This window comes from Ipomoea nil, unplaced genomic scaffold (genome assembly GCF_001879475.1).
Source record: "Ipomoea nil cultivar Tokyo-kokei standard unplaced genomic scaffold, Asagao_1.1 scaffold3087, whole genome shotgun sequence".
NCBI lineage: Eukaryota > Viridiplantae > Streptophyta > Magnoliopsida > Solanales > Convolvulaceae > Ipomoea > Ipomoea nil.
The window spans coordinates 445957-590000 of record NW_017619515.1 but is presented as its reverse complement, the minus strand read 5'-3'; the positions used below and the strand labels follow the sequence as shown (position 1 = coordinate 590000).

The 144044-nt window shown below is 33.7% G+C and overlaps 10 protein-coding genes across 19 annotated transcripts in view; 4 read left to right on the top strand and 6 right to left on the bottom strand.

Moving 5' to 3' along the window:
- LOC109166388 overlaps nt 1-2283 on the top strand; it is a 4016-nt gene extending 1733 nt beyond the window's left edge. For both annotated transcript variants that reach the window (XM_019315370.1, XM_019315369.1), the window contains exons 3-7: nt 192-351; nt 579-727; nt 1137-1288; nt 1407-1521; nt 2007-2283. In XM_019315370.1, the coding sequence (XP_019170915.1) occupies nt 192-351; nt 579-727; nt 1137-1288; nt 1407-1521; nt 2007-2147 (717 nt within the window). In that variant the 3' untranslated portion in view covers nt 2148-2283. The remainder of the gene's footprint in view (nt 1-191; nt 352-578; nt 728-1136; nt 1289-1406; nt 1522-2006) is intronic.
- A 1284-nt stretch (nt 2284-3567) lies between these two features.
- On the bottom strand, nt 3568-5797 carry LOC109166387. Its single transcript, XM_019315368.1, has 2 exons — nt 5477-5797; nt 3568-4791 (listed from the first exon to the last, which is right to left on the bottom strand). The coding sequence occupies exons 1-2, from the start codon at nt 5676-5678 to the stop codon at nt 3614-3616; spliced, it is 1380 nt and encodes a 459-aa protein (XP_019170913.1). The 5' UTR covers nt 5679-5797; the 3' UTR covers nt 3568-3613.
- A 27745-nt stretch (nt 5798-33542) lies between these two features.
- On the top strand, nt 33543-39566 carry LOC109166260. Of its 2 annotated transcripts, XM_019315180.1 has the most exons (5): nt 33543-33754; nt 33924-33989; nt 35024-35259; nt 35930-36752; nt 37144-39566. In XM_019315180.1, the coding sequence occupies exons 3-5, from the start codon at nt 35026-35028 to the stop codon at nt 39210-39212; spliced, it is 3126 nt and encodes a 1041-aa protein (XP_019170725.1). In that variant the 5' UTR covers nt 33543-33754; nt 33924-33989; nt 35024-35025; the 3' UTR covers nt 39213-39566. The 2 variants fall into 2 exon arrangements, with proteins under 2 accessions (XP_019170725.1, XP_019170726.1); XM_019315181.1 differs by lacking the exon at nt 33924-33989.
- Nucleotides 39567-41931: 2365 nt separating this feature from the next.
- On the bottom strand, nt 41932-47510 carry LOC109166261 (protein GDAP2 homolog). Of its 2 annotated transcripts, none has more exons than XM_019315182.1 (15): nt 47396-47510; nt 46588-46959; nt 46299-46376; nt 46044-46099; nt 45563-45682; nt 45378-45448; nt 45125-45218; nt 44756-44965; nt 44165-44416; nt 43932-44040; nt 43748-43815; nt 43302-43371; nt 43137-43211; nt 42918-43033; nt 41932-42335 (listed from the first exon to the last, which is right to left on the bottom strand). In XM_019315182.1, the coding sequence occupies exons 2-15, from the start codon at nt 46897-46899 to the stop codon at nt 42260-42262; spliced, it is 1707 nt and encodes a 568-aa protein (XP_019170727.1). In that variant the 5' UTR covers nt 46900-46959; nt 47396-47510; the 3' UTR covers nt 41932-42259. The 2 variants fall into 2 exon arrangements, with proteins under 2 accessions (XP_019170727.1, XP_019170728.1); XM_019315183.1 differs by having other exon boundaries at nt 42918-43009.
- A 2067-nt stretch (nt 47511-49577) lies between these two features.
- LOC109166264 lies at nt 49578-53411 on the bottom strand. Its single transcript, XM_019315190.1, has 5 exons — nt 53035-53411; nt 51586-51675; nt 51392-51488; nt 49952-50149; nt 49578-49880 (listed from the first exon to the last, which is right to left on the bottom strand). The coding sequence occupies exons 1-4, from the start codon at nt 53285-53287 to the stop codon at nt 50008-50010; spliced, it is 582 nt and encodes a 193-aa protein (XP_019170735.1). The 5' UTR covers nt 53288-53411; the 3' UTR covers nt 49578-49880; nt 49952-50007.
- Nucleotides 53412-61184: 7773 nt separating this feature from the next.
- Nucleotides 61185-62962, top strand: LOC109166263. 6 transcript variants are annotated; one of them, XM_019315186.1, is made up of 3 exons: nt 61198-61323; nt 61607-61729; nt 61894-62962. In XM_019315186.1, exon 3 carries the CDS (start codon nt 61942-61944, stop codon nt 62782-62784), a length of 843 nt encoding a protein of 280 aa, XP_019170731.1. In that variant the 5' UTR covers nt 61198-61323; nt 61607-61729; nt 61894-61941; the 3' UTR covers nt 62785-62962. The 6 variants fall into 6 exon arrangements, 5 of the variants coding, with proteins under 5 accessions (XP_019170731.1, XP_019170733.1, XP_019170732.1 ...); XR_002051632.1 differs by lacking the exon at nt 61607-61729 and having other exon boundaries at nt 61185-61327; nt 61847-61901; XM_019315188.1 differs by lacking the exon at nt 61607-61729 and having other exon boundaries at nt 61882-62962.
- LOC109166262 (heparanase-like protein 2) lies at nt 62845-66880 on the bottom strand. The gene is made up of 8 exons (XM_019315184.1): nt 66536-66880; nt 66408-66444; nt 65595-65778; nt 65364-65518; nt 65048-65281; nt 64112-64301; nt 63797-64022; nt 62845-63502 (listed from the first exon to the last, which is right to left on the bottom strand). Exons 1-8 carry the CDS (start codon nt 66764-66766, stop codon nt 63167-63169), a joined length of 1593 nt encoding a protein of 530 aa, XP_019170729.1. The 5' UTR covers nt 66767-66880; the 3' UTR covers nt 62845-63166.
- Nucleotides 66881-82117: 15237 nt separating this feature from the next.
- Nucleotides 82118-86227, bottom strand: LOC109166178 (putative SNAP25 homologous protein SNAP30). Its single transcript, XM_019315079.1, has 6 exons — nt 86143-86227; nt 84779-85161; nt 83265-83358; nt 83057-83184; nt 82670-82767; nt 82118-82551 (listed from the first exon to the last, which is right to left on the bottom strand). The coding sequence occupies exons 2-6, from the start codon at nt 85088-85090 to the stop codon at nt 82452-82454; spliced, it is 732 nt and encodes a 243-aa protein (XP_019170624.1). The 5' UTR covers nt 85091-85161; nt 86143-86227; the 3' UTR covers nt 82118-82451.
- A 29293-nt stretch (nt 86228-115520) lies between these two features.
- Nucleotides 115521-121067, top strand: LOC109166390 (probable WRKY transcription factor 57). 2 transcript variants are annotated; one of them, XM_019315372.1, is made up of 4 exons: nt 115521-116131; nt 116961-117107; nt 117278-117668; nt 120739-121067. In XM_019315372.1, exons 1-3 carry the CDS (start codon nt 115731-115733, stop codon nt 117648-117650), a joined length of 921 nt encoding a protein of 306 aa, XP_019170917.1. In that variant the 5' UTR covers nt 115521-115730; the 3' UTR covers nt 117651-117668; nt 120739-121067. The 2 variants fall into 2 exon arrangements, with proteins under 2 accessions (XP_019170917.1, XP_019170916.1); XM_019315371.1 differs by having other exon boundaries at nt 115524-116131; nt 120736-121052.
- Nucleotides 121068-135862: 14795 nt separating this feature from the next.
- Nucleotides 135863-138720, bottom strand: LOC109166085 (MATH and LRR domain-containing protein PFE0570w-like). Its single transcript, XM_019314974.1, has one exon. The coding sequence runs from the start codon at nt 138004-138006 to the stop codon at nt 136252-136254; it is 1755 nt and encodes a 584-aa protein (XP_019170519.1). The 5' UTR covers nt 138007-138720; the 3' UTR covers nt 135863-136251.
- Between the last annotated feature and the right edge of the window lie 5324 nt (nt 138721-144044).

Below are 144044 nucleotides of genomic sequence, written 5' to 3'. Positions count from 1 at the left end.
GCAACAGTAGCCGGATCGGTTGAAACTGAACATGTGTCATGACTACTCGTGTGATTTGTGCCCGAGAGAGTGCATCACTTAGGGATTGGAATATATTGTTCATTTACATCTTCCTCTGTAGTTTAATTAACGAAAAATTGTACTGGCTTGGTCTTGTTACTATGATATGCTATAAATCTTTTTGATGTCAGGCCATTGGAATTGGAGAAAATGCAGACTGCTTCCACCACATGGTTGTCTTCCAGTATGGTTCAGCTGTCCTGTTCAATGTCGATGATGATGAAGCCGAATGCTACCTTCAAACAGTGAGAAGATATGCGACTGGATTGCTTCGGGAGATGAAAAAAGATGGTTAGGGCATTTAATAGTTTATTATTTAATCAATTTCATGTTACACATTATCCACGTGAGATAACAAAAAAAAAGATGGTTTTCTTTCTTTGCTGTCGCCTTATTTAGATCTAGCTGCTTGTATGACATTTTTACTACACACTTTTGGGAAATTATGTACTTCATAGTTTCAATAGGCAATTTACAAATTGAAATATTAATGCTACTTTTCATTTGGGCCCTACCAGATTATGCAGTAAAAGAGAAGCCATCATTGATTGAGGATATGGAGGGACGCCCGGACTACATTGTTCTGAAAAATCTGGACACAGATAGTATCCGTGTAATTAGCAGTGTGCTTGGGCAAAGTATTGCGCTTGATTACTTTGTCTCACAGGTAACATTTTTGGCATTATGTCATGCATTTTCATGATATGATCACGAGTTATACTCCTCGTTATGGGCCTTCTGTTCTTCCCAATTGTGAATGAGGAGAAGCAGAAGTGCTGAACCTGAGACGAGAGAGAGTTGGTAAAAGAGATTTTATTTCAATTCCAACTGACCTCTCACTACAGAGCATGCTGCTACTTAAGGTTTACAAAAAAAAAGCTAAAATAGGAAATAACAATATTATCCTAGGAATAGAATGAATCCTAAATATCTTAGTTGCTGAAAATAAGAAATCTCAATCTTGGTAATTGTTCTTCTGTATCATATGCTGATCTTATGTTTCCTTCTATAGCACTATTTGCCCACGAATGCATCAGTTCAATAGATGATATCTAATGATTTGTGTATCTCTGTAGATTGATGGAATGGTTGAAGAATTTGCTAATATAAATCGTGAAATGGAGAGAACTGGAAATTTCACAATGGACCGGAAGAAGCTCTTTCAGCTCGTTGGCAAGGCTAATTCAAACCTAGCCGATGTAATTTTGAAAGTCGGCCTTTTTGAGAGGTCTGCTCACTGTCCATTGTTGGATACTTGGATAGTAGTTGATATCACAAAAATTCATTATCCCAGTTTTCATGCAGCATTTAACATTTTTTTCTCACTTTCAAATCTCATTGATCAGATCTGAAATTGCTTGGCGAGATGCAAAGTATGCCCAGATACTCGAGTACCTGTCTGAGGAATATGAGGTGACACAACGCTTTGCCAACCTTAACTTCAAACTCAAATTTGTTGAGGTACTTCTAATATAGAAAACTTGAAGCTTGAGCTTTAACTTTCTATTTTTTACACAAAATTATTTTACAACCAAATAAGTGAATAACATAATTAATTATTACATCTCGACTTGATCATTTATAATATATAAATATATTAGCTAAATTTGTAATATTATGTTTATATTATATATAAAATATATTAAAAATAAAAAATCTCGATTAGGGTCATGGTCTTCTCGAGCTGAGTATTAAAATGCTTGAATTCAGTTTGATTCGTTATTTGAACTACTCCGGCTCGACTTGACAATAACTGAACCAAACCTGAGTAGCAAACGAATAGTTTGACTCACACCCTAATATGCCTGCCTATTGGACTGAGTAACACGCAAACTTTCTGCCTCGAGACTACTCTCCAAGAGTTATTCTTCAACCATATTCCATGGCTGCTGATTCCGGTATGCGAATCATATTTTGATAGAGATTCTTCTTCTTCTTTGGTGCAGCATAACATTCATTTTCTTCAGGAAGTTCTTCAAAACAGAAAGTCGGATCTACTAGAGTGGGTCATCATAGTTTTACTGGCCATAGACAACATTGTTTCTGTATATGAGATTCTTCGCGAGTCGACTGCTGTTCCTATGTGAACATCATATATATGCACTAATCATATTCTTTTTAGCCTATAACATTGATACAGAACACCCTCAAAGAAAGGGGATGTATTTTTTGTTTCATCTTCTATTTTGATGCAATATAACATGATCTTGGTCTTCCTTTAAACCTGAGTTACATATTCATTTAGTATCTACTATATAGGTGGTCTTGTAATTGAGGGGAAAATGCATTTTTAGTTGCTAATTATGTGATTCTAGTCATTTTAGCTCATTGCAGAATACTTTTCTTTTTTTGAAATACACATAATTCTTTACAATGTAGTATCTGTTCCATACTCTCTCAAATATTTTCAGTCTAAAAAATCTAAGCCCCCACCACCAGGGTTTGAACTTAGGAGGCTATGACCATCTATTTGGAATGGTAATCGGGATGCCATCACACTACATAATAGTTGGCTGCAGAATACATTCTTAATTGTGGAACCCTTTATAGCATCCTCAATAGCTTTTTTTTTTTGCACAAATTTTAAGATGTCAAGTAGGAGAGAATGAGAGGAAAAAAAAAAACAAAAAAGAAAAGAAAAGAAAAATGAGATTTTAGATAAATAAAATAATTTAAAATGAATTAAGCTATTTTAACACGCGCAAAAGAGGAATATGTTGTTTCTTAAGTAGAGTCTATTGTTGGGACAAAAAACTAGTCTCTCCCATAGAGATCTCTCACATTCTCTCAATTTCACCTATGATTAAAACTTCAAAAATTTCACCAAAAATCACTCTAAAAACTCTAAGGGCATCCCCAATAGGGGCTTTTACTTGAATTTTAGAATAGTAAAAACTAGATCTTGGGGTTTTAACAAATATGGTGGGTTGTCTTTAGCTTTTTTTTTTTTTTTTTTTTTTTCTCCTGCTATTGTAGTTTTTTGTGGGCCCCTCAATAGGTGAGGACAAGGAAAACACAGATGATCTTCTCTCTCTTGGCAGATTTTGACAGATTTTCTTTTTCTTTTTCTTCCCTTCTATTTCTTCATCTTCTCTCTCCTAATTGGCACATAAAAACCACAAAAAACTCATTATTATTGAGAATGCTCTAACGGGATTGCTCTTAGAAGCAGCCCCATCAAATGAGTTTTTTGTGGGCTAGCATTCTTTGACATGTCCGTTGAGTGGGTGTCTCACCACCCCCCCCCCCCCCCCTTTTTTTTTCCTATTTAAAAAATTGTGCAAAAACCTAAAATAGACAAATGACCATTTCCCCCTCACCTCTCTCTTAAGCCATATGTGTCTCTCCTAATTATGCAAACAAAAAGTTGCTCTTAGCAGTAGTATATTTTCATATGTGATTTTTAAGAGAAACATTTACTAATAAGATATGAAATATAAGTCTAGGTTTGGGATTTCTCTATGACTAAAAGGTACAAAATTGCATAATTAAGAGATTAAGAACACATTTTTCTATATAATTGAGCATTACATGCTATCGAAAGTAAAACAAATTAACCATTTTTGTCCATGAAAACCTTTGCCTTGTGATATGCTCTCTGCAGATATGTTCTTAGCCTCTTTAGATCTAATCTTACATTTTGTTCTCTCAAATAGATATCCATAATCTCCTTGGACCAACCTCTTGCTTGAAGAGCCAAAGGATCATTCAACACTTCACTATCTTCTTTCCCATACTTGTCTACTAAGTTGCTTTCATGCATTTCAATCTTGTATTCCTCATACTCTAGCTCCAAGTTCTTGGCCAACTTTCCAAAACAAAGCTCCGATACTCCGTCCGCTCCTATCGGGACAATTTGAATGAACACCGAGCCCGGACGCAAAAACATCGCGTGCGTTAGGGCAGCCCCGTGCACCCCTAGCATCGCGTGACTTGAGTTTATCAGACCAAACGATTTTTCCAAGGATGTATTTGTATGCGGTTCGAACATAATTACTTCAAACCCTATCTTTTCAGCCAACATTTTCACTTCGTACTGATTCAGAATAACACGCCCTAAACTGCCGTTACGACTAGTTAACACGAGACGCGGCTTGGCGACCGTGTCGTCGGGTGGCATGCCGATGTTCCCATATGTGGTAGCTAAGAATGTTCGGAAATCGAGAATGGTTTTAGAAGTGGGAATTTGCTTTGGATCTATGGTCATGAAACCGTGCGACATAAGACCAACCGAAACCCTAGGAAAACAATGTGTGACGTTTTCTCTGTCAAAATCTACGATCGCGTATTTACTGAAATTACGCAATAACCCTTTGTACTTGGCCACCCACCAATCCTCCAATTGGGAAATCACCAACACAAAATCTCGATTTGGGAAGACGGAATTAACGGTGATGAAGAGGGGAATGAACCCATCGTTGAAATCATGGAAGAAGTTTCCGGTGTACCCCCCCGCACTGAATACAAGCGCGGGAACAGCGTGGTGAACGTCGCAGTTTGGGCCTAATGGGCCTTCCGTGAGAGTGACTTCTTTGATATTGGGCCGGACCTTCTCAACTGTCAAATTGGGCCCATTGTTGCATTTTGGGCTGTTGACGAAGAATGTTGACTGGGCTGGGTCGAACACTGCCGGCCCATTAATGGAGCAAATGTCGTAGTAATATTGTGATCTGTCACATATAATTATGTCCCTTGTCGTCGGTCCATTCATTGGTGTATTTTCCACATTCACTAGAAAAAAAAATTATGAAAATCAAGTTATATAACATTAAGCAAGGTTTTCAAGTTATATAACATTAAGCAAGAGCAAGTTAAAAAGTTTGATAGAGTAACTCCAGCTAAGTTGGCCGGGCAATTAAATTGGTATTACTGTTGACATTCTCGGTTTGAACTGATCAACTTAGCCAACTTCTTAGGCTAGTTTACTGTTTATCTTATTTGCTGGTTAGGGTTATAAGATGGGTTTCATCCATAGTTGAACTTATGAGTGGAGTAGTAGAGGTATGAAAAACTTCCTCAATCAAATAGGTTTGACAATAATCCAACTTTACAAAGAAGGAATGTATATAAAACTAATATAACACAAAACCTTAACATTAGAGAAGGGTTATAGTAATGAATTAAGATTGTTTTAATTATCTCACAATTTCAAATTATCATATTAGGTTATCAAAGTGTCTATTACAATAACATCAAAACCTAAATCTAACCGATTGTAAAGAAGCAATTTTCTTCTATTAAAATCACAAGTTCTCACTGAATTTAAAAACATACCTTGAGTGTTACAGTGTCAATAATAATTCAAATCTATGTGGCATGTTAGTTACTATAAAATAAAAATACAAACCTAACTGAATTAAAAGGAACAAAATTCTTCCACTTAATTCACGCGTTCTTAGTAAACTTATAGACATACCTTGAGTACTATGCCGCATGGGTGAAACTATGAGAGCATGGAGTGTAGAGGTGGAAGACGGACGAGCCATGTGGAACACAATGAAGAAAGCCAACAACAAAGAAAAGCATAGCAATCGAGTAGCAAACCCTGAACTCGCACTTTTCTTCATCAACACCCTAATATTCTTCGTCATCTCTTTACACCCGAAACACCCCAACATTCTTCGTTATCTCTTTACACTCGAAACGCAACACAACATGGGAGAAACATGAATGGAGTAGACTAGAGAGGAACAATCTAATGAGCATAGAGCACAAAATATATACCTATGCCGCCGTGTTTGAAGGGTATAAGGAGAAAACAACATGTTGTGATAGTCTTTATTATAACGTGTTTGGAGGGTTTTTTTTTTCTTTGTCTGGCCAAGTGGCTGTACAAGATTGAGAAGCACAACATATGAAGTTGAAAAGTTAGAAATGTTGATTTGTCTTTCATTCAATTTGTGGCGGACTTTAAGCACGCAAAGGATAATATCTACGCTGGAAAATTTATACAAAAGTAGACTAGATTGCTTCCATATATTGACCCAGAATTTTTATTTTATTTTATTTATTAAAGATAAAAACCTTATGCCAAAGATCTTGTGGTCAAACGACATAATTGTGACTTTCTAAAATAGAAGGTCACAGGTTTAAACTTATGTGGGGGCATTGAGTCTTTGTGCTTCAATAGGTTGAGAAAAAAATTGTGAACATATACTACACTGTAACAGAGTTAATAGTACTTTCTCAACCTACTGAAACACAAAGAACCAATAACGCCTGCACTGAGGCTTGAACTCATAATCTTCCAAATGGAAGTCCAACCTAGGTACCATTAGACCACATAGTCCTGGTAAAAAAAAAAAAAAAACTCATGATAGTACGTAAATTTTGTTTTTATCTAATAGTGGTAGGGATGGCAATATGCCCCGTCCCCGATGGGGATCCCCGATCCCCACCCCGACGGGGACGGGAATTGTGAAAATTTTCGGGGGAACGGGGACGGAGACGGGGATTACATGCAATTCCCCACCGGGGATGGGGACGGGGACGGGGATACCCCTCCTCGCCCCGCCCCGTCCCGTCCCGTCCCCGAATAATTTTTATAAATAAATAAATAAATAAATAAATAAATAAATAAATATATATATATATATATATATATATAATTTTTAAAATTAATACTTAGGTTTAGTTTTTAAAAATTATAATAATTTAAATTTTTGACTAAGAGTTGAACGGGGATGGGGAATCCTCGTCCCCGCTTAATTCCCCGCGGGAACGGGGATGGGGAGTATTTTCAATTTCCCGCCGGGGATGGGGACGGGGACGGGGACGGGGTTGGGGTTTCGGGGACGGGGACGGAGAGTGTACTCCCCGCCCCCGCCCCGCCCCGTTGCCATCCCTAAATAGTGGATAAATGATATAGGAGAGATAAACTAACCTTAATTCAATACATTTTAATTAACAATAATAAAATGTATTGTTAATTCGGATTGAATAAGTTACAACCGTTACAAACAGTTATGAATTCTAAAATCCTAATTTGCATACATTTATATGGGGTTAAAAATAGGGAAAATGATCAAATAAGCTATTGAACTTTGTTTGAAAGTGTAATTAAGCCCTTCAACTTAAAAAAAGTTCAATTAAACATTCAAACTTGTTAAAATATGTCAATTAAGTCCGATTTACTGGTAACTCAACCGTCAACCCTGTTCACGACCGGAAAAAAAAAAAAACAAAAAAACAAAAAAACAAAAAAAAAAACAAAATTGGCGGCGTCATTTTACGGTTTTCTCCATCGGAGAATACGACTAGACCGGTCGTCTTCTCCATGGAGAAGGCGATCAAATCTGGTCGTCTACTCCATGGAGGAGACGACCAGACCAGTCGTCTCTTCCATGGAGAAGACCATCGTCTGGTCCCCTTCTCCAGTGGAGATGGCGACCAGATCTGGTTGTCGTCTCTACTAGAGAATGCGACCATTAGTCGTCCAGACGACTGGTAACAGTTGCCAGATTTTTTTATTTTTTTTTTAATTTTAAAAATTGACAAAAAAATTTTATCGTCGAAATTTTGGTAACTGGTTATTTCAGGTAAATTACCTGTTATTAGGTTTAGATTCATTAAAATAATAAATTTGAGTGTTTAATTGTACTCTTTTAAAGTTTAAGGGCTTAATTGCACTTTTAACTAAAGTTCAAGGGCCTATTTGACCATTTTCTTTTACAAATATAATAATAATTCAATTTGAAGACTCTATTAATTTATTAGTAAAATTATACATAATCAAACATCAATATTAGTAATCATTTTAATTTCACCATATATTACTAAATAATAAATATGTAAAATATTTTTACCAAAATTCATTACTATTATAAATATTTAATTCCCGTTCCGATTTTCATGTGTAAATCAAACGCAACCATTATATTCTAAACCAATGTTATAAATTAGTGACACTCGTCAGGTGACGCTAGATATGAGTTTGTGTATTTGTTAGACTTAAAATAAATAAAATAAAATAATTGGGCTCGACAAAAAAGAAAAAGTAATTATATTTTTGGGCCAAATTTAATTAAAGAAAATAAATGGGCCGGCAAAACATTCCTAGGAAAACATGCGACGGTGGTCCCCACGCAACAGGTAAGTTGTCAGTGCAAACCCCAAATCTCGTGATCGGCATGGCTTAAATGTCCCCGGGCCCACCAATGCCCTTAAACGTCATTTTCTAGTTTCAGCAGCACACGCCATGTTGCCAATTGCCAAACCATCATATCTAACTCTTTAATAAACAATTACTCCCTAATATTTATACATATTTAAATAAAAGATTTTTACAAATTTGCATTTATATATTTTTAGAAAAAAAATGTAAAATAAGTAAACTGAATTTATTATTTTTATGTAATTAGGTCATTAAATTTAAAAAATATGCAATCAAACAATTAAACAAAGAAAAATAGGTATAATTGAGATATTTTTTCAATTTTTTTTGATGAAATTTGATCCTTTTAAAAAAAAAAAAAAAAAGATGAAATTCGATCATATTGCTTAATGATATATACTAAGAGTCGTCCTTTCATTTGACATACTAGTAGGGAGGAAAGATCAAAATGTTTAAAAGAAATTTTTAAAAATGTCTTAATTGCACATATTTCATTTATTTAATAATTCAATTGCACACCTTTTTTAGTTCAATAGACAAAATACACAAAAACAATAATTTCAATAATTTATTTGACACTCTTTCTTATATTTTTAAATCATGTTTTGGGTTTTACGTTTTTAATGTTTTGTAGTATCCAATATCCTCATTGTAACATTAGGTATTTGATTTTTTGGGTATACAACATTCAATATCATTAACCGTATAAGATTAATCCAAATTTAATACAATTGCATTAATAACATGTTTTATATATAATAATTGCAATTCGTTTCTTACTTAATTTCAAAAAGTAAAAAAATTGTAATTTTATGATGTGTCAAAGAATATATAAATTGTGGGGACTAAATTGCCCTTCTCTAAAAATTATGCATCCCTTTACCTCACACGACTTGCAATTCAATGAACATTTTAATATGTATACTGCTTATTCCATTTCAACATAAACCAAATATTAGAAAAAAAAATTTAATAATTATATTTTCACCACCCGAACAATAGAAAATTTAAATTTATAATAAATATAGTAATTATATTCTCACCACCTAGAAAGAATTTGAATTATATTCTCTCTATACTCATTATCTGTCTCACATTGAATTGTAATTTTTTCCCCCTAATTCCCTCTTGCAATAAAGTGCCTCATAATTATATATTTACTAACTACCAAATTAGGTAAATTATGTCATGAATCATGATTTACAATACAATATATATTTATTAGTGTTCATTTTTAATATACTTAAAAATTAATTTTCATGTATTATATTATAAGTTTAAATTTCAAATAATATACTAAAAATAAATATTTAAAATATGTTAAAGGAAAAAGAAGACAGGAATCGGAGAAGAAGGGAGACCAGAGAATGGAGAGAGAATTGCCCATATCTTATTCATTCTTATGGCAATATATATATATACAAGGTAAGCATAAATATATGTACTAAATATGAATAAGTACATCAGTTACAATATGGTTGTTACAACATGGATAATAATGTCCATAATAAGTATATTATTTATAACACTCCCCCTTGGACATTATTTGACCACGATCTTGTCTCGTTAAAAACTTGCTAGAAAAACCCTGTGGGAAAAACCTAAACAAGAAAAGAGTACAAGGTATATGGATAACATACATGCCTCATTAAAAACTTCACTAGGAAAACCACGTGGGAAAAAACCTAGTTGAAGAAAAGAGTACATGATATATGTAAAAACATATATTGTATTGGTCGCCTCATTAAAAACCTTAACTTAAGAAAACCCTGTGGGAAAAACTTAGTTAAGGGAAAAAGAGTACAACCATAAGCCTTAAGGGCGCAAACCGCATAATCTTCAGGATTTTGGGGTTTGTCTATTTAAGCAATTATTTTGCAACTTTTCCTCATTGTCATTATTATATCATACTCATGCCTCGTTAAAAACCACACTAGAAAACCCAATGGGAGAAAACTAGTGAGGAAAAGAGTACATGATATTTATGTTTTTATGCATTGTAAATAGTGCGCAACTGTTAGTCTTTTATGACTTAATCTTCAGGATTTTACGTTCAATCTTCCGGATTGATTCAAGTAAATGTATTTCCCGTTGTGTTGCAAATAGTGCGCAATTGTTAGTCTTTTATGACTTAATCTTCATGATTCTACGTTCAATCTTCCGGATTGATTCGAGTAAATGTACTTCCCGTCTCCCCCTGAAGATAACAATCTTCAAGTTTTACATATATTTCAAAATTTGAAGAGATGGATTAGACAAATCTTCTGGATTGTCACTAGAGTAGTGTACAATAATCTTATGGCTCTTCTAGAGCTCATATAACATTTGTGCAACACAAGTGTTATTGTCCTCATTTGAACGTTTAGGGAAATTCATTGTATAACCAGTTTAGACTTGGCATTGCGGGGATCAAACAAAACAGCCAGTACCCAAGTAGCCTATTAAAACCGTATCATGGTTTCTTACATAAATGTCATGTCTTTGTATCTCGAAGATACCGGAGGATATGTTAATCATTATTCAAGTACTTCAGTTGTAGGGGAGCACTAGATTTTGCTAGCAATTTCATCGCAAATATGTTGCGATTATGGAACTTCTGATTCTATAATGGTGCTCCAACGATAATGAAGTAAGGGACTTCGAGTCCAAAAAGGTTCCTTATCTGCTTCAAGAGATTATTAGGCAACCTTTAGTTTGATAAAAACATGACACTTATAAAATAAATCTTTAGATGTAGGCTGACCGCTGACTGGTGTATATAAAAGAAATCTTCAAAGAAAAACTCGATCTTCAAGTCGAGATAATACTTATAGCTTTCACAAGCTTTTTATTTCAAAAATCTCAGCCTTTAAGCATGAACTGACATTATCAAGCTCTTTATATATTTCATTGATGTTTACACCATCAATCTTGACTGAGATAATAAATAATAAATAAGTTCATTATCAACCCTTTATCGAGCACATAATGGTACATATTATTCCTTCAATAAGGATATTAACTCCATTCGCAACCCTTTAAAGAGTAAATAATGACTCATAATAATACTTAAATAAATCCTTATTTCGAGAATTATGAATCCATCCAGGATTTCTCAGAATAAATTTAATTGCATATCTAAATTTATTATTCTGCCAATTGTATTATGTAGCGGAACTTAATGCCATTTACCGTAGGAGAGTATATTTGATTAAAATCAATTAAGAGTCTCTGTGTGAACCCGTAGTCTACAAACTCGCTTCATCACCTCATTATTCTTATTTCTCTTTCATGCACACACCCATTTGTAACCTTCAGGATTAACGCTCAAATGGTGTATTGTTATAAAGAGAATTATCCATTTTAGCGAGTCGAGCTATGCCTTAATTGCTCCTTTATACGTTAAATAGTTATGACACTTCCGGTGCCTAACTCTGGATCTAGATCATCATATAACGAGCAATTTGTAATGGCAATTGTGTTGTCGACAACTATAACCTTTATATAAATGTCTCCCATATTTGTAAAAGTAATGGCAATTTCTAAAACAACCAGATTCTAGACATTTCCCAAAGATATTTTGATCTGGTCGTTCCGCATCCCTAGTATTGTGTTTGTTTGGTGCACCAATAAATTTTACTAGGGTTTTTCGTCATCTGGACGAATGTCTGCAGGACATAATTGTTCAATGCTATTTCAAGAGTGACAATATTTCTTTACTAGATCTAGTATTATGATCCATATCTCTTTCACCGATAGATCTCCTACGCTTCTAGTGTCAAGGAGTATCGATAGATATGTTTGGTCCAAGGATATAGGACCTAGTCACTTCTTTTATGATCATTATGATCAATAGATATATTTGGCAGATTATTTGCTAAAAACGCAAATAGATTATCTTTTGAACTTCCAGTTCAATCTAACTAGTACATGGATTTAAATAATGAAGATGTTTTTATTCTTATGAAATTTCTTGGCATTCCAAAAAAAACTACGGAGATATTTTTTTTTTTTTGGAGAGAGAATTGCCCATATCTTATTGATTCTTATGGTAATATATATATATACAAGGTAAGCATAAATATGTACTAAATATGAATAAGTACATCAGTTACAATATGACTGTTACAACATGGATAATAATGTCCACAATAAATATATTATTTATAACAAAATATAAAATTTAACGACTGGTCAAATATTTAAATGTTCAATTTTAGTATTCTAATATTTATTTAATATGTACACCAAATGCCCCTCTGATCTCAGCAGACAAATTATACTATGGACTAAGTGTCCACCTTATATTGTGCATCTTAGTAGAAAATGATTGTGCGTTTACTACTACATATAACTGATTATGTGTTTATAAATAAATTAAAGACACATAATATGTTAATTGCGGCACTCTAATATCCAATTAAAATATTATGTATTTGTAGTTAATAGATTATGTGTTATTAATTTATTTACAGATATATAATCTATTAATTACATATACATAATTTTTGACTCGGAATTTATAATACAAAGTGAATCATGATCTATGAATCTATGATAAAGGGTGTGTTCACACCAAAGGATGCAAAGACAATGGCTATTAGGGAAGCGCAGAGTTGGATCAAAAGGCATGACGTTGACTGTGTTCAAGTTGAATCAGATGCGCTCCAAGTTGTCCAAAGTTTAAATCAAGTTAAAAACGTATTCTCTTTTGATTTATTGCTCCTTGATGTTAAAGATTTGCTACAGTCATTCACTAAGGGTCGGTGTTTAAAATTTTGTGGCCCGTTCTTATAAATAAATGAGGCCCTACAAAAAGTATACATGTAATATTTAAAACCAATACCCTAAAGTATATGACTCTTTTTTTTTTTTTTTTTCAATTACAGAATGATTTTGACATGCTCAATTAGTTAGGTCCTAATAATTAGGAGAGATAAGTAATTTGGAAAAAATTAATGAGTTTTAAAATTAATTGTAGATTTTTTTTCTTAAGTAACTAAGTCAAAAATAAATATTAGGCCCTCTAAAAATTGAGGCCATGTGCTATTGCTCATTTTGCACGCCCAGAAATTCCGCAAATTATGTCGTGGAATCGTGTTCACCGAGAATGGTGAACACAAGTCAAAACGACGTCGTTTTTAGGCAAAAAAAAATAAAAATCGCGGATGTGGAGTTAACGGCGCGTTACTGATCAAATTATGAATTTTCTGTTATGAGATTATGAATTTTATGAAAATTCATAATCTCATAACAGAAAATTCATAATCGCATAACAGAAAATTCATAATCTCACAACTGAAAATTCATAATCTTATAACAGAAAATTCATAATCTCATGGTTCCAAAGTGAATGTGTAGGCATGGTTCCAAAGTGAATGTGCAGGCATGGATTCATAATTTATGAATGTCCGTGATTTCGGACGGGAATATGTAGGCATGGTTCCAAAGTGAATGTGCATGCATGAATTCATAATTTATGAATGTCCGAAACTCCGAAATTATGAATGTAATGAAAATTCATAATCTCATAACAGAAAATTCATAATCTCATAACAGAAAATTCATAATCTCATAACTGAAAATTCATAATCTCATAACTGAAAATTCATAATCTCATGGTTCTAAAGTGAATGTGTAGGCATGGTTCCAAAGTGAATGTGTAGGCAGTCACGTAATTAATTAAAAAAAAAAAAAAAAAGATAACGGTGCACTAACACCGTTGGAACCGTGTTCACCATATGGTGAACACGGTTCCATGGCATAACGTCTGCAGAAATTCGGCGATCATGCATTCACTCATACTATGAATAGAGCTACCCATACTTTAGTTAGGGAAGCCTGTACCATATGTATACGTCAGGAATGGATCTTCTTCCCTCTTTCTCCTATCGTTAACGATTTATACTTTAACTTGAATTAATGAAGCTTTGGTTTCTAACTAAAAAAAAAAACTAAAAAAAATCTATGATACAACAATTGATCTCAGCATCCTTGGGCTTGCTTTCAAACAGAGGTGATGTGTGGCCCAGATGAAAGATTCGAGGGGTAGGGGGTGGAAATGACAAAATTGCAGATGGGATTCTGGTGCACCACTGAAAATCTCAAACCTTAAAAGGGCAACAATATATTTATTTATTATAAACACCATACGGATTACGGAGGGGACCAAAAAGCATACGCCGTCAGATCGTCTCGCGGAGGACACGAGGCCCCGTCAAGGGCAGTTTCGTCAAGAAGGTATATTTGGAGGGCATTTCCGTGGATTTCAAGAAAACTGGGGTGGGTTTGTTTGAGATGGAGGGGAAGCGGGTTGGAACTTGGAAACCGAAAATCTGCATTGGGATTTTAAAGGAAAAAGGGAGAATTTTGAGGACGAAATTGTAAAAAGGTTCGGACTTCGGTCTTCGGGTGATATTTTTAATATTTTTAATGGTTTTTTTTTTTTTTGAAAGGTAATGTTTTTTTGTTTTGTTTTTTTTTTTTAAAAAAAAAAATTACTCTTTGCTTAACAATTATGCCACGTCCTTTCAAAAAAAAAAAAACAATTATGCCACATTTATTATAATCTAATCTAATAATACTAATAACATATGTTAGGGTTAGACGTTAAGAGAAACTTGTAGTCATTATTTGAGATTGTACATGAGATGAATTTTCTATTCTCTATAAAGTGGCTTTAATAATTGTGCTCTTAAACTGCCAACGCCACCTACAAAAATGACTTGTGTCTTCTAACTCACACGAGCATGCACCAACACAAGCTATATGCAACCATGAGTTAGGTACATTATCGCCACAATACAACAAATTTTACTGTGGACCACGGTCCAAAATGGTGTCGTTTCTTTTAATGAAAAGACACGGTACTGGTTCCGTCTAAGTATAGTTTTTATATACATTATAATTTCATTTCAGCACAACTAAAACATCATTTATGTTTTAACTACAATTTCATTTGACATTATACATTCAATATGTGAGACATGTTATTGAATTTCATTTATACACACTGTAGTCTTATTACAACACTACTAAAGTGTAATTCTAATTTAACTACGGTTTCATTGGACAATGTACATTCAAATATGTGAAACTATTATTCAGTTTCATTTTATATACACTGTAATTTTATTACAACACAACTAAAGTATCATTTTGATATAACTATAGTTTTATTTGACAATATACACTCAGTATGTGAGGCATGTTATTCAGTTTCACTTTATACATAATGTAGTTTCATTTCAGCATAAGTATGATTTCAATTTAACTACAATTTCATTTGACAATATACACTCAATATGTGAGACATGTTATTTAGTTTCATTTCAGCACAATTAAACTATTATTTTAATTTAATTACAATTTCATTTGATAATATACACTTAGTATGTGAGGTATGGTTCACCGTATAACAATTGCCACAATACACGCCCCCATGGCCTATCTAGTACGTAGCCCCATTCTCTACTGTGGCTCTCTCGAGTCAATTATCCTTCGCACCGCGAGTCAATACCCCAATAATATTCATTGGTTATTTATCGATTAGTCAATTCCAATATAATATTAAAAAATATTACTTAATTAGTAATTAAATACAAAAAAAAAAACGAATTAATATAGTAATGTTAAATTATGAACCAATTAAATATTAAGAATAAATTTATGAAATGAAACATTATTATTATTTTTTATTCAAATGTCAATTTTAAATAATATTATCTTATATTATGAATTATATAAGTGTGACTATCATCGTTAAATTTTATTATTCAGTAAAAATATTAACAAACCCATTGACCTTAACCAAGCTACCAAAGTATTTGTAGATAAATAATTAACCAAACATATACCTTTGACAAATTATATTGTAAATCATGGTTCATATTACATCTTGAACTACTAATAAATGTTCACTTTTAATGTATTGAAAGTTCATTTTTAAACAGTACAAATAAACCTTTAAAAATGAACATTAAATATGCTAAGAATGAATCTTCATTATATTAAAAATGACCATATGTTACTTGTCCATGGTATAATAATTGTATACCTTCTTGGTTGAATTGAATCTATTATTGCATATGATCTATCTATTGTGATCTATCTTTATTTTGTGAATTTACGAATTACTCTGTATTACATAAGAGTAAAATTTATTTAATATATACCATCGAATAACGATGGAGGTTTTTCAAATCACCCAAAAGGCCAAAATACCTAGTCATATATTGTTATTGTTAGTGTGAATCATATGACTAAAAATGCAAATAATGAATTGGCTTTGTGTCACCACCATAAAAGCTTACAAGGACTTTGAGGGCCCCTTAACATAAACTTAACCAAAATCTTCCACAATTTCATAGTGTCATACGTTTCCATTGAAAATGACCATTGATTCAAGTTGGGACCACATTGTTGTTCCAAGATCACAAGAATACTTATAATACATAAGATATCAAAGAAATATGCTAAAAAAATGTTTGATTTGATGACTTAACTAAGTGGATTATCGTTTGGTGCAGCAATAATGTATAACATTTATACGTTATTAATTAATTAATTAAGCATGTCACATGTTTTCCTGTTTATATATATATATATATATATATATATATATATATATATATATATAGAGAGAGAGAGAGAGAGAGAGAGAGGATGTGGATCAAATGCGCAGGAGGTCTTTAGGTAAAAAAAAAAAAAGGAGTTAAGTCTCAATCATAGATGTAGTCCAAATTAACAGTCCAGATTGAAGATAATTAAAAAATTAAAAAAAAAAACATACGGTGACATTCTTGTAATTTTGGGCAAATAAGTTAACTTGTGTTTTGTTTCCGAGTGCACATTCGTCCTTCTTCGGGTGCACATTTTCCCTTCTTCGAGTGCATACTTTTTCTTCTTCGAGTGCATCACTTTTATTTCAGTACTTTGTTTCTATTTTGAGTGCAAATCTTTTGGCCTTTAAGTGCACGTTTTGTAGCCTTTAAGTGCATGTTTTCCTTTATAAGAGTGCATAATTAATTTACTTCGAATTTTCCCTTTTAGTATCCTTTTTATTTTCTCTCTCTTGCTTTCTAGTGATCCTTATGTGTCTAATTTAATGCCTAAAAGTGTATGTGTCTTACTATTGTGTAATTTAAAAAAAAAAAAAAAAAAACTTAGCATTCAAGGGAACCATTTTTTTCCTTTGGTGCATATTTTTGCCTTCAAGTGCACAGTTTTATACCTCCAAGTGCATATTTCTTTGCCTTCAAGTGCACAACTTCTAGGCAGTATTTGTTATATCTTGTGCATTCTTTTCAATAACATATTACTAAATTTCTAATAAAATTTGTGAGATTTACAAACGATTTGTATGGGTAATTGGTTTAATAACACTTAAGTTGAATAACCTCCCTTTTTAACACCATAAATTGCATCAATTGCACATTTATTTACCTTCAAATTCATTTTTTTTTTTTTTTACCTTCAAGTGCACATTTTTTTTATCTTCAAGTGCATGATTTTAAGCCTTCAAGTGCACCAACCGCATTTTCGCACAGAAAGTGATATGTGCACCTGATCCTAAACCTATATATATATATATATATATATATATATATATATATATATTACGAAACCTTGTTTATAAATGAATTTAATAAATGAATATTTGAAGAAAAATAATTCTTTAGTTTTTTACTTTTTATTGCATGTATGATTTTATTGACTAAGGATGTATACCACTTGTATATTAGATATAGGAAAGTTGTAAGGTGTACATCACTACACGTCTACACCAATGCCTTTTATATCAGTTACAACTCAAATGATAACATTCTTTCAGTAAAAAGTGAGAACTGATTTCAACCGTCCATTAGAGGTTCATCAATGATTGAAAATTTTAGTAAAAAAAAATGTGGTCCATTTTATAATTAATAATAAATTTTAAGAGTAGGATTCATTTTATAATGATTGCGCACTTTAAAGTTTAGTAATGGTTCTTTTTTTTTTTTTTTTTGACAAAAAAATTTAGTAATGTTAAGATCTTTGCCTTTAATTTCTCAAGATGGAAGGTGTGGATATATCCAAACTTTTTACAGGGGGAGATGCTAACATGAATATATATATATATATATATATATATATATATATATATATATATATATGCTTTGGATCTCATGAGAACACATCCCCGGAGAAAACTAAGAACAGTTCTCAGCCCTATATCTGTACAAATTTGATGGATTTGATCATATTTAAAACAAAACAAAAAAAGTTGTGGCCGTTTTGTAATTGTCACCAACTTCTCTGTGCAAACTTTAACACTTAAATATGCAATCTTTAACAACTAAATATGCAAACGTGGTAAATTCTATAAAATCAATACCAATCACTTTGATACACATTCCTTAGAGCTAAACATGTCAACCAAACACACCCTAAGTTGTACTTGTAAATATCAAAGAGTGCACTTAATAGTATTGTACAATGCACTAAAACACTGAGATAGTTGTCAAATTGTCACTATATTTTTTTTCTTACTTCTGATTTGACGGATATGATTTATTTTCAATTTTCTCGCTGATCGTCACTTAAGCGTAGGGTGTTCAATCGGTTAACCGAACCGTTTTAACCGATCCAAATTAACTGAAATTTGTTTTTTCTTTAATCGTTAACCGAACCAAAGTTTGCTCTACCGAAATAATTTCATGTGGTAAGTGAAGCGTTAGGCCTTCATTTTACGTACAATATATTTTAATGCGAACAATTTTAAAGTAATTAATTGATTCTATTACAATATAGTATCTGTTCATAACTACCTTTTCAACCAAATAAAGCACAAAGAGCCAATATTACCTTTCACTAAGGCTCAAACCCACAATTTCTCTTATGAAGGAGCAACTTGGTGACTTTGGATCACAATGTCCTTGGCAAAAAGAATTAATTTAAGAGTAAATACCTAAAATGGTCCTTCGACTATAGCTAAATTCACAAATTGGTCATCGACTTTTAATTTCAACCAATTAAGTCCTTAACTTTGCAATTTTAACACAATTTGGTCCTTTGTCTATTTGACCGTTTATTGACTGCGCTTTTTAGGATATATATGTAATTTCATAGTCCATCGTTGGTTTTTTAAGGTTCCGGCTGCATTTCTAGACCGCACTGTTACATTTTGAACCCACTGTCGGCGCTGCACCCCATGCCAGAGAGATTATAGCTTTTGATAGATAGATCGCCGAAGTCCCTGGAGTGGCTCTTCGAGAAAGCCGTGACTCCAAGCGATGTAGGCAAGCTGAATCGGCTCGGGATCCCCAAGCAGCAAGCGGAGAAGCACTTCCCCCCTCTGAAAAGGCCCTGTCACCCCCAAGAGCGTTCTCTAAGCTGAACTGACTCGTGATCTCCAAGCAGCAAGCGGAGAAGCACTTCCCCCTCCGAAACAACGATGTCACCTCCAAGAGCGTTCTCTTGAGCTTTGCACGTGAAACTACATATATATCCTCAAAGATCGCGGTCAACAAACGGTAAAATAGATGGAAGACCAAATCGTGTCAAAATTACAAAGTTGAGGACTTAATTGGTTGAAATTAAAAATCGAGGACTAATTTGTGAATTTAGCTATAGTCGAGGGACCATTTTAGATATTTACTCTTAATTTAATTATTCAACAAGAGACAACGATTAAATAATTAATTTAATTATTCAACAACAGACAACGATTAAACATGTCAACCTCGAACGTTTTGAGCGATGTGCTGCAAAGCAGCCACGTAGGCACGTCATGGTTGACACGTAGCACAATACATGTGGGTCCACTGCCTACGCATCCCTCATAAGTCACAACTTATGATTTGTCATGCACAATAGATGAGAGTATCAGCCAATCACAGCCCTTCAGAAGTGGCGTCACTCGAGAAATTGACTGAAATGGTTTTAAAAAATGGAGTAGAGAAAAATTGACAATTTTTAAAACTTGGACAAATTATTATTATTTTTCTTTTAAAGAAATTCATTTAGAATTTCTGTTCCTAGTAAAAAATGTGAGGAATTGAGTGCCATCCCCACCCAATATTAGTTCTTCTTGTTTTTATTTTTAGGAAAAAAAAATTATTTGATCCTATACAGGGAGTAAGCGAACTATTTTCATAAGGGACACGAATGTTCTAACAAGTAATGGAAGCTCTAGTTCCTATGTTAGAAAAAAGAGTCTCCTTTACTTTCAATTTAAAAGATGCAAAGCATTAATTTCATAAGAAAAGAAAGAACAAGCAATGGCTCCTCGCTAACAAACAACATAAAAGAAAATCCAAAGTCCCAAATAACTTTGTCATACGATTTTTTTTTTTTTCATGAAATACGAGAAATGTAAGTCTAAATGAGTTTTTATTTTTTTCAAAATTTGTCCTAGTTTTAAAATTGCCTATATTTTGACCATTTCAGTCAATTAACCTGTAAATATACTAACATCATTATTTAATTTTCAATATTTAATGTAAAATTTTCTATATGGTGTGGATGAGATGACGCATGTCTTTTTCAGTTTAATTAGAAGTTTTAGGTTCAAACTTTGAGATTCTATTTTACACGAATAGAATTAGTCCATGTGGTTGCTGATTCGTGTTGTGTCATGTGTGGTTTCTGATTGGTGAGTGAGGTTAGGAAAAAATTGAATGTAGAAAATTATTTATTGAAGGAAAAATGGTTAAAAACACTATCTAACTTTACATGAAAGTGCGATTAAGCCATGATGTTTTGAAATGTGCAATTAAGCACTTCAACTTATTAAAATTAATAAAATAAGTTCAATTTACCAATAACCTGTTAGTTATCGATAAGCATGTCGTCGTTGACTACCATCATTTACAGTTGACCGCTATTATTAATAACAATTGAGGAAAAAATCAGTGACTGTTCTTCAGTCTCCGATGACCTCTTCGACTTGATAAGGCGACCCACTAGTTAGCGGAGCTGGGACTCGAGCGAGTTATGTTTCATGAATGGTTTAAACTTGTAGAATATTTCATGAATGGTTTAAACTTGTAAAAAAATATTAAATTGAAAACTTTGAAAATAGTGTAATAAATTTATGAGTAAATACCCAAATGGTCCCTCGACTATAGCTAAATTTATAAATTAGTCATCGATTTTTAATTTTAACCAATTAAGTCCTTAACTTTGCAATTTTGACATGATTTGGTCCTCCATCTATTTGACCGTTTGTTGACCGTGATCGACGATCTCCAGAAAAACCTTCAGCTCTCGTCGGAGCACGTGGAAGCCGCCAGGATGATGTTGCACTGGTTCGGAAACACGCCGACTTCTTCGCTCTGGTACGAACTCAACTACATTGAATCCGAAGGGAGGATGAAGAAAGGCGACCGGATTTGGTAGATTACTTTCGGTAGTGGATTCAAATGTAACAGTGCGGTCTGAAAATGCAACCGGAACCTTAAAAAACCGACGGTGGACCATGAAATTACATATATATCCTCAAAAGTCATAGTCAACAAACGGTCAAATAGATGGAGGACCAAATTGTGTCAAAATTACAAAGTTAAGGATTTAATTAGTTGAAATTGAAAGTCGAGGACCAATTTGTGTATTTAGCTATAGTCGAGGGACTATTTTGGGTATTTACTCAAAATTTATGGAATTACTTTAATTTAGAATTAAAGAGTTTAACATCGGAGTGCGAGCGAGTTATGTTTCATTCGAACCCAGGCAAATTTGAGTTCAAGCTCAAAATAGTTTGTTGCTTAATTGAGCTTGCAAATTTAAGTTAATTTTTGTCTCGTTAATTTTTATAAGACTCGAGCTTGAATTGTAGTGTGTGTGTATTGATATGTAAGAGATAACTGAAAATTTATTATATCGATTTAGGAGTGATCGATGTCTCTAAAGTAAGAAAAAATATATTAATATTTTGATAAATATTTCAAACTTTAACGTTTACCAATTAAAATTGTAAAGTGCATCAAACAAAACTAGCACCTAGTAATATGTGAAAGTTCAGTGCACTTTTACATATCACCATATGTACTTTTAGAGTCGTAGATGTTGAGTGCTCATCTAAACATTATCCGATGTAATTTGTAGTTTTGCTCGGTGCACTTCGCAGTTATGCGATATGCACTTTTATGATTGTAATATTTATAAAATTACTACCACATTTTTCCCCAAGCTTCAAATTTTTTATTCTTCCTAGATTAATGACTAAGATAATTTTTTATTTTTTTTGAAAACCAAAAAAAAAAAAAAACTAGAATTAAATTTTGATTGAACAAGTTATTCGATTCATTTGCACCCATAGTTTAACACACACTCTCACACACATAGACAAAAGAAATTATAGAAAGACCAAAATTATTATTAAAATAAAATAAAATATTACAACTGAACAACTTTAAATATGATTGACTAATTTTGAGAAGGATTATAGAAATTAAAATTGATTTTTTCTCTAATTAATAATTTTATGTGGTGCTTTCACTAATTAATAATATTTTTATGCATTAAAAATGATAACTAAGTGGGTAGAACGTGATTCTCGTATTTAAATATTACAGTCTGATTTTAGTTAATATCATTTTGGTTAAACTCATCGCACGACCACTATAATTATCTCTTCTACATAATTTACAAATTAGTATATAAAAATACATATAAACTCAGAAAAATAATTGCGAGTTTTCTTTGTCGATTAAAAAATAATATTTTTAAAGGACGAATTATTCAACAATAAAGAAATGCTCCGTACATAAAAGAATAATCAATCACCCCACGGTGTTAGTGGGTCCCCCCTCATTATATCTTCTCACCATGGTACTACCGTTAACCAATTAACGATGCTTAAAATAGAAAAAATTTTATGATAACAAAATCACTTAAAATAGACTAAAAAAATTGCGAAAATGAGAAAAAAAAATTCCCATGTAGTTAGCTGAGACCCAATATAAGCATTTACGTTTACCCCACGAATTAACAACCCCTAGCTTATTCCTTATTCTAGTAATATTTACTGTATTATAAGGTAATATATCTTCTATACTTTCTCTATTTGTTGCAGTCTAAAAAGTCAATACCTCACTATCAAGGTCGATTCTGTAATCTTGCCTCAAAGAAAATTACAAATGTGTCATTTGAGCACAAGGTGCTTGGCCCTAGCTTATTCCTTATTCGAGAATGTTTGATTATTTTTGACAATATAAAATCAGGTGAGGTACTGTCTTTTGATTAGTTGATTATTGAATTAATTTTTTAAAATTCGATTGCTAGAAGTTAAAATACGTGTCAAGTACTTTGTGCTCAGATGGTATGTTGTGATTCTCCCATGTGGGAGGCCATGAAATTGAGCTTCAGTAGAGACGATGTTGACTCTTTGTGCTTCAACAGGTTGATAAAGTATAGATGAACAGATATTACAGTGTAATAGAATCCATCACATCGTGAGTATTTATAGTAGAACTATGTTAATTTTTATAATTTTATCGTATATTGTTTACCTTTCACATAGTAATACAATTATTGTTTTTATTTATTGATTAACTTACCCAACATTAAAAAAGAAATGTATATATTAATATATTAATTAAATATATAAAAGGAACCAATAAAAGATTACCACATAAAGAGGTAAAAATTATGATGTAAAATCAGGAGAGGAAAATAACATTACTCGTTATACTATTACTTTGTCCAAAATTGATTCACTAAATTTTAAATCGAGAAACAAGATATAATTTTGATTTCTTTAATTTGTTATTCGCAATTGGTTGTTTAGGCCCACTTTTAAAAGTTGAAAAATGTACCTTCAATTGTCTTGAAATGTGTGTCCAAGTTGATGAAGTATAAATTCACATAAGAAGATCATGTGTTTGATTATTGTTAATATTCTCGATCGAGTTTGTTTTTCTGTGTGATTTGTGTGCTATAACAAAAGCATAAGAGATTACATTAAGCTTCAAATATTTTCATGGGTACTTCAAGACTTAGGGTGTTTAACTTAGAATAAAAATAATAGATCAAAACGAAATATCCCTTATATTTATATTCACTAGATAACCAAAACCGTCATAATCTTACAAATGGCAATAAAGTTGTCCAACAAACGTAAACATAAGAAAACATTAAATCCAAATCTTTTCATTCGAGTTTTCTTATGTTCCCATTATCATTGGATCAAAATTGCCACAATCTTACCAAATTTGAAGTATATTTTATGACTTTTAATAATATAAACCACAAAAATAATCAATCATAAATATTTTAAAGAGTAAATATACATTATTTTCATTTTAAATAATAACAATATATTATATTAGCATGTACTAGTTATATAAATTGTATTCATTTCAGTGCCAAAAAAGTTTTTTCTTTCTTTTAAATAAAATACTAATAAAGTAATAAGTTTACCTAACAATTCAAGAACGAATAGGACGCTATCCAACGCCCAATCTAAAAGGGTGAGTTCATCATAAACAAAAAGTAGGTAATATTTAATGATAAATATTATATATTTATATAAAATTATAAATTGTATTTGTCAACCCGGTTGGTATCATTAATGCGCTATTAATGTAAGATATCTTTATTGTTAGCGATAGAGAAATATCAAATTTGAATGGAAAATATTGAGATTCGTTCCGGGTGTATGTAATTCCACCATACACTTATGTGTGAGACTTATTATAATTGAATTCAGGTGTAGCTACGCCTTTCTGTGTGATCAGTGTAACCGCATTAATAGTTATATAAATATACATAAGCATTAGGAAATGCACAACAAAAAATACATAAATGAGGTACGCATAATTAAAAAGACACCATTATGTATGAATAAAAGCACCAAACAGTGTTCAAAAATGTATCATTAGAGGTGGGGAGTTATATGATGTATTTTTTTAATATATTTTTGTATTTTATTGTTGCATATTTATTCTACAATATTAATGTCTTTTGTTAACACTATTAATATATTATTCAAACGGTTGTACAGGAGAGGGTGCGACCGCATTTGAATAAACTTCTCTCTCTATATATATAACATACAATCTATATATATATAAAAGTAAAATCCTCCTAACAAATTTTCCCCCCAAAACTTTTGTAGTAAAGTTTATTTGGTAAGTAAATGTCAAATGGAAATTAAATAAAATCTATTAATTGTTATATTACATAATTGGTAATATTATGTATGGTATTATATTCTATAATATAATTGAAAATATTATTGTTCAAATATAATAAAAATCTTATGAAATAATGTAAGCATAATAAAATAATAATAATAATAATAATAATAATAATAATATAAAAACCATATAAATTTTTCCCCAAAACTTAGCGGCATTTATATAATATCTTAATTTTCTAATTTAATTAATTATCAAAATATTGAAATTATATATTATATATTATTCATTTATGTGTAGACATACTTATTACTGTATATAAAGTAAATTAGGTAAATATATTCTTCAAATATAAATTAAGTAGTAACTATATATAATTTTTTGGTAAGCAAATGTAAAATTGTAACTCTAATTTTAATTGGTAATTGGTAATTGGTAATTGGTAATATAATAAAAACCATAAATGTTACCCTTAATCATATCTAAACACCTATATATACATCACATTCTCTTCAATACAAACAGTACAAAGTTACGAAGAACCTAAGGGAATATTCTCTGCAACTGCATAGCAATGGTGTAGAGAACATGGACCTTCAAGAAGAGGAGGAACAAGACCCATATTCTCTGCGTATCCAAAAGAGCTGTTGCACTACACCTACACATTTGGTAAATCTCTGTATCCTTTTTCAACTCTTTTTTTTTTTTTTTTAATAAAGAATAGAAAATCATATATACCATTGGTGAAATTTAAAATCTATCTACATATATTATATAAACTATGATTATATTGATCATATATATCATCTGATCTTCTTCATCATTAATCTGGACGAGTTTGCTCAACCCATTAAAAGGTATTTCTCTAATACCTTATCTCAATCCATTAAAAGTTGTTTATTATTGGACTCTGGGCAAGATTAAGTAATGCACTATTCATAGTGATAGAAAAAAAATTGACCATCTGATTATTAGTGGACTCTGAGCAACTAGATCTGCAGGTCATTTGCATGAGAAGGGACATCATTGAATGAGTTTGGACTATTAATATTTTTTTTCCTGATCTGACGGTCCTTCCAGCACCAATAGGAGTAACACAAGGATTTGGAGCCATGGCAATGTGTTGAGGATCGTGAGTAGTGCTCCTTGACAAAAGCCTAAAGCAACAGCATATGAATATGATAGAGATTTAATTATTTTAAATTTTATTGATAAAGATTATTCTCTAACCAAACAATTAGTAATATTTACGATTTATTGAACCAACCTTCATATTTTTGGTCAAATGAGTACACATGATGGAATATATGTTCATTGCACGGAATCTTAATATTCATTGAGTTTCCAAATCGTATATAGCATAAGAATTATTTTACCATAATATGAATTGTAACAAATTTAATAAATCTAAATATTAAGAAGTATGTATGGTAATTTTATGTATGTTAATATTATTTCATATGGACGTAATACTATAATATGATTTATAACCAATTTAAGAAATCTATATTGATAACCAATTCAAGTATGTATGGTAATTGTATGCATGGTATTAAAAATAATAATTACGTATGGTATTATGTATAGTAATATTAGGTATGATATTATGTAATACGTAGTATTAATTAGGTTGTACATTTATTCTTTTCATATTCTCATATGGACGTAAATCCATAATATGGTATATAACCAACTACCAATATGGTATATATATATATATATATATATATATATATATATAATTTTTCACTCCTTATTATAAAATAATAATTCAATAAAAGTTTTATATAAGTAAATAATCTGTAATATTTATCTTAAGTATAATTTGTCAAATTAATCAATTTTAATTTGATAATGATTATTTTCTAACCAAACAATTGGTAATATTTATGATTTATTGAACCAATTCATATATGTTTTTTTATCATCCAAACTAATTTTAATGGTCAAATTAATAATAAATTTTATTAGTTATTAATTAGCATAATATTAATTTATTATGCATAATTACTGTATAAAAATAAATTACCGTTCAAATGAGTACACAAGATGATATACATGTTCATTGCACGAAATCTTAATATTAATTGAGTTGTCAAATCGTATATTGCATAAGAATTATTCTTACCTTACTATATACAATTACAAATTTATTCCGAAATTCTGAAAATTAAATAAGTTAGAAATCTAATTTTAAGTATGTATTTCCTGTTTTTTCATTTTTAATTTATACAACTAATTTATTAATTTATATACACAATTTTTTGCTACTTTTAATAAAATAATTCACTACATTTTTTTCAGTAAGTAATTCCTCTAATCAAATAATTCGTAATATTCCCTGATATAATTTACACAATTTAATCATTTTTTATTTTTATAATTTCTAATTTATTAAATAATATATATATATATATATATATATAATTTAATATAGATATAATTAGATAAAGCTTATTTTGTGACCAAACAATTGGTAATATTTACAATTTATTGAACCAATTCGTAAATGAGTCAATCTATACTTTAATTAAAAACAAAATCCTATTTACTTGATTTCCCACCCAAACAATAGTAAATAGTAAAGGTAAATTTTAAAAAAAAAAAAAAAGAATGAAAAAAAAGAACATAAATATTTCACAATAATATTCTACATCATCCGTTAAAAATGGAATGGATATTAGGTAAACTTAAAAAATAACTGAATATTAATAATTGACTGAAAATTAAAAATGAAAAAAGAAACATAAATTAGGTTAATTGAAAAATGAAATAAATATTTATAATTGACTAAAAATAAAAAATGATCCATAATTGACTAAAATGAAAAAGGGAAATGGTCAAATTATTACATTTTAATTTTTTACAATAATATTACACAATATAGTACATCAAACCATAATTATTTCATAAATCTTTCACAATTTTAAAAATGGAACAGAAATATTTCAATAATAATATTTTACATCATCAAGTAAACGTAAATTAAAAATGAAAAGGAAATATTTAAATAACAATATTCTACATCATCAATAATAAAGGCATATTCTAATCAGTAATAAAGTTAAATTAAAAATACAATGAAAATGAAAAATGAAACAGAAATATTTTAATAATAATATTCTACATCATCAATTAAAAATGGAACGAAAATTGGGTAAAATATCACTACATCTGATATTCTAATTGACCAATTGACTGAAAATAAAAAAGAATAATTGGCTGAAAATGAATATGATATTACTAATTAACTGAAAATATAAAATGAAATGAATATTAATAGTTGACTGCAAATAAAAAATGATCTATAATGACCTAATATGAAAAAAATAAATGGTTAGATCATTGCATTTTAATTAAAAATTGATAGAAACTAAAATTTGACGGAAATATTTCAACAATAATATTCTACATCATAGATAATAAAGGCATATTTTAAACAATAATAAAGTTAAATTAAAAATGCAACGGAAATATTTCAATAATAATATTATACATAATCAATTAAAACTCGAACGAAAATTAGGAAAAAGTTATAATTGCATATGATATTCTAATTGACTAATTGATTAAAACTAAAAAAGAATAATTGACTGAAAATGAATATGATATTACAAACTTACTTAAAATATAAAAAAAATCCCTAATTGACTAATATTCTACAATTATATATTTTCACTCGAGTCACCCATCATGATAGACTGAAGGTGTTAGCTATAGACGATGATGGACAAGATTGTGTTGCTACTACCAATGTCGAAAGATGTTTCAATAATGTGTACATACAATCGTTGATATTTTTTTAAATGACAAATTTGCTATATATCTAGACAAAAAAATATATATCTTCCATACAAATGAATTAAGATAATAATTCATTCCTATAATTGAGTTGCTTGAGAATGAGCACATTTGACTAATTTATATAAAAAAAAAAATCCTAAACAATGATAAATAAAATCTCCAAAATTACAGCACCGCATGCGTACATCTACACATTAGCTATTAATTTGAGCAATTATTTGCTCAAATTTAAGCAATGATAACATCAAAACACATAGATAATCCAAACCATATGTTCAATTGCACTATATAATATTTGATGTTCTAATTTAAATAATTATATATTGATCCAAATATTCTTAATATATTACAACAAATTCATTCTGTGCATCGAACGGGTGAAAATACTATTATTCTAATAATTTTTCTTTCTTTCTTTGGTGTAATTACTATGCTAATGTATTTAAATATTGAAAGAGAATTCTATAAAAAGGATCCTTAACTCACTAAAATTCTATATTATTCTTAAAAACTAAACCCCCATTTCTTACTTACCCGCCCAAACAATAAAAAAAAAAATTACCAATTAATGATACTAATAATAATTAGTAAAAAAGTTAGTAGTAAAATAGAAAAAAAGATCCTTAATTCACAAAAAATAGAAAAGGAAACGGGATTCACTAATTAATTAAAACTAACAATAATCAGTAAAAAAAAAGATCCTTAATTCACTAAAAATGATAATATAAACGGAATTTACTGATTATGACTAATAATAATTGGTAAAAAAAAAAAAAAAGAGTCTTAATTCAATGAAAATGGAAAAAAGAAACGTAAGGGTGTGAAAAAAGAAAGAAGTCATAATAAGGATAACAGTAAAAAAAAGAAAATTCTACCAAAAATTAGAATAATAAAAAAAGTTTCTTAATTCACGAGAAATAGAAAAGGAAATGAAATTCACTGATTAATTAATAGTAATAATAATCAGTCAGAAAATAAGCAGTAAAATATGAAGAAAAAAAAAGATCATTACTTCACTAAAAATGGAAAAATAAACGAAATTTACTGATTAATACTAATAATAATCAGTAAAATTGAAAATAAAAAAGGATTCTTAATTCAATGAAAATGAAAGATTTTTTTTTTTTAAAAGGGGTCATAATAAAAACAACAGTAAAAATAATCCTACAAAAAAAATTGAAAAAAAAAGATTCATAATTTACGAAAAATAGAAAATGAAATGGAATTCACTGAATAATTAATACTAATAATAATCAGTAAAATTAAAAGTTAACATTAAAATAAAAAAATATAAAAGGATCCTTAATTCACTAAAAATAGAAAAAGAAACGAAAGTCACTGATTAATACTATAATAATAAGTTAAATAGGTAAATATAAAAAGATTCTCAATCTATACCATTATTAAAAAGAAAATCCTTCTTCCTTACTTTCACACCCAAACAATAGAAAAAGAAAAAAAATCTATAATATAATTAAAAACAAAATTCTATTTACTTGATTTATCGCCCAAACAATAGTAAATAGTAAAGGTAAATTAAAAAAAAATGATGAAAAAAAAAGAACAAAAATATTTCACAATAATATTCTATATTATCAATTAAAAATGGAATGAAAATTAGGTAAATAAATAAGTATCTGTTCAAACATGTTTTCTCAACCAACACCTTCACTAAGGCTCAATCTCATGACTTCCCACATAAGAGAGGTCACTACATGCCATCTAAGCACAAGGTGCTTGGCAACAAACATTAGATTAATTGAAAAAGGAAATGAATATTAACAATTGTTTGAAAATAAGAAAAGATTCATAATTGACTAAAATAGAAAAAAAAAATGGTCAGATCATTACATTTTAATTTTTCACAATAATATTACACAGTATAATACATCAAATCACAAGTATGTCATAAATTTTACACAATTTTAAACAATAGAATGGAAATATTTCAATAATAATATTCTACACTATCAAGTAAAGGTAAATTAAAAATAAAAAGGAAATACTTCAATAATAATATTCTACATCATCAATACTAAAGACATATTTTAAACAATAGTAAAGGTAAATTAAAAATGTAGCGAAAATTAAAAATGAAATGGAAATATTTCAATAATAATATTCTAAATCATCAATTAAAAATGAAACGAAAATTTGATAAAAATATCATTGCATTTGATATTTTAGTTCGCTAATTGATTAATTGACTAAAAATAAAAGAGAAGTAATTGGATGAAAATAAATATGATATTACTAATGGATTGAAAATTTAAAAGGAAATGAATATTAATAATTGACTGCAAATAAAAAATTATTCATAATTGACTAATATGAAAAAAATAAATGGTTAGACCATTGCATTTTAATTAAAATGGAAGGGAAACTAAAATTGAACGCCAATATTTCAATAATAATATTCTACATCATAAATAGTAAATGCATATTTTAAACAATAGTAAAGGTAAATTACAAATGGAATAGAAATATTTCAATAATAATATTATACATCCTCAATTAAAAATGGAACACAAATTAGGTAAAAATATCACTCCATGTAATATTCTAATTGACTAAAAATATAAAAGAATAATTGACTGAAAATGAATATGATATTACTAATTTATTTAAAATATAAAAGGATCGCTAATTGACTAATATTATACCATTATATATTTTCACCGAGTCACCCATCCTGATCAATTGAAGGTGTTAGCTCTAGACGATGATGGACAAGATTGTGTTGCTACTACCAATGTCGTCTACAAAGAGGTTTCAACAATGTGTAAATAAAATCGTTGATATTATATTTTTTAAATGACAAAATTACTATATGTATAGACAAAAAAAATATCCTCCATACAAATGAATTAAGATAACAATTCATTCATATAACTGAGTTGTTAGAAAACAAACGCATTTGTATAATTTATAAAAAAAAAATACTAAACAATGATAAAAAAATCTCCAAAGTTATAACACTACATGCATACATCTACACATTAGCTATTAATTTGAGCAATTATTTGCTTAAATTCATACAATGATAATATAAAAACACATAAATGATCCAACCCGTATATTCAATTGAACTATATAATATTTGATGTTCTAATTTAAATAATTATATATCGATTCAAATATTCTTAATATATTACAACAAATCTATTCCGTGCATCGCACGGGCGCAAATACTAGTTTTTGACTAAAACCATCTCCAAAGAAGATGACAAATCAAATTTTAGGCAACAAATTTGACACAATTAGCCTCCAATGAACATGGCAAAATGGCAGATTTTTTAACGTGGATGAATAATACTGCGCCACGGCAATGGCAAATTTTGGCACAATGCTATTCATCAATGGCAAAAAATTCAGATTTTTTCTTTGTTTTGCCATTGTTATTTTTTATTAATACCTTTTGTATTCTTTTTGTTTAGGATTATATTTACATATTTTTTTTAAAAAAATACTTAGACATAAATTGTATATTATTAAAAATAAATTATATCATTTGAAAGATCATATCAAAATTATTAAAAAAATTAATATTAAATATAAATTAAATAAAAACGTAATGGATGTCATATGATGTATTATTGTGGAATAAAATATTATTTACCTTCTAATAATATTTTACATTAAAATAATTAAAGTATTAATATAAAGATTTGATTTTTGAGAATACAAATTATTTTAGTGAAGGAATAAAAATTGTTGTAAATGGGTTGGAGATAGAAAAAATTGATGTAAAAATATGCTTGAGAATATTCATTTTAGTAAAAAATTTGGTGTTTTGGATTGGAGATGACCTAAGCTACAGTGCAGAGTTTATGGGACCTAGGTTCCTAACAAGTTATACGAGGGTTATTGAAATATTTTTAGAATTAAATAACCTTGAAATAGGAGGTTGGGAAATTGAAAATAATATTGTCAAGTGGTTTCAATACAAGAATGATAATAATATATGAATTTTCTACTTTATCCCTCAAATAATATAAAATTTTTGAATTTTTCGTCAAGTTGATACGGAAACCTAACATTGGAAACCAAATTCATCACTTCGCTCATAATTAAAGGATAAAAAAAAATACAATCATAATTAAGGGAATTGAGTCGAAACTTGAGTATAACTTAAGCATCAAATATGCAAATTTTCTCTTTATTTTTTAAAAATGTATCTTTAACAAGTTAAGTACACAATTCTACTATACACACACTAGGTTACGTATGATATTGTAAAATTTAATTCATTAATATTAATATTTAAAAAAAAAAAAGCAAGGAAGGTGGAGGGAATCAAGAAAATGCCCCATTTCTTATGATTTCTCAATAAAATTTTGTGGGTACCCAAAAAAAAAAAAAAAAAAAAAGGAAGAAAAAGGAAAGAAATTTATAGTGAAGAAAAAGCGGAGAATAAAAGAGACCGGATGTTGACAAATTAAATGTCACTGTTCTTAGAAGAAGGTCGTTTGTTTGTGTGAAAGATTTCTTATCTGGGATCTCTCTCTCTACAAAAATTAAAAATTTATGCTACGCACTTTAGGGAGAGAAAGAACTTAGTTTTAGACAGAGAGAGGGAGATAGAGAGAGAGAGAGAGAGAGAACGGGGGGCTGGCCCCAGCAGATCGAAATCTTCAATCTTTTGTTCAGTCTCATGAGGATCTGTGCTTCTTCAATGGTGTTGCCAAACCCCCAACTTTAGTTTTCCCTTTTTATTTATTCCTGAATTGTTGGTTTTTTTTTTTTTTTTTGGTTTAATCTGTTTATATTTTAATTTCTTTCTTTCTAATTGTTTGGCTTCCTGGGCTTTGAATATCCATAATTTTGAGCTGCTTTAATTCTTGAAGCTTTGTCTAATGATTCAATCCATCAAAGGGTCATGAGAAGAGGTGATTCCAGGATGTGGGTCTGAGGTAAAAGTATCTTAGACATGATGATTATTGGGTTCTTTGGAATTCTTGTTTTTGTTTTAGATGATTGATTTTAATTAGTAATTTTTGTTGTTACCTTGCTGTAATTGTGCTTGAATTGTGTTTTTGGGCTCTCCATTTAATGGTTTGGTGGTTAATCTGGATAATTGGGATTGCACATTTCCTGTATCATACTGTAGTTTACTTATTTGTGAAAATATACTGACAGATTCGATTAGTTATCTTTGGCATCTTATTTGCTAGTGGACATAAATGCTTCCCATAGTTTTTGTGAAGTTAAAAGATTGCGACTTTTCGAAGCTTATGAAGTGTGTATTGTGTATTTGTGTATTTGTGTTAAAAGTGTTTCGTCTTGTGACTGTAGTAAAGAAAAAGGTGAAGTGTTTATTCTTCTGATTGGAGTGAGAACTCGGAATTTATCTATTGAGATTAGTTGCTTATTTTTGGCTGAGGTGTTGATGCTTTTCTGAGCTCTATTTTATTGTTTTAACTGGTTTTTGTTTCAATTTCGTTAAAGAAGCGATTAAATTGCGTAGTTGAATGAGAAATTTGTGTTATTTCCTTTGGTTAACTGGTTGGTTTGGTTTGTGACATGCTAGTTCCTATGAAGCGTTAAAAACAAACAAAAGATGCCACTATGAATTGTGGACTGCATTTTCCAACAACGATTTTTTTTTTTTAATTTATATTTTTGTTTGTAGCTTGTAATTGTACATTCTGAAATGGGAATGTTTTGAATATATATACGTTGCAATCTTCAATTGTGTATCGTTTCCTTTTTCTCCAATTGGTGAATATCCTGATGTTCTAATCGATGCCAAGTATGTTTGAATCAGACCTTTGTACTTTTCCCCGCTTGTTTGTGAATTATGTTTGCAATTGTTGGCTGATTGTTCGTTAATTTTCGTTGGCGTTTCCCATAATGACCAGGAGTGTTCTTCCTTCTGTCGAAATACTTAATTTAGTAATCAAGAATAAGCCATCTATTCTAGTTTAATTTTCATTGGTTTGTGCAGGAATGGGAACCCAAGTGCACGAGAAAGGCGTCTTGCCGGGTTATTACTCCATGAGGGACCTTAATGAGGATTCTACTAGTAGTAATTGGCCCCTGTTTTATGGAGATAGGGCCGTAGCAAATGGGCAATATTGTAATGGTTTCACGTCGAGGAGCGTTGTGGATGCCTGTTCAGGATACAACAAGGATGCAGTAAAACAGAAAATGCTCGAACACGAGGCAATATTCAAGAATCAGGTACACCTGTTTTAGGTTATATGCTTTGTTTTCTATTTATTTTTTTGGTCAGACCACGAGGTGTCTTGAGCAAACCCTAACTGTAGGAGGCACCTTTAATAAACCCATACCATACTCAGACTAATCCCCGTTCGCACCGGGCTGGCCCAACTAAGGAGCAAAGTGCTGGCCAGATTAGTTTTTCTATACAAGAGGGGATTTGAACTCCCAACCTCTCTTAAGGGACAAGAGTGCATGACCACTCATGCCAACCAAGCTGGTTTGTTTTATGTTTATTTGGGATTCTTTTTTTTTTTTTTTTTTTTTTTTTTTTTTGGGTGACGGAAGGAAACCCGCAGCCACTACCTGAGGGTGTGCATTGGGTAAATCTCGCCTTGTGACCCTAGCCGGCATAGGATCACAAGGAGGTAGACCAGCCTAGGTTGCCCATAGCTGACCGGTTCAAACCAAAAAGACCAATAGGCCGCTCCTACTAGGAGTTGAAATTGGAACCGTGTGGTCACCAAGCCAACAACTTGACCAACTTGGCTGGGGTTGCCCGCATTTGGGTTGTTTTTATCACTATTATTGGTTGCCGATTGGCAATTTCTTTTTCAAAGCCCTTTGCGTGTGCCGAAGCCCGAAGGGCTTGTATTGCTAGTTCTTAATTGTTTGAGACGTTTTCTCTTAGGTTTCGGAACTCCACCGCCTTTACAGAATCCAGAGGGACATGATGGAAGAAGTTAAAAAGAAAGAACTAAATAAAAACCGGATGTCATTGGAGCCATCGTCTTCGTCTAGCATTCTAGGATCTCAAGTGCCCTACGAAGATGTTCAGAAATGGCACGTTACCGGCTTTCCTTTGACGAATTCTGGTTACGCTAGACCGTGTACTTCTAGTACCGAAATGGGTAATTCTCTGTTAAGCTGTACACAGGGAAGCGATGTACAGTCCGGTCGAGTTCAATTGCAAAATGGATGTTCCTCGAAAAACTGTGAAGCAGCATTCGAGGCTAGGCCATCGAAAGTGCGGAAAAAATTGTTCGATCTTCAATTCTCGGCTGATCAGTACGTCGATACTGAAGAAGGCAAACAGTTGCAAGATTCTAAAGAATCCATCTTCCCGAGCTACCCTGCTAACGGAAACTTTACTATTGCACGAGAGAGTAGCATGAAATCGTTTCTTGGAGGCGGTGGTGAAAGAACTGATTCCCGAAAAGATGCTTCGATGTCACATTTACGTTTAAGAAGTGTAAATGGGTTGGCTGATCTGAACGAACCTCCTCAGCTCGAAGAAGCAACTATTCCACCGCCCGTTGATTTTCTCGGTCATTGTGCTAGCTACAAAGAGGCTGAAACCCGAAATGTTACCGGTAAACCAAATCCCGGCTTTTTAGCTCCACCCGAAATGATGTGGAACACTAACCACGGAACTTCCAATGGCCCCCCGAGTAGTCCATTTATGGAGAGTAAGGGAAAAGAGAGAGACTGGCTCTCCTATAAATATGAAGCAGGTAATACATATCATGTAATGGTTCTACTTGCCTAATTAGCGGGGCTTAAGAAATTGCATACATAGTGGCACTATCAGGTTTGATCCACGACTTTCAAACCTTGCAATCTCAGTCCACGACTACTGTTTTTTTTTTTTTTTTGGAAAAATGGTCCTTCCGGTGAGAAATTGACGGAAAATGGGCCGGAAGGACTATTTTTCCAAAAAAAAAAAAAAAACAATAGTCGTGGACTGAGATTGCAAGGTTTGAAAGTCGTGGATTAATCCTGATAGTGCCACTATAGTCGTGGGACCAAAAGTGCGATAAACTCTTTTCTGTCTTATCCTATCCTATATGACTATTACTCGTGGTGCTTGGTAGTTATAAACGAAATGTTTATTCCCTTTTGCAGGTCGCACTAAAAGCAATGTCGGTCCGTTACCTCAATGTCTTGAACAAAATAAGCTACTTACGCCTTTTCATCCAGTTGAAGCTAGGCTCGGGAAAGCTCATCAAAATCCCGGGATTCATCACGCTCACAGTACTAGGGATGACCTGTGGAGAGCGAGGGCGGGTTGTGGGTTAGAAACCGTTGATAAAAGCCGTGAAAACTCGAATTGTAGCCGTTTGGAACCCGGTGCAACATCTCTGTTGCCCCATCCGCATCGTTTAGGTAATTCCTCCGAGATTTCCAACTCGTGGTCATGTTCCGTCTCCAATTGCGGTGGCAGGCCAACGAGTAGCCCGACTCAGAAGTTAACACCGCTCCATACAAGTGCGTCTTTGAACTCGTCTATAGATTTGAGTAGAAACTCGCACACTTATTCTCACGGCCATGAAACTATCGGAGACAAGTGGCACGCCAATGGGAGCTCTATAGTGAATCCCGGGGGTTTGGGCAGTGAGCTACCTGTCCAGAATGGGTTTTACCATGGATCTTCATCGGGGTTGAGGGAACCATCCGTTCGATTCCCTTCGGTTTTTTTTAACAATCCGAACGATAACAAGGGCTATACTAACCATCAACATGGGAAGTTTCTTGTCGGCTCCAACTTAACAGGTTCTAAGTCGGCAAAGGATTTTGACCTGAATGTTGCGGATGATGTCACCACGAAGCAAGATGAAGAGTTCGTTGATGATAAAAGAAAGCTCGAAGAAGACAGTGTAGCTAAATTTCCATGGCTTAAATTTCAAAAAAACGAGGGGAAAGTTCCAAACTTTGATTCTGAATTCATTCCATCTTCTTCGACTCCATTTTGCAAGGGTGAAATTTCGAAGAATCTCAATGAAATCCTCATCCAAAAATCTGCCTCGATTTTGAGTGATATTGGGGCCAAGGAGGTGTCGGGGACTCAAAATGTCAGGAAAATTCTCGGGGTTCCTATTGAAAATCGTTGTGCTTCCAAAAACGAGTCACCTGTTTCAAATTCCGCAACCATTCCTTCCTTGCTTGAAGGAGAAAATATCAGAAATGACAAGAAGAATATCGTGATCGATATCAATGTGGCTTTTGACGCTTCAATTGCAGAGTCCGAGGATCAAGCTGCCCGAGAACCTACAGGTATCAAAAACCACTTCGATTTGAACTCGTGTATTACCGAGGATGAGGATCCGTTAGGGCCGTGTGTTGTGAGCGATAATGTCAAAGCAAGGACCGTGGAGATAGATTTGGAAGCTCCCGTTGTTTTGGACAACGAGGGAGATAATTTACCCCCCGAGGAAGAGCATAAACGACCCGAGGCATCTTTGCAGTTGCCCGAGCACAAGGTTGAGCAAGAACAAGATGAAGTTGCGAGGATCGCTGCAGAATCAATCGTTGCCATCTCATCGGTTGTAGATGAGACCCGTCTTGATCCTTTGACCGAATCGCTTCGGTGGTTTGTCAATGCTGTCTCTTCGGGCAAGTCGAGCAAAGAAATGGTAAGCAAGAACGGGGCTCCTAACGATAATTCTTCTTCAGAGGGAATAGATTATTTCGAGGCTATGACATTGCAACTAACCGAGACAAAGGAAGAAGACTACATGCCTAAACCATTCGTTCCCGAGATCCAAAACGTGGAAGATAGTGTGGTGACTTCGGTCTCAAATCGAGCCCGAAAGGGTCCAGGAAGGAGGGGAAGGCAGCGAAGGGACTTTCAGAGGGACATCCTTCCCGGTCTGACTTCCTTGTCAAGACACGAAGTGACCGAAGACCTTCAAACGTTCGGAGGATTAATGAGAGCCACCGGTCATCCCTGGACCTCTGGATTGACAAGAAGAAATGGCGGTGGAAGGGGAAGGGGAAGGCGACGGGCTGCCATTATTGACAGTGGGCCCGCCCTCGTTTCAACCCCAACAACCACTTCCTTAATGCATCAACAGAACACTATCGAATCGAGTTTGGAGGACAGAAGCCTAACGGGATGGGGAAAGACAACTAGGCGGCCTCGAAGGCAAAGATTTCCCGCCACGGGTAACCTTTCTGCAATCCCGTTGTCATAAACCATGGGGAAAAGAGGCTGTAATCTATACTCAAATCATTTTATAGAGAGGATATAAAGACAAGACAGACTAGGAAGCTTGTTTTAATGACTTTCTGGTAGTGAGCTGAGGTTGTTAGGTTGGGGATTATCTTTGTACATGTCTTTGTAGTCTATAATTTCTTCAGTGCCTATACCCAGAATTGGTTGGTTACAAATCTCTGTGTATTCAGGAATAATCCTGCCTCATATTTTCTGGATTTATACACCATTTGCTTCAAAATGTGCTGTCTTATTTGGGTGTATTGGTTTTACAAAAGAGTTCCTTGTACACTAGGATTCAGATTCATACAATATATATTCAGGAGTTACCCCACCTTATGTTTTTTCTTCTGAATTTATACAGCATTTTTTGCTTCAAATATGCAGTCTTTGAATATTTTCATCTTACCCAAGTTTTGTTTGTTTGTTTGTTTTTTTTTTTTTTTTTTTGGGGGGGGGGGGGGTGGGGGGTTTAGGGGGGTGGGGGAGGGGTTCAAATAGAGAGGGGGGGGGGGGGGGGGTGGGGATTTGGAAATAACAATCACATGTTTAACATGGACACCTTGCATGGCCAAGGTCAAATAAGAGGACGCCTTCGGGTGAAAAAATTGCATTCAAAGATGTAGGATTAAGTCTTGACAGCTACAATGTGGGAGTCTCACTCACTTGTCGGATGACTCCAATAGCTATATTGTGAAAGTGGACCCTAGTCCAAAACAATAGCGTTTCAGCTGTCGTGATTAATGAGGTGTCATTTCTGAACATTAACAACACGTTTGGTTCACGGAATGAATTTTGAGATAATAGGAATGCTATTCCATAAGGAATAGAATAGGCAAGGAATAGAATAGGATTTGTATTCTATTGTTTGGTTCGCGGAAGGAATAGACTTTAGGAATTATATTACAGTGTTTGGTTGATTTAAGGAATAGAAATGAAATATGTTTTAAAAGACATAAATACCCTTATAAAAATATGTGATGGTGGTGGTGGCGGCGGCGCGGCGATGGTGGTGATGGTGGTGGTGGCGACGGCGGTGATGGTGGTGGTGGTGGCGGCGGCGGTGATGGTGGTGGTGGCAGTGGTGGGGGCGACGGTGGTGGTGTTGACAGTGACGGTTGTGGCAGTGGTGGTGGGGGCAGCGACGGTTGTGGCGGTGGTGGTGCTGTGTGGTGGTTCTGGTGGCGGTGGCGGGGATGATGGTGGTGGCGATGGCGGTGGTGGTGATGGTGGCGGTGGCGGTGGTGGTAGTGGTGGTGGCGACGGTGGCAGTGGTGGGGCGGCGGCGGTGGTGGGGCCAGTGACGGTTGTGGCGATGGTGGTGGTGGTGGTGGCGGCGGCGGTGATGGTGGTGGTGGCTGCGGCGGCGGTGATGGTGGTGGTGGCGGCGGCGACGATGGTGGTGGTGGCGGCAGCGATGGTGGTGGCGGCGACGACGGTGGTGAAATAGGATAAATTTATATATATGATAAAAAAAATTAGGTTAAAGAAAGGGGTAAAAAAGGAAATAGATTCTAAAATCTATTCCTGAGCGTTCAGTAATAGGCTAATACCAGGGGGGGCCCTAGTAATAGCTATTACCTTATTTTAGGTAATAGGCTATTACCAGGAATATTATTCCTGGTAATAGAAATGGTTACCAAACAACGGAATAGGCCTATTACTGGGAATGCTATGCCATTCCCGGCCTATTCCGTGAACCAAACGGGCCATAAGTTTTGAGTTTCTGAACATACTAGTTTGTGAATATTAAGTTTTGATTTTCTAAACATATATAAGTCATGCTACAAATATGTAACAGGATGAATATTGTAGTGTCTAATTTATGAACATTAACCTTTGAGTTTCTGAACATATAGATGAAACAGAAAAAAAAATGACAAAATTGATGCCATTTTGGATCATGATCCACGATATAATTTGCGAAGTAATTCCTTGTGGGCATCAGACATTTGTTTTTCTACTTAATGGGTCGTTGAGTCATTGTGATTTAACATTTTAACTTATCCATAATCTTATAGGATTGAGGGGATATGGGCACAAATTATGCTGTGTAACCGTGTATGGTGCACACGGTTGCAAAAACGACGTCGTTTTGACTAAAAACGCGCGTCCACTTAAAAAAAAAAAAAAAAAAAAAACAGGTTCGATTCCCGGCAATAGCATTTTTTTGTGCATAATTTGAATACTGTAGTGTTTAATTTATGAACATGAACCTTTGAGTTTCTGAACATATAGGTGAAACAGAAAAAAAAAAAAATGTTGACAAAATTAATGTCGTTTTAGATTATGATCCACGATATAATTTGCTAAGTAGCTCTTTGTGGGCATCAAACACTTGCCCTTCCACTTAAGGGGCCGTTGAATCATTGTGATTTAACTCATCTACAATCCTATAAGACCGAGGGGGTATGGGAATACATCATCAATCAATAAACAAAAGCACCCATATTTAATGCTTCCTAACAAGTGTCCTGAACATTACACAAAATTTTAATGTTAATAAATGTTGTTTCCATATTTTTGTTCAATAACCTAATTGCACAAACAGCAAAATTCACACTAAAATCTAAGTTGTTCAAATTGTCCCCTACTTTCTGTTGATTCCAACAAATTGATGAAATTAAATTTCTAAATCAAAGTAATAAATCACAATTTATGAATTTGAATTTGATAAATTTAATTTGAAATGTAATGAATTAGATGAAACAAACTGATAAATTTGTTATTATCAGACTAGAAATTATTGGGTGCTGTTACAAAGTTACACAAAGGGGGATAGGATACAAACAGGAAATTATTGCCTTTGAATACAAGAGACTGTGTTTCTGTTTGTTCCTCAAACAATAGAATTACAGGGAAGAAGAAATAAAAATGATATTTCACAAAAATTAGTGGGGAACAAGAATATGAAGAAGAAGAATTTGCAACCTCACCTAAACACTGGAAAAGGAAAATGAAAACCAACAAATTACAAGCTATAACTGTGCTTCCATGGCTGATGATTAATGTTTTTGTCTTCGGGTTTCATGGTCTCTGATGAACATATTTCGTTCTGGGATCCACGATGAGTCCCTTTCCACCGTTCACTTCTAAATCGTGCCTGCAACGAGGGCTCCACGATAAGAAACTATTGAAGGGATGTATTCCGTCTGTATGCCCCCTCACATGTGTGGGCCCGAATACATAGTTCAAACCCATAACCTTTCGCCTCAATTGTTATATCATGGACCATGGTCCACTATGTACATTGTGGACCCTATCCAGATTATGTACATGCAATTAACATATTATATATCTTATAGTTAACAGAGTATGTAGTATGTACACTGTCACGGTTAACATATTATGTACTTACAGTTTATCTATAGGTACATAATCTGTTAACTGCAAGTACATAATCTGGACTAGGTCCACACTGCGCATGGTGGACCTTGGCCTACAATATAATTTGCGCTTTTGCCTAGGTCTGGCTTTGATACCAAAATAAAGGGATGTGTTATGTCTCGACTAAAAGCCTAAGTTGATGGTGAGACTACACATTATTTTTATATATTATGTTCAAGAAAAGCACAACGTGATTCACACCATTTATGGAGACCATTCAGCATCTATGCCCTGCAAGTGCCAGATTTTACCTAGAGTAGACAAAGGAGTTGACTGTTCGGGAGTAATGAACACTTACTGAAACACAAAATCCGGGATTGTAAGCTGTTCGCGGGGAACGTATCTGAATAGTTGGAGAAGGCGATCAACGTATACAACTTTTTTCCATGCCTGGGAATCAATAACATGCATGCGCTAAGATTCAGCAGAGAAGGAAAATGGTCAAGATTCTAAATTAGGAAAGACGTATTTGTTTCATGGTATTTTTTCAGGACAGGCCGACGAGAATTCAAGATACCTCGTTATCAACAAGAAGTTGCAATGCAAAAATTGCGGCTTTTAGTCCAAAAGTTGGGTGAAGGACATATATTGCCTGAATAGGAAAAAATATACTATGTTAAAATGCAATTATAGCTTTCAGAATGCCGAAAAAGGGAACCAAAAATGCGGTAGAATTGCATACATGAAGGTTGCGTTGGTGCTTCCGGCCAAGAATTTGTTGTAATCTCTTCATCCATCCCAAATCCGGTTGCCTGATTATTATAAAACACAAGAAATGACAAAAGAATACATATACATTGAATAAGCACTCCTTCAGCAAACCAAATGCATTTTTTTACGAAAATTAGAGTTTAAGTTCACTACAATCTATCCTAGACTGGTGAATCAAGGAGAATAGAAAATGTAATGAAGCCTCAAAGCACGTCTTTTAACAGTAGGATGCTTCAAATGGTTGTTCAATTGGACAAAGAGATACTTCACTAAAGTAGAAAAAGCTTCATTGATAGGGTGAAATGGAAAGCATCCACATAGACAAATCCGTTAAATTGCGATTAAAGATTGGCAAATCTGAGCTAATCAATCACATATGATAAAGAGATACAACAAAGGGGACAAGAGAGCACTTACATCTGTAAAGAAGCTGCAGAATGAAAGTAAACAATAGTATAAGGCTTCTGTATCAATGGCTCAAACTCCTGAAATGCAAATACTGTTAGCTGTTATGATTGAAAATGATGCAATCTCGGCATTGATAGATAGTATGGAATCATTGGTAGTAAAGATGACCAGATAGATAGCCGAAATTACTTGCCTTTACAACATGAAGAATAAACCTCTCCAGATCAAGACATCTGAGCAGAAAATGAGCCCCCACAATCACTAAAACTGGGCGGCCCTCACTGTCTACCCCACCTCGGTAACTGCAACACAAGAGGTAAGAATGGGATTTGTAAAGAAAAAGTCATGCAACCTAATCACAGAAATCATTGATACTTTTAGTGTAGAGAAAGGAGGGGCGATGCATCTAAAGAAATAGTTGCATACATAATCTTCATCTCTGCTATGTCTGACAGATTCACAGAATTCGCTTTAGCGAGATATCTGGAATGAAGTGAGTATTCTTCAGCAGCTGACAGAGGAGGCCCACCAAGTTCACCATATCCAAGCATTTTAAAGCAGTTCCATCGGTTTTGTTCTTCAATAGTTCTTTCCCACTGTTCCTTCCTTCGCTGATCAGGATCCTTGATAAGGGACATAAACGTAGGATCCAAATATGAATCCAAATAGGATGAATTCCTGCTCAAAAATAGTTTTGTTAAGGGTCATTTGGCATAACATTGGTGATATAGAATTCATACAGTTTCTTTTACATGTTGAGAAATCATACAATTGTTACCACCAATAAGGTCAAGAAATTATAAATGCTATACAAAACAAATAGCAGAATTCAAGAAAGAAGAGGATCTATACAAATATACAATTATATGTTCGGCAGGCAGGCATAGTAACAATTCAAGTGACAGTCTTAACCAGCAAGCACTTAAAAATGCATGCAATACTACCATAGAGACAAACAATGGTTTCCTTATTAGCTAAACATCTTCACACCTATATGTAAAAATTCCAATGACCAACCTTCTTACTAATCCAACATCATTGATGGGGATATCAAGAGTGGTCTGTGGTTCCCTTGGAACAGTCTTTTTGGTCTTTGGAAGAGGCTTTATTCTGATTTTACGTTCATCTATAACTGTCTCGCCATTCTCATCCCCAACATCTGCAGGAAGTTTTGTAATGGCTATAGCCTCTTCCTGTTTATCACGAGGAAAGTAGAGAGGAAGCAATCTGCAAAAACATGGCACAAGCATATAAATTAATAATGTGCAGGGCAATCTACTCATTAGCAATAAGTACAGCACAATCAACTCATTAAGAATAAGTTTGGACAGATTGCAAAACTATAAATCAGACTTGCATTATATGAATTGAATAATTCAAGGAAACCTTTTATATATCTCTGTATCAGATGACGTCGTTGTACAAAACACAATTGCCTGTATCTTGTCCTTCTGTTTCTCAAGAAACCTCCGTACAGTTCCTAGTCCAAGATAAGACAAAATAAGGTTGGGGGAGTTGAAAATGGAAACACGGTGAACCAAGGAATTACCAAACACATAATAGATGACAAAATGTTCCTAAGCATAATTAGAATACATGGAAACACTACATCCATACACATATATGAGATCGTTCTCACTTATTGCCACATGAGCAGCAGGTTCTCGTGGATAATTCTTGCTTTCTGTATAAATGCAGCCCATCGCAATACTGCATCCACATATCAAAAGGTGGGAGATCACAATGTCATACAAGTTGAAATTTAACAATAAAAAGATAAAAGGTTCAGTAAGCAATTGAACAAGAAATGTTCCATCAAGCAACCTTTGAAGGCCATTCTCAATTAAGAGTTCAAGGCAAGAGCGATAGCAATGACTAAGAGCATTTTCCGCTGCAGTATGATATTTGATGGCATATTTGGGGCCAACTGTGTGTATAACCCTCCTGCAAGAAAGAGACGATTATTGGATTGGGGAGAAGATGCATTTCTGTGAGTAAAAGTAGAGTTGGATGAGTAACTGAAGCAAAATGTAAGGCCAGAAGTTAATATTGATTAGATATTCTCTGTTTTCTACATCAAGAGTAGAAAATTTTGATATTAAAAATGCTTATACTCATATGGAATTGATCATAGTTTTGTTAGATTAAAAAAAGAATACAAGGGCTCTAACAAACCCAGAATAACTGAAACTTATGCTTCATAAGATAAGTAGATAACAATATGTAGTGACTCTTTATTCTGTTTCAAAGCATTTCTCAATTTTGAGTAAATAATATAGAAAATAAACAACTACGCAGTACGCACCTAGCTGGAAGATCATATGCTTTAGTAACTTTCGCCATTCCTGTTCTGCAGCCACCCTATGAAGGAAAATTAAACTAACATTTCAACATTGCAAAACATTATTTCCAATAAATTAGAAATAGCTGGTTAAGTTTAACATAAGGCCACTGCCATCTATCAAGAAAGCTGATCAGAGTCATGAGTGTCTCCAGGCAATTGCAAAGTTACCCTTTGATATTGATAGAGATATATGGAAACTTATGTTTTCCAGCTTACCAGTGTTGCACATTCTTCTGCAAGACCAGGTCCAGCGGCAGCATGCAGACCAGGGCTGCTGTGAGCTTCGTCCAAGTTCTGTCGACAACAAAAGAAATATGGCTTTCAGATAAAGTTGAATTGATATGGTCTCTATTGCTTCTAGCAAGCACTAATGACTAATATATTCACAAGGACTATCATATTTGCAGATAAACAAAAAGATTTACATGCCACTTGAGACTCTGGAAAAGTCTTAATGAATACTGATAAACAGTAAAAGTTGATAAAACTATCTATTATTCCTCACCTCATTGGTTGAGTTAACTACAGCATCCACCTCAAGATTCCAAGGGTCCCCTCTCCACAAATATATCTTCGAGTTCACCTCATGATCAACTGGAAACTTGGAAAGGATACCATCCCCATTAATCTCAGACCCAGAAGCAGGTGCCAAAGGATCTGGGAAATATGTATTAGGAAAAGCAGGATCTTCATTCGCGTACAAGTACCTCTGCTCAGCATCAATCCAACGGGGAACTTGATCTAGTGTCACCACAGAATCTACACTATCAGTAGGTACTCCACCCCGGTTGGTGGTGGCTGCCCCAGGCCGATACATATTTAGCTACTGCTACTCAAATCTCTGCCTCTTTTTACTCTTTCCAAAATCGCTCTTTCCCTAACACACACACAAACACCTACTTGGCATTAAACAACTGAAATTTCCCTGAAATAAATTAACACTTACTTTTCATCGAAAAGATAACTCATAACCCAAAATTCAGGCCACTGTAAACCAAAAATGTCGTAATTCTACGATTTTTGGCATAAAAAAGGTATTCTTATTATCAAAATAGCACCCAAAAAAAAATCATATCCCTGATTACTAAACTAAAGAATGTGCATTAATCGACTCAAATCTCTTAAATTCAAGGAAAATCAACGCGAAACGCATCAGCTTTACATACATAGCTACCAAAGGGTAATATTATGGGCAAATTAATCAACGCATAGACTGAAAAACGCAACAAAACCCTAATTAACAGTACCCCATAATGATTTTAAAACCATAGATTCAGTGAAAAGGAAATCGATCGCGTAATTCAAACACGCACCTGTAATTAAGATTCGCAGGAGGAGAAGATTGAGCTGAGCTATGAATCTGTGATGGAGGAAGATAGGGCCTAGGGGCGTACCGAAACAGGGTGGGTAATTCGTGTAATTTGTTTTTATTTTATTATTATTGATTTTTTTTCTTTTGTATTTTATGGGAAAAATGATAATTATTGGTTTCTTTGTTGGAATGGATATCCGAATCTCCTACTCGAATAAATTATTTAAAAAATAATATTACTTTTTTTTTTTTTTAGGATTATAAAATTTTCTTAAAAAAATATATACAACATTAATATGGATGGGAAATAGCAGTCACGGCCATAGTGCGTACTATATAAATTTCTCTATTATAGCTTTCATCAATTAATACAATCGACAGATTGATTTTTCAAAAATAAGAGGGTGTTAGCAATAATTAAACACATAAATTTTAAATAAAAAATTATGTCCGACTTATGCAATAACCCTTCTCAGGGCAATAAATTTCTTTTTTTAATGTTCAGTCAACTCAAGGTAGCTAATGAATAAACAAATTTTTATTGCCATGGTGAACATTTAAGAATGACAATTAAGTTTTCAAAAAAAAAAAAAAAAAAAAAAAAGAATGACAATTAAGGAGGAAAATATCATTTTTTTTTTATTTATGTGAAAGTTCACAATCCCTAGCAGGTAAATGATCACAAAAATAGTAAATCATTTTAAGTTGCTTATAGTTGACCGACTCAAATAAAAAATTCAATAGATAATTTTCAAGGGGAAAAATAACATTATTTATTTATGAATTAACAAATTTATTACAAATTATTCAAATAAAATCATGTTAACATGTAAAAATTTAGAAAAATCATATTTTCCTACTAAAAAATTTACCTTTTTAAAAAAGAAATTAACTATATTCACCAGTAGTTGGCTCCTAACTCATACGGAGTATTAAATAAACAAAATAATCATTCCTTCTAAATTACAACCACCAGCTCATTGGTTCATTCATCAACTATAAAATATATTTTTTATTCGATTTTATTATTACGGAGTAATATAAAATATGAACAAACGGTCGGTTTATTAAACTAAAAAGTAAACTAATCAATATTTTTATTTTAGCTTTAAAAAATGTCAAATGTACCAATATATGGTTCAAGCCAAAAAAAAAAAAAAAAAAAAAAAAAAAAAAAAAAACTCAATTAAGTTGGTCGGACAATTAGCTTAATAACCATAAAATTGTCTATTGACTTTTTGTTGGTTTGAAGCATTTAGTTATAGACAACTTACCTCCTTGTGGCCATTTGTCGACAATAGTTACAAGTCAAATTACGACTTTTCTTGTAAATCAAAATAGAACTTTAATTCCTCTTAAATAACCCAAAACAAAAAAAAAACAAAAGGTATTGAGTTTGAATCTTAAGAATAGAGTAGCAATCCAGCCATATTACTTCACCCAAAAAGTTGAATTTCCAACCCCAAGAACCCCCACACCCCGACCAGACAGAGCATTTGGGATGATGTAAATCACAGTAACTCAATAGCTCAACAGACAAGGTCAAATGCCGGTGCACGAGGGATTTTCCTACTTTGAACATAATCCTCACACTACTACTACTGAAGTTTGAAAATTAGTTTCTTCTCCCAAATACTGCATAGTGAACTGGTGAGCAACCCAGTCATATTACTTGATTGTAACATAGACTCGTTGATTCTGATACATCTAACTCTCATTCTTGATTATTATTCCTTGTTTATTTTCTCTCAGAAGTTGATACTCGTTCAAAGTAGTGTTCTATTTTGATAGGAGATCGTATCATATCCATTAGGGCAACCCCAATAGGGGTTCATCCCCTAATTTTTGAACAGTAAAATTCAACAAATGGGAAGACAAAATTTAGACTGAATCTTTCGCCAGCAAAAACAAGAATTATGTCAGAAATATGGGATCCACTTTGCTAGCTTCTCTCATTCTCTCTCTTGCGTGTTGCATAACTATGGGGTCCACTTTGTTTTTTTTTTTTTTTAAATCAACTTTTATTGTTTTTTTTCTTTCTTTCTTTTTTCTATTCTATCACATCTTCTATTTCCTAATCACACATACAAAAACTCCTCAAAAACAACACCAAAATCCCCACTATTGAGGATGCCTTATATAATTTGTCAATTGAAATAGTGTAGTGAAGAGCCTGCAGTACATGACATAGTACTTGATGGGATTATTGATTCATTCTATAATTTGTGTCAATTGAAATAAGCAGTACATGAAAGCATGAAAATCTTTACATTTCCAGCACCCATCAATGGTTCTAAAACATAGATAAAAAAAAAAAAAAAAAAAAAAATGAATTAAGGATCCTTTTTGTGCTTGCCATTTTGGGTACCCATTTCATTCCTATCTTGCCTGATGGCTTAACATGCTTTTCACCATTCTTTTCTTACTTCTGCACAACAATTCTCGGTATAGAAGGCAACCTTCCATGTCAAACCGCAGAGGAATCCCTGCAAACGAAGTGGAGAGCTTAAAGCCAGAAGCTAAAACCTTTTATTGTGTCACCGATGCAAAGATTTACCTGAGGTTGCGAGTTGAGATCCAATGTTGCGGGGAGATGTGCTAATGGTGCTGTCGCTATTCTTCTACTCCCGCCTTCTGCTTCAACGCGGAAATGAAGTTGTCCCTTTCTTCTGGTGTCATTCCTTCGGTAGAGCAGTCCCCGACGCCCCACTCAGCTCCTCGGATGCAATACTTGTCTTGAATGGACTGTCGGTTTCTGAGTCCAGGAACATCACATAAATGTAACTTCATTCTCATGACTTGAGTGTCTAACTTTAATCGTAAGCAAATAAGTTATGTTTATATAAATAATGCGAGTAGAAATGGTAGAAAATGGTGATAAGTAAAAGAAGAAGAGGGGGGTGGGGCACAGAGAGAAGTAAAAAAGAAAGGATTCCTAGCCTAGAGAACAAATTTGAACATCTGCAATATTTCAGCATAGGGAAAACCTTTTTTAGCTGACAAAGTTTAGCTCTTGGCCTTAATCCATGGAGCGAAAGAGAGGGACTTTCCCACAAAAGGCGAAATTCCATCGCCACAGGACCCCCACACCCCGGCCCGGCAGAATAGTGGAGGGGTAAATTACGGGACTCAGTGGCCCATCAGGTGGGAAGACTAGTGACTGGTCCCCAAGGAGCCTATCAAATTGGGTGCAACTCCCACAATGTGGCTGTCAGGGCATAATTCAGTGTCCTTGCCCACAATCTATCATCCAGAAACCAACTAAGCTGCATGTGCGAGCGAAAGAGAAGGATTTGCCCACAAAAGGCGAAATTCCATCACCCCAAGGTCCCCACACCCCGGTCCAACAGGATAGTGGAAGGGTAAATTATAGGACTCAGCGGCCCAATAGGTTGGAGGACTAGTGACTGGTCTCCAAGGAGCCGCATCACATTGGATGCAACTCCCACACTGCACCTGTCAGGGCACAATCCAGAGTGTCCTTGCCCAAATCTACCACCCAGGAACCAACTAAGCACAACCCAAAGTGTCCTTGCCCACAATCTACCACTCAAGAACCAACTAAGCTGCCAGTGCGAGCGAAAGAGAGGGATTCGAAAATACAATGCAAGAGAGAGGAACTCAAAACAAGTAATAGAAGAGAGATAAATCTTATTGGCTTCCTCTTACATTTCATCCAAAAATATGTCAAAAGTGATTATTACTATGTCACTAACCCCCAAAGCTCTTCAAGGCCTCCCAGTTGTTTACACAAATATGCAGTTAAGTTTTTGAGAACGGAATATTGGTATGTAAAGGCAAACACAGAAGAGAAGTATTGTAACTAACAATGATCTTTGCTCTCAATTCTCCACAACCATATCTCACTGACATTGTTTGTCATTCGAAGACTAGTAATAATCCAAATGCGCAAAATATATGGACCATCTTTTTAGCAGATGAACTGATAAATTAGAACAAAAGGATGATATACAGTTAGGCAAGGAAGAAAGATTACTTCTCTTTATTTAGCTTGGACTTCTCGAGCAACTGTTTAAGCAGGGGAGACTCTTTGAATCTGGCATCCGCCTCCGCATACTTCTTCTGATTTGCTTCTGAAAAATCAAATCCCGTTTCTCATATCATCACCAGAACGCAAAAGAATTGCATACCCACAACCCATTACAACAATACAATTACCAAAAAACATACCATTCCAGCGATTCAGGAAGTCGATCTGAGGTAACTCTGGACCAGGAACTGATTCTATCCCACTATAGCCCGACAGAAATCCAGCATTAGCTGCCTCACCAAACGTTAAAATGTTCAATTGAAAGGCAACTCGTGAACACACAACACAGTCTCTGATACCAAATTAAACTATGGGGATGTTTGGTAAATAGCTGTTAGTTGTTAGCTGATTGGGTTAGTGGGTTTAAGTAGTTGATAGCATTAGCTGATTGTAGAAAGATGTTTGGTAAATTAGCTCTTAACTGATAGCTGATTACCTGCAAGATGACTTTCTAAAAAAAACTGGTTGAAAAAGCTATTTTGAGCAACTTTTTGAATTTTAATATTTTAGTGCAATAAGCAATTACAAAAAACTAATTAATCAAATACTTATATCGAATCTTTAACCAAGTCAAACAGCTAATAGTGGTCAAATAAACCAAAATTAATTGATAAACTAACTGTATTACCAAATAGGGTCTATATGTTCTATGTTGACAATGAGACTTCACATCTATTACTCATTTATATGTATTATGCTAAACATTTTCCACTAGTTTCTAGTACAAGTTCTTAACGAAACAATTGCATAAAGCCAAACAACATCAAAATTCAAAACATGTTTCAATGAAGGGTGAATTTCATGTGAGACTGTGTGAAGGGTCCTTATATGGGCCGAACCAATACGGAAATGTAATATTTATACTGAAAAATATAATACTAATCAGAATAAATTATTTGTTACTTGTAATGAAAAGTGCGAAGAAAAATGTAATACATTTGAATCAAAATGTAATATTTATGAGTTAAAAAGTTGCGTATGAGAAAAAGTGTAATGCTATTAATTGTTACTTACTAGAAAAAATGTAATACCTTTAAATTAATATTAAGCGTTAAAGAATTACTTATAAGTAAACTCTAATACTAGTATAATACTTATAAAATTGTAGTCCCTAATGTCCCACTTTATGCGTCATATTTACTACTGGAGTATTATAAGTTAAACCAACTCTTTTTTTCTTATTTTCTTTAATATTTTGACATTATAATTTTGATTTATTATGTTTAATATTTTTAATGTAGTTTATGAATATATAAATTTTATATATTAATATTAAACTTTTTTCAAGTACTACTGACCTATTACATTGTAGTATCTGTCTATACATACTCTCTCAACCAACTGAAGCAAAAGAGTCAATGTCGAAATTCGAACATGTGACATCCCATTTAAACTTAATATTATGAAAAATTAAATTAAAAATAATTTCATGATCAAATATAACTAATTCATTTCAGCAAATTATGGACTGTACAGCTCCAATATAGCCAGAATTTAAGTAAATATATAAACCCCAGAGAGAAAAGTCCTATAATGGAATTAAAGGTGAATGATAGGATTGATAGAGACAATAAAAAATGGATAGTTACCGGGAGAGGAGGACATTAAAGCAGCGAGCGCCATAGCTACGGGAACAAGAGACTTCTGAGAGATTATCTTTTTCTGGGCGAGTGGTTGAGAGCAGGACGTGGAATCGTTGCTAGAGGCGGACGGCTCCGGTTTCCGACAACTGACGGCGGTAGAAACGCGTCGGAGGTTGTTTTGCGGCCGGAGAGGGTTGTGGGTAGACGGCGGCGACGGGCGAAAGTGTGGGTTCGGGAAGACCCACGTTAGAGAGCCCATTCTTGGTTGTGTTTTGTGTCAAAAATGGTGGAGAGGTTTAAGGCTTTTTAGAGCCAACGGCCACGGTCGGCTCGCAGAGACGCCTACTGCTATTGTGTTATCTTTGCCGAATGCCCCCTAAGGAAAACTTTATTGCAATCTTAAGCTAAAAAGAGAAATAGTTCTTTCCACTTTTATCAAAATAGTAGTTGAATTATCAAATTTTAAAATGAAAATACTACTTTTACTCTCAAATTTTATTATCAATTTTTATTTCATCTCAGAAAATTGTGATGTTGACATTTGTATTGAGATCAACAAAATGAAATAATTAATAATCAATTGTCATACCAAGAAGTACATATAGTATACCTCATTTTGAAAAGTTTCAAATTATTCATTAAACTTCTAAAAATAGTGCAATCGAGTAACTTTTTATAATTGGTTCAAAATTAGTGATTTTGTCATCTATGGCCCAGCCACAAAGTGCCATCTAACCCCTTTCTCTGTTGATATTGCTGGATGTTAATTTTGTTGGTTGTCATTGGCAATGGTCAGTAGTTCCCCGCCCCCTCCCCCCAACCAAGGCCACAATCAGGGGAGGCCCTTCACCGTCTACTAGGGTTGTTAGGACGGGTTAAATAGCCCGCCAATAATATGGGCATAAGGGAGGCCGCATTGGGTCCGCCAAATTTTAAATGTTTTAAATTTAAATACAAATTAATATGAAAAAGTTTATAAGTGTATATTAAAATAATTTGGATAGTTTAAACCTATATTAATACATTTGTAATTTGTTAAACACAATAATAACTAATAAAGTAATACTATGGAAGTCCTAATAAATAATCAAATACACAATGTGTTAATTCATAAGTCAATAACAAATAATTTATACAATGTACTAATTACTAATACACTTTTTTTTCAATATAAATAAACCTATATTTATATATAATTATATAAAATGATGTATATATATATACACTAATTGATTTTAATGTATACATACTAAGCAAGCTCCCGCCTCTCCGCAAAGACAGTCATTTTTTATAGGACGGACTAAAATGTCCGCTAATAATATGGGCCAAAAAATACAAGATTCACTCTGCTCTTTTTACGGGATGAAACGGACTAAACTCATTTTAACGGCAATTTATATCCTGCACCACGGCGCATGTTGCATTGTGCGTAGGGGTGAACAAACGGTCGGTCGGTTACATAACCGACCGAATAACCGACCGTGAATTTTGACCCTCGTAACCAACCGAAACCGACCGAGGGTGGTTTTATGACTAACCGATAACCGACTATCGGTTATCGGTCAGTTACCAAAAAACCGAATTAAAAAAAAAAAAAAAATCAATCAAAATCCAAAAGTCTAAGTTCAAAATACATAAACATACATACTATTTTGTTTACTGCTAATGCCTAAATTCAAAATTCAAAAGAAATGATACTAGTATTAAACTATTAATTAACTATGAGGGTTGTCTCATTTTAGGGTGAGAGTGCGAGATAGACAGTGGGTGTCTGAGGGGGGTTGTCTCATTTTATGGTTTAGGCTATGGGGTATAAATCTATAATAGTATTAAACTATTAACTATTGAATGAGAGAATGGGCTATGGACTATAATATAATTAATATATTTAATATATATAAATACTATATATCGGTTATCGGTCACCGATCGATAATCGACCTCCAATAACCGTTTTATAATCGAAAATCAAAAATTTGACAATTTTTAAAAAGTGAAAACCGTAACCGATTTTTTCGGATAGTTCGGTTATCGATTAACGGTTTTCGGTCGGTTAACCGACATTTTGCTCACCCCTAATTGTGCGCCCAGATGCAAAACGACGTCATTTCATTTTTATTTTTTTTTTGAAATTTCGCTACCTAGTGTTTGGCAGTTAATTTTCCTTAAAAAAAAATCTCATGTTCAAAAATGTACATAATGTTATACTAGAATACACATAATTGTATACATTAATGTACATAATTATATAACAAAATACACATACTCTTTTTTAAAAGATAATACACATAATCTAACATAAAACATAATAAACATAAACTTTTAACATAATACACATCAACTCTTAACATAATACACAAAAATTTATTGATTTGGATGTACATAATTGTATAAAAAAATGTACATAATAAAAAATATACATAATTTTATAAACAAATATACATAATGTAAAACATTTTTATAAATTTTATATTTATATTTTAGAAATTAACTAACATATAATTCTAATATATAATGTGTATATTATTATTATTATTATTATTATTATTATTATTATTATTATTATTATTATTATTATTATTATTATTGAAGAAGAAGAAGATAAGAAAATATATGTTGGATGCATGTGCATGATAACAATAGTGAAAAAGATAACAGAAGTTTTAATGGTTGGGGTATGTTCATCCAAAATATTGTAAAATACAATTTTTATAGCATAATGTATAAAAATACTTAATGAAAAAAAGGGACATAAATGAAGGGTATAACCTTCATTCACACTTACTATGTTTTTAGATTTAGATTTAGATTAGATTATTATTGTTATTGTTGTTGTTATTATTGTTATTCTTTCCAAAAGGTTTAACCCCAACCCCAAGGGCCCGGCAAAGCATATGGGAGGATGTAAATCATGGTAACTCAACGTCTCAACTGAACATGAACCATAGATGCCAGACATTTGCTTACTGCGCACAAGGAGCCCACTAACTTTAAGAGGTTGCGGGTTATTCTTTCCCACTTTCACCTCTATGACCAGTTGAGCAGCCCATGCGGGCATTGTTGTTGTTGTTGTTATTATTATTATTATTATTATTATTATTATTATTATTATTATTATTATTATTATTATTATTATTATTATTATTTATTATTATTATTATTATTTATTATTATTATTATTATTATTATTATTATTATTATTATTATTATTATTATTATTATTATTATTATTATTATTATTATTATTATTATTATTATTATTATTATTATTATTATTATTATTATTATTATTTATTATTATTATTATTATTATTATTATTATTATTATTATTATTATTATTATTATTATTATTATTATTATTATTATTATTATTATTATTATTATTATTATTATTATTATTATTATTATTATTATTATTATTATTATTATTATTATTATTATTATTATTATTATTATTATTATTATTATTATTATTATTATTATTATTATTATTATTATTATTATTATTTATTATTATTATTATTATTATTATTATTATTATTATTATTATTATTATTATTATTATTATTATTATTATTATTATTATTATTATTATTATTATTATTATTATTATTATTATTATTATTTTATTATTATTATTTTATTATTATTATTATTATTATTATTATTATTATTATTATTATTTATTATTATTATTATTATTATTATTATTATTATTATTATTATTATTATTATTATTATTATTATTATTATTATTATTATTATTATTATTATTATTATTATTATTATTATTATTATTATTATTATTATTATTATTATTATTATTATTATTATTATTATTATTATTATTATTATTATTATTATTATTATTATTATTATTATTATTATTATTATTATTATTATTATTATTATTATTATTATTATTATTATTATTATTATTATTATTATTATTATTATTATTAATAAGGTTCAAATTGGCCACTGAACGTAACCTGAAAATGCAATTAGGCCACTGAACGAAAAAAAAGTGCAATTAGGCCATTAAGCACTCAAAAAATGTGCAATCAGGCCACTGAACTCTCCAAACGTATGCAATTTTACCGGATAGCAGGTTACCATCAATTTTAGTAGGTTACCTGCTTACGTGGCAGCTTAGTTGGCATTTTTAATAATTTTTAAATAATTTTTAATAATTAACTTTAATAATAAATTTTATAAAAAATTGGAAAAAATTAAATAAAAAATAAAATAAAGTCGTTTTTATTTTTTTAAAAAAAAATTTAATAAAAATTTATTATTAAAATTTATTAAAAATTAATTAATATTTATTAAAAATGCAACTCAGCTGCCACGTAAGCAGATAACCTGCTAAAATTGAGGGTAACCTGCTATCAGGTGAAATTGCACATTTTTGGAGTGTTCAGTGGCCTAATTGCACTTTTTTTTTTCGTTCAGTGACCTAATTGCATTTCCAGGTTACGTTCAGTGACCAATTTGAACCTTATTATTATTATTATTATTATTATTATTATTATTATTATTATTATTATTATTATTATTGTTATTGTTATTGTTATTGTTATTGTTATTGTTATTGTTATTGTTATTATTATTATTATTGTTATTATTATTGTTATTGTTATTATTGTTATTATTGTTATTATTGTTATTGTTGTTATTGTTGTTATTATTGTTATTGTTGTTATTGTTATTATTGTTGTTATTGTTATTATTGTTGTTATTGTTGTTATTATTATTATTATTATTGTTGTTGTTATTATTATTATTATTATTATTATTATTATTATTATTATTATTATTATTATGGAAAAATTGCATCTTTGGCCCCTGAGTTATACTCAAGTTCCGACTCAGTCGCTGAGTTATCACCGTCTCCATTTTTAGTCCCTCAGTTATGAACGAAGTGGCGCATTTGGTCCCCGACCGTTAAAATTGACGAAAATATTAAAAAAATATTTAAAATTTAGGGTTAAAGTAGGAAATTCTCATTTTATTTGCTTTCTTATATCAAAAACACTTTCAGAACATTATTTTTTTTCACTTCTTAGTCTCTTATTTCAAGATTGTTCAATTCTAAAAGCATTTCAATAACTTTAGTATGACTTGTTATGAACTTGGCTCTAGTATAACAAACTTAAGACTTAGCACAAATAAAGAAACACTTATCATTGTCTTCAGAGTTCAGACGTGTGAAACAGACTATCCTATCAATTTTCAATTTTTTTACTAAGCAATAAAGGAAATCAAACCAAAACTTTTGAGATACCAAATGATGTCAAATTTCTCAGTTTGCTTTTATGAAAAATTCACCAACGGAATGACTTGAGAATTTTAGTATGTAAAATTTTTTCATATGCAGTAGTTTCGTCAATAATCGTTTTTAGAAGTTACAAAAGTTTTTAAAATTTTCATAATTGAGTCTTAGGTTTCTCATTCATTACTGTGATTTTTAAGAAGACTGAGGAGGCGATGGATATATATATATATATATATATATATAATTTTCATATATTGTTAGGATATACGATTCTTGATTAAGTTACTACAAAATTTACGAAAGAATTTTACGTACTAAAAATCTCAAGTTACTCCCTTAGTGAATTTTCATAAAAATAACCTGAGAAATTTGATATCTTCTTGTATTTCAAAAGTTATGATTTGATTACCATTATGTTTAGTAAGGGAAATCAGAAACTTTTAGGATGATGTGTTTTATATGCTTGATGACAATGATCAAGTGTTCTCTTGTTTGTACTAAGTCACATGTTCCTTATACGAGACTCAAGTTACTAACAAGTCATACGAAAATTATTGAATTGCCTTTAGAATTGAAGAACCTTAGAAATAGAATGCTAGGAAGTTGAAACTAATGGTGCAAAAGTGATTTCAATATAAGAAAGAAAATAAAATGTGAATTTACTACTTTATCCTTAAAATTTTAAATATTTTTTAATTTTTTCATTAGTTTTAACGGTTAGGGACCAAATGCGCCACTTTGCTCATAATTCAGGGACTAAAAACGGATACGGTCATAACTCAGGGACTGAGTCATCACTACCATTATAACTCAAGGACCAAACTCGCAATTTTTCCTATTATTATTGTTATTGTTATGAGTAAATACCACCTATGACCCCTCGAGTTTGGTGGCATCGCCATCAATGGTCCCTAACTTCCGTAATTACCATCCGTCATCCTCCGAGTTGTCAAAAGTTACCTTCTAGCATCCTTCCGTTACTTCCTCCCGTCTCAGCCGTCAAAATGGAGGGTAATATTGTCATTTGACTTATACGAAAAGAGTTAATACCAACCAAGGTCCCTCGAGTTTGGTGATTTGGCCATCTTTAGTCCCAAATTTCCATATTCCATTATTTTTCTTCTGTCATATTCTCTTCTTCAAATGTATTATTATTACTATTATTTATAGTTATTATTAAATTCTTATTATTATTACTATTATTTAAAGTTATTATTGTTATTATTAAATTATTATAATTATTATTATTGTTATTGTTATTATTATATTATTAGCATTAAATTATTATTATTATTATTATTATTATTGTTATTATTATTATTATATTATTATTATTATTATTGGTGGTTTGACCATCTTTAGTCCCAAACTTGGCTAAACAATATTAAAGAAAGTTGGTGGTTTCTCAACTTCCAACTCGAACTCCCTCTTCTCCTATACAATATTAAAGAAAATTTACAAATGTATAGGGGCCGTTTACTTCATTTATCTGTTTTTCCATTTCCAGTTTTTCATTTCTCCATTTCTCCAATTTTCTTTCTCCATTTCTCAAGTTTTCTTTCTCCATTTTTTCAATTTTCCATTTTTCCATTCCTCCAGATTTTTATTTCTCTAATTTTCTGATTTTTATTTCTCTATTTTTCTGATTTCATTAAATACACGCATCCTATATAGCATTTGCACATTTCTACAACAACAACAACAATATTAATAATAATTTAATAATTTAATAATTTAATAATAATAATAATAACAATAAAATAATAGTAGTAATAATAATAATTTAGTAATAATAACAATAACAATAACAATAATAATATGAATATAATAATAATAATAATAATAATAATAATAATAATAGCATTTGTACATTTCTACAACAACAAAAACAACAACAACAACAACAACAATAACAATAATAATAATAATAGTAATAATAATTTAAACAAATAATAATAACAATAAATAATAATAATTTAATAATAACAATAACAATAATAATAATAATATGAATAATAATAATAATAATAATAATAATAATAACAACAACAACAACAACAACAACAATAATAATAATAATAATTTAATGCTAATAATATAATAATAACAATAACAACAATAATAATAATTTAATAACAATAATAATAATAATTTAATAACAATGATAATTTAATAATAACAATAATAACTTTAAATAATAGTAATAATAATAAGAATTTAATAATAACTATAAATAATAGTAATAATAATAAATTTGAAGAAGAGAACATGAAAGAAGGAAAATAATGGAATGTGGAAATTTGGGACTAAAGATGGCCAAACCACCAAACTCGAGGGACCTTGGCTGGTATTAACTCTTTTAGTATAAGTCAAATGACAATATTACCCTCCATTTTGACGGCTGAGACAGGAGGAAGTAACGGAAGGATGCTAGAAGGTAACTTTTGACAACTCGGAGGATGACGGATGGTAATTACGGAAGTTAGGAACCATTGATGGCGATGCCACCAAACTCGAGGGACCATAGGTGGTATTTACTCTTATTGTTATTGTAAGTGCTGTTATTATTATTATTATTATTATTATTATTGTTGTTGTTGTTGTTATTATTATTATAGAAAGAGAAATTAAAACATTAAAAAAATAAAAAATTGAGGAATGAAAAATGAAAATTAAAAAATTAGAGAAATGAAAAATTGAAGAAATAAAAAAGAAAAATTAAAAAATTGAAAAAATAAGGGGAAATAGAGAAACAAAAAATAAAGTAAACAACCCATATTTTTTCTAAAAAAGAAAAAAATATATGGTGACATGGTGTCAGCATCTGGATCTGAAATCAAAGGAAAAATCCAAAAATAAAAATGAAAAAGAAAATAATTTCTAGATTCCTCAAAGAATCTCCCCCACATTTGCTCGTTGTATTCGAAGCCAAGAGACAGGGAGAGAGAGCCTCCCAACCATTTCTCTGCTCTCCTCATATCTCTTCTTTCTCTGCTGACTCTTCGGAGGAATTCAAGTAAGTTCATCACACTTTCCCAAAAACTTCACCCAAAAAAAAATAAATAAAAAAAATCACAATTTCAATCTCCTCTTTAGATAGATTAATTTAGGAAATCTGGGTCTAAATTGAGCTCTTTTGCATCACTGATATCTCAATTCTTTATGCCTGCATTGTATATCTGCATCTGGTATAAAGAGGGTTAATAATCTGATGAAAGTTGGGATTTTTTTCTTCTTCTTTTCTTTCCTAATTTCATTCTTTAACTTCAGTTTTTCTTGAATCTTTTGAGTTTTTGTAGATTTTTGCTTTCTTTTAATACGTGAAAAGCTTGGATCTTGGATTTCTGTAGAGATGTTTTCTTGATGTGAAATGTTCTGATAGTCTTTAATGGCTTCTTGGAGTCTGGAACATTGAGCACATTGTGAGTTGTTTGAATTAGGTTTCTGTGGTCTCCTTAATGGTTTCATTGTTTTGCTTGAAAGCCCTGAAATGCAAATGATTTATTTTAGTTGTTTCATTCTTGATTCCCAGTAGGTAGGTACTTGATTGACTGTGTGGTTAATTTTGCTCTAGTTGTTATTGTAGGGTTCAATTCACAGTAAAAATGAAAAAATTACAGTTCATGTTAGATGGATGACTGTCCAATCCCGCCCCGAAATTTCAGGCTTGGAAAGTGTTAAGAGACTTGTGAGAAATGAACGGTTTCAGGCTCGGGTTAATTGGGAAACTGTGATAACGGTGGGAAGTTTGCTCTCGGCTATTATGTGGAAATCCATTTCGAGTGCTATTGCGGGGTTTGGACAGAAGAAGGACTGTGGTGAGGCGAGGCGGGCTTGTGATGAATTCTCGGACGATGATGATGAGATATGTTCTAATGATGAAGGCCTAGAATGCCCGATATGTTGGGAATCTTTTAACATTGTCGAGAATGTGCCCTATGTGTTATGGTGTGGCCACACCATCTGCAAGAATTGTCTCTTGGGGCTAAAGTGGGCTTCTTTGAAGATCTCGACACAACAAATTCAGGTCCCGTTGTTCGTCTCGTGCCCGTGGTGCAATTTGCTGACATTCCGGCTCGTTTACAAGGGAAATCTCAGAATCCCGAGCAAGAACTTCTTCCTGCTATGGATGGTGGAGAGCAGAAACGGGGATCGAGTCAAGTCTCCTTTGTGCACCGACCACCAACACGCGTGGCCCCCGAGGTGCCCTTCGGCTGTCGAGAACATCCCCGCCAATGTGAACCACCGGAGGCCCCATTTTTCCCTTCACAAATCCCTCGATTTCTTCCTCCGCTTTACGTCCAAGTTCCCACTCGTCATCGTCCTCCTCCTCCTCGTCATATTCGCTATCCCTTCCAGTGCCGCCATCCTCGTCGTATACTTGGTCATCACGATCGTCTTTGCGGTCCCGTCTTTTCTAGTACTGTACTTTGCATATCCCGCCTTGCATTGGCTAGTGAAAGAGATAACCGGTTGAATGGTTTCAACATATCTCGTTCAGATTTGTACTCTTTTTAGTCTTTCCTGGTGTACAGAGATCATAAACCGTAATCTCAGCTCTCCTCGATTATCAATTTCATCTCAGTTTGTATCAAGGATGCTGTAAATATATGTTTCTTGGAATGAAGTCCATGTTTAGTCTCTATTTGGAGGCTTTCTATACCGTTCTTGATTCCGAGATTTTTCAGAAAAACATGATATAACTGTTTCTTTTAATCTCTTACTAAAACAAACAAACATTAGTAACTGTTCCCTCATACATAATTGGTTTACTACTTACCTAAAACCTAGGACTATGAAACTAAACTAAACTAAACTAAACTGTCTAAACCTAAGAAACAGTGAACAGGTTGTTGTTTCTATGCACAAGCAGGGGCCTTGAATCCTTTGATATTGGCGAAGACAATGGAGTAAGGGGCGACATTGATAGGCTTGGAAGGATCAACGAGCCTTGGGTTCATGGCGGGAATACGAGAGCCGTTGGTGATCTTCAACGGGGTTCCATTTAGCAGGACAACGTCGGTCTGGATGTTCCCGCCTTCCGGTGTCAAGTGGTACTCTTCTCGCTCGGGCTCATTCTCGAGGTGAAGAAGGCGGCGTCGAGCGCTTGCATAGTACAGATTCATGTCGTTCCTGGTATGGACCCTAAAGTTTGTCGAGTTTGACATGTTGATCAGGAGCACAGCAATCCCGCCCTGAAGCAATCAGATGATTCGGGACATCAGAAACCACTCAAACCGGGTATGTGAACGAAAACTATGATGTTTTTCGCAGAAAACTATGATGTTTTTCGCAGAAAACTATGATGTTTTTCGCAGAAAACTATGATGTTTTTCGCAGAAAACTGTGATGTTTTTAGCAGAAAACTGTGATGTTTTTAGCAGAAAACTGTGATGTTTTTAGCAGAAAACTGTGATGTTTTTAGCAGAAAACTGTGATGTTTTTAGCAGAAAACTGTGATGTTTTTAGCAGAAAACTATGAAGCTTACTCCGTGTTTAGAACAGTGAGCATAGGTGCGAAGGTATGGGGAGCTGTCGTGGGACACAGCCAGCACTTTCTTGCCCATCAACCGATTCCACAAGAGGGCTCCATAGTAATCTGGGTTCGGGATGAAGGTTGTCGTGTTGAGGAGAGCGTAGTTCCCTCCGATCAGGGCTTGTCTGCAGAACACTTTGTGGTTGAAAGTTGCTGTCATTCCCAGTTGATCCAAGTACCTGATCGACGAGATTGGTGATGTTTGGGTAGCTTAATTCGCTTACACTCGAAAGATAGACGAGGAAAGGCAGAAAGAAAGGTTTTTTACCAGAAGCCGTCGGCGAAGTAGTGAGAAACATGCTTGCCACCACTGTTGAAAGCACCACCAGCCTCTCCCACCCAAGCACCAGACCATGGCCCAAACCTCTGAACACTGCTGGAAACATCCTTGTAGGTTTGTGCAATCTGATCAAGATAAAATGGATCTTGAATCTTATGAATCAGGTCCTTATCATCACCTGCAAATGTAACAAAAACAACATGAATCTCTTAGGTGTAACCCTAACCAAGTTGGTTGAACTCTTGAAACAAATGGCTCCTTGTGGTCTTTTGCCGATTAGGGCCACAAGGCTGTCAGTCAGCTACGAGCAACCTAGACTGGTTTGTCCAGTTACTTCATTGTGGTCCTTTGTCGACTAGGGTCACAAAGCTGCCAATCAGCTACCAGTTACGGGCAACATAGGTTGGTTTGCCCAGTTTACCTCCCTCCTTGTGGTCCTTTGCCGACTAGAGTCACAAGGCTGCCGATCAGCTACGGGCACGGGCAACCTAGACTGGTTTGTCTAGTTACCTCATTGTGGTCCTTTGCTCACTAGGGTTAAAAAGCTGCTGGTGGGCAACCTAGGCTGGTTTGCTAAATTTACCTCGTTGTGGTACCTTTACCGGTTAAAGTCATAAGGTTGCCGGTCAGCTACAGGCAATCTAGGCTGGTTTGCCCAATTTACTAGTTGTGGTCCTCACAAGGCTGCCGGTGAGCTATGGGCAACTTAGGTTAGTTTGTCCAGTTTACCTCGTTGTGGTCTTTTACCAGTTAAAGTCACAAGGATGCCGGTCAGCTATGGGCAACCTAGGCTGGTTTGTCTTGTCCAGTTTACCTCATTGCGGTCCTTTATCCCATGCACACCCTTAGGTAGTGCCTGTGGGGCCATTCGTCACTCTAAACAGCCTCCAATTTCTTATCATAATCATGGCTTGTGTTACATACCTGAACCAAGATTGTAGATATGGTGGGTCAAACCATCAACAACGTTAGCACCTGATGTCTGAAGGAAGGTATTGAACCACTTTTCATCGTAGAATCCTCCAGGACCCAACACTTTTGGTCGGGTGGTTGGGTTGGGGTGGACTTCTTCCACAATGTTTTTGAGAGCCACAATATCTTTCCCATATTGTTCTGCCTCCACTCTTGCAGACACTCCACTTCCAGTCAGCTCATTCCCTACAACATAATTTAACCTTACAGAACTAAAAGATGCGTTTATGTTTCATTTCAACTAAAAATCGTGCAGAATATTACAAACCGAGTTCATATGATTCAACTTTGTATCCCTTTGATACCGTGTACTCCATAAGATCGCATGCATTTTGTGGGTTCCAATCACCCACCCAAAGGGTACCATCTTCCTTAAACTTTCGCCTTCCGAATAGAGCATTCAACCCGAATGTCACAACGGCCCTGAAATTGAGCGGAATTCGAATTAGTCTTATAGTGGTAAAAATACCTGATTAATGCGGGAATTCCGATAATTTACCCAGTTTCATTGAACATTTTGTGCAGCTCATCCCATCTAGACATGTTAAGACAACCTTGGGAGAACCCAAACATGCCACCTTCTGTTCTTTTGAAATCTGTGCAGTTTTTCACTGCATACCCAACCTTGTATAGAACTTGGTCCTCCAATGAACCTCCCACTCTCAACCTAAGACGATCGAATTCTGTTACAGTGACAAGCAAAAACAACTATTAAGAAGATTGCTCAAGTCAATAGTAAAATTGTACATTTATTATTTATATAAAATATTGTAATAGTGACAAGCAAAAACAACTCTCCAAAGAGTAGTACGACTGCACATTTATTATTAAGGAAAAGGGTCAAATAGTACTTCAATTAGGTTCTTAAACCTTTTAAAGTTGCAATTAAACTCATCAGCATCTCATTTTAATGCAAACAAAGTCCAAAATCAATTAGTGACATTATATTACAGGTCACTAGGGTTCCAGTCAACATTCCAACAGCAACAAATCAAACAGTTGCCAGCCGATTTGTTGCCAGAAATGAGTCAGAGTTTGCAGAATGTTGACCGGGACCCTAGTGACCTAATTGGTTTTTGGGCTTTATTGTACTAAAATGAGATGTGGATGAGTTTAGTTTAAGGGTCTAATTAACTTTTTAGGTAAAATTTGAAGGATTATTTGATCATTTTTCCTATTATTTATATAAAATGGTGTGACATTGACAGCTAAAACAACTATCAAGAGAGTTGCAGCTCGAACTTATATATACGTTTATTATTATTTATATAATAATAAAGCATCCCAGATTATGAGTGGGAAACCTTATTACCTTTGATGGCATTTATGAGAATTTGGTTCTCCAGATCCTGCAAATTTTTATCCAACGTTAGAAAGATCGAAAGGAAGAATTAAGAAGAAGAAGAAAGCTTATTATGATGAAAACATGTTGATATATACTAGATTGAGGAGGCCAGCTTTTCCCCAGGGGCACTGGTTGTAGTTGCACTTAGTCTCCGGCCACCAGTCCATGGTGGCGCAGACGAAGTTATCGTCCGTCTCGGCGACGGTGGTGACGCCTCTCACCGTCAGCTTCACCGGAACAGCCAGGCAGCTGAGACTGAACAGCAACGAGGATGCAAGAAGAAAGCAGCACAACGACGACATCCTCGTTGCAGAAGAAGGCGCCATTGTTAAGTTGTTGTTTCGGAGAAAACGAGGGATATGATAATAATCTGAGAATTATTGAAGAATGGGTTTAGATCTGCGTAGGTGAGTAATGTATATATAAGGCTTTATGTGTGAGAGTTTGTGCAGGACTAGAGTACCATTACTTCAAGGATTTCTATCATTCAATGTGCACTGAAATACTCACGATTCTTTACGAGGTATTATCTATTATATACTTTCTCAATCTTTTTAGTTTAAATAATCAATGCCTCCACCACAAGGGTTTGTGAGTCTGTGACCACCCATTTGAAATGGTAACAGATGTGTCATTACACTACATAGTAGTTGGCTCTATGTGATATTTTCAATAACAAAAACAACTAATGGGGGTTTTGAGTAAAATTAGGAGTGGTTTAATGATTACAAAAGTGTGAATTAGGACAAGAATACAACTCAAAATCTAAAGACTTTAGTATTGTTTTACCCTAATTAGTCTTATCTTCCATTTACCGGAAAATATACTGCTGCTACCGAGAATATAATGTTAATAGCAGATAAGCTCAAACCAAAAAGGTCAATAAGGAGCTCCAGAAAGTCTAGCTAACTCTAAACCTGGTGGTTACTAAGTCAATTGTTCAATCAAAGCGGCCGGAGTTACCCATAATTAGTCTTATTTCTAATCACAAGGATTGATAATCAATTAATCATAGGTTTACAAGGATTTAGCATTGGATGGTTCATAGGGCAGATTTTAATTTGATAATCATAGGGTTGTAATTAAGGATTTAGTATATATAAAATTGGGATTAAGTTAGGAATCTAATAATAAAAGTCTATGTGTCTCTCTAACCTCTTTTTGGTCTTGAAAAGATATTGTTTAAAGATCGGTTTGGCCTTTCTAAACTACGGAGGGTGGGGGACAGTTATACATAATTTTTGCTTTCTTTCCGGGTTTCACTTGTCCTATTGATTCCAAGAAACAAAGGTTGGCTTCTAATCCCTTGAATAAATGACTCATTATCTAATCATATATATAAGAATAAGCGACAAGTTAAGGTTAATGGGGCCGGAGGATAGGGTGAGAACACACGTTTTAAGTGTGAATGTGTACCACAAATCTACTAAGTGTATATTATGACTAGTTTTAAATGCGCATTGCGCGAATGGGTTAATGCCCAATGTTTATAATTAAATAAATAATTGAAAGTATATCAATGCAAGATTATATATGAGAAGTTCATACATAAGTAATTTAATGTCGAATTTGTTTATTTAAATATGTAACTCATAGTATATGAATACAATGTAATATAGGAGATTCATTATAATTGTTATTAAATTTTTTTAAAACAGTAACCAAGTATTTTTGTTGCAAAGAGTTCTAATATATTTAATGAATGCACATATATACAAGAACAATGAATGAATCAACGTTACCAGTCTTTTAGGTGTTTTGCTCAGTGTCCTTCATTTAGTTCAACCATTATTGTTGAATAAATTATTATGGATAAAGAAATTCATAATTTTAGGAATTGAGATGAAGTAAAATTTAATTATAATATAACCCAAAGCTATTGGACGATTGATAAATATGATGTAACCCAAAGATCAAAATGCTAAAGAAAGTGTTTGGTTATTCAACAGTTTGAAGCAACAATTTATTCAAAGTCACTGAAAATACAAACATTGCAATTTACAATATTTTCACTTAGTGTTTTTGAGAATGATTTCTCAAAACACCTCTATATTTAAGAAAAAAAACAGTTAAAATTGTAGAGTCATTTCGACTCCTTGAATAAAAAGGGCCAATTTCGTTGACTCACTGCTTGCCCATCGACGGATGGGCAAGCTTATTTTTAAATTGGAGCCTTAAGGCTCATTTTATAGGAGCCTCAAGGCTCCCATGCCACTTTTTCCATCGATGTGGAAAAAGTGGCAAAACTAAGGGAGTCAACGTTCGACTCTCCATATGTTTTATTTATTTTATATTTTATTTATTTAATTAAATTACTATTATTATTATTATTTTAAAACAATTATTATTATTATTATTTTTTATTATCATTATTATGAAATATATGTATACCCTTAGGTCATTTTACATGTCAATCTAAACAGCTAATTTTTTCAAACATCTTTTTATCGATCGTTGATATAATTCGTTGGTCAAATCCGCTAATATAATTCACTACGCTAACCGCTAGCTAGCTACTGATTGCCAAATAAGGACATTGCGAGATAATTTTTTCACTTCAATTTGTTGTGTGATTTGAATACTCTCTTTGTCAACAAATCCCTCAAGTAGTTAATATATATGATTGACTTTATTAATTATATTTTTTTAATTTTTTCATGATATTAATAAAATACTTGGTAAATAAATATATAGCATTATTTTGTATTATAACTTTGATATTTAATTAAAAAAAGTAGTGCACAAAAAAAATAATAGACAATGTAGTGAATATAATCAATTGATGAATTTGAATGTAAAGAATTTTTACATTGGAGAAAAATAAACACAATATAACTAATAAAATTATTTCTCTTAATTAGTTTATTGATAGTGAATAATTTTTTTAATAAAGACATTGTAGGGACAATGTAGCGAATATAATTAATTGATGAATTTGAATAATGTAAAGAATTTTTATATTGGAGAAAAATAAAGACAATATAACTAATGAAATTATTTCTCTTATTTAATTTATTGATGATGAATAATTTTTAACTTACGACAATATAAGTTAAACGATGAACTAGAAATTAACTGAAAAGATAATATTTAACAGAAAAGTTAACGGATATTCATTAGGGATAAATTAGGAAATCTTAAGGAAAAATTAAAATCTGATCAATCTGAGCCATTCATTTGATTAAAATCTGTGACCGCCATTTTTTCTACCCATTATAGACCTAACTCTCTTGGGCTCTTATTAGTATAGTAGATATGTAAAAAGTATAATAAAAAATTTGTGTACCTTATGATACATAAAAGTGTAACTTAAGAACGGGTCCATTTTGTAACTTATACATCTCCAATTGTTTAGTTTTTACACAACATTTTAGGAAGTCAGGTAGGGGAGAGGGGAAAATGAAAGAGAAATTAAAAAGAAAAGGAAAAAAAAAAGCATATGACAATTAAGAAAAAAATGGGAAAGCAACGGTAAAAAGGTCAGAGTGGTTAGCGGTCACTCTGACGCGTCTCAGCGGGCAGTGGGGAACACGCGCCCACTAGGGCACGTAATGCGCTCCAAACGCGAGAGATGCACTTTTTGTTTTCTTCTTCTCATGCAAAAACCATGTATTTGCAAGAAAAGAAGATCTTGAAATAAAAACGAGTGTTCACATCTGCTTTCTTCTCATTCAACCAATTTTTTCTCTGAAAAATCTCAATAAAAATCACAAACGTGGATACCCTTATATTTGTGTACACTTTGTAATTTTACATTGTACTTTTGTGTTTGTATATTCACATCTAAGCACGTGTTGTTACTTTATGCAATCTACAAATTAAAATTAATTACTTGTACAACTATATCCAATTTTATAGAAGAAGTAAATTTAGATTGGCAGAAATAACATTATTGAATTTTATATATCATGATGAAGTGATTTTATTCATAGAAAGAGTTCGATGGTTTGACTTATGATGAAATGGACCTTATTTCGTTTAAGTTCACTGATCATTTTAATAAAGTAGTTTTTTTTCCCAATTTTGATGTTGATCGAAGACTACAGTGAATCAGAAGATTCCTTGCTAGCAATTAATCATTCTTCGTATTTATATTTTATGAACATTGATACTATCATTGAATTGTTTTAAGTATTTTGTTAAAAATAATTTATGATATTCTTCTTCTGCATATTATTAATTGTTCTTTAAAAAATTTTGTAATTTATATGAATATATTTTGTTTCATAATTTACGGATCATTCTTTTAAGATTGTTGATAAGGAATAATGGTGAATGGTGATATGTTGATTAGCAGGAAGTTGACATGATATGATGATGATGATATTTTAATTAGTAGTTGATTATGGAATGATGATTAATTGATGCCTAATAATAATAATAAGGGAAAATGACACTTTTTTCCCCTGAGTTATATACTTATAGCACTTTTTCCTCCTGAATTATTTAGGTGGCTCTTTTCCCCCCTAAAATGTTAAATGGACATATTTACCCTTAAACTAAATATTTAAAATAAATATTTCATTTATTTTTCTTCTCCAACAAATTATTACTATAATTTGGTTCAAACCAAACAGATACTATAGCAACCAAACCAAAATATTCCAATTACAATTTAGAATCAATACGCGATATTTAGAGTTTATTAAAATCGCAAATCGAAATGGCCGGTTCATGTTCCGAACTGAAAAAATAAAATAATTTATTGTTGAATTTAGACTATTTTAAAATAAAAAATAAAATAAAAACGGTTCAAAATCGTGAACCGGCGGATCGCGAACCGGATCCGGAACCGCCGGTTCACGGTTCATGATCCAGTTTTTTTGGTTCATAAATTTAATAAATTGAAATCTAAATATTGGATTCTAGATCTGAATCATAACCGAAAATTTTTAATTCGATTGCTATAGTGTCCGGTTCAGTTCGAACTGAACCGTGATCATTGCTACATATACACAATAATTTTTTGGAGAAGTAAAATAAATAAAATGTTTACTTTAAGGGTAGAAATGTCAATTTAATATATCAAGGGGAAAAACCACCACTTATAAAATAATTGAGGGGACTAATGTGCTTACATAAATAATTGAGGGGGAAAAAGTACTATAAGTATATAACTTAGAGGGAAAAAGTGCCATTTTCCCTAATAATAATAATAATAATAATAATAATAATAATAATAATAATAATAATAATAATAATAATAATAATAATAATAATAATTTTGTACAAGGGCATTTATGTCTTTTAAACATATATTTCTTTTTTATTCCTTAACCTATCAAACGTTGGAATACAATTCCTAAAATCTATTTCTTAAGCGAACCAAACAACATAATACAATTCATATTCTATTCCTTACCTATTTCATTCACCATGAAATAACATTATATTCCTATCCCCTCCAAATTTATTCCATTAACCAAACAGGCGGATCTTAAGAATATATATAAGAGTAAATATCAGCAAAGGTCCTCTGACTTTAGTGGCACTGCCACTTTTAGTCCTCAACTTTTAAATCAACCACTCTTAGTCCTCTTACTTTTTATTTCTAGCCATCTATGGTCCTTCCGTTAAACTTGACCGTCTAATGTCGTTTTCTCAAGGATAATTCAGTCCTTTCATAATTAATTTATTAATTATTATGTTGGTCGAGTCATACCGAGATATCCCGACGTCGTTTTGGCACAACCTTCGTACCAGCTTTTGTACGCCATTTTGATTCACGAGCTGGTTTTGTACACCTTCATAGCTGGGAAACCATTGTTTGACTATTCTGCTAGGAAATTAAACATAATAATTAATAAATTAATTATGAAAGGACTGAATTATCTTTTAGAAAACGGAATTAGATGATCAAGTTTAACGAAAGGACCATAGATGGCTAGAAACAAAAAGCAAGAGGACTAAAAGTGGTTGATTTAAAAGTTGAGGACTAAAAGTGGCAGTGCCACCAAAGTCGGAGGACCTCTGCCGGTATTTACTCATATATATAATCTAATCTTGTAACAATAAAAGATAAACCAACATTATCTTCAATTCTTCACTCAAAAGGGGAGAAACAAACATATATGACCACAGTTCGAAATTTTCTGCCATCGAAAAGTGATCTACATACCATTTAAGAAGTTTAAAAATCACTTCTCTCAAAAGATTGAATCTTCAACCCCAAGGGTCCCACATTCTGACCCAACAAAACATTAAAAAAAATATAAATTACGATGATTCAATAATTTAACAAACAGAATCAAATGTCGCACGAGAAATTTGTCTACTTTAAGCATAACAATTAACAATAAACAATTTGTAACTATTATTGACGGCAAAAAAAATGAACAAAAACAATAAACAATATTTTAAAACAAAATTGCTGCTTCTCCTTCCCTTTTCCCTCCCCTTTTATCTATTTATATATATTTTCGTCTTTCTTCACATAAAATTTTTAAATTTTGAATGGCCATCAAAATATATATATATATATATATATATATATATATAGAAAATCCGAAAAAGTATTCGAAATTTAAGTATTTCACTAAGGGAGTGTTTGGTTGAATGGAAATTATTTTTCATGAAAAATATATTTTTTTTTTTATAAAGAAGGGGGATACCCCCCATATACACACTACTTTGTCTCAACTGAGGTTCGAACCCATCACCCCCCACCTAAGGGAGCAAACCGATACCAGTGGACTACAAGCCACTTGGTTGAAAACTATTTTTTTAAAAGTGGAGAAAAATTGTGTTTTATGTTTGTTTCTTCAAGAATGAGGAAAACTTTTTCCTAACTCATCCTAGGTATTTTGTTTTTTTCATGGAAAACTAGTATAACAATTTTGCTCTCACCACACATTATTAATTACTCTTATTATTATTATATTATTATTATTGTGTAGGATTATATTTGTCAATATTTATAATTTTTAATAAATAAAAAAAATTGTTTAAAAAATAAAATAAAAAAGACACGTGTTAACACTGTATAGATTTAACTTGGTAAACAAGTCAATTTGAACTTAATTAATTAAACAATTTTACTGGTTTAAGGGACTTGAATGAAACTTTAGGGAGTCAATTTGACCCCTTTTTCCAAAAATATTTCTCTAAATTTCTTCAAGAGTTAATTACCGAAATGGTCCCTTAACTATAGCGAAATTACCAATTTAGTCCTTGACTATTCTTTTTGACCAATTAAGTCCCTCAACTTTAAAAATCTTAACCAATTTGGTCCTCCGTTTGTTTGACCGTTAGTCAACCGTTAACTTGGGACGAAATTGGTAATTCGTTATAGTCAAGGGACCATTTTGGTAATTAACTTTAAGGGTCGGTAATTCGGTTCAGTTTTCTCGAACCGTACCGTACCAAACTAGTTAGATTCGGTAATATACTGAACAATCGAACGGTAATAGAATCTTGTATACCGAATAGTTCGGTAAAAACTCGAACCGAACTGAATTGTTCGGTAAAAACCGAACCGAACCGAATACCGTTTGAACTTTGGATTGCTATTTTGTTATATAATAGACTTTGGATATGGACTATGTAAACACCATAACACATAATTTTTGATAACAAACCATAAAGAAATCAAATAAAACATTTACGAGAGATACCCGTGAGAATATGAGCTGAACGGCCGAGCAAGGGACTTGGATTTGCTTTTTATTTATTTATTATTATTATTATTATTTATTATTATTATTATTATTATTATTATTATTATATTTTTTTTAAAAAAATCAAACGGTATTCGGTTCAGTTCAATTTTTTACCGAACAATTCGGATCAGTTTTTTATCGAACCGTTCGGTATACAAGAATCCAATATCGTTCGATTGTTCAGTATATTACCGAACCAAACTAGTTCGGTTCGGTTCGATTCGAGAAAACTAAATCGAATTGTCCACCCCTAAAGTTAATTACCAAAATGGTCCCTTGACTATAACGAAATTACCAATTTGGTCCCAAGTTAACGGTTGACTAACGGTCAAATTAACGGAGGACCAAATTGGTTAAAATTTTTAAAATTGAGGGATTTAATTGATTACAAAAAATAGTTAAGGACCAAATTGGTAATTTCTCTATAGTCAAAGGACCATTTTGGTAATTAACTCTTTCTTCAATGCCTTCAACTTTTGTTTATTTGTTGTTTTTTTTTTTTTTTTTTTAATATTCAACCTAGATCCATAATCTTATTTTATAAACAACAAAATAAACTTTTATGGAGAAGGTTCGTCTTTGTTTGTATGCCTGAGAAATTAAAATGCTTTTATATAAAATAATGTGACAAGACAACACTTATAAAATCAGTGAAAATAGCACAATGAAGACCCCCGAGGCACACCATACATATATATAATGATATAACCAAACCGAGCTAGCTAGCTAGTAATTCAACAAAGCTGCTATCCAATCTATGAACGTATATATATTTAACATGACAAACTCACTTCCTCTCCAACAATTACTTCCAAATAGCACTAATCAATCCTTGATGAAGGCTTGCAAAATCCACACCTTTAATTTTTTGCAAGGAAATTAACGGATCATTTTCAAATTCAACAATATGATAGCCCATATATATTCTAATAAAGAAGGAGACCTTGAAAAAGGCAAATTATATCGTGCACCCTAAGAGTTTATGTGTATTATGTTAAGAGTTAATGTGTATTATGTTAAAAGTTTATATATATTATGTATTATGTTAAGATTATGTGTATTACGTTAGGAGTTTATATGTATTCTATTATACAATTATGTACATACGGAACATGAAAATTTTTCCTGGTGTATGATATAACAGTTGTTGAAAAATTGCCGAGAACTTGGCATTAAAGCTAATCCAACCCATGGGACAAATTATTTCGCTGACTCGGATCCACCTTACAAGGTGAACTCAAGTCCAAAATATACAATCTACACAATTTTGTAAAAGATAAATTGTGAAATTTAATATTATATAAATTATGAACATTCAATATATAAATTTTGTATTTTGGACCTGAGTCCACCTTGCAAACCCTAATCCATGGTATAACTATCCAACCCATGGCACTCCAAAACCCCCCCCTCTTTATCAATCTTAAAATTTAATAAAATTCGGTATGTTTGTAATGAAGATATACACATATTATTTTATATAAAAAGTAAACTTTGAGTATCTCTTTTTATTTGATTATTATATTTCGTCTAAAAAATTAAATTGCCAATGATATTTATTATGATAAGATTTTTTTTTTTTTTTTTTTGTCAAATCACATATTTTTCAGTTATGGTACACTAAAACCCTAGCTACACTATCATATAGGACCCAAAGTGTGATTATACACTCTCTCATGGGGTTTATGGTAGCTGAATTTTAAGAGTTTGAACTCAAGACCTCGGTTCAGTAGAAAATATTTATTAGAATATATATACGAAGTAATTTATATTTATCTTTAACAAAAGGGTAAAATTACAAAATTGACCATCATTTAAAATTCAAACTAAGGTGATGTGACTTCCATAAATGCAGAAGCTAGGAATCTCATGAGCTCCATGACTATGTTCTCACTGAATTCATTACACATACATTCATTTATGTACTTTCTTCCTTTTTGCATGCCACAACATAGCTTGCTAGACTAGACTATCCAAGGGCAAAATGGGAAACTCCAATTATCTCCAATATTATATGTGATACATACCATATTACATGCCACACAACTATACATGACTACATTTATGTAATGAAAAACACTGTTCTACTTATCCATTGAATTGAATTGGTCACCTCCCCATCTGAAACAGCTCCAACACTTTAATGGCTTCATGGACTTCTCTTGATCATATCTCAAAGATTCAAAACATGAAAGAAACAGAAAACCAGAAAAAAGAAGAAGTGTTTTTCCTCTTTTTTTTCTGCCACCAAATCAAGAACTCTCAGAGCTTGAAACAGCCATGGAAATGATCTGAAGGTCTCTGACAATGAAAAGAAACTGCAGTTTTTGTAGCACTACAAACCAAGAAGTATACTGACAGACAGAACAGAACAGAATCAATCTTCAATGGAAAGTGGCATTCAAGAGTTTGAGGGTATTCTGAGAATTGGCTTTATCCAAGAAAATGAACCAAAGGGTATCCAAAAATCCTAAATTCTTGAAAAAATTCCCCAAGAAATTGAAAAGAAAGTGATGATCAAGAAGCAGAAAGATGGTTTCTCTGAAAATTCTGCAAATACTGAGACTTTTTTTGTTGTTTTTTTTCAGTTGTGAAGAGGGTTGGGACCGGAGGGGACCAGTCGTTTCTCGACGCCGTATCTCGGATCAATCTCCGCCGCCGCCGCCGCCGACGGCGTTGCCGGCGGCGGCTGGAACGGCGGGCAGTGGCGGATTCTCTGAAGCTGGTAGCAGATAGCAGCAGAAGTCCCAGTCTTGAAACTGCTACAAGAATGGTGGAAATTCTTCTGATGATGATAATAGGCGCTCGGGGATAGCTTCTGGGTGTGAAGTTGAGGTGACGATGAAGTGGATACGAAGAGGAGAAAGAATATCATCACAGGAAAATGATACTCAAACACCGTTCTTGCAGAAAGAGAAGAAGATGATGAAAGCAAGATTTTCATGGCGGTTTTCTGAGTTGAAACTTGAAACAGATAGGAAAAAAATGAGAGAGATTGAAATGTGATAATTCTAAAATTTGGAGGCTCTCTCTCTCTCTTTCTTTCCCTCTCAATGCGTATATATATAAAAAATTAATATCTAATTCAAAATATATATATATATAAAATTAATACGTCTGAAAGTTTTAAATTGACCATACAATCCTTTGAGTTTAAAAAAGTGACCTCCCGTGCTATTTCATTAGTCAAACCGTGAATTAGGCATTAAAATGGAGGGTAAAATCAACTTTTTGATTATTGTTTCTTTTTTTTTTTTTTTCGTTATTTCAATTATTTTTTCTCAATTTTTAATTAAGACGATGGGTGCTCAATGAACTTCCGGTGAACGGTGACTCGTCCCATGAGGAAAAACGACTAAAATTACAGAGAAAAAAGGACGAGATTCTAAAAAGACGGGTTTGCCCTCCATTTTAATACCTAATTCACGGTTTGACTAGGCAAATTATGCTATGTGTACGTGCGCACGGCGCTAAAACGGCGTCGTTTTCCGTGAAAACGACGCTGTTTTAATTAAAAAAAAAAATTTGTTCGAAACGCCGTTAACGGCGTTAACGGCATATTCGTTATGAAATTATGAATATACAGTTATGACATTATGAATGTACAGTTATAGAATTATGAATGTATAGTTATGGAATTATGAACTTACAATTATGAACATAGAGCTTCGAAAATTATGAATGTTCGGTATGGAATTATGAATGTACAGTTATGGAATTATGAATGTACAGTTATGAAATTATGAACATAGAACTCTGACATTATGAACTTACAATTATGAACATAGAGCTTCGAAAATTATGAATTTACAGTTATTGAATTATGAATGTACAGTTACGGAATTATGAATGTACAGTTATAGAATTATGAATGTACAATTATGGAATTATGAATGTACAGTTATGAAATTATGAACACAAAGCTGTGAATATATGCTCCTATAACGAAGCGGTCTGAAATTAATTTTTTTTTTTTTTTTAAAAAAAAAAAGGGAAGATAACGGTGCCTGACGGCACCGTTACCGTGCCCATGATGCACGCTAGGCACGAGCCCACAGCATAACTATCCGTTTGACTAAGGGAGAACTACGAGAGGTCACTTTTTGAAACTTGGAGGATTATCTCTGGTCAGTTTAAAACTTTGGGACCATAACTGGTAATACTATACTCAGAGAACCATTGAAAGCAATATATATATATATATATATATATATATATATATATATATAGCTCCAATCCGTCCATCGGAGATGATGAAGGGCTGAAAAGGAAAAAAATACTTGGTAACAGTTTTATAACTATTGTTGTATAATTTGTAAGTATTTCCAAATGTACAATTAAGCATTTCAAATGCGCAAGTGTAATTACAGAAATGTCATTTTTAAAAAAAAATTACAATCCGAGAGTAATTCTCATTTATACCTGATTCTATATATACTAGTTTTTTACGCGCATTGCGCGATTGGGATAATGCCCAATGTTTTTCTTAAATATATTTTAAAGTATGTCAAGGCAAGATTATATTGGAAATGTTCATGCATAGATAATTGAATATTGAATTTGCATATTTAAATTGGTAATTCTAAGTTTACAAATGCAAGATAATATAGTCAAGATTGATTATAATTGTCAATAAAATAATTGTATGGGTATGATTGAAACCAAATACGGGATATAAGGGAGAGCAAATAAAAATTAAAGCATAAAATATTAAATATATACTAATATTGTTTGAGGAGATTCCGGCATTAGGAGCGTTATGCTGTGAGCACGTGCCCAGCTTGCAAGGTGGGCACGGTTCCATATCCATAATTTCTATACTGTAGATCCATAATTTCTATACTTTAGATTCATAATTTCTAAACCGTAAATTCGTAATTTCTATACAGTAGATTCATAATTTCTATACTGCAGATTTATAATATCTGCACTGTAGATTCATAATTTCTGTACTTTAAATTCATAATTTCTAAACTGTATAGTTATCAATTATGAACATATAGTTCTCTAACTTGTGAAAACAGAGTTCAACAATTAGAATCTAAAGTATAAATTTTATGAATCTACAGTATAGAAATTATGAATCTACAGTATAGAAATTATGAATATGGAACCGTGCCCACCTTGCAAGGTGGGCACATGCTCAAAGCATAATTTGCCGGATTTGTGGTTAGAGTTCTATTAAGACTTGAATATTAGAATTAGATTAATGTTGTAGTTATAATTCTATATTAGACTTTAATATTAGAATTAGACTAACGCTGAATTAACGGTACTTAATGGAAAAGTTAACGGATTGAATAATCATATAATTAAGGATAAATTAGAAAATCTCAAGGAAAAATAAAAATCTGAACAATCTGAACTATTCATTTGATTTAATAATTTGACGGTCATTTTTTCTATCCAATGTTTATAATTAAATAAATATTTGAAAGTATATCAATGCAAGATTATATATGAGAAGTTCAGCATAAGTAATTTAATGTCTAATTTGTTTATTTAAATATGTAATTCATAGTATATGAATACAATGTAATATAGGAGATTCATTATAATTATTACTAAACTTTTTTTTAAATAGTAATCAAGTATTTTTGTTGCAAAGGGTTCTAATATATTTAATGAATGCGCATATATACAAGATCAATGAATGACTCAACGGTACCAGTCCTTTATGTGTTTTGCTCAGTGTTCATTTAGTTCAACCATTATTGTTTAATAAATTATTATGGATAAAGAAATTCCTAATTTAAGGAATTTAGATGTAGTAAAAATTTAAAAATTTTAATTATAATGTAACCCAAAGATATTGGACGATTGAAAAATATGATGTAACCCAAAGATCAAAATGTTAAAGAAAGTGTTTTAATTATTCAACAGTTTGAAGCAACAATTTGTTCCAAACCACTGAAAATACAAACAGTGCAATTTCCAATATTTTCACTTAGCGATTTTTAGAATGATTTCTCCAAAACACATCTATATTTTTTAAAAAAAAATTTATTATTATTATTATTATTATTATTATTATTATTATTATTATTAAATGTATACCCTTAGGTCATTTTAAATGCTAATTTTAAAAGTTAATTTTTTCAAATATCTTTTTACCAACCGTTGATATAATTCGCTGGTCAAATACACTAATATAATCCGTTAACGCTAACTGCTAACTGCTGATTGTCAAACAAGGACATTACGAGGTAGTTTCTCACTTCAATTTGTTGTCTGATTTGAAATTTTGAATACTCTCTCTTGTCAATAAATCCCTCAAGTAGTTAATATGATTGGCTTTATTAATTTAAATTTTTTTAAATTTTTTCATGGTATTAATAAAATACTTGGTAAATAAATATATAGCATTATTTTGTATTATAACTTTGATATTTAATTAACAAATAATGCACAAAAAAATAGACAATGTAGTGAATATAATCAATTGATGAATTTGAATATAAAGAATTTTTACATTGGAGAAAAATAAAGACAATATACTAATGAAATTATTTCTCTTAATTAATTTATTGATAATGAATAGTTTTTTTAATAAAGACATTGTAGGGATAATGTAGCGAATATAATCAATTGATGAATTTGAATTTTGAATGTAAAGAATTTTTATATTGGAGAAAAATAAAGACAATATAAGTAATGAAATTATTTCTCTTATTTAATTTATTGATAATGAATAATTTTTTTTTGAATAAAGACATTATAGACACATAATTCTGAACTAAAGAAATGCATATGTATTATTTTTTGTTGTAGCTACTAAATTATTATTTAATTTAATAAGAGTAAAATAGAGTACTAATTATGCCAACTTTGATTGGAATGGGGTTCGAACTTAAGACCTTTCTTATTGAAATCAATGAGTAAGTTAACGGTGAACTAATAGAAATTAACGGAAAAGATAATATTTAACGGATAATCATATTCATTAAGGATAAATTAGTAAATTTCAATGAAAAATTAAAATCTGATCAATCTGAGCCATTCATTTGATTAAAAAATTTGACCGACATTGGAGAAAAATAAAGACAATATACTAATGAAATTATTTCTCTTAATTAATTTATTGATAATGAATAGTTTTTTTAATAAAGACATTGTAGGGATAATGTAGCGAATATAATCAATTGATGAATTTGAATTTTGAATGTAAAGAATTTTTATATTGGAGAAAAATAAAGACAATATAAGTAATGAAATTATTTCTCTTATTTAATTTATTGATAATGAATAATTTTTTTTTGAATAAAGACATTATAGACACATAATTCTAAACTAAAGAAATGCATATGTATTATTTTTTGTTGTAGCTACTAAATTATTATTTAATTTAATCAGAGTAAAATAGAGTACTAATTATGCCAACTTTGATTGGAATGGGGTTCGAACCTAAGACCTTTCTTATTCAAATCAATGAGTAAGTTAACGGTGAACTAATAGAAATTAACGGAAAAGATAATATTTAACGGATAATCATATTCATTAAGGATAAATTAGTAAATTTCAATGAAAAATTAAAATCTGATCAATCTGAGCCATTCATTTGATTAAAAAATTTGACCGCCATTTTTTCTATCCATTATAGGCCTAACTCTTTTGGGTTCTTATTAGTATAGTAGATAGTAGATAGGGATAGAATCAAATGAGAACATGTTCCTCTTTTAAGTGTGGCTATCTGAGTAGATCAACGGTAAGGGTTATTGAAAAATATAGGGGAAAATGTGAGGTTATTTATAGCTTTGAGAAGTACAAGTATGCAAGCATCTCATCAAATGCATCACGCACAAGGCTTGCAGAGTTTAATTTCTCACACATATATATTTCTGGCATTTATGCTGTAACTGCATATATGATATATCTATATCACAGACAGAGACTTATATTAATGTCTTAAAAGGACTTGTAGTTAAAGCTGTGGGACAATGAACATTGAACAACATCAAATTTGTCAAACGTAATTATTGCTAATCAAATATTAATCACAGCTAAATCTTGGGCCTTTGGCTAATATTCAAAGTTTCATAAACATTAATTACAACAAAACACATTAAAACATGGGAAATAGGGAGTGTTACTTAAGGTATTAGAAAGAGTGTTTTGTTTTTGTTATCCTCATTTTATTGAGGCTAAACAATCAATTCATGATATACAAGCAATAGATACAACAAAATCTAAAAATGGGAACCGAACTTTTGAAATACAAGAAGACAAAAACTAGCTTAGAAAGGCTAAAGGAATGCAGTGAGTTAGTGGATGTATGTATGTATATATGTATGTAGAGGTTTCGGGTGTGCAGGAAAGCGGATATGGCGATGATAGAGCTCGATCCGCGTCCGCTTTACTTTGCGAGGAGATGGCGAGCGCGTTGATTGGCGCCTTTGACACGCGAATTCAGTTCGTCTATATCCGTGTCGAGATTGTCTAGAGCTTTGTTTTGCCTGGATTAAAGCGGGGAGGTGGTTAACGAGGAAATTTCCCGGCTTAGTATCTCGGGTTGACTAAACCCGTCATTTTCTAGTTTAGGAAAAAGTTAGAATGAAAGATGAGAATACTAACTTGTCAAGTTCCGTTCCCATATCAGTAGCCATTCCCTTCAAATCACCCAATATGTCACTAAGATCATCGAGTGCATCGTCCTGCTTTGCCTTCTCCATCTGATTGATCCCACGAAACCGGGGCACGGGATGAGACAAAACCATATTCGTAAAAGTTACCGGGGCACGGGAATGAGACAAAACCATATTCATACGAGTTACCGGGGCACGGGAATGAGACAAAACCATATTCATACGAGTTTCCGGGGCACAGGGATGAGGCAAAACCATATTATTCATACAAGTACCGGGGCACGAGGATGAGACAAAACCATATTCGTACGGGTTACCAAGACAACCGAACGACAACAGAAACACGACGATTACATGATGTAACAGAAAAACGCACCTCGACTTTCTGCATAGCATTCTGCGGTTCATTAGGAGGCGTGGTCGGTGCCGATTTCCCCTTGGTATTGAGTCCCAACTTCTCCCTTTGCTCTTTAGTACCTTTCTTTCCTTTGTGGTTATTATCATCTGAGAAGCAGCCAAGATAAGCAACTTTACCATGAAATTACATATCTTCTGAGATGCCAAAATGCAGAATGTAATAAAACCTTTTGAAGTCTTAGGCCCTGTGATTTCCTTAGTCTTTTTTGGCTTCCATGGCATGGAAAACATTCCCCCAAGGTTATTCAATAACTTCTCCCCCTGCAAATGTACAACTTCATCCACCATTAACAATAATGCCATTGTAATATCAAGGTTTCACTCGAGTTCAACTAACGAGAAGTCATGTTGGTCAGGCTGTTGGCTTGGTAACAACAAGGTTACAAGTTCAACTTCCAATGATAGTTGCATATTGGCTTTATTGGTTTGAGCTGATCAGCTATGCACAACCTAGGTTGGTTTACCCCCTGTGGCCCTTTGCAAACTAGGGTTACAAGGACGGATTTACCTAATATTAGAGGTGGCCACGAGCCGATTCATGGTCAAACTAACCTTGAATCGGCCCAAAAAAGTGGGCCTGGGCCAGACTTAGCATGAACCGGAAACGGCTTGTAGGGCCGGTTCAGGTCATTTAAAAATAAACCCGAGGCCCGGCACGGGACCGGCCTGAGCCCCTAACTTAAATTGGTAACTAGGAGGTTAAGGGTTTAAATCTCATTTCAACAAAATACATCAATTTATAAAAATTTATATATTTTAAAAATTTTGGGTTTAGCCCGTGACTGGCCTTGAATATATGGGCCAGCCCGAGCTAATGCTAACTAGGGCCCAAGCCTGGTCCGGGCCCGGCTCTGGCCTAGGGTTTGGCCACCTTTACCTAATATACACTCTCGGATGGTGGCTGTGGGTTTCTGTTATAGGCCAAGATATCTAGGATCGCGTCATAGGCTTAGAAACTTAGGAATAAAAACGAAGCTTTTCTGGAGTGCTTCTTCTCCCCAAATGAAGCGTTTTTACGGAGTGCTTCTTCTCCCCCAATCTTCCATTTAATAGGAAGCCAAATTCCAAATTCCCCAGATGTTCCTTCTTCAAATACCTAGGCATCTATTTATAGAAGATAAAAACTACCCACTACCTTAAATGCTCTAACTACCTAGGAAGTGGTCATCCCACTACTACTACTACAATAACTAGGAAGTGGTCATCCCACTACTACAATAATAATAATAACAATAACTGCAGCAACACTTGTATCAGTTTCTTTCATCACCCAACAAAAAAAGAAGTCATGCTACATTCAGAAACAACCATGGAATTACGGGAGCGGCCTATTGGTTTGAGCCGGTTAGTTATAAGCAACCTAAGCTGGTTCACTCTTTGTGGAGGTTCTTTGCCGGCTAGAGTCACAAGGCAGGGTTTACCCAATACACACTCTCAAATATTGGCTGCAGGTTTCCCTCATCACCCAAAACTAAAAAAGAAGTCATGCTACATTGAGAAACAGCCATGGAATTACATGATACCAAAGCCATGAAAGTGAAATGCAATTGATCCTGTATTATTATTTTTAGCTCCACATTAAGGATTGCATCATATATATTTATCAAAAAGATTGATCATCAAGCCATATCTGAATTCACATTGCAGCAAAAATGCAGTAACACTTTAACAACAGGCAAACCTTGCTCAAATCTTTGTCCATCTCAACAGCCATCTCATGAGTCCTATGAATCTGCTCCCCCTGCTTGTGCAACGTCTCGAGGGTCTTCGCCCCGTCCTGTCTAATGTCCTCCGCGATCCTGAGGCAGTTGTTGACGCTTTTCGTGGTCTCCTCAGCCTGGTTCACCGCATAATTCTCCAGCTCTTGCACAGACATGTCATCAAAGTTGAGATTTGGCTCAGAAGATGTCCTCCTTGCAGCTGGAGGTTCATCTGCAGACTGCATAGGGCTTGCACTTGCAGAAGCAGGAGGTTTCTTCCCAAACCCAAACATTGTTTTAGTCAAAAGTAACCTCTCAGCAAGAACCAGAAATGCAGGCTTCCAACACTCCTCCCAGAATCCTCCTACAAAACCTTAATTTTTAGAGTAGCATAAACGAACTGAACACGAATCAGCATAGCTTGTTCATGTTCGTTTGTTAAGATTTTTGAAAATATTGTTCGTGTTTTTTTTTTTTTTTTTTTTTTTCTCTCAGAGAGATTGGGAACTGGCCCAGGGGGAATCGAATCCGGGTTGCTCCGAAATTCTCCCCCACAAAGAGCATTTACCATCTGAGCTACCACCCCCGGGTTTCGTGTTCATTTATTAATCGTTCATTAAAGTTCGTGAACAGTTTGCTAACATGTTTGTTTGTTTGGTCAATTAACTGTGTTTGTGAACAACTAAACAAACGAACAAACAAACAAACATATGTACATATGTACATATTCATAATCATAATTTAGGGAAATAGTTTAGGTTCACGAACAATAACCAAACAATAAACAACATAACAACTACAAACAAGTCTAAAAGTAACATCTAATATTAAAAAGATTCTGTTCGTGAACATTTTTAAACTAACACTAAACGTGCATGTTCCTGAACATTATTAAACAAACAATAAGCCGGCTTCTTCACGAGCTATTAGCAAACGAGCCTAAAAATGTTCAAATTCTGTTCGTTTATTTTATAAAACATGTACACGAGTAGTGTACCGAAAACTCTGTTCGCTTACACCCTTATATAAAATTACAGATATAGATACTAAGATACAGATATGCATTTCTTGTCTCTAATCCACATTTCTAAGATGAATTATTCAAAACCAATGCAGGAAACAATGATGCAACATGTATGAATCAATGCATCAATGAAGAACTGATACTGCATTAAAGGGTTAAGTCACAACCCACATTTAAAAAAAAAAAAAAAAAAAAAAAAAAAAAACTGTTTTTTAAGGAAAAAAACATCAAATTTCAAGAACAGATGGAAATGGGAATCTTCCCCAACATCCATTCTTGTTTACCAGAACAATAATTAGTGAATTTTGAGAAATTTCTTACCTCAAACACGCATGGGAAAACAGAGAGATTGAGAGATATGATGTTTTCTTTTCCTCTTTTGTTTTTTGACTAGTTCTATGTTTTCTTTTTTCTTCTTCTTCTTAGTTGGAAAGAATCAGAAAGGAAAAGAGGAGACTGGAGGTGCCGCGAAAACCCAGGCGTTCATAACCGCCCAACACCTTCTAAGGTTGTTATTAGTTGGAAATATGGGCCAAATAACATCATTAAGACAGTCCAAATCCAAACCCAATAAACCGAAGCCCGAAATCTAGCAAGCGTTAAGCGTAATATGTAATTCCTTTGGGTCGGGCTTTTACTGGATTCTTATATTTTGGGTTATTCCTTTTCTATTTTTTGTCAGACCACGAGGTGTCTTGAGACCATAACAGTAAGAGACACATTTAAGTTCATACAAGACAAAATTAAGGGGCAAAGTGCTGGTCAAATTGATTTTTTTATATGAGAGGGGGTTCGAATTCCTTTTCTATTTATATGATGATTTTCCGATAATATGCGACTTAATTTTTACGAAAATTTATATTATGGACCAGGGTTTACATAGCATTGTGGATCTTGGATCAAAACGATGAGGTATAGAATTCATACTCGTAAGAGAGTGTTGACAATAATCAAACTCATAATTTTTTTTTATATAAAAAATCATGTTTCAACTACTCGGCAGGGTGACCCATTTTTGAAATCCACTTTAGTCATTGAATTGAAATTTAACTGTGCCGTAAAACTTTTTGTGTGTTTGCTGTTTTACGTTTTTGGCCGTTCTTCGTTCCCACCAGACACGCATAAACTGAATCATTGAACATCATCCAACATAAACTTTCAACTTTCTTGGAAACACTATTCCTGATATATGGGGAATTTAATTTGCATACAATAAAAATTGGAATGGAGGGGAGAATCCCCAAAACCACTCGGGCCAAGAATTTAGCACTCCTCAGCCCTCAGCACTGTTTGTATTGGGTTGTAGCTCGAAGAGTTGATTTCAGTATCCTACCATCAGACCATGCATGATGTTGACTATTACACAAGTATAAAGAAATAAAGTTGCGCTTTTGTTACTAGCTATAACTTTTGGGTATCAAAACAAACGTCACGGGTTTTGAATCCCACCGAGAGCATGTTGTCCTCTGGGGAGCCAAAACTTGCTACACAAGTATAAGAAAATAAAGTTTGTTGTGTCTTTACTACTAGTTATAACTTTTGACGTAGTGATAAGTGCTTGATTCTACAATTTGCCCCGTAATGATACCTTGAGTATCCTTGCTTAGGGGATGATGGATCACATGTAAATTTTTTCCGTGTTTGACAGCTTAACGCGCACCAACTTTGATCTGTTCATATACTTTCTCAATCTACTGAAACACAAAGAGTTAGTAACGCCTCTCAATCTACTGAAACACAAAGAGTTAGTAACGCCTCCACTGAGACTCAAACTTACAACCTTCCAAATGGAAGTCTAACCCGGGTACCATTAGACCACATAGTCCTAATATTATTATTATTATTATTATTATTATTATTTGCGCGGGTCCCACAATAGAAGACAAAAACCAGTCTCTCCTGTAACTTTATTTATTTATTTATTATTATTATTATTATTATTATTATTATTTTTTTTTTTTTATCTATCCTCTTCCTCTCTCTTCCACATAATTAAGCTTAAGCCTCCTTAAACCCTCTTAAAATTCGCTATTGTGGATTCTCTAAAGATACGGCGGACCCGAATATCAGATGGACATTTAACTAATTAAAATTTGATGAACAGGTTTGATGAGAGTGTTAATTATAATTAGTTGGAGACTAATAACACCATAATAATAAAAAAGTATTATTACTTAGTCATGTAAACTGGGGTATGGAACACCATCCATATAATTGCTTGCTTGACTGATTCTAGCTGCTAAGCCCAAAACTTGTCATGCCACTCAAGACTTAAACGGCAAATTATGTTACGATGGTAGATACGGTTTCAAAACTGTTCATAATTATGAATATATAGTTCACAAATTATGAATATATATTTTTATAATTATGAACATAGAGTTGTGAACATAATTATGAATATATATTTCTGTAATTATGAGTATAAAGATTCAATAATTGTGAATATGAAGTTCAAAAATTATGAATATATAGCTTTATAATTATGAACATATAATTTAATAATTATGAACATAGAGTTATGTAATTGTGAATATAGAGTTTAATAATTATGAATATGAAGTTTAAAAATTATGAATATATAACTTTATAATTATAAACATATAGTTCAGTAATTATGAATACAGAACCGTGTCCACCTTGCAGAGTGGATACGATTCCACAACATCATCTGCTCACCTATCTTTTTAGTTTTCCCATTTCTCACGAGTGCCTTGCTGTTGAGCTTATGAAATTAGTCAAATCACCAGTATATCTTCGTCGAGAGTTCGAGTTTCGATCACTTCATTATTTAGTTAATTTAGGGTAATATTTTTTTAAAAGAAAAAAAGTCAAATAAACTCGTAAGTGAACCAAATAGTGTAATTAATGGGCTGTTTGGTTCACAGAATAGGCCTGAAATGTCATAACATTCCCAGTAATAGACATATTCCTCTATTTGGTAATCACTTGTATTTCCAGGAACAATGTTCCCGGGAATGATCTAATTCCCTTGCAAGGGGAATAGAGATTCCTCCCTGATATTAGGCTATTCCTAAGTTCTCAGGAATAGGCTAAAGTTTCTATTTCTTATTTTACTCCCCAATTAAATTTCACTGCCGCCGCCACCACCACCACCACTACCATCGTCACCGTCGCCGTCACCATCGCCCCACCGCCACCGCCGCCATCGCCACCGCCACCGCCGCCACCGCCACCGCCATTGCCACCATCACATATTTTATAAGGGTATTTATGTCTTTTAAAACATATTTCATTTCTATTCTTTAAATCAACCAAATTAAACACTGTAATATAATTCTTAAAGTCTATTCCTTTCGCGAACCAAACAATAAAATACAATTTCTATTCTATTTCTTGCCTATTCCATTCCTTATGGAATAACATTCCTATTATCTCAAAATTTATTTCGTGAAGCAAACATGCTGTAAGTCTTTAATGACAAAAAAACTTCATTGAGACTCATTAAACAAGCAAAGAAATTAAAGTGGAATTAAACCATAATTTTACCTATTCAGTATGACTTGTGCTAACTAAGCTTCACCGATTTATGATTGCATCATAATAGTTTTTTTTACTGTTGGAGTACCTGTAGTATTACGCGGGAAAATATTTCCGAAAGCAACACGTGAATTAAATGTAATGATGAGCTTAGCACCACTGAAAATAATGATGAAATATTAACATTTAGCAGACGGCGTGAAATGACGAGTCTGAAATCTATGAGCTCAACTATATCTAATGACGTGTTTAACCATGATTATTTGTCCCAATACATAGTTTAACCGATCAATCTAATCTAACTTAAAATAAGTCTCAAATCTTACTAAACAACAATAAATAAGGTATGAATTTTACCAGTTTAGTTGGTGTGAGTGGTAGTGCCCTCTTTTTTCTTAAGAGAGGCCGGAAGTTCGAATCCTTCTCGTATGGAAAAACCAATCCGCCCAACACTTTACTCTTTAATTGGGCCAGTCCGGTGTGGAAGAGGATTAATTTGAGTATGGTAGGCCGGTGTGGAAGAGGATTAATTTGAGTATGGTACGGATTTAAAAGTGTCTCATATAGTTACGACTTGCTCAGAACACCTCACCAAAAAATAAGGTATGAATTTGACCTTACGGGAAAGTTTGCAGCAACTGCTTAAGGTGCGTTTTGGGTGAAACCCATCTTGAGACCCTAGTCCCTAGCCAACAAAGATTACAAGGAGGTAAACTTCATAGCAAACTAGCTCAAATCAAGAAATTTAATAGTGATCAAGTGGAATTAGGAACCTTATAGTTACCAAGCACTCAAATATTCACGGCCGGAAATTATGGAATAATAATTTTCGATCACCTGAAAGTGATCTTATATCAAATTGAAAGCAAAAAGTGGTCAGAAATAGCAATCAAAGTTTTTCTGAATACCAAAAGTGGTCGGAACAAGGCTTTTGACTTGATTTAATATCATTTTCAGGTGATCGAAAATTCCATAATTTTCAACCGTGATTGCAGACTGGACACCCTGGGATGGGAGCGGGGAACGGCCCGCCTACGCGCAGGCTACAACAATAATCAATTATCCAATCAATTTAGTTAGAGTTGTCCTTAACGCGTTAAAGTGTAAATCGCAATAGTTTAAGTGTAAATCGCAATAATTACACACGTTAATAAAGGGTTTGTTGTTTGTGCTAATGACACCAACAGTGTTCGGATAATCCTAATGTCCCACCTTGATGTATTTCCTTAATCCGTGTGTGACTGTTAATGATTCAACTGTGTTTTTTTCGGTGTCGGCGATTGTTTCTCCTCCGTCCGATCTTCCCATCCCACCTTCACGTTTTTTTCTTTTAATTTTTTTGTCGTTTTATTTATTGTCATTAATGACACTATTAGTTTCCTAACATGCTTTTCACCATCTTTCACTTTCATTACTATTTACTTTTGGATTTTTCTAATGGTAAGAATGTAAGATGTGAATCCGTATCAACGCCGATTGTATTTAATAGGTTAGATAGTATTTAACTATTTATCGTTACACAAAAACCAATTACTTAAGGTAGTGATGAAAAATTCTAACAATTACCCGGTAAATTATTCTATGGATCCGGGTCCACCTTGCAATGGTGGATCGAGTCTAAAAATATACAATTTACTTTTTAAAAATTTACAATTTGTGATGACACTGTATTATATTCACAAATTCTCAAAACTTAAAAACACAATTTATATATTCTAGATATTCACAATTTAGGATCAGGGTCCACCTTGCAAGGTGGACCCTGGTCCATGGTATAAAAATGCAATTACCCTAGCAGGCTTTTTTTTTTTTTTTTTCGAGTACTACCGATTCTATTACAATGCAATATATGTTTATAACTACTTTCTCAACCTACTAAAACACAAATAGTCAATATCGCATCCACTGAGACTCGAACCCAAAACCTCGCATATGGGAGAGCAACTTGGTAGCACCCTCGCTTTGATACCGGTTGAATTGTAAATATTTATCATTACATAAAAAGCGATCTCTCACAGTAAAATAACAACTTGTTATCTCATGACTCCATAAACGTTTCACGGATTTGTCTTGAGGTAAGTAATAATTTCTAAATGGTGATCATCCAAATCAAAACAATACAATTGTGTATACTATATTGGTTGTACCAGATATTATTGGTAATTGATACCAATATATCAAGTTCAATCAAATGAATCAATATTCGGAGTAATGTACATAATTGTATAGTATGGAGTTCAATTTGCACCATAGAAGTTCCCTTTGCTTTTTCTTTAAAATACTAATTATATCAAGGGTGTGTTTGGTTTGTCCAGAATCGAAATTGGACTGAGAATTAAATACATAGAAATGGTAATGAATTTTGATGAAAGTATTTTGCATGTTTGGTAGTAGGGTGGAATTGCAATGATTACAAATATTGATGTTTGGTTTTGTACGATCTTATAATAGGAATAAATGTTTTGAAAGTACAAAAAAAAAAATCAAGACTATAAAACTATATAATATAACATGTACGCCAATCCGCGACTGTTGGCGATGGACACGGCGTCGATCCGTCGACATAGCCCAGTAGATCTTGCCCCCGGAGGAATGGGACAAGCTGAGTACGCCAAAACAGGAAGTTCCGGCTGTTGAGCTTCATGGAGACGTGATGATGAGCTCCGGCGAGAGAGACGCCGGTCGCCGGCGACGGGGAGCCACTGGCTGTGACGGTTCTCTCCGATGAGTGCGAAGACATGTTGGACGGGTGGTGGTTTGAGGTGGAGAGAGAAAGATGATCTACCCTATCTGATACCAAATGAGAATTCAATTCTTTGATTAGTTGTAACTGAACGCGAATACAATCAGATAAAAGGTAAGTTAACGTGAGACTCTCCTAACTAATAGAGAGCTCAGGTCAACACAAACTAAACCACATAAATAAAGAAATATAAAACTATATAATATAACATGTATTAACAAAGACAATCGATTCTAATATAACGACATTCAAAGCATCAATATGAAAAAAAAAAAAAAATCAAACAACAAGCTAAAAGTATTAATTCAAATTTAAAAGTTAGATTACCAATAAGATGGAATGATACCCTTTTTTTAATCAGGAAATGAAATTTTAATTGAAGGGTAAAACCCGGCCATGTTGTGTTTTAAAAATTAAAGTTGTCAACCAAACAATAACTATGATTTTGATTCACATTCCTAGTGTGTAAATCCATGAACCAAACATACCCTAAGTATATATTTCCATCATGTGACATATTTTGATGGGGTAAAAAAAGAAAACGAAAGAAAAAGAGATAAAAAGTGAGTCAAAAAGTAAAATTAGAATATGCTACTACAACTCTTTTTATTATATATACAATGAGCTTACAAGGTTTCAAGTTTAATTCTCTATAAGAGTTGAGGCAGTTAACAGTAGACAACTTATGAATTTTCTTTTTGTGGTCCTTTGTCAATTCCACTGCAATTAAAATGCAGACTTCACCTTGCTAGCGCGTACATTCGGGAAGTAGTTACGAATTTTTCCCATAAATAATCAAAGATAATTAATATGGCCGGATAGAGTATATAAATATACAATAGTTAATAGACAATAAGATTTTAATTTATAGTTTAGGGTTTTAATTGATTTATCAAGTTCAAAAACGTCTTTATTGACAAGATATACAAATAAGTATAAAGTATATTGTAATTAGTTAAACTTTAGTATATTGTGATATATTATCAAAATTTATCTTCTCTATAAAGTATGACAATTTATTCTAAGTCTTACTACATTTTGTACTATAATTACCATATTATATTTACTGTACGATGTAACATAAAAAGTTTTTAGTTTTTTAGTTTTTTTTAGTTTTTTTTTTTTTTTTTTTTTTTTTTTTTTTTTTTTTTTGGAAACATTTTAGTATTTAATTATTGTATAAAATTTTTACATGACAATATTTTTCTGATTAACATATATATAGTAGCATCACGAAAATTAATAAATATAAAAGTTTTCGGGAAAATGACACTTTTTCCCCCTGAGTTATATACTTATAGCACTTTTCCCCCTCAATTATTCAAGTGACTATTTTTCTCCCTAAAATGTTAAATGACATATTTACCCTTAAAATAAATATTTTATTTATTTTTCTTCTCCAACAAATTATGACCATAATTTGGTTCAAACCAAATAAACACTATAGCAACCAAACCGAAATATTCCAATTACAATTTAGAATCGAAACTCGATATTTAGAGTTTATTAAAATCCCGGAACGGACGGTTCATGTTCCGAACTGAAAAAATAAAATACATTTATTGTTGAATTTAGACTATTTTTAAAATAAAAATAAAAATTTAAAATAAAAACGGTTCAAAATCGCGAATCGGGTCTGGAACCGCCAGTTCACGGTTCAGGATCCAATCTTTTTGATTCATAATTTTAATAAATTGAAATCCAAATATTGGGTTCTAGATCTGAATCATAACCAGAAACTTTTAATTCGATTGCTATAGTGTCCGATTAAGTTCGAACCGAATCGTAGTCATCCCTACGTATACGCAATAATTTGTTGGAGAAGTAAAATAAATAAAATGTTTATTTTAAGGGTATAAATGTCGATTTAATATATTAAGGGGAAAAACAACCACTTTTAGAATAATTGAAAGGGCTAATGTGCTTACCTAAATAATTAAGGGGAAAAAAGTGCTATAAGTATATAACTCAGGAAGAAAAAGTGCCATTTTCCCAAAGTTTTCTTTTTTAAATATCATATGTATTTTAATATTTGATATATGACAATTGTCACGTCAATAATATTTAGAATAAAATGTCATTTTTCATTTATTCCAAGGACAAAAAACAAAACTCAAATCAATGGAGCAATCAAACTCCGTGAACCATATTGCATGCACTCACGAAGATCCTATAATTAAGGGGGTTTTAACTTTTTTTTTTCTTTTTTTTTTTTTTGCAAGAATTTATCCATTATTTTATCTGATATGGTATAATATTATTCCATAATCAAATTGCTCAAGTAACTGTTTCATAGTCATTGTATTCGATGATGAAAACTCTAGATACACTTAAAAAAAAATTGCTCAGCTAGCTAATTAGTCGTATCTCATCACATGCTAGTATGAAGACAAGAAAGTCCAACAACAATCCGCATGGGAAGCTCAGTTGGCCACATAGGTGAAATTTGAGAAAAATGACTCGAGATCGAGTCTCATCAGCGGAAATGTGGGAGCAACACTGGCCTCAAAGTGAGGGAGCTCCTTGTTCATAGTAAGCAAAGGTCTAGCCTCTTTGTTCAGCTGAGTTATCATGCATGATTTACATCCTCCTAGATGCTCTATCGGGCTGGGCAAGGGTTGGGGATTCAACCTTTGGGAACAACAAAAAAAGTCCAACAACGCCCTGACAGAGTGGATAGAATATAATTTTCGTATCAGAATGGCACGAGAACTTTCGTAGTGTAATTTGCGGGTTAGTACATAAGAACGAGATTTACTCATGTACACTCTTCATTAGTAATTGTAATTTTCTTCATCACCAAAAAAAAAAAGAAAAAAATAAAGAAGAGGAAGTCCAACGTCGTAAACAACTAAAATGCAGACCTGGCAATTATGGACACGACCCGTTAACACGACACGAAACCGGACACGAAAATAACGGGTTAGTGTTTAGCCTTAACATGTCCCAGGTCGTTAACGGGTTGACCTGTTAAGGACCCGTTATGTTTCGTGTCTTAACGGGTCAACCTGTTAAACCTATTAAGAACCCGTTTAACCCGTTAATATTATCGTGTTAACCCGTAAACACGAACCCGTTTACACAAACCTGTTCAGAACCCGCTAAGAACCATTGTTATGAATGAGATTAAAAAAGATATCATGATCATGAGTACATGACCAAGGATGAATTTACTAATACACCAATTATTGATGTTCAACAATATGAAGTTTGAGTTTTTATTGTGTTCAATTTTATTCTAAAACTAGCATGGACTTCTTTAATTATGATTTTTGGATGTTATTTTATTATTTTATGAATGTTATAAATTGAATATTTTTTTTAGTTTGTAGTTTGATGGATTGAATTGTAGGTTTTATTTCTTTTATATATAACTTAACTTTAAATTTTAGTTTTTTTAATATATTAATAGGTTTAGTGAGTTTAAATGTGTTTCGTGTCATATCGTGTCGACACGACCCGAAATCTATTAACAAAACGTATCTATCGTGTCAACCCGTTTAACCCGCTAACAAATCGTGTTCGTGTTACAAATTTGAACCCGTTAACCTTATCGTGTCGTGTTCGTGTTTAGCCTTATCGTGTTCGTGTCATTATCGTGTCGACCCGTTAACGACCCGTATACACGAATTGCCAGGTCTACTAAAATGCATTCCCAGTTTTGAGATTTATTATTATGTTTTTGTGGTGTCACGTATGCAGTGTTGGATCAGATTAGTATTTCTAAATGGAATAATCAAATGCAATTTGGTAAGGTTATGCAGGTTTTTTTTTTTTTTTTTTTTTTTGGAAAAGGTTATGCGGTGTTTGAAATCAAATTATTGTTAAATTGTACATACAAAATATTTTATTTAGCTACTCTGATCTAAAAAAAAATATTTTATTTAGCTTATTTCTTTGATGGTCAGGACCGGTCTTGTTTTATACAACATGTCCATAGAGAAGCTAATAAATTTGCGGATTAGATAGCTTTTTATGATAGGGGGCAAATTATTGTATGGACCATGGTCCACATAATGTTATGCGGACCATAATAAAATGTACATTTTTAATATACTAAATGTACATTATTTTTGTACTGAATGTACATTATAAAATATAATGTACACTCATAATAAAAATAATGTACATCCCCTGAATATAATGTACATTATTTTTGTACTGAATGTACATTATTTTTGTACTAAATGTACATTATTTTACAGTAGACAAAATATGGTTCACACAACTTGTGTGGACCATGATCTATACAATAATGATTGATGATAGGGCATGTGGACTGGGGTTGCAAGTGGTTGATGGACCTCGAACTGAATGGCAAACGTCCATCACTCAAGATGATCCAAAAATAATCTTCAGATTTTATATCTATAATTAATATATGTTTCACACCTTGTAGAGCATAATATATATAAACAAAATAATAAATGTGTAATACATTATCGATTTAACCGTTTAGTTGAAATATAATACATCTTTTAGTTTGATATTAAAAAGAATATGCTTGCTTAGCTTGTTACTTAACCCATTAAAAAGTAATCAACTTGCACATTTGTTACTTTCCCGTCAACACCACGATGGTTAACATTACCAACCTTTACTAACTCAATTAATCATCATCGGTAAAATCATTTGGTCCACTTGTAACTATCATCGGGTACTATTGAAATTATTAAAAGAGTTAATTCCACCAGAGATTCCTTGTTTTTTGTGGCAATTTCAAATTTAGTCCCAAACTATTATTTTTGTCATTTAATATCTTAAACTATTATTTTTTGAACACTTTGAGTCCTTTTCATGACTTTTTCTATTTTTAGTAAGGCATTTTTGTCTTTTCATATTTTTATTTTGTTATTTTTCTGGTTTCAACTGATTTAATTGGTTTAGAACTTTAATTTAGGTAACCTCTGATTTTTAGTAACTATATTTTTCAATCAATTTTTAGTAATTCTTAAACCAATTAAACTGGTTGAAACTGAAAAAAATAACAAAAGAAAACTATGAAGAGACTAAAATGCCCTTACTAAAAATTAAAAAAAAAATCATGAGAATGACTAAAAGTGTCCAAAAATCAATAGTTTGAGATGTTAAATTAGAAAAACAATAGTTTGGAACTAAATTTAAAATTGCTAAAAAAATTAAGAGACTTATGATGGAATTAACTCTTACTAAAATGATAAAATGGACCACAAGGACATGCTACGATATGCCCAAATAAATGTGAGTAGATCTTACCTAGCTAGTTTCTTTAACTACTTTTAACATTAGGAGTATGAGTACCACTTTGATTTACAAAAAAAAAAAAAAAACTCATAATTACTACTCAAATGTATATTATTGTTAGAAAAAATACTTGTATTCTGTAATATTTTTAGATGCAACAAAAAATACAAAGAAAATAAGGGAACAAAAAATTGGATCATTTACATCTTCAAGCGTGTACTCATTTCCCTATATGTCTTTAATTCCCCTTTACAAGCAACATAGATACTCGATTAAGACCTATGAGATACAAGAAGATATACAAAAATTTCAGGTTGCTTTGCCAAGAATTTCATTGTTAAGTTGTGTAACTGAGAACTTTATCTAAAGATATATTCTCAAGAGTGTACTACAGATAACACAGGAAAATATGACAGTGATGAAATAAACTTTACATCTCTCGGACTTTTATCAGTGTAAAATAACCTTTCATCTCAGACCTCTCTCAGTGCACTTGTCTGACTCTTCTCAGATCTTTTCCAGATCATTCTCAGATCACTTTCTGATTACAAAGACTCATCTCATATCTGTTGCAAAAAATAGCATACAATCATTTTAAGTGGCTATTTTGTGGTATAAATATTAGTGGGGTCCACTTTCAATCTAGGTCGGATTAAAGTGGATTTAGGTTCTTTGTAGTGAGACGAAGAGATTGATATATTATACGCTCAAAACGGATAATGGATGAGTGAGATATTTATTCTCAAACTAGACCCATTCGAGTTAAAAAAAAAATGAAAGGGAAAGACTTTAAAGTAACTTTTATCCGATATTGGTTTGAGAAGTGGGTTTGCACCACTATTTATACTAGGCCTTTCTAAGGCTTATTGAATTGTATAATATGGAGGCTTTTTTTGCACGCAAGGGGTGCAAATCAAATCCCAAATTGAGTAGAATGTTGTTTGGGAAATCGGCGTAGGATTTTTATTTTTATTTCGTGTTTTTCACCAACAATGTCTTCTCTAAGAATGGATGTAATCGACAAAGGTTGGCCCAATCGTTAACTTACTAGAATAGTTCAGTGGCTCTGTATTGAAAAAATATACGAAAGTATAACGATTCGGCCAACGAATTGCAAGCTAACCAAAATGGTAAGCGCTAGCGATTCGTTGGCCCGCAACCTCTCGTGCACCTCTTCTAGTCTCTTAAGTACGACTCGGGGAGCGACCGTTCTGAGTCTTAATTTGTCAGTTACGGAATTCATTTTGAATTAATTTCAATTTTGAATTACAGAATTAATTCTCAGGTGGTGGTCTGCTGTTACACGGGTTACATGATTGATTTAATATCAGTTTTAATGTCATGATTTAAATGCTATTTAATCTTTCAACTCATATATAAGTTGTTGAGCATCAGATCAGATATTGCACAATGAAAAAAATTTTCTTTTTCTCTCTCGAAACTCTGCTCGTACTTATTTCTTAAACCTCCTGTGTTCATCCCATGTTATTGTTCGTTGGATTCTAAGGTTGAGTGCTCATAACTAGCTTAGAACCGTAGTACGTTTAATTTTATCATGGGAAACCTAGGTCGTAACACTTCTATACTAGCACCTTTGGGAGACGACAAATAAGGTTTCGTCCTTGTGTTTGTTCTTCTCAAGAATTTCCAGAAATAATAATCCTTTTTTGTAGGATTATTATTTTTATTTTGTGTTTCTCACCAACAATGTCTTCTCTAAGAATGGATGTAATCGACAAAGGATCACAAAAAGATAAATTAGCTTAGATTTTTTTTAATTGATCAGTTGAAAACGAAAAGATCAATATAATCGACAAATATGAGTACCACTTATATTATTATAGTCCAAGTTTTGGAAAAAAACATTTTTTTTGGACATTAACATTGTTTGTTACTAGGCATAAAGATAAAATGACAAGAAATATATAAGGTAAATCAGACAAGAGAACATAAAAGTCTTCATCGTTGAGGTTATGGTTTTTCGGGATCTTCATACTCTATTTAGTAGAGGCGGACATTAGACAGACACGTCATTAATGGATGATTATAAATATATCTTATCTATTGATCGAGAAGACATGAATTTCTTTTAATATAATTAAAGGTTTCGAGTACAAAGTATCTTGTGCTTAGAGATATCTTTGTGACTCTCTTCGAGGGAATGTCACAAGATTAAACTATGGTGGTGCGTTATTGACTCTTTAGGTTGCAGTTGATAGAGAAAGTATAAAACAGATGCAACCTTATAGTAGAGTCAATATTACTCGAAAACAAACTTAAATGTCTCGAGTGTTTTATCATTATGAAGGTGCCATGTGCGGTTGTGCGGTGAAAGGAGAACCATTGATTTTGCTTAAATCAACGTTTAGATTATCAAAATTAAATTAAAAATGTGGTGGTATTTTGGTAATTTTTTACATTTAGGTCAAATGTAAGGTGCATGATTTTTGTGAATATGTGTGTGCGTTTTGTATATAAGGTGCGTGAGTTTGTGCTTAAGGTGCGTGGGTTGTGTACTTAACGGTAGTAGTTGTTGAAACTTAATGTGTGTAAGTTTTGTGCTTAAGGTGCGTGAGTTTTGTGCTTAAGGTGCATGTCTTTGTGCTTAATGTGAATAGTTGCTGAAACTTAGGTGCGTGGGTTTCCTTCTTAATGTGCGTTGTTTTCATCTTAAGGTGCACGATTTGTATGCTTAAGGTGCGTAAGTTATGTGCAACTTAAAGTGAACCATTTAAAAAACCTTAGCTGCGTGATTTGTGTTCTTAAGGTGCTTTGTTATGTGCTTAAGATGCGTGGTTGGTGTTCTTAAGATGCGTGATTTGTTTTCTTAAGGTGTTTTGTTTATGTGCTTAATGTGCGTGTATTGTGTATTTAAAGTGCATCAGTTTAATGCTTAATGTGCTTCCAACCGCAAAGGAAGCTATTCACGCACCTGATCTCTTCCCAAGATGCGTGATTTGTTTTCTTAAGGTGTTTTGTTTGTGTGCTTAATGTGCGTGTATTGTGTATTTAAAGTGCATCAGTTTAATGCTTAATGTGCGTCCAACCGCAAAGGAAGCTATTCACGCACATGATCTCTTCCCTATGTATGTATGTATGTACGTACTTAAATTTTATTAATTAATTATGAGAATAAGTATATACTAGATTCCCAACATAAAACAAGACTATATATCTTTAACTTAATTAAGGGTCCGTTTGGAAAGCAGGAAAATGACTTCTGGAAAATGTTTTCTGGAAAATGAGTCATTTTCCGGAAAATATTTTCCTTTCCAGTGTTTGGTTGCGTTCTGGAAAACTGTTTTTGTGTGTTTGGTTCATTTTCTGGAAAATGAGTAGAATTGTATAATTAAACATTTTAATTATTTTATATAGAATATTACAACATGTATAATAATATAATTTTAAATATAATAAAAGTAACTAATAATATATCAAAAATATTATGGTGGTGGTGGTGGTGGTGTAGTAGTAGTGGTGTTATTTGTTATATAATAATAATAATAATAATAATAATAATAATAATAATAATAATAATAACTGGTGGTGGTATGACGGTGGTAGCAGTGGTGGTGGTTGTGGTGATGGTGTGGTGGCGGTGGTTGTGGTGGTATGGTGGTGGTGGTGGTGACGGTGGTATGGTCGTGGTGGTGGCGGCGTCGGTGGTGTGATGGTGGTGGTGGTGTGATGGTGGTGGTGGCGGCGGTGGTATGGTGGTGGCGGCGGTGGTATGGTGGTGGTGGCGGCGGCGATGGTAGTGGTGGTGGTGTGGTGGCGGCGGCGGCGGTGTGATGGTGGTGGTGGTTGCGGTGGTATGGTGGTGGTGGCGGCGACGGTGGTTGCGATGGTATGGTGGTGGTAGTGGCGACGACGGTGGTGGTAGTGGTGGTGGTGGTGTGATGGTGGTATGGTGGTGGCGGCGGTGGTGTGATGGTGGCGGTGGTATGGTGGTGGCGGTGGTATGGTGGTGGCGGTGGTTGCGGTGGTATGGTGGTGGTGGTGGCGGTGGCGGTGGTATGGTGGTGGTGGTGGCGACGACGGTGATTGAGGTGTTATAGTGGTGGTGGCGGCGGCGGCGGTAGTGGTGGTGGTGGCGGCGACGGTGGTTTCGGTGGTATGGTGGTGGTAGTGGCAGCGACAGTGGTGGTGTGGTGACGGTGGTATGATGGTGGTGGTGGTGGTGGTGGTGGCAGCGACGATGGTTGCGGTGGTATGGTGGTGGTGGTGGTGGCAGCGGTGGTGGTGGTGGTGGTATGGTGTTGGTGGTGGTAGTGGTGGTGGTGTGGTGGCGGTGGTTGCGGTGGTATAGTAGTGGTGGCGGCGGCAGTAGTGGTGGTGATGGTGGTAGTGAGGTGGTGGTGGTATGGTGTTGATGATGTTGGTGGTGGTGTGATGTTGGTGTAAAAGTTGGAAAATGACTTCCCCAAAAAAAGGGGAAGTCATTTTCCTCCAAAACAAGCCTATTTTCCAAAGTCAACGGAAAATGATTTCCGTTGACTTGATTTTCCAAGCACATCCAAACAATGAAAACTTGGAAAATGATTTCCAGAACTCATTTTCCAAGTTTCCAAACACACCCTAATTTTAATTATTGAGAACCACACTTTTTTTTTTTTTTTTTTTTTTTTTTTTTTTCACTTACTTTCCTGTTTGTGTGTATGCTACGAGCATTTGTATTCGATTAAGTTAACCATTTATCTTTAATATATGCCTAACTTTTCCTTTTATAGTTAACTAGTATTAATGGAATTGTTGTAATATATTAAGAATATTTAAATCGATATATAATTATTTAAGAGTTAATTTCACCAGAGGTCGTTTATCTTTCCTGACAATTCCAAATTAAATCCTAGACTATAGTTATTAATTATTACAATTTATTCTATGTTACAACTCTTACGTTAATATTCTTACTATTATTATTAACACTTAATTACTTTTAGATATTATTATTACCACTTATATTATTATTATTATTATTATTATTATTATTATTATTATTATTATTATTATTATTATTATTATTATTATTATTAGTTTCTTTTCAAGTACTGTTAGTATATAATGGTCGTGAGGCACAATAATAATATAACCATAATTAAATATTCTTGTATTGTATTCCGGAGTTAATGCCATTTTTGGTCCTAGACTTATTGAGGCATTGACACTTTTCATCCTCCATAATAAAAATTGCCACTTAGTAGACACTGTTATTGGTCGTTGGACAGTTTTGATCCTCCGTCAATGAAGCCGTTTGTTGACCGTGAATTAGAAGGGCTTTTCTGTCTTTTTTTGTCTTATTCTTCTAATCTTGTTTAGACCAGCGATGCTGTGACTCCTGTGAGGCGAGATGGCGAGACTTGGTGGCTAAGTAGTAACCGTCGGTAGTGAGTAGCAGCGAGGTTCTTCTCCGGCGAGTTGTGGGTACGGCGGCGAGCATACGAGGCAGTAACTCCTTCCGGCGACGGACCAGTAAGGCAGATCTGGCGGTGCAGCAACAGATCCGGCGAGGTTGGGGCCTTCACCGGTGGTTTTTGGTTCCGGCGAAGCAGAGAGGGCAGCAGGTCGGCGAACCCTCCTATGGTAAATAGCAGTTGTAGTTGTAGATGGCGTGATGTAGAATTTGCACCTGTAAGTCCTCCCTTCCATATTGGCCACAAATATCCTTCCCATCTCTCTCTCTCTCTCTCTCTCTCTCTCTCTGACCATAACTACTTGGTGCACAACCTCAAAAACTATGTTATTCTACTTGAAATTCATTGAAGTTTCAAGCTGAAAATGTGGAATCCGCCGCTCCCCAAAAATCGCATTGTCTGAGGTGTTGGAATGGCCGGTGTTGACTTCCTGGCTGCTGTAGCTTCATTCCCCAACCCGGATGATAAAATTCGGAGCACCAGCTTTGAGGTTCAAGGAGGTGGTAACACTGGCAATGCTTTGATAAAACCCGGATGATAAAATTCGCCTTGGTCTTAATCCAAGGATCATATCTAAGGTTGCTGATGACTCGCATGGCGAAAGAATACTTGATGAGCATGAAAGGGATGGTGTTGATACATCTTTTATGGTATCCAAAGAAGGAAACTCACCATTCACATATGTCATTGTTGATAACCAAAAAAAAAAAAACTCGCACGTGCATTTTCACTCCAAGATATCCACCCATGATATCTGAGGGTCTACATACCCAAATCAAAATTGTCTTCAGTCCAGATCAGAAAATATATTTTATTAGGAAGAGAGATCTTTTAGGAATTGGGCGGGAAGTTAAAATTTCAGGATTTTGTTTTTATATATAGTATAGATTGTATTACACTATTTTATAATATTAGAATAAAATTTTAACGCAGAATTATTGTACGAATTGAAAAGTAGAAATCAATATATTTTATTAGGAAGAGAGATCTTTTAGGAATTGGGCAGGAAGTTAAAATTTCAGGATTTTATTTTTATATATAGTATAGATTGTATTACACTATTTTATAATATTAGAATAGAATCTTAACGCAGAATTATTGTACGAATTGGAAAGTAGAAATCAATATATTTTATAGGAAGAGAGATCTTTTAGGAATTGGGCGGAAAGTTAAAATTTCAAGATTTTGTTTTTATATATAGTATAGATTGTATTACACTATTTTATAATATTAGAATAGAATTTTAACGCAGAATTATTGTACGAATGAGAAAGTAGAAATCAATATATTTTATAGGAAGAGAGATCTTTTAGAAATTGGGCGGGAAGTTAAAATTTCAGGATTTTGTTTTTATATATAGTATAGATAATAATATCATTTTATAAAAAAGAGCCTAGTCAATTTCATGAATATTACAAACTTTAAAAGTTTGTAATATTTATAAAATTGATCTTTTACTTTGAGATATGTTAATCACATCGAAAAGGTAAATTATATTAGAAAGATTATGTGCAATGGTCACGATCTTCTGATAGGGTGTTGACAAGAACTGAACTCGTAATTTTTCTTTAATTTAATTAAGTATAAAAGTCATGCTCCAACCACCCAATTATCATTTCACATCGGTATATAAGTACTTTAATTAATTAATTGGTAAAATGCTATAATAATTTGGTAAATGGGAGATTAACTGACTAATAATTTAACCAAAAAGTTGACTATGAGTACTTATATAATCACATTGTTTAATCACATGTTCTGATTGTGATTCATTATTAATATAATGTTGGGGTTTCTCAAAGAAAAAAAATGACATATTTTATATTTCAATTTTTTTTGAGTACTTATATATCAATTATTTATGGTGTAAATTTTGATTAGTTTTTGAACTTTTAGTTAATTGATGAATTTAATCTTTGACATTAGAAATTAATAAAAATTATATGGACTAAATTTATCTAGAATCAATTTATCAATGAACTCATTTACCAAATGTTCTAAACTGTTGGATTACGTTAATTGTCATTGTGCATAGTATGTATTGAATTCAATGGAATTATCGTTACGTCAAAAGTTAAAACTAATAGCAAATGTGTAATTTTATTTTCTTATGTTTGGGTATAATAGTAGTCAACGCAATGTTTCGATTACATGATGCTGAACTTGACCCTCCAGACTCTGCTCAACAAGGTGAACCAATTTTGTTACTCTTAAGTATGTATAAAAGTAATAATTTAAGAATTTTTTTGAGTATATAATTTAGGGTCACACTTGTGTGTGCCCGTCTCACATATCCTTATCTGTGAGTCGGGTTTGGGTCGAGTTAATATGCAAATGTAATACTAAATCAGAAATAAAATATTTGTTACTTATAATGGAAAATATAATACTCTTGAGAACAAATTAATACTTTTTAGTAGAGTTAATTTCATTTTTGGTCATAGATTTATAGGTGACAGACTACTTTTAGTCATTTTTTATTAGAACATCCTCATTTGATCCTATTATTATTGTGGTATGATTATTTTTAGTCCTCCATCAACAAAATCGTTGAAATGTTGTTAAACACAAAGACATTTCAATCTTTTTTATTATTTTTTTATACAAAGTAGGTTGAACCGCTATGTTTTTTATGTTTATTTAATTTTTTTTTAAAATAAAAATCCATAATTAAAAACCAAAATGCCCTTATATTTAACGATATTTTAACTGTTTTGTTGATAAAGGACCAGAAATGATCATGTCATAATAATACTGGACCAAAAGTGAATGTTCTGATAAAAAAAAAAAAAAAAAGACTTAAAGTGGATTGTCACCTATAAATCTAGAACCAAAAATGAAATTAACTCCTTTTTAGTATTACACTTACTAGTATAAGTATTACATTTCATCTAGACAGGACACGTCTCACGAATAAAGATCTATGAGATCGTCTCACACAAGTTTTTGCCTATAATTTAAGAATTTTAAATAATAGATTCTGTTAACCGTTTACAAGCTTGTCCGATATTAAAAATAATAAGGAATAAGTGTCAAATTGGCCACTGAACGTAACACGATAGTGCAATCAGACCACTGGACCTAAAAAACGTTCAATTACTCCACTCAACAGCACAAATCGCTCCAATTTCACCTATTAGCCGGTTTCCAACCCTTCTTCCGGTTGCTTTGCTGACATGGACTCCCACATGGGATTTTATTTGTTTTCCTTTACTTTTTCTTTCTTCCTAGTCTTCTTCTTCCATTTAATTTTTTTTTTTCTTTTGTGAGATCTCTTCCGATTACCTTCTGAGGAACGCCGACGTGCCAGCCAAGCTTGAACAGGGCGAGGGATACGCTGTACAATAGGGTGCCATTAGAAAGTGAAGGGGGGAATTGATGAGGACGATTTTCACGCATCAATCAAGTATCAAACCACAATATAGAGTTTAGATATCGTTCCACTGGAGATGGCTCTTGTAATGTTAGGAATTGATGCAAAGTGGAGTTAAGCACAAGCTAAAACTATTCTTTTAGAAGCTAGACCTATCCTTAATGAGTTGGTTTGATAAGATTAGGCTAATAACAAATAAGACAAGTAAAACAAAGGACCGGGACTTGGTTGATTCAAGCTAAGATGCCAAATATTGTACTAAAGATTAGGGAATTAAACAAGGCATAGGGTAAGTGAGATGCACAAAAGTGTCCGAATACCACTCTCGTAGCTATTTGGACTTGCAACCTAACCTTAAACTCCACTCTCGTGGCAATTCAACCCAAGGTTGCCCAAGCAAGAACACAAGGCATAAATTCTCCTTAATACCCGAAATACTCTCGTATTGGGCATTAAGTGTGTGAATGTGTGGCTAGTGTACAAGCTCTACTCTCATAGCAACAAACAAACTCCAAATCAAGCATATAATTGGGATCCAACAATCATACACAAATTTCTCAACAAACCCATTTCACACAACAACCCTAGATCACCCAAATAACCCCCTTTATGCAATACAACTCAAATAGGCATCAATAGCAAGAAATCAAACCAAATCCTAGTCCCAATACACTTAGCTACTCATAATATAACAATAGATACACAATATTAAAGGAGTAATTGAAAGCATAGATGAAAAGTAAAGAGAAGAGATAATAAGAAAACTTCTCTATTGAAGCTTTGAAATCCAAGATTGCAATGTGTTCTTGAGCTTGAAAATGGAAAGGAAACACAAATCTACACTAATCTAAGCTATTCTAAACTAACCCTAACTAGAGGAATGAAAGGGAAAATGAAAGATGTAATGAAAAGATATGTTTTGGGGTGGAAAAATCCCCTTAAAAGGGTAAAAGACGGGCTGCAAAAAGTTGCAGAGGGCTGGCCACGGGTGTGGCCACGGACGTGGCTTCACCCGTGGCCAGAAATGCAGGGCACACTGCCCAGTGGCCACGGGTGTGGCCACGGCCGTGGCCAGACCCGTGGCCACAGGCAGTGTGCACTGCCTGTGAACTAAGGTCGTCTTCTAGGCCAGTTTTCACTCTCAAAATCTTTGAATTAGTGTTTGTGGTCATCATCAAAGTTATAGCTCTTCAAGTTAGCTTTCCAAAGACATAAAACACACTTAATTTGGACACTTTTACGCAGAGATATGGCCAAAAAACCGAACAGTGGATGATTTTTGCGGGAATTTCAACTTCTTGCTCTTTTGCTCCACTTTTGCCTTTGTTTGTCCAAATGACCAAGACCAATAAACACACCATAATTTGGCTCTCTAAAAGGTGTTTCTCCATCTTCATAGCTTCTCATTGACTCCCATTGACTCTACATGCATCCGAAATGCTCCAAAAATCATTCAATTCATCTAAATCATCAAGAATTATTCATAAGCACACAAATGAATCAAATGAGGATACTTTGGGCAAAATTATAACAAATAACAAGGAAAATAAGCTTAAATGCAAAGTGAAATTATAAACTTTTAGACTCTTATCAGGAATTCGATGGAAAAGTTGGAAGCAGAGGTCGTGGTGACGAGCTGGTCCCAACAGGTGTGTTCGTTACTCATGACGGCGCTAAGCAGCGATTGGGCATTGCGGGCCACTAATTCCGGGAGGCGATTCGTTGATTCGATAGCGCGGAGAACGTCGGACAGGAAGCGAGTGTTCAAACCCAGGAAGAATCGGCAATCTCGCACGACATAAAGGGTGGTTCGAATCAAGGATTTTTTGGATTTGAAGTAAGAATTGAGGCTCCTATTACCTCGCAAGGAACGCCGGCGTGCCAACCAAGCTTGAACAGGGCGAGGGATACGCTGTGCAATAGGGTGCCATTGGAAAGCGAAGGGGAGAATTCGTTGGAAATGTTGGAAGCGGAGGTCGTGGTGACGAGTTGGTCCCAGCAGGCCTGTTGGTTACTCATGACGGCGCTGAGCAGCGTTTGGGCGTCGCTGGCCGCGGATTCGATGGCGTGGAAAACGTCGGACAGGAAACGAGTGTTCAAACCCAGGAGGAATCGGCAATCTCACTGGACATAAAGGGTGGTTCGAATCGAGGATTTGAAGTAAGAATTGAGGCGATTGAGAGATTTCCTAGAGGTGGACAAGGAAAGGCGGATGGGAAGTCGCCCCAAATCGTTTATATTCGTGGAATTGTTACTTTGCAGGAGGGATTTACAGAACTCCGGGTGGGGAAAAATGTCGCAAATGGCTTCTGTTGGAAGAAGAAGACTAGGAAGAAAGAAAAAGTAAAGGAAAGCAAATAAAATGCCAGGTGGGAGTCCATGTCGCCAAACTAACTGGAAGAAGGGTTGGAAACCGGCTAATAGGTGAAATTGGAGGGATTTGCGCTGTTGAGTGGAGTAATTGAACGTTTTTTAGGTTCAGTGATTTGATTGCACTATCTCGTTATGTTCAGTGGCCAATTGGCCCTTATTCCTATAAAATAATAATAATAAAAAAAAAAGGAAAAGAAAAAAAAAACGTCGATCAAGAAAAGAGAGTGAATAGACATCTGAGCCTAGTTACTTGTATTAAGTTCCAAACTTCTTAATAATAATAACAATAATAACAATAATAACAATAATAATAATAATAATAATAATAATAATAATAATAAAAAAACAACTACTCAGTCAAATCCGTCGTGATTTTTCTAATACAATTTATCTTTCTTGTATAATTTATAAGCTATTACACGTGAACGAAATACCTGATGCATACCCTGTTGGGATTTCCTTAAAATAAGTGAAGTTTAGCTAATAAATTGCATTGGATTTATTCAAATTAGTTGGAGTAATGGACTCCTTTTCTTTCTCTTTTCTGTTATGATGTATGGCTTTATAAAACCATTTTCTTTATTCAATAATACAGTGCAGTTTTTCCCAGTTTTGTCTGTCATTTTTCTTCTATCAAAGCTTATTCTTAACATTTGGTATCAGAATCACTCATTGGGTCTGATTAAATTAGAAAGCAGTAGCTCTCTACGTGATTAAGAATGACGACAGAAAGCTCATTTATGCAACCAGTTGTACCGAAATTTGATGGACACTATGATCATTGGGCAATGCTCATGGAGAATTTTCTGCGATCCAAAGAATATTGGATTGTTGTGGAAACAGATGTACCTGCAGCAGCAGAAGGTGATACCTCGTCAGAGGCAGAGAAGAAACGTATTGAGAGTCTAAAGCTAACAGACTTGAAGACTAAGAACTATTTGTTTCAAGCTTTAGACCGCTCAATTCTAGAGACGATTCTTAAAAAGGATACCGCTAAGAGAATATGGGATTCAATGAAGCAGAAATATCAAGGTGCAACAAGAGTGAAAAACGCACATCAGCAAGCTCTGAGAAAAGAGTTTGAGATTCTTGAAATGAAGATTGGTGTATCTATCAATGAATACTTTGCTCGCACTCTCTCAATAGTTAACAAGATGAATGCAAATGGAGAGAATAATTCTGATGCTGAAGTAGTGGTCTCCAAAATTTTGAGATTTATGACCTCAAAGTTCAATTATGTTGTATGTTCTATTGAGGAATCTAAAGACACAAGTAAGTTAACTATTGATGAATTGCAGAGTAGTTTATTGGTGCATGAGCAGCGAATGAACATGAATTCATTTGCTGAGGAAGAACAAGTCTTGACAATTTCTTCCAGTGATCAATCTGGTGCAAGAGGTCGAGGTCGCGGCAGTTATCGAGGAAGAGGAAGGGGCAGAGGAAGATAGAATTTTGACAAAGCCACTGTTGAATGCTATAAATTTCACAAGCTAGGACATTTCCAATGGGAATTTCAAGCAAAGAGGCAAACTATGTTGAAACTCAAGAGGAAATGCTGTTGATGGCATTTCGGGATGCAAATGATGACAATAAAGAGGATACGTGGTTCCTTGATCCAGGTTGCAACAATCACATGTGTGGAAAGAAGGAGTACAATACAAACTTAGCTGGGACTGGAAAGGGTAATGTAAGATTGCACGTTGATGGTATGGTGCAAATGATTACTGGAGTATTTTATGTACTAGAATTAAAGAACAATCTACTAAGTATTAGTCAGTTGCAGGAGAAGGGGTTGACTATTCTGTTTCAACATGACAGATGAAAGGTTTATCACTCAGAGAAAGGGTTGATCATGGATACGAAGATGGCTCCGAATCGAATGTTCAAACTACATGTGGTAACTGCACTGCCTACCTATTTCAGTACAATCACAGAAGCAAATGCTCAACTTTGGCACTGTAGATATGGGCACTTGAGTTATAATGGTCTAAAGACACTTCAACAAAAGAACATGGTGAACAGCTTGCCGGAACTAAATTCCTCATTAGCAATTTGCAAGGACTGTACGGTAGGAAAGCAACAATGGATGTCATTTCCAAAGAATAACACTTGGAGAGCAACACAAATTCTTCAACTGATTCATGCTGATATTTGTGGGCCAATCACATTGGCTTCAAATAGTAGAAAAAATGTACTTGATTACTTTTATTGATGACTTTAGCAGAAAAGTCTGGGTGTATTTTCTTTTGAAAAAAAACAAAAGCCTTTGTTATTTTTAAGAGTTTTAAAGTTCGTGTTGATAAAGAATCAGATTTGGTTATCAAGTGTTTGCGAACTAATCGAGGAGGTGAGTTTACATCACATGAATTTACAAACTATTGTGACGACAATGGCATTCGAAGACAATTGACAACAGCTTATACACCACAACAGAACGGAGTAGCTGAGCGCAAGAATAGGACCATTATGAATATGGTACGTAGCATGCTCTATGCAAAGAAAATCCCAAAAACCTTCTGGCCTGAAGCAGTTAATTGGACAGTACATGTCCTAAACCGAAGTCCAACACTTGTAGTTAAAGATCAAACTCCAGAAGAAGCTTGGAGTGGAACCAATCTGCCAATTGAGTATTTTCGTATTTTTGGGTGCATTTCTCATGTTCATGTATATGATTCTAAAAGAACTAAACTAGATGATAAAAGCATAAGTTGTGTATTGTTAGGGGTTAGCGAAGAGTCAAAAGCTTATAGACTATATGATCCTCATTCAAAGAAAATTATAGTCGGTAGGGATGTTGTGTTTGAAGAAGATAAGGCTTGGGATTGGGATCAGAAGTGTGATAATGCTAGTATTTGCGATTTGGGGTGGAGAGCTCAAGAAAATGATGTCGTTGAACCTGATGAGAGGGACAACGTATGTGAATCTGAAGTTGTTACCGATGTAGAGCAATCTGCCTCTGATGTCTCCACTAGTGCTGATCTTCCATCTACTAATCTACGGAGAAATAGGGTTCAACCTGCCTGGATGCGGGACTATGAAACTGGAGAAGGGCTTTCCGAAGATGAAAATGAAGCTTGTCTTGTGATGGCTGTAGTTGATGATCCTGTGCTGTTTGATGAAGCCATTAAAAGTGACAAGTGGAAGAGAGCAATGGATGCAGAAATTGAGGCAATAAAAAAATCATACATGGGAATTGACAGAATTACCAAAAGGAGCAAAGAAAATAGGAATAAAATAGGTTTATAATACCAAGTTTAATGAGGTTGGAGAGGTGGATAAATACAAGGCCAGACTTGTAGTGAAAGGGTACTCGCATCAGTATGGGGTTGACTACACTGAGGTATTCGCACCTGTTGCGCGTATGGAGACAATTATGATGGTTGTGGAATTTGCAGCTCATAAAGGATGGACTATCTATCAATTAGACGTGAAATCGGCTTTTTTGAATGGTGAATTATCCGAAAATGTCTTTATCGAACAGCCAAGTGGTTATGTTCAGCAAGGAAATAGGATAAAGTATATAAACTGAAAAAAAAAAAAAAAAAAAAAGAAGAAGCACTCTATGGGCTCAAGCAAGCCCCACGTGTTTGGTACAGCAATATTGATTCTTATTTTCGCAAAGAAGGTTTTGAAAAATGTGATTATGAACACACTCGTTCATAAAAAGGCACGAAGATAAGGTGGTGATTGTCAGTTTATATGTTGATGATCTTATTGTCTGTGGTAATGATGAGTTGTTGTTAATCGCATTTAAAAATTCCATGAAGAATGAATTTGACATGACATATCTTGGGAGAATGAGGTATTTTCTTGGTCTTAAAGTTTTGCAAAGGTCTAATGGCATTTTTATCAATCAAAATAAATATGCATCAGAGGTCTTGAAGCGTTTTGAAATGGATACTTGTAATTCTGTCCATAATCCAATTGTTCTTAGCTTGAAACCAACGAAGGATGAAGGAGGAGTTGCTGTGGATAAGACATATTACAAGCAAGTGACTGGGGGCCTCATGTATCTTACTGCAACACGACCAGATATGATGTTTGTAGTAAGTCTGGCAAGTAGATATATGGAAATTCCGACTCAGCTACACTTGCAGGTGGTGAAACGAGTTCTGAGATACTTAAAGAGCACTACTGAGTTTGGAATTTTCTACAAGACCGGAGGAGGTGATGAACTTGTTGCTTATACTGATAGTGATTATGCATCAGATACAGATGACAGAAAGAGTACTTCAGGTTATGTATTCTTATTAGGCTCAGGTGCAATTTCATGGTCTTCCAAAAAGCAACCAGTAGTGAGTCTGTCCACTACAGAAGCTGAATTTATTGCTGCTTCATCATGTGCATGCCAAGCAGTTTGGTTAAGAAGGGTGCTGTCAAGATTGGACCAAAGTCTTGACAAAGTAACCACTATTTTTTTGTGATAGCAGCTCAACAATCAAGCTTTCCAAGAATCCAGTGATGCATGGTAGAAGCAAGCACATTGGTGTACGTTTTCATTTCCTTCGAGAGTTAACGAAAGGTGGCAAAGTTGAGTTGGTGCATTGTGATTCACAAGATCAAGTGGCAGATGTGATGACCAAACCTCTTAAAGTTGATTAGTTCTGCAAATTGAGAAGACTCATGGGTGTCTGCGCTGAAGCTGGTATAAACTAAATGCTAGAGCATTTAGTTTAGGGGAGGAATTGTTGGGATTTGCTTAAAATCAGTGAAGTTTAGCTAATAAATTGTATTTTATTTATTCAAAGTAGTTGGAGTAATGGACTCTTTTCTTTCTCTTTTATGTTATGATGTATGGCTTTATAAAGCCATTTTCTATATTCAATAATACAGTGTAGTTTTTCCCAGCTTTGTCTGTCATTTTTCTTCTATCAAAGCTTATTCTTAACATACCCTTATATACAGTGGCGGAGCCACAGCCGGGACAGTGGGGGCAGCTGTCCCCACTCACCCACCCCATATATATCGTATATATATTATATATACTAAAACTTGGTCAAATGTTTGTTTGACTTAGATGGTAAACCCTCTACTTTCATGTAATATGCAATAGTCTAGGCCAGATTCAAGCCCTACAACATTTGGTTTGGTTTTTATTTTTTAACATTAATAGTGAGATGAGTGAACTTTTGTTTTTGACACTTTTAAATATTAATATTGAGAATAATTCTAATTAGATTTTTTATTTTTTGACATTGTGACTTTTATTTTTAATATTAATAGTGAGATGAGTGATTTATAATGTGTTTTTCATTCAAATTATTTTATCTAATTAATTATGTTTTATATTTTGTTTAAATTTTTTTTATCTTGATGTATTTAAATTTTCATCTTTAGTCAACAATATTTATGACACGGTCTCTAAGTGTTTCATTTTTTAAAAAAATCTCGTTAGTTTTAATTTTTCGCCCCCACTGGAGAAGATTTTTGGATCCGCCACTGCTTATATAATGACAATTTCCTTTGTCATAATTTTTATTTTAAATATTTTAGCATTTTAGTTGAGACAAAACACATCGTTCAATTTGTTATTAAAATTGACATTTAATAAAAATGAAACTACGATTTATGTGATGTTTGAAACTCAGTAAAAAGTTATTGATCCACACGTGATAATATATAAACATAAATATGCAAACAGTGTAGTTCATTTATAAATTTAGGTTTTTAGTTGAAACAAAAATACATATATATAACATACACATTCTTCAATTCACTCACATCTTGAGTATCATATCATATCTAAATGTTGAAAAATATCTATTAAAATTTATTTATTCTTGACCTACTATATCCATTGCAACATATATTCAAACTTGACTTGTCAAGGTTTATATTATATGTCCCATCTACTGCCCCCATCCTACAACAATTGGCTTCTAGAGATATTACAACATCATATCTTACATAATGGACTTTTAACCGTCCATATAATATATATTTAAAAATATAATCAAATAAGTCATTAAAATATATATGAAAATGCAATTGAAATATTTAAATAAAAAATTGCAATTAAAACTTATCTGCTACGAACAACATGCAGAGCTCATACACATTTGTTTTTCAACTAAAACGTAAATCTTCGATATTTCTTCATCTACGATGAAGGCGTTCCTTCAACTCAAAGATCTTTTTATGATATGAAGATTTTCATGCTTTGATCTTTTATGATGGAGGCAATAGTCAGATAAAGCTAGGCAAGAAAGAAGAAAAAAATTACAAATTCATGAGAAAAACACATTTTTTAAATAAATTTTATAATACAGAGTACGTAATACATGCATTATTATCCATATATAGTAAAATATATTGAATCACAATTATTGCACAAAGAGTCAATGCCCCTATATGAAAATAGTTATGCTGTGGAAACGTATTCACCATGTGCATGATGAACACATGGGTAGATCCATAATTTCTATACTGTAGATTCATAATTTTATTTTATTTTTTGTTAAAAACTTAGATTCATAATTTTGTTTTTCATTTGTTGTTAACAGGATAGATCCATAATTTCCAACCTGTAGATTCATAATTTCTGTACTGTAGATTCATAATATCTATACTGTAGATTCATAATTTCTATATTGTAGATTCATAATTTCTATACTGTAGATTCATAATTTCTATACCGTAGATTCATAATTTCTGTACTGTAGATTTATAATATCTGTAACAACAAATGAAAAATAAAATTATGAATTAACAAATGAAAAATAAAATTATGAATCTACGTTTAAAAAAAAAAACTATGAATCTATAGTATAGAATTTATAGATTTACCCCTGTATTCAGCATGCGCATGGTGAACACGTTTCTACAACATAATTTGCGCCTATCTGTTAAAATCTGTGAAAACCACAGTTATACCGCTCCATCAAATTGTGTTTTTATTAATTTTAGCTTTTCTTAAAAAGATACTCTTCACAAAATTCCATATATATTTACGTGGATTTGAAGCAAACTAGTTTACGGTGACCGCTATCTTACGCGCGTGGAAACAAAATCTACTCCGTGATTGCTTAAATATCAGCCTCTCCCGTACTATTTGGTGTTTGACGCCCAATTTTTTATATTATCTTTTTTCTATTCTCCGTCTCAGTGTTCAGCTCCCCATGTTTTGACGCGACATCAGCTTTCTTCTTCTCCCAGACAGCCTCTCGATAAAACGCGGTTATTTTTCATCTCACTCCGCCATAAACCCTAGCTTTTCTCTTTTTCCTCTGTCTCGATCTCTGCGTCCGCGAAGAATCGATTCACGAATTACGATCGTCGGGGAATGGATGATGAGGGGAATAAGTTCGATCACCGTGAGTTCACCGCCGATTCGAGCGGCTGGGCGCTGCGCGGCGACGCCGACGGGGCGTACTACTTCGGCGACGGCGGCGTTGATAAGGAGGAGAGCAGCATCCTGAGCGACTTCGGCTGGAATTTTCAACCGCTCGACGGACTTCACGGGGCCGGCGGAGGCGGCGGAGGAGGAGGAGTTGGAGCGTTCGATCTGATCCACTCGGATTTGGCGGGAAATAACGGTTGTGTTTCTGGTTCCGGTGCTGCTGATGAGAGTCCTAGCGGCGATGGAGAGGCGGCCGCGCCGGCGTCTTCCAGCTCCTCGGAGGAAGCGGCGGAGAAGCCCTCCTCCTCCTCCGCCTCGCGGCCGCCGCCGCCTGCGGACACAACGTGAGTGAGTGCGTGCGTGCGTGTGTTTCTCACATGAAATGCGTGTCTAAATCTGTAATTAAATGCCGTTTTCAAGGTCAAAAAGATGAAACCAAAAAAAAAAATTAAAAAATTCCTAAATTCATAATATATTCCTTTTGAATTTTCGTGGAAACTTGTGAGAAATGGACCGTAGAATTATATATAGGATGCAACCCCAATAGGAATAATGCCATTCTCCGTCCGTACACTTTTTTGAAGGATTACGTTAATGGCGGAGTTCGAGGTCGGTGTTGAGTCGGTGGCAGAATAATTTGTTTTTCAAAAAAATCACTTTATTAGTGATCGGAGATATTTGTTCAGTGGATATATCACCGCCGCCATTACGGCGGAAATGGCGTGCTGTCCTATTTCTCGAGGTGCAACCATCTTTCCTCGTAAATGGGTTGTTGAAAGATAACTTAGAAAGTGGAGTCCAATATCACTGACGGTTAAGCAAATATAAGAAAATAAATTCCTTATTAGTTTAACTTATTTTTCAATTTCTCCTTTAGTTTATGGTTAAATGATTTTTCTATGATGGTCTCCTATATGTTAGTAATCTCGTACTGTCAAACCCTGAATTTGATTAGTACGTGTTATATAGCTTATAATAAGGATTTTGAGTGCGTAGTTATTGACGCTGTCTTTGAATTGGGTTATAATAGTCTGTAGTTGAATGCATATTATATTACACGAGATCGGAAAGGTTTTTTCTCTGTTGTTTTTACATGATATGATGAAGGGAGCAAGAATGAATATCTGTAAATCTGTAATGATGCTTTAGGCTACTGTACTGAATATTCCGCAGAAGTAGCAAAGTGAAAAAGAAGGGCCCGAAGCGAATCAAGCAGGCCCGGTTTGCATTCATGACTAAAAGTGAAGTTGATCACCTTGAAGATGGGTACCGGTGGAGGAAATATGGTCAGAAAGCTGTCAAAAACAGCCCCTTTCCCAGGTTCCATACGTTCTAATTTGACCAACTTGATTGGGTTGCTCTCGACCCTAAAAAGAGGGCTTGAACCTCAAGCCTTGTGGTTAACCGCCACAGGCTCTAACCAACTGAGTTATTCCAGCATTTTTTCACTTGATGGTTGGCCTGGTGGGCTAATTGCTTAATGGTTGCAGGAGCTACTACCGGTGCACCAACAGCAAATGCACGGTGAAGAAGAGAGTGGAGAGATCCTCTGAGGATCCCACGGTGGTGATCACGACGTACGAGGGGCAGCACTGCCACCACGCTGTCGGCTTTAGAGGCGGCTTCATTGGCCACGAGGCCTCGGCATATATGGCCCGGTTGAACCCTTTAGCCGTGCAGTCATATCTCCCCGGGCTCGCAAACCAATCATATACTTTACCCATACAGTCACCTCAAAACCTGACACACAACATCGAGTCCCATGCATCGCCGGACCCAAGTCGTGGCCCTACACCACCACAACTCCCTCCTGATGAGGGATTGTTAGGCGACATGGTGCCTCCTGGGATGTGGAATAACTAAGAAGTGACCAAATTGAAGGTATGCATGCATACACTCCTCAAATTATTATTATTATTATTATTATTATTATTATTGTTATTGTTATTATTATTATTATTATTATATCATATAATTGATGCAAAGATGCAAAGTAGTGTTAAGTTGTCTCTGCTGGTCTGATAAGTATACAACTATAGAGTTTTTTTAATTAGTTTGAGGATGTGATACAATAATGTCTTCAATATGAATGGCATGATTCGATGTCCACTTGCTTTTGCTAGATTTCATCTAATTAATCCATGGGGTAGGGGCCGGCCACCCCATAAGGACTAGCTTTAAGATCTGTCTAGCATTTATGCCTATAGTTTGGCAGCAACTGCCTTAATTAAGTTGGTCCTTTTTTTAATCAATATATTAATAGGCCAAAGGTAATATAATGGGTCAATCAACGTCTGCATTTTATTGGACAAGACTAACTAAATCGAGTCTCGATTTATTTCATTCGATGACAACCCTTTAACATTAGTGATTAGTTGACCTGAGCTTCGATTAACTCTATTTGATAAAAAGCCTCTAACATTACTGTATATACATGAGTTTAAACTTGTGACGGACTGACGGTAAATATATATATACAGTTTACAATTTGTAACTATATTGTAGCTAGGTTACCAAATTAAGTGAAGGAGGCATAGGTGATGGCTATATATGACATAGTATGAAGCCTAGACTATCCTTTTCTAATGTGGTGGGGACTGGGGAGCCCTACCTAGTGGGCTAGTGTGGGCATGGTGGCACTGTTGGTGCTTCATTTGTTACTGGCGATTAATTAAATGGCTTTTAAAGATTATAGCAGCCAAGCAACAGAAACCATTGAAGAGAGGACTTGTGAAAATGATGCTATGTGGCATCTTGAGCTTCACAATTTTTGTGAAAATGGAATACAGATAAGGTAGTAGGCCAACCCTTAAGACTTGATGTTCTTTCAAATCCATTTTTCTTTGGCTTTCCATTTATATTAGTTTGTCCAAACACACATTATTCTGTCATAGACTTAATAATTTAAAATATTTTATATTTTTATAGAATTATTATTATTTTTTTAAATCAACATTTCATCAAACAAGTTCAGTTTTTGTAACTTAGTGTGAACATATATACCTATTTACTAATCTTTAGGTACTATAAATGGACCACTATATTACTGTTTTTATTTTTTAATACACTGAAGAAATTTGTAATATTTGGCAGACATTACATATATGACAAAATATACTTATACTACTAACCTAGTAACCTAGTGTGAATAACCATTTTATTGGATTTGATATGATTGGGGAGTAACACCCCAACAATATGAATAACAACATTAAGATTCTCAACTTGTGGAAGAAGCTAGCAGAGATTGAGGTATACAATGAGTGGAATCATATTGTAAACATTAAGAAGAGAAACAAATAAGTCTTGTGCGAAATCGTTTTATGTGAGACGTGTAATTTTTTTAATTAAAATATTATATTTTTCTATGCATTTATAAAATATATATTTATCTTTATATATATATATATATATATATATATATATATATATATATATATATATATATATATATATATATATATCACGTGAGACAGTTTTACACACAATCTGATCTTTAAGAAAAATGTGATATTTACTTTGTCCTCATCTCAATTACATGCAAAGAAAGGTGGGATCCGGAGTTATATATTGTTGTTTAAATTAAAGTTGATCAAAAAGTTTGAAATTCATCTCTTTTTCCCCCATGAATTTGCATCCCATCCACCATAACCTTTTACTAATGTTGTCTGGTTTATTGCTTTGTCTCCTGCTTAAAGTTCCCAACTTTTAGTGTCACCCCATTCATCTACTGATCTACTAATTCATTTTTTTTTTCTAAAATTTTCTTTTGGAATCGAAATTCGAATTCACATCGACTACTACAAAATGAGGCATTTGCGTCTTTAGTAAATAACAATAGGCATTTTTACTCTCCAGGCGTGAAAAGCGTCAACTTTACACATCTTTACTAACAAGACGAGTAAAATTGGACAATAAGGGTCTTTACTAACCTAGATTATTTTTTTTTAAATACTAATTTATGGAGACTAGTGACTCGAATTTATTGTCTAAAATAATTTTTTTTTTAAATATTTATTTCTACATTGTGTCCACTTTCCGAAAGTTAACTCTTAATTATTAAAATTGACTCACTATTTAAGTCAAATAAAATAGTATTTTAAATCCTTTAATTGTGAACATTCTTTAGATTCAACCTCTAATAGGTAGCATGTTTAGTTCAAAAAATGGAAATTAAACGAATAGAAATATTATTTAATAAAGAATACAATAATGTAGAATATGATTTATTCTATTATTTGGTTCATAAACAGAATAAAAATAAGATTATTGAAAGAATATATCCTATTATAATGTTGGTGGCTTTTAGGAATTGAAGAGAAATAGTCCGTTAATCACCTAAACGACAAAACCCACCATATCCATAATAGAGAGCACATAACCCAATAGGGTAGCTCAAGTGGCAAATGAGCTCTCTTTATAGGGAAGGATTTTGGGATATCTTAGTCCAACTCCCACAAGTGACGATTCTCTTTGGGCCAGCTTCTATGCCTCTCGGAGTGAACCGGGTGGACCTGGATCGTTCATTAAATGGACAGAGAAAGATTCGGACCAAATGAGAGGTTTTGGGTTTGAATCCCACCGGGGGCAGGCTATGAATAGATACTACATTATAACAGAAACAGTAATACTCCCAAAAAAAAAAATCTTAAATTATTTTAAAAAAAAAACAGTAAGTAATTATAGAGTAAAAAAAAAAAAAAATTGTGGGACAATGGAAATACAGAAAAGATACTCCGTACTAATCATTTACACGACACGCATGCAGTCTCCAGTGTTTCGACAATTTTCATGTACTAAATTATTTGTCTGTTTTCAAACCAAAAAAAAAATTAAAAAAAATAAAATAAATGTTTGTTTGAGAAAACGTACAGCAATTCAATAAACCCAATTTTGATATTCTTTTGATAATTCAAAATATTTATGTAACCTTATATTATGAATGCAGAAGGTAATGGAGGAGATGATGATGGATGTATTATACTTTAACTGCCGAAGGAGAAGATAATAGCAGCATGCAGTCAGCAGAAGGCAAGTTCTTTTACGTAGTACTTGCGCCTAATTAAGCCTTAATAATTAGGGTTTAATTATATATATAACCCTTGATCAATATATATGCATGGAGGCAATTAAGCAGCAGATTTAGGTTAGCTTATAAGGTTTATAATTATTTGTTTTGTAATTTTTGAATATTTTTCTTCATTGAATTAAGGTTGATGTCTGATTATTTAATACTTAATTGCTATTTGGTCTATTGAAATATACGGAGTATGTTTTTAATACCAACTAAAGTTTAAAAATATTACTTGCTAGCTAGCTCCTTCCATCTTATGAATTATTGTGTTATATAATACTTCTCTTATGTCGGGTGAACCTGTACCGTTAAATAGACAGAGAAAGACCCGGACTATCTCGTGGTTTACACACACACACACAAAAAAAAATCTTATGTTTAACTTTTGAAATTATATTAAAAATTGAATATTAGCTCCGGAAGGGATGGTCGGGTTGGTAGAGTATGATTCTGATATCATAGTCACGAGTTTAAGTCTTGCAACCACCCTTTTGGTGAAGCCGCCTATCGCATGTCTTTCTAATAATGCAATTTATCTCACATGAGCATGCAATTATACATACGGGGCATGTTTCCCTCGTCATCTGAAAAAGTTTGAATACAGGAGCAAACTCAGCCAAGTTGGTTAGACTATTATTGACTTGGTATTCACAATGTTCTAAGTTCGACTTCCACTGGGAGTTACCTATTGGTTTTCTTAGTTTGAGTTAGTTAGCTATGGACTGCCTAAATAGTAACAAAGCATAATTTACCTAATGTATACATTCAAATAGTAACTGAACATTTTCCTCTGAAAATAAAAATGTTTTTTTTTAATACTACATTTGAATCAGATGGTGTGTAAGTTTTTCGAAAATGATTCACCGGACTATTCTTATACAGGTTGCGTTCTCAAGTATTGCCGGTCTCTAAAAATGCACTTTGAATCAGTGTCTATTCATTATGTTAATCGATCAGTGAATAAGCTTGCTCATGTGTTGGCTAGAGCTGCTAATTCTCATACTGATCATTTTAATTGGTTTTCTACTATTCCTTCTTGTATTGAACACTTAATCTCTTGATTTTAATGATATCCTTTCCTTTCAAAAAAAAATTATTTCAAATATCATGATTTAAAAGTTGTCAAATTAAAAAAAAAAAAAAAAAAAAAGTTTTGCATGATTATGTTAGATTGATGTAATGAGATGTTGTGCATTGATTCTGGGGGAAATTTGTGTAAATATGCTTTTTGCTGTAGCAGTTCGTGGAGTTCGAAATTGCTACGTTGTGTCGGCCGACATTACTTTTTACCCTTTCCTTTTTACCCTTTTTCACTTTTGTCTTCCAAACCCCGCGGTTTGCTTCTCCATTATCACCCTCCGTTTCCCCTGCGCTTACTCCACGCGCCCCATTATTCAAATTTTCGGAACTAGTCCCCAATCTTTTTGTTCTTCTCCACTTCTAACCACATACTCTTGGATTTATGAAAAAACTTGTATTGTAACCATAGTCAACAAAATACTATAAATAAGTTAATCGAAACTGACATGTACTCCTAATTGTAGGCTAATATAATGGTTATTTTTTAATCTATTTTTATAATTTTAAAAAAAAATTTATTTAAAAAAAAAATTCTCTCGTCATATTTGGCCAAAGACGAAGAGGGTTTTAAAAAAATTTAAATTTTAAATTTATTTACCATTATTTTTAGATTTAAAATTAATTTTTTAAAAGTTAACTGTCACGTTAGCTTATAAGTAGGAATAGAAGTCACTTTCGATTTAATTACATAATTGTCAATGATTCAAATGCTTAATTGCAAATTTTTGGGTTAGATGACTTAATTCAATTCATTTTTTATTCAATGACCTATTTTACCTTTTCTCAATCCGGAATTAAACAATGATAATCAATAATGGTGATGATATTATGTTCAAACTGCAAAGTGACATGGAGTAGGTTAATTGTGTGAATATGACGTTTGGTTTGAAGAAAGAAATTAGATGGGAAAATGAATTGTAATTTGGTGAATAAAGTATGAATTCAAATTATATTATTTGAAAATGAGGAATAAAATTATTGAGAACAATAAGAGAAGTAGTATAAAGACTAAAATATCCTTATGTAATAATAATATTATAATAATACTAATAATAATCAAGGGTAAAAAAGTCTTTTTCTTCCTTTTTCACTTTCATTTTTTATTGAATTACAGTTTATATGAGGGAGAGTATGAATTGTAATTTAACAAAATGAAAAAATTACAATTCCCTACAACCAAACACAATAATTCAGGTTAATTAATAAGAGAATTGGAAATTACAAGGGCGTGTAGATTAAATTTTGATTTCTATCCGGCCCAATTGGAAAACTTATCTCTGTCTAGGATTCCTAGGGTTTTGCCTCCATCTCTAGGGTTTCACGCAAGTTTTCTGCTTCTTCGTCCGGTTCTTGCGGGCTCTTATCGACGGGATGGTCGATCAGCACAGCGGCATGGCAGCGGCTACGTCTGATGAGGCGGTCGAGCGGTTGACAGCAAGTTGGGCGGACATAGCGTTAGAGGAGGAGGGGGAGGAGTTTATGCCGGACGGTGATGGCGTAGGGGAGGTGGAAGTCGACGGGGAGGCCTCCTGGGCGGTCGTGGGGCGTTTTCTCACGGCCAAGATGGTTAAGCTTGAGTATATGCGGCAAGTGTTGGCATCAGTGTGGCAGCCGGTCAAGGGTGTACAGGTAACTGAAATTCAACCGGGGCTATTCCTATTTGTGTTCTATCATAAAACAGATGTGGAGTACGTTTTGGATGGGGGGCTGTGAGCTTTTGAGAATAACACCCTTGTGTGTCGAGAAGTTGTGGGGGGTGTGAATCCGTGTGATGTGCTGCTCAACACTGTTGATATGTGGGTTCAACTGCATGAATTACCAATGGGTTACACGTCACAGAAGGTCCTTGAGCAAGCGGGTAACTTTATTGGTACGTTTGTTAAGCATGATGATAGGTTTGTTGGTGCCCCCTGGTTAACGTTCTATCGTATTCGGGTTTCGATTGCGGTAGACAAACCGTTGAGGAGATGTATGAAGCTGGTTAAGAGAGACAAGACCACTTGTTGGGTGACGTTTAGGTATGAACGGCTACACAAATTTTGTTTCTATTGTGGACTCATGGGACATGTTTATACATTTTGTTTGAAGGCCCAGGAAAGTCACATTCCGGTAGAAAAATATCCGTATGGGGCTGATTTGAGAGCAGGGGGCAGCCGGAGCGCTCCGAGGGAGGTGGGCGGAAGTTGGCTAATTCCGGTTGGAGGGAAGCCGCTACCTATGCCGGTTACCCAGCCGGGCAGTGTGGAGGGTGACGGGGGGAGATCGCCGGGAAGCCGGGGTGGTGGTGGGGCTTCGGTAGGGGTGTTGCCGTGTGGAGGAGTTGTGGTGGCGACCGGAAAACGCCGCAGACAGCTACAGGAAGGGCAGCAGGGGCAATTGGCATCGGGGGATGGTGATGTTGCAATGAATGATGTGTCAAAAAACTTGTGTATGGCAGGATCTAGTTCTCAGTCCCGCCCATCCTCATGAGTACGTTAAGTTGGAACTGTCGTGGCTTGGGCAATCCACGAACAGTTCGACAGGTAGTTGACATAGTGTCCCGTAAAAAGCCTGAGTTTGTGTTCTTAATGGAAACCATGGTGGCACGGACACATGAAGAGAGGCTCCGTGTCACACTTGGGTATGAAGGTTTATTTTATGTAGATAATGACGGTTTGAGTGGTGGACTTGCTCTGTTTTCGAAGAGGAATAATACGGCCAGTTTGTTGAGCTTTTCTAAGAATCATGTGGATGTGGAGGTTAGGGCCGAAAGTGGTAAGCAGTGGCGTATGACGTGTTTTTATGGAAACCCGGATCGTAATAGAAGGTGGGAGTCTTGGGAGTTATTGGATACATTGAAGTCTAGATCCTCGTTGCCTTGGGTGGTGATAGGGGATTTTAATAATCTCCTGTTTCAGTATGAGAAGAGAGGGGGGAATCCATACCCGGATAATCTCCTACGGGGCTTTGGTGAGACTCTGGATGGTTGTGGTCTAATGCAGTTACCTATGAGGGGCCATCAGTTTACCTGGGAGAATAGTAGAGGAACGGAGAACTGGATTGAGGAGATGCTTGATAAAGTTTTAGCCACGGCTGACTGGTGTGGTATGAATGAGAATGTGGAGGTGGAGAATATTATAGCTCGACCCTCGGATCACTCGGCTCTCTTCCTCAGTGTGGATGCACCATGCATGTGAAGGGGAAGGGTTTCGAGGGGTTTTAGGTTTGAGATGGCATGACTCCATGACGAAGGGTGTAGGGATGTGGTGGTGTCGGCCTAGCAGAATGGGAGGGTTGAGGGGTTGCTGAATTGTCAACAGCAGTGTGGTGAGAGGTTGATGAGGTGGGGCGGTGAGGGTTTTCATAAGTTTGGAGAGCGAATTGGGCAATTGAGGAAGAGACAGGGGATTATCAGGAACAGGAGGGACCCGGCCGACAAAAATGGCCGAGTTTCATCAGATTGATATGCTCTTAGCCCAGCTGGAAGCGCAAGAGGATGTATTCTGGAGACAGCGAGCGAAGCAACATTGGCTTCGTGATGCAGATGCGAATATGAGATTCTACCACAGGTATGCCTCTGCTCGTAAAAAGAAGAATACTTTTAGTAGAATTAAAAATAATGCTGGCATGTGGGTGGAAGAGAATAATATGTGCTCTATCATACTAGATTATTTTCAGAATATTTATGCAACTGAGAATTCTACGTGTAATGATGTATTGTTTGATGATTTTATGCCACGGATATCTCATGATCAAAATGCATCTTTGTTGCGTCCGTTGGACCCGAAGATGTGAAAGAGGCAATTAACTCCATGTACCCTAACAAAGCACCTGGGCCGGATGGAAAGAATCCAGGCTTTTATCAGCATTTCTGGGATGTGGTAGGGGGGATGTGTCTGAGTTTATAACAACCTGTTTGAATACATGCATATTTCCTGAAGGTTTAAATGATACTAATATTGTATTAATCCCGAAGAAAAAAGTGCTGGAAACGGTGGCGGACATGAGAACGATTGCTCTCAGTAATGTTATATACAAGGTAATGACCAAGATGATAACCAACAGGATGAAACCGCTTATGGGGGACCTGATTTCAGAATCCCAGAGTGCGTTTATACCAGGGCGGCTAATAACGGATAATATCCTAGTCGCAGCAGAGGTGGGACATTATTTGAATAGAAAGCAATATGGGTTAGCAGGATGGAGTGCCCTAAAACTCAACATGTCAAAGGCGTATGACAGAATGGAATAGCCTTTTTTTTTTTTTTTTTTTTTTTTTTTTTTTTTTTTTTTTTTTTTTTTTACAGAAAATGTTGTGTGCCATGGGATTTGATCAGCGCTGGGTGAAGCTTATTATGCTCTGTGTCACCACCGTAAACTATACGATAATGGTGAATAGCGTGGCTGGTGGACAGGTAGCGCCTACCCGCGGGCTCAGGCAAGGGGATCCCCTATCTCCCTATTTGTTTATTATATGTGCATAGGGACTCTCCATGCTACTACAGAAGGCGCAGATGGAGGGTGCTATACATGGTTGCAGGGTGGCAAGAGGTGCACCCCCAGTATCACATCTTTTTTTTCGCGGATGACAGTCTTTCGTTCTTCAAAGCTAATATCCAGGAGGCCGGTGTAATCAAACAGTGTTTGCAACGGTATGAGAAGTTATCTGGTCAAAAAGTGAATTATGACAAATCCAGTGTATGTTTTAGTAGGAACACCCATGAGGACATAAGGGGGGAGGTGGCAGCATGTCTTGGGGTGGACTAGGCTGCTAATTTTGGGAAGTATCTGGGCTTACCATCTTTTATAGGCAGAAATAAGAGGGCTGCTTTTTCCTATGTCGAAGACAAGATCAGGCAAAGAATTGTTTCATGGAGTAAGAAGTTGCTCTCTCAGGCTGGTAAGGAGGTACTCTTGAAAAGTGTGGCGCAATCTATGCCAACGTTTTCCATGAGTGTTTTTTTGCTACCTGAAACGATTTACACATCTATTGAGAGAACCATCGGTGGGGGACTGGTGCTGAAAAGGAAAATACATTGAAAGGCATGGGATAAATTATGCATCCCTAAGAAGTATGGTGGCTTGGGGTTTAAAGATTTACGAGCTTTTAATTTGGCCATGCTAGGGAAACAGGCGTGGTGTTTCCTTACGAATCCCAGTACTTTAGCAGCAAGAATATATAAGGCAAGATATTACCCTAAAACTTCTTTTATTGATGCCACTATAGGGAACTGCCCGATATTTTGTTGGAGGAGTATAATGGCTGCGCATGGAATGGTTTGTTCGGGGGTGAGGAGACGGATTGGGAATGACGCTAAAACATTAATATGGGGTCATCCCTGGCTACCAGATAATCCCAGCCCGCTGATCCAAACAATAATGCCACAGGAGCTACGAAATGCCCATGTTGCAGGATTGATTAACCAGCAAACCAATACCTGGGATCCCCATATTTTAGCAGATTTATTTATCCCTGAGGATGTGGCTCGCATTGCTATGATTCCTGTTAGCCCAGATTATGAAGACACATGGTATTGGAAGGGGGAATCAAATGGAGTATATTCGGTTAAGAATGCCTATAGGCAGATTAAAGGGGATTATGAGCATAACCCAGGTGCTTTTCATAAATGGGTTACACTGTGGAAACTAAAGGTGCCCCCAAATGGAAAACCTTCTTGTGGAGAGCAGTTTGTGATATACTACCCACTACGGATAATTTAATTCTCAAGCGTGTTGAGGTCGACCCGACTTGCCTGTGTGGAATAACACAGGAGAATGCATGCATGCATTAATTTTATGTGATTATTCAAAGTTATTATGGAATATGTCGGGGTTGCCTGTTACTAATATAATTACACATTCTTTATCGACATGGCTTATGGGAATTTTTAATATCTTGACATAGGAGCAATGTAGTTTAGCTGTAGCAGTGCTATACAGTATTTGGCATCCCCGCAATGCTGGTGTGGGAGCATGCCCTACCACGGCCTCAACAGACATGGTGACGGGCGGTGGCGGCCATGCACGCCTACCAGCGGACACGAAAACCGCCATGCGCACCGCCGGCTGCCGTGGTGGCTGCGGAGAGTGGCAGTGAAGCACCAAGGTGCTACGTCGACGCAGGCTTCAGACCAGACACCGGAGAAGCTACGTATGGGGTGGTGCTCCTCTCTCATCATGGCACCTTCGTGGCTGCGACAAGTGGAAAGTTTTCGGGTGCTTTCTCGGCTGTTATGGCGGAAGCACTAGCGTGCAAAGAGGCACTATCTTGGCTCAAGAATCGGGATATCATGGAGGTGGATATTTTGACAGATTGCTTAGAGTTACGGAATGCTCTACATTTAAGCCCAACGACTAACTATTCCTATATTGGGATCATTATGGACCAATGTAGGACAGCTATATCGTTATCACGCATTGTTCTTTTAAGTTATATTTCTAGAACTCTTAAATTTCATGCTCATACTTTAGCTTCATTAGCTTTCGATCAGGAACAATCTATGTACTGGGACTCTGTCCCTCCTAACTCTATTATTCAGTTTATTCATTAATATACCACTATTATACCTTTCAAAAAAAAAAAAACACTATAATTCAGGTGACCAAAAAATTGTGTTGTAATTAAATTGCAAGTAGATTATCCAACCAAACAACTCATAAAAAACGATGATGTTCGTGCAATGCCAAAATGGTCGGGACCAATAATTTATTGCGTATAAATAAGTGAATTTTGGTCAACTTCTTTTTGTCTATGATTGTTGCTGCCATCCAAATCAAACTCTAATAGCAAAAATCCATGGTTTTATTTTTACATATATTTTTATATTACATTTATTAGTTTATTTTTATATTTATTACTATATAAACTCTTGATTAACTTGTAATGAGTCTTTCATGTTTAAAAAATAATGTTACAGTAAAAAGTAAATTTTAACATTTAATTTATTGAATATGTTAAAAAAAGTATCTTATATAAAGTTTAGTGCATTAAACTTTTTTAAAAAATTACTAAAAATTAATATTATTGAAGGCAACTAGGCGATCATTAGGCGCCTAGTCCACAATGGTGCAGCCAAGATCGGGACATCTCTATATTTATTTGGTTTAGGACCATTGAACATTTAATGCCACTGTCCACTGGCACTTTCAATTTTCTAATAATAAATTAATTACATTTCGAATTTCTACAATAAATTTAATGCCATAATTTGAGTAAATTTTTAAGGAATAAGGTTGAAATTGGCCGTTGAACACTTCAGATGAAATTGCATACATTTGGAGTGTTCAGTGGCCTAATTGTACGTTTCTGAAGTGTTCAATAGCCTAATTGTATTTTTTTTTTTTTTTGTTCAGTGGCCTAGTTACATTTTCAGATTACGTTCAGTGGTCAATTTGAACTTTATTCTTTTTTTTTCTTTTTTTTTTTTTTTAAATAAAGATGATGGAAAACCCGCTAAGAATAACTACAACGGGCATATAGGTTGTAAGGAATCCCTGCTTTGTCTTCGTAAAGGATAATTTGAGTAATTTCTAGTCCTACAACACTGCCTTAAGCTTCTCACTCTCTCAATTCTTTTGTTCTCTTTTGTGGCTTATAGAGAAAACAAGAAGGCGGTTTTAAGATTGTTTTGAGGCAATTTCAAGCAATACGACTTTTAACCACCTAGTTGGTTGACTAGGAGCATTGGCATGTAAATGGCCACTTTAGGCCAAAATCGACTCGACGTAACAGCCGTTTGGTTGGAAGGAAGAAATTAAGAAGGATGGAATTGTAATTTTGTGGAAAAAGGATAAGGTGAGAAAAGAGTAGGAATTCAAATTACGTTGTTTGGTGGGGGGAAATAGAATTATTGGGATCGTGAATGAAAGAAGTGGTATAAAGACTAAAATACCCTTGTATAAATAATAATAGTAATAATAATCAAGGGTAGTAGTGTCATTTCATCTATTTTTCCTTTCTTACCTTCATTGAATTACAATTCATGGGATATCTCATGAATTGCAATTTAACAAAAGAAGGGGATTGTAATTCCGTGGAATTGCAATTCCCTCCAACCAAACAACGTAATTGAGGTTTTCATTGAATTCCAATTCAACTACAACTAAATTGCAGTGAACTAAACAGGCACTAAGGGTGCCTACCTCCTAGGTGGGCGTCTAGACTGAGTTTTACAACCCTACTCTATAATATATTATTATTACTTAATGTGCATATTGCATTGATATCCATACCGGCCTCAAATTCTGGGACTAATCTAATCGAATTTTGATCGGTCCGCATTTGATTGTAGTTCTCTTAAAAATACTATAAATATACTACGGAGTATTACTTTATTTGTCTATCTTTAATTACTTCTTATTTATTTGCAGTTTTTAAAAATATTTTATTCTAATGTTTACATTTTGTGTTGATGTTTACAATTTACAAATTAAAACCTCTTATTGTACAAGAATATCTTAATTAAACCTATTCGAATCGAATCAAACTCACAAAATGAGACGAATTAACACTTCTTTCACAAAACTATTGAAACATTATTTATTACTCATTCTTGTTTCATTTTACCTATCATGTTTACTATTCATTGGTCAAATCAATTCTTTCTTTTTTTACTTAATTTTTTAAAAAAATATTTTTAAATTTTATTTATTATGTTAAATAGTACATTTAATATATTTTCTAAATATATAAATTTTATATACCAACACTAAACATAATATTATGAAATTTTGAATTAAAAATAACTTCAGTTAAACATCGTTAAATAAACCAGATACATAAAATGGAATGGAGAGAGTATTAATATAAATAATCAAGTACATTGTGGTATGATAGCATTACTGTTATCATTCTAAATGAAATGTTATAAGTTTGAGTTTCATCCCAATTAAAGACGTTGACATAATCATGTTATGCAGATACTATAATTAGGGTTAGATTGCACTCAACAAACAATAATATATATATATATATATATATATATATATATATATATATATATATATATATATATATATATATATAAAAGAGTAAATACCCAAAATGGTCCCTCGACTATAGCTAAATTCATAAATTGGTCCTCAACTTTCAATTTCAACCAATTAAGTCCTTAACTTTGTAATTTTGACACGATTCAGTCCTCCATCTATTTGACCGTTTGTTGACTGTGATCGACGATCTCCAGAAAAATCTTCAGCTCTCGTCGAAGCACGTGGAGGCCTCCAGGATGACGTTGCATTGGTTCGGAAACACGTTGTCTTCTTCGCTCTGGTACGAACTCAACTACATTGAATCCAAAGGGAGGATGAAGAAAGGCGACCAGATTTGGTAGATTGCTTTCGGCAGTGAATTCAAATGTAACAGTGCGGTCTGGAAATGCAACCAGAACCTTAAAAAATCGACGATAAACCATGAAATTACATATATATCCTCAAAAATCACTGTCAACAAACGGTCAAATAGACAGAGGACCAAATTGTGTTAAAATTATAAAGTTAAGGACTTAATTGGTTGAAATTGAAAGTTGAGGACCAATTTGTGAATTTAGCTATAGTCGAGGGACCATTTTGGGTATTTACTCTATATATAATTAAGTTTTTTTAAATATAAATTATTAAATTTTGTATATAGTAGGTGACATAAAAATAATAATAAATAAAATAAAATAAAATAACTATCTCTACTACTCCAATGAGAACAGTCAGAATCAAATCCTGTATTGACCTGAGGATTGGGATGGCCCACTTCTGAGCCTTGTCCGACATAAGTAGTTAATGGGCCCCACCCTCTTCCTTTTGAGCATAACGGCCCAACTAATTTTGCACTACGACATACTTTATGCTACCAAAAATAGCCCTGTACTCTATTTTACTCCTACTGTATTCTCTACCCTTTTGGTCATCCCCATTTTTCTTCATTTATTCGGAGTAATATTTTTCTCTCTCTCTCTTTTGCCCTTTATTAATGATGAGTGGTTCAAAATGAAAATAATTTAACATATTTTCATGGTTTTTTATATATGTAAAATTGTATATTTGAATCTTGAAAATGAAATAGTAACTGTTAAAAGAAACTATTTTCGGTAAGAGCAACCTCATTGAGGGTTTTTTCTTAGTTTTTGCATGCTTAAGTAGGAGAGAATGGGGAGGGAAGAGGAAATAAAACAAAGTTTAAAAAAGTTAAAAAATCTAGAGTCCATTTACTAACAGAAAATTGTTCTCTGTTTTTTAATTTTTTAGTTTTCATTTTCTGTTTTCTATTCTATGTTTTCTGTTTAGAAAACTTGTTTACTAACAATTTTCATTCTCTGCTTTCTGATATCTGAACCGAACTTGTATTACGATGTAACATAATTAAAAATATTCGAACTAATAATCTATTGAGTTCAATCAAATTCTAAAACGTTATATAGAGTTTAATTCTTAATTTTGATAATGTAAATAATTCTAACTTTAAAGTGTAAACAACTAAGTTATGTTTAAATAAGTAATGTAAGTAGAAAAGATAGAAGATAGTGATAAGTAAAATAAGATGATAATGAATGTATGTAATCATAGTAATGTGGTTATATTGACATATAACTAAATAGATGATAGATGATTATGTTTTTCTTTTAGAAAACAGTTTTTAAGAGTGTTCCAGTTTTCTAGAAATTTGTAGAAATTATTTTCAGTTTTAAAAATGGAAAGCTGTGCTAGTAAACATGTTTCTGTTTTCTATTTTCCAGTTTCTAGAAATTCTCAGAAATTTCCAGTTAGTAAACGGCCCCTAAGCCTTATTTTGGGTATCTCTTTCGATTAAAAAAAAAAAGAAAGATTTTAGCTAAGTAAGGACTAATAAGGCAGAAGTTTCAAATAGCTACATCTACTATTCGCAAGTGCTAAATTAACCTCTTGTTTTAAAATAAGATCTAATTGGTCATATTTACTTTTAAAATTATGTTCCCTTAGCATTTTTTCCAGATTTTCATTAGGTAACCCATCTATAAAGCTGACATGGAATTTAAATAAAAATAATTTGATGATTTGTTTCATTGTTGACTCATTCAAACCTGGAGAAAATCACCACTCTCTCCCTCCTCATCATCACCACCATCATCGTGGCTGCCGAAATGAAATCTGAAAATTGTTTGTTGCCTCTCACTTGTTACTTGTGTGCTCAAGTAATCCCACAATATCTTTAGTATGCGGTTGCTGAAACTTTCTATGGTTGTATGATATTTATATGTCTATTACCATGTCCTTTCATGCTCTGCTGTAGAGCTCACTAGCATCCCTCCTAAAACTCTTCGTCGCCATAATTCTTGAATGTGCAGAGTGTCAATAGTGCTATCACTCACCAGCCTTTCACGAGCACACAGGGGAGAGCCTAACTGGTAGTGCAAAGCCAAGAGAAGCTGTCGATTTTGTTTTCAGACGGCAACAACTGCAGTGATGGTGGTGAGGATGAAGAGGGAAAGTGTAGCGATTTTCTTTGGGTTTAAATGAGTCAACGACGCAACAAGCCATCAAATTCTTTTTATTTAAATTCCATGTCAGCATTATTATTAAAGGGTTACCTGATGGAAAGTTGGAAACCTGCAGAAAACGTCGAGTGGCCAATTAGATCTTATTTTAAAACAAGTGGCTAATTGAGTACTTGCGAGTGATAGATGGGACTATTTGAAGCTTCTGCTGACTAATAATAACTTGATTTTAAATAATCAAAATTTAATGTAATAAACAACTTACAATCTAATAAATTTACAAAATCACAGCGGCAGTGTGGGAGCAACCTCTCAAAGTGAGGGCGGTTCCTTGTGCGCAGTGAGCACCAGTCTAGCCTCTGTGGTTCATGTTCAGTTGAGTTACCATGATTTACATCCTCCCAAATGCTCTGTCGGGTCGGGGTGTGGGAGGCCCTTAGGGTTGGGTTCAGCCTTTTGGAAGAATTTACAAAATCAAAATGAGGATAAGGAAAATAAAATAATTAGGCGATTATTGAGGGAAAGTTTAGACAGATTCAAACGAAGGTACCATAATAACTTTTTAACATCATTTGAAACTTCAAACTCATTCAATCTAATTGAAAAAAAATTGATTTAAAAATTAATTTAAAGTGGATATTGGTGGAGGAGATAAATCGGGAGATGGGTCTCAATTGACTTATATATCTCAAATGTTTGTACATGGCCAAATTCATATCTCATAGAATGCTAATAAAACAAAACTTATGAACTTATTTTGGATTAATTGACCCGTTAAATTGTATCTAGAAAAAATATTGACAAATTATATAATTATAATGGATCAATGTGACAATCTAAAAACTCGAGGATACAAGCTAAGTCCCATGGATTAGTTTAAATGATTTGGCATGTTCATCGGGTGTATTTCCCTCATTATGGATTAAAAAATTGTTACATTAATTGGTTATGTTTGACATGCATAGCTTATAAACTAGTTGAAAGTTGAAAACTGAAAAACTAAAAAGCTAATAGCTGAAGCTAAAAAGTTACTAGCTAATAAATTAATTGATTAAAATTAATGTGTTTAGTAAAATTAGCTGTTGAATAATAAGATGATAAGTGTGAAAGAACATTTTGATAAATTTATATATTCAAATTTAAATATTGATATACATTGTAATTTAAAGTCTAAATATATATATATATATATATATATATATATATATATATATATATATATATATATATATATTTCACATTTATGATTTAGCATCTCATAATAAAGTAGCTAGCAATGTTAGATTTAATTTTTGTGTATTTTAAAATATGTTATGAAATAGATTAAAGATGAAATATTTTTATAAGGAAGGGGGATACCCTATATATACACACTATTTGCCTTGAATGAGATTAAAGATGAAATATTTTAATATATGGTTTCATATTATCTATTTGTTTTAATCTTATCCATTCATTAGATATAATATTCTAATAAATAAGGATATATTATGTCACCAAGACTATGTGGTCTAATGATACCCGGGTTGGACTTCCATTTGAAAGGTTGTGAATTCGAGTCTCATTTTTGTAAATTAATAAGGATAATTAATATAAAAAGGAGAGAAAATGTTAAAAGCCAATAACTATATATTATATGTCATTTTTGTAAATTAATAAGGATAATTAATATAAAAGGGAGAGAAAATGTTAAAAGCCAATAACTTATTTTCAACCGCTATTTGGAGGAACATTTCAAAATAATCTATTATTTTAAGATCCCTAGGCTTTACATTAAGGTCCCTAGGCTTTACCAAGTAGAGCTTATAGCTCATTAAAATGTTTCATTTGGTGCAAAATTAAGAGGGACATTGTATTGCTTTTATAATTAAAGACCGATATATTTATTTGTTTATTTATTTGAAGTATCAAAAATGGATTGAAAGTGAAGTCTTTTGAGCTTTCCCTTTCTCTTACCGGTCAATAGGTGCCATTTGTTTCACAAATTATGGATTATGACTTTCTGCTAAAAGAAAAGCATAGTGACCATGTTGCAGGCGCCACCACCAATTGTAGGTGTCCTAAACGTGTCTGTCAACTTCAAGAAAGGCCACATTTGGATTTGGAAATTAAGTGACCAATCCCAACTAAGTTAATAAAATAATCAATATAACAATTCACAAAGTTTTTTTTAGGTGTGAACAACCTAAACTTATCTTACCTTACCTTCTTGTGATCTTATCCTTTGCCGATTAAGATTACAATGAGCTGTTTGCCGATTAAGATCACAATGAGCTGTTTATTGACGTTTTTGGTTTGAACCGGTCACCGATGGACAATCTACTCAATTTTACCTCCTTGTGGTCCTTTAACGACAATCTACTCAATTTTACCTCCTTGTGGTCCTTTAACGACTAGGTCACAAAAGGGTTTCACTCAGAGCATACCTTTGGGACTTTCCGATTTTGAAATTAATAGAAAAAGACAAGAAAATGGCAGAGAACTAAGCATCTTCAATTGAGAAAAACAAAAGAATTACTGAGTAATTAAGGTGTAATGGTCTATACAAGAAAAGCCAGTAGCTTGGACAAAATGTTATTATCTGCAGAAGATAACCAAATGGATGAAAACAGTAAAAACAGAGGCATTCTTGGAGTATGCAAAAATGGGTGATGGGAATGGTAGATTAAGAGCCATTTGCACATCATCATCATCATCATAAACACTGCAAGAATGCAGGGTGGTTGTTGAAAAATCTTTGATTTTGAGGCAAAAATTTGCATGCATCCCAGCATGAGATCAAGAATTATTGAATTGGAAATTGTCCCAACAGCAAAGTGATCATCTTTTTTTCTTCTTTTCTTCTCTTTTCTTATTAGAAATCCTACTACCAAGCCATCAACTGCTCATCATCTTCGTCCTCGACCGGGGCAGGAAGATTGAGATCGAGCAAATCGGCCGCTTCTTCCTTGGCGGCAGCTGGAGTTTGGTGGCTGCCATTGATGACCTGAGCACCCCCAATGAAATGTGACCTTTTGTGCCCTCCTAAAGCCTGCCCAGACTTGAACATCCTATGACAGAATGGGCATTCATGGCCCTTCCCTTTCTTCGGCCTAACCTTCTTCTCTGTCGCCCCCGCCTTTTTGCTCCCGAAACAATCCCTAATCTTCCCACCGTTCCCATGGTTGTAGGTCTCATCAGCATCTAAGCTATTCTCGCCAGTCCCATAACCCGACTCCATATCGGGATTCGTCTTTTTGTGGCAAGGCCTGTGCCCACCAAGAGCCTGATAAGAGTTAAAACTCTTCTTACAATTCAAACACTCGTACTTCTTCTTATTAGCATTAGTCCCGGGAGAAGAAGCAGCAACAACCTTCGTCTTCTTATACGATCCAGTCTCCATTTCGGGATCATAAGAAGTGTCATTCGTCCTCTTTTGCTTCCCGGAATTCGATGCCACTCCAAAATCATCATAATTCTCATACTCCTTCTCCACTCCCCCCCTCCTTGGCTCCACATAGCCTTTTACTCTGTTCAAGACTTTACATTTGGCAAGAAACCCGTTAACAGAAACATCCGATTCAACCTTGTTTTCTCCTAAGAAATACCCAGAATCAGAGCTCTGGGATTCTGCCATCTCAGTATGAACAATGCTAGATTTCATCACTTTCCTATTATCTCCCATTTTCTTGGTTGGGGGGTTTTGAGTTTCATTATTGTCTCTATTGCAGACCTTATAGACAACCCCTTTACCATTCCCATTACCATTGCCATTCTTTCTAGAAGTTTTCATGTCAATGGATGATGATTTGGTCTCAAGAACAACAGAGTTATTGTCAGAAAACTCAACAACTGAACCATACCAGTTCCCAGAATCCTTAGACAACATCATTAAACACTTGGCTACTTCCTCCTGCTCTTGCTCATCAATCTCAGACACAGATGATGAGCCAATACTATTGTTGTTAGTTAAGGATAAGGAATAAGACTTGACAACAAGTTTCTTGTACCTCTTAGGATGATGGGTGGATTGTGATCTGTTGTTGTTGTTGTCCCTTGTTGTGGTGGTTGGGATCTGGTCCTCCTCAGGTTCAGTATCAGAATCATCAACATCATCAACATCATCACTCTCATCATCATCATCATCATCATCATCATCATCCACTTCTTCTTCTTCTTCATCTTCTTCTTCTAGCTTCTTGCTCTCACTGGACCATGACTGATCATCCTTGACCCCACCCCCCCTCTCCTTCTCAGAGTGGCAGGCCATGTGGCCACACAGGGCTTTCAGAGACTGAAACACCTTACCACATTGCTTGCAGGCCTTTTCTTGGGGCAAAGGGGAAGTTGAGTCCACAGCCCTCCAAGTCTTCTTGGGATTCTCTCTCAGACCATAGCTAGAATACCCTCCTCCATGCTCAAATCTTTGTTGATGATGATGATCTCTTTTCATGGCTGTGGGGTCCACACCCCCACCCCCACCCCCACCCCCCTTCTCATCCACCATTTCAGCTGAATTTGCCACCACATGAGACCTCATGTGCCCCCCCAGTGACTTCCCACAAGGGTACCTCTTGTAGCACTGTTTGCACACAAACTTCATCAGTTCTTGATCTTCTTCCATCCCACCAAATTTCATCATCCCCTCAACTGAAAACCCGGATTCAGAAACCAAAAAAAAATGGCAAAGTTTTAGCAGAAACAGTTTGGGAAATCCCACCAAGATTAATGGGGGAATTGGGAGAAAGCTCAAATCTTGGGGACACTGAGAGCAAGATTTTGATGATCCCAGTTCAGAGAGATAGAGAAAGCAGAGCCCAGCAGATCAGACCTAAGTTTTGGGAGAGCTCAAATCTGGCAAGAGGGAATTGGTGGACACAGATCACAGAGTCAGATTTGGAAACATTCTTGAGATTAAAGCAGAAAGATCAGACCCACTTTTCTCTAAATGCCCACGAATTTCAACAAAGCAAAAACCAAAAAAACTGGAAAAAAAAAAAATTTGTGCAAAAAAAATCAAACAAAACCAGAGACCCTTTCTTCTTCTTCTTCTTCTTCCTCCTCTAAGCTACTCCACCACCCCACCCTACTTCTCCCCTCTCTCTCCCTCTACTCATCACACTTTTCTCTCTCATCATACTTCTTGTTTGGGTGTTATAGTTGGAGGAGAATTCCATGCACGAAAGCAAATAAGAAGAGAAAGATGGGTACCACGTGTAATCTTGAGAGGATCGTTCGTTATTCCTGATCAGACGGCCGAGATCCGCCCACCCCCCCTGTGAGATTTTGCTATCTGGGATTATGGAATTTCTGAAAAATTATTATTGTTGTTTTGGTGCGCAGACTCCATATCATATGAAAGATAGCGAAAAAAAAAAAAAGAGTAATAAAAGATATGCCAAAGTTTCTCATTTGTCTGTGTTCAATTGGTTAGTCACACCCATCAAAGGTCCGAATCTTCAGCCGTTATTGCTCTCTCAACTCCCCCAACCAAAAAAAAATTGTACTTTTTAAAAAAGAAAAAAGTCAATTTTTATAAAATTTACAAATTAATCCCCAATTATGATCGCCAATGACCTTGTGCTCTAGTGGCATGAAGTGACTCTTCTAAATTGGAAGCGAGCCCAGACCATGTGCGATTGGACCAACCAAGAGCGTGTTCAACCAATGAATAAAAAAAGTTTTATTGTTGTAAAGTTAGTCAATTCGTGATAACTAATGAATAAAATGAGTTTTATTGTTGATGACAACCTTAGTCAAGTTGGTTGGATTGTTACCTTCACTAGATTTCAAGCTCGGGGCGCGTTTTTAAACCCAATGTAAAGTCAGTCAGTTCGTGGTAACTAATGAATAAAATGAGTTTTATTGTTGATGGCAACCCTAGTCAAGTTGGTTGGGTTGTTACCTTCACTAGATTTCAAGTTCGGGACGGGTTTTTAAACTCAATGTAAAGTCAGTCAATTCGTGGTAACTAATGAATAAAACGAGTTTTATTGTTGATGGCAACCCTAGTCAAGTTGGTTGGGTTGTTACCTTCACTAGATTTCAAGTTCGGGGCGGTTTTTTAAAGTTTAAACCCAATGTAAAGTCAGTCAATTCGTGATAACTAATGAATAAAATGAGTTTTATTGTTAATGGCAACCCTAGTCAAGTTGGTGGGTTGTTACCGGCCTTCACTAGATTTCAAGTTCGGGGTGGTGGAAATTGTTGGTCTCCTTTATCTTTTATGATATACTTGTTTTGAAAATCGTGACAAAGTTATTCCAAACATATTTGTCATTAAAAGAGGGTGAATGCCATAAGGTGAATCCTCCCACACTTTCAAACTATCCTTCATTCTTCCAAATATTACTTACTGAACTAATAAGCTAAGTTCGTGCGAGCACTTCCATTGTATCCTAACTATACTCATCAGTATGTTTGTTTTTGTTATATATCGATCGATTGGTATAAAATGAGTTTAAGGCTATGGATTTTTTTTTAAAAAATATTTAATCTAAAGGTGGTTACAAACTTACAGAGCAATATATACTATGATGTTGAATATTTCTTTGACCTTGTAAAAGTTGTTCACTATTTCCTTTTAGTGCGTTTCGAGATGTTGTGTTTTTTTTTTTTCTTTTTTTTTTTTAACAAAAATATAATAGACACTACACATTATTTTTATACATTATCATTGTAATAAAAGTTAAAAAGTTATCATTTTTAAACATTTTTTTTTTTAAATTACGAGTTTGATTCTTGCCAACACTTTTCCATTGTACACAGTCTACTCATTGCAGCTTACTTCTTTTGTGTGATTTACGAGTCATTACACATGAGTAGAGTTTACTCAGTGTACATCATTGAATAGTGACTACGAGTTTTTCTCATCATTAAAAACAAAATGCTTTTTTTAAGAGAATTTTTTTGATGATGGAAAGCGTATTTAATTTAAAATCAATAATTTTATAAGTATGATATATATTTAATTCAAACTTAATGAATATTTTATTCAAATAAATATAAATTTGAACTTCAAACTTAATTCTCTGACCACTCCAATCATGATAAAGAAGTAATAAATTTTTTATTCAAACAAATATAATCAACTTGAAAATTGTATGACATAATTTGCAATCCTCATAATTCGAGTAACACCTAATTTGGGTAGATATTTGAGGGGGTTTGTCATATTGAGAAATGCAGACCTCTTAAAGTGATATATGTTATCCATAAAAGGCAAAAAGATTATCAATAAGGAAGGGGAAAGATTGAGATGAGATACTATATCAAGATCCTCATATTTGGACATATTTGAAATTTAATCAATATCATTACTTATAATCATTGATTCATAACTTGAAATTGAAATGCTTAGATATATATAGAGATTGAGATAGAAAGCACAATTGGTGGGAAAATTTCTCCTAGCTATGCCTAACAAGTAACAACCTAGTCATGACTTCTTTTTATAAGTTTGTGTTTTATGGTACGGTAATATATATATATATATATATATATATATATATATATATATATATATATATATATATAGAATCGCACTCAGGTGTGAATGCTTCGCCCAGACGCAAAATAGGAATGGATTCTGTCCGTCCACGTGTCCAGATCTAATGGATGAGAAACACTGATTTTTTTTAAAAATGCGGTGGCATTTTCGTAAATAATTGAACATCGAAGTGCAAGTAAAATGTATTACAAGTGCATGTAAAATGTATTATCGGTGCAAGTAAAAATTTACACTGAGCATCAATACTTAGTTGCACATATAGTTCTAAGTAGTTGCACACATAGTTATAAGTAGTTGCACCTAGGTTATGAATATTTGCGAGTGGTTTTCAGGGGTATTACTACCCGCTGAACTCAGATCAATGAATGTTAACAAGGCAAAATTACATGCACTTATAGGTGAAAGTAGGTGCACCTATAGTTATAAGTAGTTGCACCTATAGTTATAAATAGTTGCACACATAGTTATAAGCACACCCACGTGCATGAATGTTTGTGGAAAGTGAATGCTAACAAGGCAAAATTACATGCACTTATAGGTGAAAGTAGGTGCACTTATAAGTGATTTTACTTGCACTTCGATGTTCAATTATTTACGAAAATGTCACCGCGTTTTTTTAAGTTATTAGATCTGGACACGTGTCGCGCGCTGATTTGTTCGCATTTCCCTCCTGAGCACTTATTCGCACCTGAGTGCATCCCTATATATATATATATATATATATATATATATATATATATATATATATATATATATATATATATATATATATATATATATATATATATATATATAATTAAGTTCCAGTGCGGGTGCATGTTTCTCATGCGGTTGTGCGATGAGTAATGTGCGTGAGTTTTGTACTTAAGGTGCGTAAGGCTTGTGCTTAAGGTGTGTGAGTTATGTACTTAAGGTGCGTGGGTGTGTACTTAGTGTGAGTAATTGTTGAAACTTAGCGTGAGTTTTGTACTTAAGTGTGTGAGTCTTGTGCTTAAGGTGAGTAGTTGTTGAAACTTAAAATGCGTGTGTTTTTGACTTTTTGTGCTTAAGGTGCGTGAGGGTTGTTCTTAAGATGCGTGAATTTTGTGCTTAAGGTGCGTGAGTTTGTGTGCTTAAAGTGCGTGTGTTGTGTACTTAAAGTGCGCCAGTTTAATGCTTAATGTGAGTCCAACCACACAATCGCACGGGAAATCCCTCTCGCACCTGATCCCATCCCTATATATATATATATATATATATATATATATATATATATATATATATATATATATTATATACTGGTTCAAATGCGTACAGTGCTTCCTGTGTGATTAGTGCGAATTCACCATTAGTTTTGTTTTTCAAGTGCACAAGTTTTGATCTTCATGTATATAATGTTACTAGTCATGGGCACGCGCTTTGCGCGAAACACCATGCCTAATGATTAATTAATATGTTTTAATTTTTAAATGATAACATATATAAATTTAATAATTGTTATATGAAAAAAATAAAACATACATAAATACATTACTATTTAGTAAGTAAGATGATATAAATTATATAATTTTAGATTTCATCATTTCGTTATTCTCTAACACACCCAGCCTGCCACAACTTCAGAGAAACTCTTATGAGCCATATTAGGTTCATATTATAGTTAGGCAGCATTATACAAGTCAAACTAATTAACACCAAAGCGATGAAACAAAGTGTTTCTACTGTCCCAAATTTCCTAAATGACATCTTGTAACAAGTAATTTTTAATGACTTTTTTTTTTTATTCAGTCATCTTAGTCTATTTGAATAATATCAAAAGTTCGAGTCAAAATTTTCACTCTCCATGTTAAATATTCATACCCTTAGCCTTGCCACCAAAATTTTCTAATCTCTCTTTGCTTGTGGTTGCTGAAAGTCTTTGTAACATCCCGATTTTAGCAAAATTTAAAAGCTTAAACATGAAGATAAATCCAACCATTAAGATTAAGCAAAGCGGAAACAAACTAAACAAACCAGGAGATGTTATGTCACATCTATCTAACTATAGATGCATAGGCTAGAATCTAAACCAAAAACCGTCATTAATCTAACAATTCATAAGTCTAGGCTCACAGGCCACAAAACTAGAGCTACAGTAAAACAAGCTACGCTATCTCGGTCCACATCTAGCGCGCTCTCTCGATCTACTCAAAACATGTAAAACATAAAGGATAACACCCATCAGCAAATAAAGCTGGTAACCCACCATTACGCGTTGAGTAACATATAATATAGATATAGAGAAAAGCATTTGAGACTTTGGAATGCAATATATAATCCTTTAAAAATGAGGAAGGAACAACATAAGACTCATCATAAAGTCACTCTCAATCAAAGACCAATCCCAACATATTACTCAATACTCAACAAGAACAATAGAAGCAACATGCTCAACAACAAGATACATCATACGATAATCAATCAAGAGACAATCATAAGTCACACTCATAAACCATGAGAGACAGGATTCACTATCAAAGATGAGTAGCAAGTTCCAACCTTATGCCCTGTTCCAACCATTCTCTCCAGGCCAACCTTATTACAGTTCCAACCTTTACCTCCTAGTGCCACCCTATACACCGAGTCCAACCTTATTCCTCCGGAGCGACCCGCTCCCCGCCTGCATCCGCCAGCTTTTACCGCCAAACGGGGACACTCGTAGTGTTAATAGTCATGTAGAATAGTACTAATCACGTGATAGTCTATCTCCTTTCATTATTGTCCACCAATCATATAACATTACATAGTCCTCATCTGTAACAACCCAAAATTTTATTTTATAAATCCAATTTTAATAAATTCCAAAATAGCCATTTTCACTCCATTAAAATATTTTTTGCGATCAATTGGTGTTCGAATAAATTATTTTAGTCACATTTTAAATTAATTCAACACCAAAACTTATTTTATTCCAAAATCCTAAATTTTCGGGTACTTTGCGTACCAAGTTTTAAATCGAGAAATCAATCTGAGTGAAACCGGGAGAATTCAAAGAAGCTTTAAACAAGTGTTCATCTAGAAAACTTTTTGAGAAAATTCATTTTCAACCCCAAAGTATTTAAAATAGCATTTCTAGCCCTTGGTCCATGATGCTAGGTGGACCACACCACTCCAAGAAACATTGCCCGAGAACATATTCTAGCCAAGTCTTT

Excerpts from the sequence above, each read along its gene's own strand:
- LOC109166178 (XM_019315079.1), bottom strand. The coding sequence starts at position 85,090 with ATGTTTGGGTTTGGGAAGAAACCTCCTGCTTCTGCAAGTGCAAGCCCT. Across the intron at positions 83,359-84,778 it reads TGGACAAAGATTTGAGCAAG|GGGGAGAAGTTATTGAATAA; the intron begins GTTTGCCTGTTG and ends GTACATTTGCAG. Across the intron at positions 82,552-82,669 it reads ATGGGAACGGAACTTGACAA|GCAAAACAAAGCTCTAGACA; the intron begins GTTAGTATTCTC and ends GCTTTAATCCAG.
- LOC109166260 (XM_019315181.1), top strand. The coding sequence starts at position 35,026 with ATGGGAACCCAAGTGCACGAGAAAGGCGTCTTGCCGGGTTATTACTCC. Across the intron at positions 35,260-35,929 it reads AGGCAATATTCAAGAATCAG|GTTTCGGAACTCCACCGCCT; the intron begins GTACACCTGTTT and ends GTTTTCTCTTAG. Across the intron at positions 36,753-37,143 it reads CTCCTATAAATATGAAGCAG|GTCGCACTAAAAGCAATGTC; the intron begins GTAATACATATC and ends TCCCTTTTGCAG.
- LOC109166390 (XM_019315372.1), top strand. The coding sequence starts at position 115,731 with ATGGATGATGAGGGGAATAAGTTCGATCACCGTGAGTTCACCGCCGAT. Across the intron at positions 116,132-116,960 it reads CCGCCGCCTGCGGACACAAC|AAGTAGCAAAGTGAAAAAGA; the intron begins GTGAGTGAGTGC and ends AATATTCCGCAG. Across the intron at positions 117,108-117,277 it reads AAAAACAGCCCCTTTCCCAG|GAGCTACTACCGGTGCACCA; the intron begins GTTCCATACGTT and ends TAATGGTTGCAG.
- LOC109166387 (XM_019315368.1), bottom strand. The coding sequence starts at position 5,678 with ATGTTGGGGTGTTTCGGGTGTAAAGAGATGACGAAGAATATTAGGGTG. Across the intron at positions 4,792-5,476 it reads CATGCGGCATAGTACTCAAG|TGAATGTGGAAAATACACCA; the intron begins GTATGTCTATAA and ends TTTTTTTTCTAG.
- LOC109166264 (XM_019315190.1), bottom strand. The coding sequence starts at position 53,287 with ATGGGCTCTCTAACGTGGGTCTTCCCGAACCCACACTTTCGCCCGTCG. Across the intron at positions 51,489-51,585 it reads CTTCCTGAATCGCTGGAATG|AAGCAAATCAGAAGAAGTAT; the intron begins GTATGTTTTTTG and ends TTGATTTTTCAG. Across the intron at positions 50,150-51,391 it reads TCCAAGCTAAATAAAGAGAA|AAACCGACAGTCCATTCAAG; the intron begins GTAATCTTTCTT and ends TCCTGGACTCAG.
- LOC109166085 (XM_019314974.1), bottom strand. The coding sequence starts at position 138,006 with ATGATGAAATTTGGTGGGATGGAAGAAGATCAAGAACTGATGAAGTTT.
- LOC109166261 (XM_019315182.1), bottom strand. The coding sequence starts at position 46,899 with ATGTATCGGCCTGGGGCAGCCACCACCAACCGGGGTGGAGTACCTACT. Across the intron at positions 44,041-44,164 it reads ATAGCAGAGATGAAGATTAT|TTACCGAGGTGGGGTAGACA; the intron begins GTATGCAACTAT and ends CTTGTGTTGCAG. Across the intron at positions 43,372-43,747 it reads TCTGCAGCTTCTTTACAGAT|GCAACCGGATTTGGGATGGA; the intron begins GTAAGTGCTCTC and ends TATAATAATCAG.
- LOC109166263 (XM_019315188.1), top strand. The coding sequence starts at position 61,942 with ATGACTGTCCAATCCCGCCCCGAAATTTCAGGCTTGGAAAGTGTTAAG.
- LOC109166262 (XM_019315184.1), bottom strand. The coding sequence starts at position 66,766 with ATGGCGCCTTCTTCTGCAACGAGGATGTCGTCGTTGTGCTGCTTTCTT. Across the intron at positions 64,023-64,111 it reads TACTTCGCCGACGGCTTCTG|GTACTTGGATCAACTGGGAA; the intron begins GTAAAAAACCTT and ends CTCGTCGATCAG. Across the intron at positions 63,503-63,796 it reads CTCACTGTTCTAAACACGGA|GGCGGGATTGCTGTGCTCCT; the intron begins GTAAGCTTCATA and ends TGATTGCTTCAG.